Below are 144179 nucleotides of genomic sequence, written 5' to 3' on the forward strand. Positions count from 1 at the left end.
CCATGGGTATTTCCCCCTCCCCAGGCTACAAATATTGGCCCCCAGCCGTCGGCTTTCCCTCTCTGGCGCAGAAAATTGCACGGGAGCCCACACTATATTTTTCCCGTTTTTTTTAAATTAAAACTTCATTTATAAACATTGACCTTCCTATTACATATCTACTAGATGGTGGCCCGATTCTAACGCATTGGGTATTCTATAATATGTATGTATGTATGTATGTACGTCACAAGGTGAGTGGGGTTTAAATTCCATGCCAATATCGCTGATTGGTCGCGGCCGGCCGCGTAGTATATAGCACAGCCACGTAGTATATAGCAGCCACGTAGTATATAGCAGCCACGTAGTATATAGCACAGCCACGTTGTATATAGCAGCCACGTAGTATATAACACAGTCACGTAGTATATAACACAGCCACGTAGTATATAGCACAGCCCACGTAGTATATAACTCAGCCATGTAGTATATAGCACAGCCCACGCAGTAGTTGGAAAACAGCTACGTAGTATATAGCAGCCACGTAGTATATAGCACAGCCACGTGGTATATAGCACAGTGATGTAGTATATAGCGCAGCCCACATAGTATATAACACAGCCACGTAGTATATAGCACAGTCCATGCAGTATATAGCAGCCACGTAATATATAGCAGCCTCGTATTATATAGCAGCCACATAGTATATAACACAGCCCACAGCTGCAGACAGAGACATTATGAGTGGGCTGGTGTGACAGCAGCTGCTCTTTATTGCTCATCCCTCCATGTGGGACATTACAGTAGTGTGCAGCTCCCCACTGTTATCAGCCAGTCTCCTGATAATAGCTGTTTCTCTGCAAAGAACAGGGGAGCCGTCATACCCCATCTTCTTGGACTGGCTGTTTTTTACAGTGTGGAGCATCACACTGCTGTGTGACATAATGTCACAGACAGGAGGGGGCGCAGTGAGGAGCAGCTCCTGTCACACGGAATTACAAAAGTTAGAAAGATCAGTAAACTGCACTGGACATCTCATCTTTATAGTGTAGGAGAGCAGGGACTGTACAAAAAATGTTTATCTCCCCGGAGTACCCCTTTAATAATGTCCCCCATTCTGGGCTCCCTCCTGTAATAATGTCACCAAATCCTTGGCCCCTTTACTTAATGTCTGGATCCTGGCCCTCTTTATTTAATAATGTATTCTATCCTGGGACCTTTATTTAATAATGCCATCCATCCTAACCCATTTAATAATGTACTCCATCCTGAGCCTTTTTATGTAATGTTTTGTCATGCTTGTCCATGCTCCTGTGGGATTTTCTTGCTGCTCTACATTCAGCGTGGTGGGTTTGGCGCATGGCAGAGATGTCATATGCCGCAAGCGACGGGGCTGACCTCTGATTAGATGGCAGGCCTTTTAGCTTCTGCATTGCAAGAAACTGGTGGCCTTCTGGACAGCAACACATTTCAACTGCATTTGAGCAGTTGAAACCAGTGCTATTACTACTGGGTCCCCTCTCTGCAAACCGCTCGGGTGCCCACCGATGACATGATGATGGCATGCTTAGCATGTCAATCTCCGCAAGGAGAAACAATATTTCTTGGATATTTAGACATTAACAAAATATCAGATAATTCACACTATAGAAACTATAGAATGCATGAGTGACCACTGCTCCATTTACATTTAAGGGTCTATAGGTGCAGCAGCTTGTATGCATAACTATTCCATCGACTTCTATAGGTTAGAATGAGTGCTTGTGTGCATGCATGACCAAGACTCCATTCACTTCTATGGTTTAATAATACTGAAACTACACATACATGAAAGCTACTATACAGACAGCAAATGGAGTCCAGGTCATGCAGGTGCACTATAACTTCATTCACACATGGTCCCTGTTCTTGTGATCAATGTGGGTCACAGCAGTCAGACCACCACACTGTGGCTTAGTGATAAATGCTGTTTATTGGATGATCCATTGATAACTATATACATAAGTAGCAGTCTCCAGACACATCAACCATAGGAAACAGTAAAAAAAAAATACTGTATATTATATATATATATATATATATACACATATATATATATATATATATATATATATATATATATATATATATATATATATATATATATATATAAACAAACAACCTAAAAACACAAAGTCGAACTTATGAAACAGGTCCAACTGGCCAACAATCAACATGCAAAAATCAGGCATCGCCGATAGAGTCCAAGTCATGCTCTACATTAAGAGGGTACACAACAGCGCTCCCATCACTGCTTAGCAGAATTTCTCCATTCATCATTTTTTGGAGGGCGTCAAGACTTCCACAGAGCTTCTTCACCTTTGGGATGGCAAACAGAGTTTCTAGTGGTACATGAATGGCATCTCCCTCCAGGAATGGAGGTTTGACTTTGTTCTCTTCATTTTCTATAGGCGTCTGGAAATTAGAAGTCCACCTTGACACGCCACATGAATTTCTCTCATCGTCTGCCATATTCGCATTTTCCTCATCTTCTTCAGGGAAGAGCTTACGTAAGAAGGTGTTTTTCAGACGATCTGCATGTGATAGGGCATTGCTCAGTACTACTTTACGCAGATATTTTTCCTCTTGAATACTTGGATATACCACATGAAGAACCTATTCACATACAGAGAAGAAAAAAGTTACATCTCTACTTGTACTTAGTCCTTGATTATCACCATCCGACATTTTCACCTCCAATAATATCTGGGAAATCCCTTTTACTGTACTTAGTGGGACAAATACCCAGCAATGTGTTATGTGCCGGTCTCCCCTATTATTATTTACCATATGTTATTGTATATAGGCTGATAATTAAAGGGAATCTGTCACCAAGTTTTTGCCACCTAATATGAAAACCGCACAATAGATAGAGACCCTAATTCCAGCGGTGTATTACTTTATGGGTTGCTTGCTGTAGCTTTGATAAAATCACAGTTTTATCTATTGCAGATCTAGCCATTCTCGGAATGTTGAGCTCTGTATAACCATGCCCCCACCACTTGTGGTAGTGGTAGAAAGGTTATACAGAGCTCAGATTAGGTGGAAATAACCTGGTGATAGACTCCCTTTAAAAGTTAAAAAGCCATATTCATGCTGCCTGAACCACAGGCAACATGAATCAGACACTGACGCTGAAACACTGCAACATTGAAGAGCAAACATACTATGCAAAGCTGTCCGGAGACTATGGCCTGATTCAAAATTTGTGATTTATTGCAATCGATTTTCTTTTTTTTGTTTTGGGGTATCTGGTGACTTTTTTGCGCTAAATTCTTGAAAATGGCACACAATTTGATGCCAATTCCAAAAATGTTACTTTTTTGTCTTTAACCAGTTTCTGCAATCTTTGAGCACCAAAAGATGCTAATTATTTAGAAGGAACCTGTAACTAGGAAAATACAGCCCAATCTGCAGGCCCCATGTTATAGAGCAGGGGGTGTGGAGTAGACTGATATTTAGTTTTGTGAGAAAAAATTCATTATAACCGTTTTTTTCATCATTTAAACCTTTATTCTTTCTGGGATTTTCGGTCCAGAGATCAATCCTATCGGTGACTCACATCTTTCTTTGTACAAGTGTACATAGAAAAAGAGCTGGCAGACTGTCCCAATTACGGTCAACGTGAAGATGTGGGATGGCTTTCACATTTTTTTTAATCAAAAAACATGTTAACTAAGTATCGTATATTATTTTCATGCACTATGCTATTTATTTACTGCAGGGTATTTGATTATTATGTTTCTGTCAGTTGCCAAGTGTGAATGTGCGCTTACACGCTGCATGCACACCAGTTTATATCCCAGTTCATACCTTTTGTTTTTTTTTGTTATTGTGAATAGTTAAGCAAGCTGAAGATGCAATTGATCTATAAAAGGTGTCGTCTTTTACATTTTAAAAATTACAAAAAGAAAAATGGGTCGATGCAAAAGATTGAGCACCAATGGAGATTTGTGTGCTCAGATATCTTTGACCAAGGTTTCAGACCTTAATTAGCCTGTTAGTGTTATGGCTTGTTCACTATCATCGTTAGGAAAGGCCAGGAGATGCAAATTTCCCAGCTTTATAAAAATCCAGCCTCATCTAACTTTGTGCCAAAAAACAGCAGCCATGGGTTCTTCTAAGCAGCTGTCTGAAAATAAAAATGGTGGAGGCCCACAAAGCAGGAGAATGGTATAAGATAGCAAAGCGTTTTCAAGATGCCCTTTCCTCAGTTTGAAATGTAATTAAGAAATGGCAGTTAACATGAACAGTGAAGGTCAAGATAAGGTCTGGAAGATGAAGCAAAATTTCAGTGAAAGCTGCTCGTAGGATTGCTAGAGAGGTAAATCAGAACCCCAGCTTGATTGCAAAGGACAATCAGAAAGATTTAGCAGACTTTGGAGATGTGGTGCATTGTTCTACTATTCAGAGTCACCTTCAAAAATATGGCCTGCATGGAAGAGTCATCAGAAGAAAACTTCTCCTGCATACTATCCATAAAATTCAGTGTCAGAAGTATGCAAAAGAATATCTAAACAAGCTTGAGGCATTTTGGAAATAAGTCCCGTGGACCTATGAGGTTAAAATATTTTCCCACAATGATCAAAAGGTATGTGTGGAGAAAAAATGGACACAGAATTTCAGGAAAAGAATATCTCATGAAACATGAAGCATAGGGGTGGATCATTCATGACTTGAGGTTGTGTTGCAGCCATTGGTACAGGGAACATTTCATAGATACTGGGAATAATGGATTCAATTAAATTTCAACAAATTCTTGAAGCAAACATAACACCATCTGTAAAAAAAAACCTGAAGTTGAAAAGAGGATGGCTTCTACAAATGGATAATGATCCTAAACACATGTCAAAATCCACAATAGACTACCTCAAAAGGTTAAAGCTGAAGGTTTTACAATTGCCCTCACAATCCCCTGATATGAACATCATTGAAAATCAGTGGCTAGACCTCAAAATAGCAGTGCATGCAGGACGACCCAGGAATCTCATAGAAATGGAAAAATTTTTCCAAGAATGGATCCCTCAAACAAGAATTGAAAGACTCTTGTCTGGCTTTAAAAACTATTTAAAAGCGGTCATACTTTCAAAAGGGGGTGCTACAAGGTACTAACTATGCAGGGTGCCCAAGATTTTGCATAGTCCCATTTTTATTTCTGAAATTTATAAATTGTAAAAGATGAATATACAAGTGCTTCTCACAAAATTAGAATATCATTAAAAAGTTAATTTATTTCAGTTCTTCAATACAAAAAGTGAAACTCATTATATAGAGTCATTACAAACAGTGATCTATTTCAAGTGTTTATTTCTATTTATGTTGATAATTATGGCTTACAGCCAAAGAAAACCCAAAAGTCATTATCTCAGTAAATTATAATAATCAACAAAAAACACCTGCAAAGGCTTTCTAAACATTTAAAAAGGTCCCTTAGTCTGTTTCAATAGGCTCCACAATCATGGGGAAGACTGCTGACTTGACAGATGTCCAGAAGGCAGTTATTGACAAACTCTACAAGGAGGGTAAGCCACAAAAGGTCATTGCTGAGGCCCCTTTCACACATCCTTTTTTTGCCATCAGTCACAATCCGTTGGCTCGATGGATCGGCGAATCCGTCGTCGATTGTGAAAAATTGATGCGACGGATTTGTTTTTTTCGACGGATCCGACTAGCGGATCTGGCTAATTGGATCATAAATAAATTGAAGCATGCTCAGTTAAAATAAACGGAATCCGTTGCCAGATTCCATTATTTGACGGATCCGGCGCCCATAGGCTTCCATTCGAGAAAACGACAGACGGCGACAGATCCGTCACTGTCCGATTTTTTGACGTACACAAAAAACGTTACTTTGTCAGTCGACTCTGGCTGCCAGACAAACAATTTTTGACTTATCCGGTGAACGACGGATGAAACGTGAGGCCATCCATCGCAATCCGTCGCTAATACAAGTCCAGGAGAAAAAATGAATCCGGCGGCATCAGACGCCGGATTAGTTTTTTCAAAATTCAACGGATTGCGACTGATAGTAAAAACTGATGTGTGAAAGGGGCCTTAAGAAGTTGGCTGTTCACAGAGTGTTGTATCCAAGCATAATAATGGAGAGTTGAATGGAAGGAAAAAGTGTGGTAGAAAAGGGTGCACAAGCAACCGGAATAACTGCAGCCTTGAAAGGATTGCTAATAAAAGGCCAATCAAAAATTTGGGGGAGATTCACAAGAAGTGGACTGCTGCTGGAGTCATTGCTTCAAGAGCCACCACACAGATATATCCAGGACATGGGCTATAAATGTTGCATTTCTTGTGTCAAGCCACTCATCACAAATAGACAACGTCAGAAGAATCTTACCTGGGCCAAGGAGAAAAAAAACTGGACTGTTACTCAGTGGTCCAAAGTTTTGTTTTCAGGTGAAAGTAAATTTTGCATTTCATTTGGAAATCAAGGTCCCAGAGTCTGAAGGAAGAATGGAGAGGCCACAATCCAAGCTGCTTGAGGTCTAGGGATGTTAAATCCCTGTTAAAAAGTCTAGTCTGTAGTGCCTGGTGAACATGTGAACCGAAGACCAGGTGGCGGCGCGGCATATCTGCTCCGTAGATGCATCTCCTCTCTCTGCCCATGATGTTGACACTGACCGTGTAGAGTGGGCTTTTAGTGATGAAGGAGGAGATAAGTTCTGAGACGAGTGTGCGAGAGCTATGGCTTGCTTGATCCAATTGGCAATTGTGTTCTTTGCCGCCTTTTTGCCCTTGTTCCTTCCTGAGTGCTGGATAAACAATCTTCGATCAATCCTCCAACTCTCCATCTGTTGAAGGTAATAAAGGACCGCCCTTCGGACGTCCAGGGTGTGGAAGGACTCTTCCTTTCTGTTGTAAGGATTTGGGCAGAATGAGGGCAGCACTATGTCCTGACCTCTATGAAAATCTGATGTTACCTTAGGTAAAAATGTAGGGTCTAGACGAAGGATTATACTGTCTGTTGTTTCCCTTAAATAAGGCTCTTGCATGGATAGTGCTTGTAGTTCTCCTACCCGTCTAGCAGAAGAAATAGCCACTAGAAAGATAGTTTTGAGTTTGAGAACCTTTAAGCAGGTTTCTGATAAAGGCTTGAATGAACCTTGTGTTAAGGTACCGTCACACAAAGCGACGCTGCAGCGATACCGACAACGATCCGGATCGCTGCAGCGTCGCTGTTTGGTCGCTAGAGAGCTGTCACACAGACAGCTCTCCAGCGACCAACGATCCCGAAGTCCCCGGGTAACCAGGGTAAACATCGGGTTACTAAGCGCAGGGCCGCGCTTAGTAACCCGATGTTTACCCTGGTTACCATCGTTAAAGTAAAAAAAACAACCACTACATACTTACCTACCGCTGTCTGTCCCCGGTGACGTCACCGCTCTGCTTTCCGGCCGCTGTGCTCACAGCCAGAGCAGAGAAGCAGAGTGCCGGGGACAGACAGCGGTAGGTAAGTATGTAGTGGTTGTTTTTTTTACTTTAACGATGGTAACCAGGGTAAACATCGGGTTACTAAGCGCGGCCCTGCGCTTAGTAACCCGATGTTTACCCTGGTTACCAGCGAAGACATCGCTGAATCGGCGTCACACACGCCGATTCAGCGATGTCAGCGGGAGATCCAGCGCCGAAACAAAGTTCTGGACTTTCTTCCCCGACCAGCGATATCACAGCAGGGGCCTGATCGCTGCTGCCTGTCACACTGGACGATATTGCTAGCCAGGACGCTGCAACGTCACGGATCGCTACCGATATCGTCTAGTGTGACAGTACCTTTAGACTATTTAGTACCAGATTTAGGTCCCAAGGAGGAACACAATTACAGACTCTGGGACGGATTCTACTGGCTGAAGTCATGAAGCCTTTTATCCAACGGTGGTTGGCCAAGTTCTGGTCAAAAAATGAACTAAGCGCTGAAACCTGAACCTTTAAGGTACTAGGTCTAAGCCCTAACTCTAGACCTCTCTGGAGGAAGTTTAAGATCTGGGCAACATCCGGATGGAATGGGTCAGGAGTACTCGGAGAACACCAAGAAGAGAATTTCTTCCAAATTTTGCTGTAGATGGCGTTAGTTACAGGTTTCCTACTTCTCTGAAGAGTCTGAATATTACTTCATAGGAAAGACCTCTTGCTCTTAGAATTTCGGCTTCAGTAGCCATGCCGCCAGGTTCAACCTGTGTAATAAACGACCCTGATGAAGAAGGTTGCTCTTCTGAAGTAATCGTATTGGACCCTCCTGGGCCATGTCCAACAGTGCGCTGTACCAACTCCTTCCAGGCCACATGGGTGCAATCAGAATTGTAGTGACCTGCTCGGATCGGATCTTCTGCAGCGTCTTTGACAGAACCGGGATCGGAGGGAAAGCATAAGCGAGGCTGAACTCCCAGGAGTGTGAGAAAGCATCCATGTCCAGCGCTCTGTCATGTTTAGGGAAAAAAATGTTTGCAGTTTGGTATTCTGGCTGTTGACGAATAAGTCTACATCCGGGATCCCCCATCGAGAAACTAGGGAGAGGAATACTTCCTGATCCAGGCACCATTCTCCCGGATGTATATCCCTTCTGTTGAAAAAGTCTGCCTGGGTATTGGCAGACCCCTATAGATGGACTGCCGTGATGGATAAGAGGTTTCTTTCTGCCCAGGAAAAAATTCTTGCCGCCAGAGATTTTAATCTTTCGAACCTCGTGCCCCCCTGATGACGGAGGTACGCGACCATGGTCATGTTGTCGGAGTATATTTTGACACGGTGACCTTGGACAAGAGTTAATGCGGCTTTTAAGGCCTCTTCCACCGCCTTCAGTTCTCTGAAGTTTGATGAGCAGGCTCTGGTGTCTGGAGACCATATGCCCTGGAAGTGAGATTTCTCTACTATGGCTCCCCATCCCCTCTGACTGGCATCTGATGTAAGTATCTTCAGTGGAATCTGGTCCCAGCTGACCCCCTGTTGAAGGTTCCGGAGACACAGCCACCATGCCAGAGATATCCTGACATGGTTGGGGAGGAGGACTTTTTTGGATAGGGAGCTCTGCTGTCTGTCCCAAGATGACAATACATGTGTCTGAAGGACTCTGGTGTGGGCCTGGGCCCAAGATACCATCGGGATACAGGATGTTTGGGACCCCAGAATGGATCTGGAATATGGGAGCCTTCAGGGTTCTGAATTTTGTTATCTTCTGCACCAGATCTAGCTGTCGCTGCTTGGGCAGAAAGGATTTTCTTAACTCTGAATTCAGAAGGACCCCTAGGAATTTCTTCTTTGTGGAAGGAAGCAGGTCCGATTTTTCTCAGTTCGGGATCCACGCCAAGGATTCCAGGATTTCTAAGGTCCTTGCTACATCTGTGTTTAGACGGGAGGTAGATGGGGCGACAATGAGCAGGTCGTCTAGATATGGTATAATGCAAATCCCCTGAAGTCGTATGAAAATCACTGCCTCCGTCATGATCTTTGTGAACACGCGAGGTGCCGACGAGATTCCGAACGGGAGGGCATTGAACTGATAATGTGTGATCAGCTGGTCCTGGGAAATTGCAAACGTTAGGAATTTTCAGAATTTTTGATGGATGGGGACGTGATAATATGCGTCCCTTAAATCCACTGTAGCCATCACCTAGTCCTGACCTATCAGGGGAATTGCAGATCTTATAGATTCCATCTTGAATCTTTTGAATGTAATTACCCGATTTTAGGGTTTCAAATTGATGATTATCCTGTGCTTCCCTGAAGGTTTTCTGATTAGAAACAGGCGAGAATAGTGACCCCCGCCTATCTCCTGTTGAGGTACTGGGGAAATTACTCCTGTCCTGATTAATTCCTGAAGGCCAGAGAAAAATGCGTCCCAGGGATGGAGATCTTGTAAAGGGGTAACCCTTAGGAGGCAAGGGGGAGGGCTCTCGAACTCTAGCTTTAACCCGTACTGAATGGTATTGAGTACCCACGGGTTTGAGGAGATGGACCGCCATTGGCTATAACGCTCGAGAGCCGACCCCCGACTCCCTGGGTGTAATTACTTTTTATCAGGGGTCTGCTGGGTTTGGGGAACAAGGATATTTCTTCCCTTCCCCCCTTTAGGATAGATCCAGCGGCCTGATTTGCGTTTGCCTTTGAAATCTCTTTGAGAGGTCTGATCCTTTGAGGGACGAAAAAAACTCTTTTTTTGGATCCCTCTGTTCGGGAAGTGCCTTCTTTTTGTCTGTGGCCTTGTCTAATATATCATCAAGGGCCTGACCAAACAAATAGCGACCCTGAAACGGAATGGCACAAAGTTTCGCTTTGGATATGATGTCGCCACTCCAGGACTTCAGCCACAGAGCCCTCCTGGCAGAGTTCGAGAAGACTGCGGATTTGGCTGCTACTCTAACAGATTCTGCTGAAGCGTCAGCAAGAAACCCCATAGCCTTCTGGAGAAGGGGAAGAGAATCGAGAATCATTTCTCTAGATGTTCCCTGGGTAAGGTGATCCTCTAGAGTGCGGAGCCAACGAAACAGAGATCTAGCCACACAGGTAGACGCTATGTTTGATTTAAGGAGGTTCGTGGAGGTATCCCAAGATCTCCAAAGCAGACTTTCCATTTTCCGATTCATGGGGTCCCTGAGCTGAGACGAGTCCTCGAATGGAAGGGCTGTCTTTTTCGTTACTCTGGACACCTGTACGTCTACCCTTTGGGGTATCCCAGAGAGGTGTCTCCATCTAAAGGGAAGCGGTTTTTAACTCGGATGGGACGCCAAGTCCTTTCACAGGGGACTCCTATTCATGCAAAATGAGGCTCTGCACATTTTCATATACCGGAAATTCCTTTAGTTTTCTAGGTTTTAAGCCTCAAAACATTTCGTCCTGCACTGACTGCTTTACCTCCTCTTCCTCAACATCCATTGTCCCCCTGACCATACTAATTAACTCTCGTATGTCCTCAGAGGAGAAATAATATTTTTTATTATCCTCTTTGGGGTTTGAAGTGGAGCCCTCATTCTCCCACATGTCTTCCGAATCAGAAGAACGTAATTCACCGGAGTCAGAGTCAGACTGTACCACAGATATTTTCCTCTTCTTTGGTGGAGGGGGCTGCGGTAATAGGGTTTGGGAAAGGGCCGATACTGAAGAATGCACTTATTGTTTAATAAGGGATTTAATGCTTTCGAGGAGAGATGGTTGTTCGGTGCGTAGCACCTCTTCTGTGCAGGACTGGCAAAGCTTCTTTTTGCATGATGATGGAAGCTTTGATGCACACATACACTTGCGGTCTTCTGCTTTTCTGGATGTTTTGTCCTTCTTGGGGGCAGGAGCCTTGTCTCCCTAAAAAGAGAGCGAAGGGGACTAAGTTTAATTGCCACCCAGTAGAAAAGTACCTTCGTCCACTACTCAAGGTAGGAGGGAGGACGCCGGGCTCAGCAGATGCAGAGAGGGGGGTTCTGTCACCGTCCATGGTCTGTCTATCCATCGCAGTCACACACAGACAGACAGTGTGCCTTACCTGGTGGTGAACCCTGACCCCAGGGTTAAATATCCGAGGACACAGCATCCGTAATAGCATGCTCCTCCTCTCCCAGGTCTGCAGGTGCAGGGGGGGGGGGACCTGGGCAGGATCGCCCCACGTGGCAGCCGATTCTGGTGTATCCACAGCGTTGCTGGGCGCGCGTGCATTCCACCGTGGAACGCACAGGACTCGAACCGGAAGTTCAGTCGCGTCACTTCCGGTGCGTGTGTACTCCAGAATCCGGCACCGATTGGAGAGGAGGGAGCCATGGAGCCACGGGGGGACCCCAGCCGCATGTCACCGCCCTGCTTTACCCCCAGAGGGGGCGCAGGAGGGGTGGGAGTAAGGGTCCCGAGTCCAGGAGGCAACGTGGAGACGGGAGCAGCTGCACAGAGACGAGAGCATCGCACCCGACCCCAGCTGCCCAGCTAATACTAAGTTAAACTGCGTGCTCCGATCGCCGGCCACAGCAGCATCACAGCAGGAAATCTTTATGCCCCATAGGGGACAGGAAAAATACTGGTGGTTGCAGGTAGGGTATTTAACCTCTTTGTGTTTCCTGTCCCCCATTGGGGCGGGGAGGTATCCTCCTGTACCGCTGTCATGGAAGGTGACTAGAGAAAGCACCAATATCTGGTTTAACCCCTTCATGACCCAGCCTATTTTGACCTTAAAGACCTTGCCGTTTTTTGCAATTCTGACCAGTGTCCCTTTATGAGGTAATAACTCAGGAACGCTTCAACGGATCCTAGCGGTTCTGAGATTGTTTTTTCGTGACATATTGGGCTTCATGTTAGTGGTAAATTTAGGTCAATAAATTCTGCGTTTTTTGTGATAAAAACGGAAATTTGGCGAAAATTTTGAAAATTTCGCAATTTTCACATTTTGAATTTTTATTCTGTTAAACCAGAGAGATATGTGACACAAAATAGTTAATAAATAACATTTCCCACATGTTTACTTTACATCAGCACAATTTTGGAAACAAAATTTTTTTTTGTTAGGAAGTTATAAGGGTTAAAATTTGACCAGCGATTTGTCATTTTTACAACGAAATTTACAAAACCATTTTTTTTAGGGACCACCTCACATTTGAAGTCAGTTTGAGGGGTCTATATGGCTGAAAATACCCAAAAGTGACACCATTCTAAAAACTGCACCCCTCAAGGTACTCAAAACCACATTCAAGAAGAATATTAACCCTTCAGGTGCTTCACAGCAGCAGAAGCAACATGGAAGGAAAAAATGAGCATTTAACTTTTTAGTCACAAAAATTATCTTTTAGCAACAATTTTTTTATTTTCCCAATGGTAAAAGGAGAAACTGAACCACGAAAGTTGTTGTCCAATTTGTCCTGAGTACGCTGATACCTCATATGTGGAGGTAAACCACTGTTTGGGCGCACGCAGGGCTTGGAAGGGAAGGAGCGCCATTTGACTTTTTGAATTAAAAATTGGCTCCACTCTTTAGCGGACACCATGTCACGTTTGGAGAGCCCCCGTGTGCCTAAAAATTGGAGCTCCCCCACAAGTGACCCCATTTTGGAAACTAGACGCCCCAAGGAACTTATCTAGATGCATAGTGAGCACTTTGAACCCCCAGGTGCTTCACAAATTGATCCGTAAAAATGAAAAAGTACTTTTTTTTCACAAAAAAATTCTTTTAGCCTAAATTTTTTCATTTTTACATGGTCAACAGGATAAAATGGATCCTAAAATGTGTTGGGCAATTTCTCCAGAGTACACCAATACCTCACATGTGGGGGTAAACCACTGTTTGGGCACATGGTAAGGCTCGGAAGGGAAGGAGCGCCATTTGACTTTTTGAATGAAAAATTATTTCCATCGTTAGCGGACACCATGTCGCGTTTGGATAGCTCCTGTGCGCCTAAACATTGGCGCTCCCCCACAAGTGACCCCATTTTGGAAACTAGACCCCCCAAGGAACTTATTTAGATGCCTAGTGAGCACTTTAAACCCTCAGGTGCTTCACAAATTGATCTGTAAAAATGAAAAAGTACTTTTTTTTCACAAAAAAATTCTTTTCGCCTCAATTTTTTCATTTTCACATGGGCAGTAGGATAAAATGGATCATAAAATTTGTTGGGCAATTTCTCCCGAGTACGTCGATACCTCATATGTGGGGGTAAACCACTGTTTGGGCACATGGTAAGGCTCGGAAGGGAAGGCGCGCCATTTGACTTTTTGAATGGAAAATTAGCTCCAATTGTTAGCGGACACCATGTCGCGTTTGGAGAGCCCCTGTGTGCCTAAACATTGGAGCTCCCCCACAAGTGACCCCATTTTGGAAACTAGACCCCCCAATGAACTTATCTAGATGCATATTGATCACTTTAAACCCCCAGGTGCTTCACAGAAGTTTATAATGCAGAGCCATGAAAATAAAAAATAATTTTTCTTTCCTCAAAAATGATTTTTTAGCCTGGAATTTCCTATTTTGCCAAGGATAATAGGAGAAATTGGACCACAAATATTGTTGTCCAGTTTGTCCTGAGTACGCTGATACCCCATATGTGGGGGTAAACCACTGTTTGGGCGTACGGCAGGGCTCGGAAGGGATGTCACGCCATTTGGCTTTTTAAATGGAAAATTAGCTCCAATCATTAGCGGACACCATGTCACGTTTGGAGAGCCCCTGTGTGCCTAAACATTGGAGATCCCCCAGAAATGACCCCATTTTGGAAACTAGACCCCCAAAGGAACTAATCTAGATGTGTGGTGAGGACTTTGAACCCCCAAGTGCTTCACAGAAGTTTATAACGCAGAGCCATGAAAATAAAAAAATATATATATTTTCTCAAAAATGATCTTTTAGCCTGCAATTTTTTATTTTCCCAAGGGTAACAGGAGAAATTTGACCCCAAAAGTTGTTGTCCAGTTTCTCCTGAGTACGCTGATACCCCATATGTGGGGGTAAATGACTGTTTGGGCACATGCCGGGGCTCGGAAGTGAAGTAGTGACGTTTTGAAATGCAGACTTTGATGGAATGCTCTGTGGGCGTCACGTTGCGTTTGCAGAGCCCCTGATGTGGCTTAACAGTAGAAACCCCCCACAAGTGACCTTATTTTGGAAACTAGACCCCCAAAGGAACTTATCTAGATGTGTGGTGAGCACTTTGAACCCCCAAGTGCTTCATAGAAGTTTATAATGCAGAGCCGTGAAAATAATAAATACGTTTTCTTTCCTCAAAAATAATTATTTAGCCCAGAATTTTTTATTTTCCCAAGAGTTACAGAAGAAATTGGACCCCAAAAGTTGTTGTCCAATTTCTCCTGAGTACGCTGATACCCCATATGTGGGGGTAAACCACTGTTTGGGCACATGCCAAGGCTCGGAATTGAAGTAGTGACGTTTTGAAATGCAGACTTTGATGGAATGCTCTGTGGGCGTCACGTTGCGTTTGCAGAGCCCCTGATGTGGCTAAACAGTAGAAACCCCCCACAAGTGACCCCATTTTGGAAACTAGACCCCGAAAGGAACTTATCTAGATGTGTGGTGAGCACTTTGAACCCCCAAGCGCTTCATAGAAGTTTATAATGCAGAGCCGTGAAAATAATAAATACGTTTTCTTTCCTCAAAAATAATTATTTAGCCCAGAATTTTTTAATTTTCCCAAGGGTAACAGGAGAAATTTGACCCCAATATTTGTTGTCCAGTTCCTCCTGAGTACGGTGATACCCCATATGTGGGGGTAAACTACTGTTTGGGCACATGCCGGGGCTTGGAATTGAAGTAGTGACGTTTTGAAATGCAGACTTTGATGGAATGCTCTGCGGGCGTCACGTTGCGTTTGCAGAGCCCCTGATGTGCCTAAACAGTAGAAACCCCCCACAAGTGACCCCATTTTGGAAACTAGACCCCGAAAGGAACTTATCTAGATGTGTGGTGAGCACTTTGAACCCCCAAGTGCTTCATAGAAGTTTATAATGCAGAGCCGTGAAAATAATAAATACGTTTTCTTTCCTCAAAAATAATTATTTAGCCCAGAATTTTTTATTTTCCCAAGGGTTACAGGAGAAATTGGACCCCAAAAGTTGTTGTCCAGTTTCTCCTGAGTACGCTGATACCCCATATGTGGGGGTAAACCACTGTTTGGGCACACGTCGGGGCTCAGAAGGGAAGTAGTGACTTTTGAAATGCAGACTTTGATGGAATGGTCTGCGGGTGTCACGTTGCGTTTGCAGAGCCCCTGGTGTGCCTAAACAGTAGAAACCCCCACAAGTGACCCCATTTTAGAAACTAGACCCCCCAAGGAACTTATCTAGATATGTGGTGAGCACTTTGAACCCCCAAGTGCTTCACAGACGTTTACAACGCAGAGCCGTGAAAATAAAAAATCATTTTTCTTTCCTCAAAAATTATGTTTTAGCAAGCATTTTTTTAGATTCACAAGGGTAACAGGAGAAATTGGACCCCAGTAATTGTTGCGCAGTTTGTCCTGAGTATGCTGGTACCCCATATGTGGGGGTAAACCACTGTTTGGGCACACGTCAGGGCTCGGAAGTGAGGGAGCACCATTTGACTTTTTGAATACGAGATTGGCTGGAATCAATAGTGGCGCCATGTTGCGTTTGGCGACCCCTGATGTGCCTAAACAGTGGTAACCCCTCAATTCTAACTCCAACACTAACCCCAACACACCCCTAACCCTAATCCCAACTGTAGCCATAACCCTAATCACAACCCTAACCCCAACACACCCGTAACCCTAATCCCAACCCTAACCCCAACACACCCCTAACCACAACCCTAATTCCAACCCTAACCCTAAGGCTATGTGCCCACGTTGCGGATTCGTGTGAGATATTTCCGCACCATTTTTGAAAAATCCGCGGGTAAAAGGCACTGTGTTTTACCTGCGGATTTTCCGCGGATTTCCAGTGTTTTTTGTGCGGATTTCACCTGCGGATTCCTATTGAGGAACAGGTGTAAAACGCTGCGGAATCCGCACAAAGAATTGACATGCTGTGGAAAATACAATGCAGCGTTTCCGCGCGGTATTTTCCGCACCATGGGCACAGCGGATTTGGTTTCCCATAGGTTTACATGGTACTGTAAACCTGATGGAACACTGCTGCGAATCCGCAGCGGCCAATCCGCTGCAGATCCGCAGCCAAATCCGCACCGTGTGCACATAGCCTAATTCTAAAGGTATGTGCACACGCTGCGGAAAACGCTGCGGATCCGCAGCAGTTTCCCATGAGTTTACAGTTCAATGTAAACCTACGGGAAACAAAAATCGCTGTACACATGCTGCGGAAAAACTGCACGGAAACGCAGCGGTTAACATTCCGCAGCATGTCACCACTTTGTGCGGATTCCGCAGCGGTTTTACAACTGCTCCAATAGAAAATCGCAGTTGTAAAACCGCAGTGAAATACATAGTAACATAGTAACATAGTTAGTAAGGCCGAAAAAAGACATTTGTCCATCCAGTTCAGCCTATATTCCATCATAATAAATCCCCAGATCTACGTCCTTCTACAGAACCTAATAATTGTATGATACAATATTGTTCTGCTCCAGGAAGACATCCAGGCCTCTCTTGAACCCCTCGACTGAGTTCGCCATCACCACCTCCTCAGGCAAGCAATTCCAGATTCTCACTGCCCTAACAGTGAGGGAAATGCGCAGAAAAAAACGCGGTAAATCCGCCATAAATCCGCAGCGGTTTAGCACTGCGGATTTATCAAATCCGCAGCGGAAAAATCCGCAGAGGACCAGAATACGTGTGCACATACCGAAACCCTAACCCTAACCCTACCCCTAACCCTACCCCTAACCCTACCCCTAACCCTAACCCTACCCCTAACCCTAACCCTACCCCTAACCCTATTCTAACATTAGTGGAAAAAAAAAAAAATTCTTTATTTTTTTATTGTCCCTACCTATGGGGGTGACAAAGGGGGGGGGGGGGTCATTTATTATTTTTTTTTTATTTTGATCACTGAGATAGATTATATCTCAGTGATCAAAATGCACTTTGGAACAAATCTGCCGGCCGGCAGATTCGGCGGGCGCACTGCGCATGCGCCCGCCATTTTGGAAGATGGCGGCGCCCAGGGAGAAGACGGACGGGACCCCGGCTGGATCGGTAAGTATGATGGGGTGGGGGGGGACCACGGGGGGGGGGGACCACGGGGGGGGGGGGATCGGAGCACGGGGGGGGAATCGGAGCGCGGGAGGGGTGGAACGGAGCACGGGGGGCGTGGAACGGAGCACGGGGGGGCTGGAACGGAGCACGGGGGGGTGGAACGGAGCACCGGGGGGGGGTGGATCGGAGTGCAGGGGGGGTGATTGGAGCACGGGGGTGAGCGGACAAGAGCACGGGGGGGAGCGGAGCACAGGACGGAGGGGAGCGGGGCAGTGTACCGGGCAGATCGGCGGGCTGGGGGGGCGATCGGAGGGGTGGGGTGGGGGCACATTAGTATTTCCAGCCATGGCCGATGATATTTCAGCATCGGCCATGGCTGGATTGTAATATTTCACCAGTTATAATAGGTGAAATATTACAAATCGCTCTGATTGGCAGTTTCACTTTCAACAGCCAATCAGAGCGATCGTAGCCACGAGGGGGTGAAGCCACCCCCCCTGGGCTAAACTACCACTCCCCCTGTCCCTGCAGATCGGGTGAAATGGGAGTTAACCCTTTCACCCGGCCTGCAGGGACGCGATCTTTCCATGACGCCACATAGGCGTCATGGGTCGGATTGGCACCGACTTTCATGACGCCTACGTGGCGTCATGGGTCGGGAAGGGGTTAAAAACAACAGTATCACTGTGCTAGATTGGCCAGCAAACTCGCCTGACCATAACCCCATAGAGAATCTATGGGGTATTGTCAAGAGGAAAATGAGAGACACCAGACCTACAATGCAGAGGAGCTGAAGGCTGCTATCAAAGCAACCTGGGCTTCCATAACACTTCAGCAGTGCTACAGACTGATCACCGCCATGCCATATCGAATTGATGCAATAATTGATGCAACTGGAGCCCCGACCAAGTATTGAGTGCATTTACTGAACATACATTTCAGTAAGCCAATATTTCAGATTTTAAAATAATTTTTCACACTGGTGTGATAAAGTATTCTAATTTACTGAGATAATGACTTTTGGGTTTTCATTAGCTGTAAGCCATAATCATCAACATTAATATAATATATGAGTTTCACTTTTTGTATTGAAGAACTGATCTAGTAGCAAAGCCACAAAAAGCACAATCCAATATTTTTTATTTTTTTGTCTTTTACAGAATTTACAGTACGGATTAATGAATTTTATATTTCGATAGACTGGAATATTAATGGATGTGGTGATACACCAAATATGTTTATTTTTTACAGTTTTAAAATTTCTTTATTTATAATAGAGAAAAGTGAGGGTATGATTCAAGATGTTGTATATTTTATATATTTTTAAACAAGTTTCTTTTGATTTTTAACCTTATTTTGTAGTCTCCCCAGGCACCTTGGACCTGCGATTGTTTGATCGCCTATACTATGTATTGCAATACCTTGGTATTTTAGTTCATAATGAAAATCACTGTCTCGCATGAAGTTAAGTTCTGTGGCTGAGCTTCACACGAGTACCAAGATGACAGTAATGTGTGTCTTCGGCAAGCCCCTACAAGCAAAGGTAACTGATTGATGCCCTACGATCCCTGGCACATTGCTGTGAGACCGATAGTGGCATATCATACCTCGGCTGCGGACACTCATATCAGACACAGATGCTGGCTATGCATCACAGCCGGCATCTACCGCATGTAGAGAAAGCTCCGCTCCTGAGCCCCCCACAAGGGGTCACCCCCGCAATGATGCAATGTTGCAATAATAGGTCAATTTCCACATTTCTTTTTATGCATTTTGATTCATTTTTTTATTTTTTTGCCGCCATATCTGTAATAAGTCTTGTTTTATGCTGGATGAGTTATATTTGGCACTGCAGCCATTTTCACATGCACACAACCTACTATCTAACTTTTATTAACTCTTTATGAAAAGACAGAAAAAAACAGCAATTCTGCTGTTGTTTTTGACAATTTAAACTATTTAATTTTTGCCAAAAATAACTTTATTCTGTTGGTCAGAATGATTATATCAACACCAAGGGTATGTAGTTCTAGTTTTGTTTTATGACTTTTATTCAATAAAGATTTTAAAAAAAATAATTTGTCCTTGTGTGGCCATATTCTGAAACCCATAGGTTAACCCCTTCACGTTGCGGCCAATTTCTGTTTTTTTCCTCCGTTTCTTCCAAAAAACATAACTATTATTTTTCCACCTACAAGATGTATGAGGGTTTGTTTTTTGCAAGACAAATTGTACTCTTGAATGACACCATTCATTTTACCATGTGATTCGGGTATGGGGAATGCCTTCATCTTGCAGAAACTGATGACACACTCCAGCCACATGAGGTCTGGCATTGTCCTGCATTAGGAGGAACCCAGGGCCAACCGCACCAGCATATGGTCTCACAAGGGGTCTGAGGATCTCATCTCGGTACCTAATGGCAGATGGGTTACTTCTGGCAAGCACATGGAGGGCTGTGCGGCCCTCCAAAGAAATGCCACCCCACACCATTACTGACCCACTGCCAAACTGTTCATGCTGAAGGATGTTGCAGGCAGCAGATCGCTCTCCACGGTGTCTCCAGACTCTGTCACGCCTGTCACATGTGCTCAGTGTGAACCTGCTTTCATCTGTAAAGAGCACAGGGTGCCAGTTGCGAATTTTCCAATCCTGGTGTTCTGCGGCAAATGTCTAGCATCCTGCATGGTGTTGGGCTGTGAGCACAACCCCATCTGTGGACGTCGGGCACTCAACCATACTCATGGAGTCGGTTTCTAATCATTTGTGCAGACACATGCAGATTTGTGGCTTGCTGGAGGTCATTTTGCAGGGCTCTGGCAGTGCTCCTCCTGTTACTACTTGCACAAAGGCTGAGGTAGCGGTCCTGCTGCTGGGTTGTTGCCCTCCTGCGGCCCCCTCCACGTCTCATGGTGTACTTAGCAATCTCCTGGTAGCGCCTCCAGCCTCTGGACACTATGCTGACAGACTCAGCAAACCGTCTTGCCAAAGCTCGCATTGATGTGCCATCCTGGATGAGCTGCACTATCTGAGCCACTTGTGTGGGTTGTAGAGTCCGTCTCATGTTACCACGAGTGTGAAAGCACAACCAACATTCAAAAGTGACCAAAACATCAGCCAGAAAGCATTGGTACTGAGATGTGGTCTGTGGTCCCCACCCGCAGAACAACTCCTTTATTGAGTGTGTCTTGATAATTGCCAATAATTTCCATCTGTTGTCTATTCCATTTGCACAACAGCATGTGAAATTGATTGTCAATCAGTGTTGCTTCCTAAGTGGACAGTTTGATTTCACAGAAGTTTGATTTACTTGGAGTTATATTCTGTTGTTTAAGTGTTCCCTTTATTTTTTTGAGCAGTGTATATAATATATATAATTTTTTTTAAGGGAACATGTCTGCAGGATTGTGCTAAGCAGCCTGACACTGTCAGGTTGGCGCTGTTATACTGATTAAAATAATACCTGGGTTGATTAAATCTGTCTTCTGGTTATTGTTTAATCTGTATTTGTAGTTTTCAGTTAATGATATGCTCGTGCTCTGGGGCTGCCTGTGGGGGAATTTATGTAATGCTCTGCTTACATATTCATATGTATGGCTTATGACAGGTCACTGATCCCTCAGTGACATGCCCCCTATTCTACATACTGTATCTCTTATTGTTTTTATAAAAACATTACATTCATACATTCATTATGCAGGCGCTGGCAGTGTCGCCTGCGCTGTAGCATGGTTGCATCTATATCCTTTTATTAATTTTATTTAGCTATATCAATTTGAGGGAAAAAAAAAAATTCTTCCTCAAAATGGCACCAGTGGCGTCTCCGCAGTAGCATTTATCGGATCGCCGATAGATGCTACGGCGCAGGCGTGGCCGGCTCCATCTTGGTGGAGACAAAAAATGTTTTCCCTCTAACAAAATGGCGCTGACGGTGGCGCCTGCGTAGTAGAATCTATCGCATTCCAAATTGTTCTACTGCACAGGCGCCGCTGGCGCCATTTTGAGGAAGAAATGTTTTTATTCTCAACAAATTTTGATCACTAAATAAGATGAATAAACGGATATTATAGATCTGATCATGCTACAGTTTAGGCGTCGGCGTGATAAATGTAATTTTTTTTTCAAAACAATAACATGTAAAATAGGGGCGGGTCACTGAGGGATCAGTGACCTGTCATATGCCATACAGATGAACACGTAAGCAGAGCACCATATCAAGACACCCCCATAGGCCGCCCCGAAGAACAAGAATCTCATTAAAGGGAATCTATCAACACATTTGACCTATCTAAACTATTAATATGGCCATACAGGCTATAGAATGCTGAAAACAGTCCTCCCTGTGTGTCTCATATCAGATGTGTTGTTGCTGAGAAATACTCTTTTATCACTTTATATAAGTTGACCATTTCCAGGCTCCGGGGAGGATGGTGCCTGGAGATAACTCTGCCTCCAGGGCTTATTTTAAATATAGGGGGAGTTACCAATGTGGTGTGACCTGGATACCATTGTTACCAGTGTGATGTGTAATGGCTGCTCTATGTTCTCCTGATCTCACTGCAGAGCGTGATTATACCTGACTGCAGGTTCCTCTCGGTTTCCAGTACACAGGCAGACAGGGCTGTAATATTGGAAACAGGAACACATGGGCTACCTGCACAGTGAACAAGTCTGTAGGAACATGTTCACACACCACCAAGAAACCTGAAGACACAAAAGAGAATAGTAAAACCAAAAACACTCAGTTTGAAAAAAATTGCAGTAATCCGCAAGTGCTAGTAAAAGATGTAAAAAACATGGTATTTGGTTGACACGTTTTTTGCAAAAAATGTATACTAAGCTGCTCTACCAAACAGTTTTTCAAACTGAGTGTTTTTGGTTTTACTATTCTCTTCTGTGTCTTCAGGTTTCTTGGTGGTGTGTGAACATGTTCCTACAGACTTGTTCACTGTGCAGGTAGCCCATGTGTTCCTGTTTCCATAATTGTTCTCTTGTGTCTACAAGACTGGGGAGTTCCACCACTCCTCTTGGGCTATCTGCACAAAAGCTGTTCTACCCTGTATGCACACATGGATGTTTCCTCTCTGAACCCTGTTCACACAGGTAATATACAGATGATCAGGTTTTTAAATACATCAGATAGGGATTGCATACATTAGTTAGGACTGCTCTGATATGGGTATACCGTGAAGTTTGGTAGAGCAGCTTAGTATACATTTTTTGCAAAAAACGTATCAACCAAATACCCTGTTTTTTACATCTTTTACTAGCACTTGCGGATTACTGCAATTTTTTTCAAACTGAGTGTTTTTGGTTTTACTATTCTCTTTTGTGTTTCAGGGCTGTAATATTGTTGCAATACAGCAGAGCTGAGAGAGAAGCAAACATGAACACAAATTTCATTTCTCCTGTTCTGTGTTAGTAACTTGTCTCACACTGGTAACTCCTCCTTCATGTAAAACAAGCTCTGGGGGCAGAGTTATCTCCAGGCACCCTCCGCCCCAGAGCCTGGAAGAGGTTACTTATATAAAGTGATAAAAGATGATTTCTCAGCAACAAAACAGCTAATATGAGGCAGGCAAAGAGGACTGTTTTCAGTAGTCTATAGCCTGCATGCCTATTACAATAGTTTAGATAGGTCACATGTGGTGACAGATTCCCTTTAACTGAAAACTACAAATACCGATTAAACAACAACCACAATATTGATTTCATCAACCAAGGTATCATTTTATTCAGTATAACGGCAATACCTGATACTGTCTTTAGGTTACTCAGCACAATCATGTTGACGGGTTCCCTTTAAACATAAAAAAAGTACAAAAAATAAATAAAAATGAAGATTTTTGATATGCACAGTAAAATCTCTTTCTCATATTATTGATTGTGATACACAGGAAAAATGGGTTAGTCTGTTAGATGATCTGGAAGAGCTCACTAGACGTCTGAGAGGAGGTTGTTCATGCCCGCATACCAGGATCTTTGAGGCAATTCCAGAACTAAGAGGATGACGGAAATCCCCTCTGCCCTGATCTTCTCGAGAAGCTTGGCTAGCAGGGGAACAGGTGGAAACAGGTACAGGAGGGTGAACTGAGACCAGACAAAGGGATTGCTAATGCGTTAACCGCGACTGCCAATAAATCTTGGACCTGGCCACAAACTTGAGAACCTTGCAGTTTAGCCTGAAATCCCTTAGATCACCAGCTGGAGTCACCACCGAAGACAGATGTGGCTGAAGACCTCCAGATGAAGCGAGCACTCTCCCAAGGATAACACCTTATGGCTTAAGAAAAACCATGACCCAATTGTTCACTTGTGCTATGTGAATCACTGAAATCAATAGTACTTTGTCTTCCGCCCAATCCAAAATTCTTGCGACTTCTGCCATTGTTAATTGATTCTGAGTTCTACCCTGATGGTTGATATATACCACCGCGGTGGCATTGTTGGACTGAATCCGCACATGGAAACTCAAGATCATTTGCTCCCAATGAAGAAGTGCCAGCGGCACTTCTCTGAGTTGCAATATGTTGATTGGGAGAAGTCTCTCCAGTCTCTTCCAAGAGCTTGAATGGAAAAATTACGGAAGACCACTCCCCATTTGAGAACATTGGTGTCTGTCGTCAGAACCTGCCAATGACTAGGGAAAAAGGAATGACACCGATATAACAGGGGCAAAGTTAACCATCGTCCGAAAGACTGACCGATCAATCCAGAGAATGCACTGACCTGTCCCAACAAAAGAAAAAGGTGTTCTGCAAGGATCTTGAAAGAAACTGCGCAAATGACATCACCTCGAAAGCCACCACCATCATACCTAGAATTCTCATGCAGGACAGGACAGGGGCCTTTCCTTTGTCACCTCAAAATTCGGATGCTGGACTGAAGAGCTTATCTTTTCTCTTCCAGAAGCAAGATTCTTGCCTGACTGCGTCATTTACCATCCCCAGAGAACGTAGTTGCTGTGCTGAGACCAGAGTACTTTGCCCTGTTGATAATTCACCCGAAGCAAGCCAGGGTGTCCCAGACAATCTGTAAGCTCTCCAAGTTCTTTGAGTAAGAAGGAGCCTTGATAAAAATGATGCCCAGGTAAGGTATCACAATGCCTTTGATTCGAAGCAGGGCCATAACTAGAGCCAATACCTTTGTAAGAACCACCGGCGCTGTGTCCAAGCCAAAGGAAAGGGACAGACACAAAAAAGATCTTGGTAAACCGCAAAGCGAAAAAAGTTCTTGTGAGCAGGGAACATGGGAATAAGAAGGTAAGCGTCCCAAATGTTCACCGAAGACAGACACTCCCTGGGTTTCATGGAGGTGTTCATCGAGCAGAGAGACTCCACACTGAACTGATGCAGCTGGATCTTCTCATTCAGCAGCCTTAGGTCAAAGATGGGTTGCACCAAGCTATCCTTGGGTATAAGAAACAGATTTGAGTAGAACCCTTGATACATTCTAGAGGTGGGACAAGCGTTAAGACCCCTGCCTGAAGAAGAGATAGGGCCTGGTCAACTGGCGGGGGTCCTGGGATCTGAAAAAACAATCATGTAACCGAAGGAGATGAGGTCTCTGACCCAAATGTTGTCTATTGACCCCAGTCATGCAACCTTAAAGAAATTTCCACTCACCCTGGAGGCAAGCAGACACATATTTTCCCCTATGTTGCCTCTGGACGTACAAGGCTTGCTTCTAGGACCATACGATCGCCATGATGGAGCAGGCTTGAACAATGGTCTTCTTGTTCTGTAGGGATCTTGAGGTCTCACCTGACAGTTAGGGCCACTTGCCAATGGGAGCTGACAAAAAGGATGAAATTGAAGAGACACACATCTTCGAAACGGACGGTTAGTCCCACACTGAGGAAGAAGAGTGCGCCTACCGCCAGTGGCATCTGCAATAATCTTTGCCAACGTAGTTCTGAACAGACGAGAACCTTGAAATGGCAGACCTGTAAGAGACATCTGCCACAATATTGCTCATCCCCTGAGACAAGCAGTTGGCATTCTTGCCTGCTTGAGCGATCTAGTCTACTACATCTGCTAATTCAGCCCTATGAGAATCAGAAAGGATACCCTGACAAGAGTTTTGCCGAGGTGGTCGCTGCCTTAGACATTCAAAAGCAGTGCACAGGGCAAAACATGCCACCTGAAATGTTGACGTGACCATGGACTCAGTGTGTCTGTCCATAGGATCCCTCAGCGCTGCTACCTCTGTAAGATGAAGAATGGTAGTTCTTGGCAAATGAGACACTAGTGTGTCCACAAGAGGAAACCACCAACACTGCTGGAAAGGGGTACAATAATTCCATATATCTAGATCTCTGAAAAGTCTGTCTGGATGCTCCCATGCCTTGTGTAGTACCCCCCAAAAACTACTAATGGTTAGAAAAAGATCTATCTACAGATCTACCCCTTCTAAAGAAACTTGATTCAGTGGAGGGATGGTGATCCACTGATGTAACCCTTAGAGATGACGTTACAGCTGAAACAAGAGTATACATCATCTCACTTAACTTCCCCACTTGATAGGGGTGCAAATCTGACTTAGAGGTGGAACAACATTCTGACATCTGTAGTAAGTGTACCACCTGAGAGGGGAAACGAGACCGTGATCGCCTCCTTAAAGAGACCAAAGTGGACCTGGATAATAAGCTAAACTGAGGCAGCTTGGATTGCCTCCGTGATCGGTCCTGCTGGTATGGAATAGCTGGAGTGTCTGACTCACTTACTACAGCAGTAAAAGTCCCCGGGATGGTAGACACTTTAGGCAGTCATTACACAACCATAACCAGGGTTGTCAGAAACAGAAAATATAATCATAAAGTGCCCCCAAAAGGTCATTTAGAACTTTATTGGAGGAGGGGGGACACAATGTTTAAATTAAAATAAACACAAAACAGAATAAATACAAAATAAAAAAAAATAAAAAAAGAAAGCCACCACAGCTCCTAGTCTTGCCCTTGATGACAAAAAAATATATTCTAGGTAAAAAAAAATTACCCAAAAGAAATATCCCATAAAAATAATATTAAATGAAAAGTAACATAAAAGTGAAGCTTTATGAATCATAAAATAAGATGCATTTGTTGGGAAGAAATGTCCAGGTCTTTAACTGGTCAAAACTGTGCTTTTTGTGGAAATACACAAATATAAGTGAAAAAAAAAATAGTACTTACTCTCTTGTAAACACTTGTGTGGCCCTTTTTGTTATTGATGGATTCCTCGCTCTCGTTGTAGTTTTTGCTGAATATTCCAATTTGGGAGCAATAACCGACATCTTTAGTTTCTGGTTCTGCTTCTCCAACCCCAGTAAACTCAACCATATAATTGTATTGTCTGGAAATTTTCATAGCCCTGGGATAACAAAACACAGGTTACAATCACATTAAAGGTCCATTTAAGCAACGCTGATAATCGGGGAATGAACTCTCACAATAAGGCCGGCTTCACACTTGCGAGTTTTACGGACGTAAGAGCGCAGAAACTACGTCCGTAAAACTCGCAAAAAATACGGCACAATTATTCTCTATGCCCCAGCTCCTATCTGCCGTATTTTACTGATCAGTATTATACGGCTTTCTACGGCCGTACAAAATCGCAGCATGCGTTTGTCACCGTACTGCGCAAGAAATACGCCAATGAAAGTCTATGGAAGCGTGAAAAATACGGATTACACACGGACAAGCAGTGTGACTTGCGAGAAATACGCAGCGCTGTTAGAGAGAAAAGCCGGTAATTCAGTGCGGTGTACAGTAAAATCACACTGACAGCTTACAGTAGAATAGGTAGAATAAATGTGTACACATAGAATAGGTATATATATATATATATGTCAGTGAGACACATATATGTATATATATTAATATTTATTCCAGCGCTATACAGCTTGAAAGCCGGTAATTCAATTACCGGCTTTTTCTTTCTCCTTCCTAAAACCCGACATGATTTGAGACATGGTTTACATACAGTAAACCATGTCTTCTCTCCATTTTTTTTTGCAGATTCCACACTACTGTCCGTAGTGTGTATCTGCAAAATTTGGCCGTTCTAGCTCTTAAAATAAAGGGTTAAATTGCGGAAAAAATTTGCGTGGGCTCCCGCGCAATTTTCTCCGCCAGAGTAGTAAAGCCAGTGACTGAGGGCAGATATTAATAGCCTGGAGAGGGTCCATGGTTATTGGCCCCCCCCTGGCTACAAATATCTGCCCCCAGCCACCCCAGAAAAGGCACATCTGGAAGATGCGCCTATTCTGGCACTTGGCCACTCTCTTCCCATTCCCGTGTAGCGGTGGGATATGGGGTAATGAAGGGTTAATGCCACCTTGCTATTGTAAGGTGACATTAAGCCTAATTAATAATGGAGAGGCGTCAATTATGACACCTATCCATTATTAATCCAATTGAATGAAAGGCTTAAATAAAACACAAACACATTATTTAAAATTATTTTAATGAAATAAAAACAATGGTTGTTGGAGTATTTTATTCTACGCCCAATCCAGTCACTGAAGACCCTCGTTCTGTGAAAGAAAAAACATAATAAACCAACAATATACTTACCCTCCGCAGATCTGTAACGTCCAACGATGTAAATCCTTCTGAAGGGGTTATGTTCATATATCGTGGGAACTTTCCTAGAAAGCTCCCAGGCTTTCTAGGAAAGTTCCCACGATCTATGAACAGCCAGCAGAGGGCGCCTCACCGCAAATGAAGCTAAATATAGCTCATTGATCTATATTTAGACTCATTCCCCGGGGTTTTGCAGCGAGGAGTAGCATTGCATTAGCAAAGCTCCTTGCTGCAAAATGTTTTAACCCCTTCAGAAGGATTTACATCGTTGGACGTTACAGATCTGCGGAGGGTAAGTATATTGTTGGTTTATTATGTTTTTTCTTTCACAGAACAAGGGTCTTCAGTGACTGGATTGGGCGTAGAATAAAATACTCCAACAACCATTGTTTTTATTTCATTAAAATAATTTTAAATAATGTGTTTGTGTTTTATTTAACCCTTTCATTCAATTGGATTAATAATGGATAGGTGTCATAATTGACGCCTCTCCATTATTAATTAGGCTTAATGTCACCTTACAATAGCAAGGTGGCATTAACCCTTCATTACCCCATATCCCACCGCTACACGGGAATGGGAAGAGAGTGGCCAAGTGCCAGAATAGGCGCATCTTCCAGATGTGCCTTTTCTGGGGTGGCTGGGGGCAGATATTTGTAGCCAGGGGGGAGCCAATAACCATGGACCCTCTCCAGGCTATTAATATCTGCCCTCAGTCACTGGCTTTACTACTCTGGCGGAGAAAATTGCGCGGGAGCCTACGCCAATTTTTTCCGCCATTTAACCCTTTATTTTAAGAGCTAGAACGGCCAAATTTTGCAGATACACACTACTGACATTAGTAGTGTGGAATCTGCAAAAAAAATGGAGAGAAGACATGGTTTACTGTATGTAAACCAGGTCTCATATCATGTCGGGTTTTAGGAAGGAGAAAGAAAAAGCCGGTAATTGAATTACCGGCTTTCAAGCTGTATAGCGCTGGAAAAAATATTAATATATATACATATATGTGTCTACTGACATTATATATATATATATATATATATATATATATATATATATATAGACAGTATATATATATTTTTTTTTCTTTTTGGGACACATGGATCATTTCTATAGCGGTATGTTGGTTTTGCAAGCCTGCGAGAAAACCACGCAGTACGGATGCCATACGGATTACATACGGAGGATGCCATGCGCAAAAAACGCTGACACACCCTGCCTACGGAGGAGCTACGGACCACTATTTTCGGGACATTTCAGCGTATTACGGCCGTAATATACGGACCGTATTTTCATACGCTGAGTGTGAAGCCGGCCTAATACTAATTTCTGTCTATCGGCCCTTCTAAATTGGCTAGCAATCACCCAATGACCAAGCAAAATGCTTGTTTGTCAGATGCATTGATTTTTTTAGTAGGCTTAAAGGGAACCGGTCTCCAGATACTATTAAACTGCAGATGTAGGGTATTAACCCTATATCTGCAGGTTAAAGATTACTGCAGGTTCAAAGCATTACAAATCTGTCCACTGATTGGCTTACATGTAATCGATCAATGATCATTTCATAGCTGTGAGCATGCCATCTAAATCGAGCATAACTTACTTTTCAGAAATTAGTGCTACAAACAATAAATGTTCTCTTTAGGCTGATTTCACACCAGGTTTTTAATTTTTTTTGCATGTTAGTTTCAAAAATTGAAGTGATGTTCTTCCAAAAAATATATATATTTTAGACCAAAAGTGTTTCCGATTCCCAATTTTTTCATTTCTTAAATCTACTGAGATATGTATTAAAATAAAAAAGTCAAACTCATCATTCAAACACCCCACCTAAAGTTTCCTCATTACCATGCTGGTCTTGTTATACACTGCTGCAGTGACGTGACGGTCAATCAATGGCCATTTAGGTGAAATGTCAATCTTGCTAACATCAACCACTGACTGGTGTGATCACGAGGTAGAATACAAAATTGCTGCTGGACTGGCAAAGAAAAAGATCAGAAGGGGACCGGAAGACAGAAATGGAGGAGAACTGGGGAAATTGTTATCGATTACACATGTTCGGTTGATTTATAATTTTTATGGGACTGGAAAACCATCTTAAGTTTTCTATTTGAGCAGGATTCTTCTGATGGCGAGTGCCATAGGTGGCTTCATTCAGTCTGCTTGAAGTCAGGTTTCTATTGATTTGCATGGGCAGAACGCAGCAATCTACCTGGCAAAAAGCTGAAATTTAACAAGTTCTATTAAGTCAGTGCCAGAATCTGTTATACATCTTTATCAATTCACTACAAATATAAGACGTGTGTTATACCATCCTGTCAGTGTTATAGTGATGGGCACTCTATAAGATCCTGCCTGTAATATGCTGTAATAGGCATCAGTATATCGCTGACTAGAAGGCCATTGTAATGTATATCCTGGTACAAAGTTATTATCTTTGCATACGCTATTTTATGTAGAAAAATGTAGCTGATAGGCACACTTTATACTTAAACAATACCGTTGTAAGTAGAGACGGGTGGACAGTTGGATGTTCGGGACTGGCGGGTTCAGCCGAACAGTTACAAAAAGTTAATGTGCATGACAGCGCAGCAAACACCGCATCACTGTAAAAATCATCACTGTCAGTCAGACAGCCGAGGTTCCCACGCTCAGGTGTAAATCAGAGGTATAAAGGTTACCTCTAGTCACAGGTGTCAGCTGATGGGACTACTGCTCTCATCAGCCGACACCTGCTGCCACTAATAATAGTGAGAGCAGGAACAGCAGATGGGAGTATTCATCAGCCGGCGCCTGCTCTGTAAATAATTACCACAAAAAAAAAAAGTGGGTGCCCCTGTATTTTTGATAACCAGCCAGGCAAAACTCACAGCTGGGGGCTGATATTCTCAGACTGTTAATGTGCCATGGATATTGCCATCTCCACAGCCTAAAAACAGCAGCCCGCAGCTGCCCAGAAAAAGCGTTTTGCCCTGCTCTTCCCACTTGCCTTTTAGCGGTGGCAAGTGGAGTTCATATTTGTGGGGCCGATGTCACCTTTGCATTGTCAGGTGACATCAAGCTCATGGCTTTGTAATGGAGAGGTGTCTATAAGTCACTCATCCACTACTAATCCTATAGTTATCTGGTAAATAAAGACACAGCCAGAATAAAGTACACACTTTCCAGTTTTATTAATAATCAACAAACAGTTATACTCACCTAATGCCTAATTCCACTGAATCCCTCGTCTCCTGTAAGAAAACGAAAATAAAAAACAACAACATCCCCCACCTCTCCGTCGTTCTATCCTACGTCGTAATCCATGTCTGGGGGATAAATAGTTTTCAACTTGGACGGTGCCAAGATGCGACCTGCCAGGCTGAGAACCACTGGGGAATGAGCTACTGCAAGCGCAGCATCAATGACCAGTGGTGACATCATTGAGGTTACTGGCAGTCACTGAGGCTGCGCTCCCAGCCAAGCTGAACTGAGGGGACCTCAATGAAATCCCTACTAGCAGCATGAGGAAGTCTCACAGTGCAACGCTGAGCTCAGACAGTTCAACTATTTGAGCTCAGTGCAGAACCTAAGGCTTTAAATAAATAAATAAATAATGAATTTCAACCCCTTCACCCCAAAGCCTGTTTTCAACTTCCTGACCAGGCCATTTTTTTCAATTCTGACCACTGTCACTTTATGAGGTCATAACTTTGAAACGCTTCAACGGATACTGGTGATTCTGAGATTGTTTTCTTGTGACAAATTGTACTTTATGAAAGTGGTAAAATTTCTTTGATTTGACTTGCGTTTATTTGTGAAAAAAATGTAAATTTGTCGAAAATTTTGCAATTTTTAAACTTTTAGTTTTTATGCCCTTAAATTAGAGAGTCATATCATACAAAATAGTTAATATATAACATTACCCACATGTCTGCTTTACATTATCACAATTTTGGAAACATAATTTTTTTTGTTAGGAAGTTATAAGGGTTAAAAATTGACCAGCGATTTCTCATTTTTACAACAAAATTTGCAAAACCATTTTTTTAGGGACCACCTCACACTTGAAGTGACTTTGAGGGGTCTATATGACAGAAAATGCCCAAAAGTGACACCATTCTAAAAACTGCACGCCTCAAGGTACTCAAAACCACATTCAAAAAGCTTATTAACCCTTAAGGAATTTTTGGAATGTTTAAAAAAAAATTGAACATTTAACTTTTTTTCACAAAATTTTTACTTCAGATCAAATTTGTTATTTTACCAAGGGTAACAGGAGAAATTGGACCCCAAGAGTTGTTGTGCAATTTTTCCTGAGTATGCTGATACCCCATATGTGGGGGTAAACCACTGTTTGGGCGAACAGCAGAGCTCGGAAGGGAAGGAACGCCATTTGACTTTTCAATGCAAAATTGACTGGAATTGAGATAGAACGCCATGTCGCGTTTGGAGAGCCTCTGATGTGCCTAAACATTGAAACCCCCCACAAGTGACACCATTTTGGAAAGTAGACCCCCTAAGGAACTTATTTAGAGGTGTGGTGAGCACTTTGAACCTCCAAATGCTTCACAGAAGTTTAGAATGTAGAGCCGTAAAAAAAAAATCATATTTTTTTCACAAAAAATGATCTTTTTGCCCCAATTTTTGTATTTTTTCAAGGGTAACAGGACAAATTGGACCCCAAAAGTTGTTGGGCAATTTGTCCTGAGTACGCTTAGACCCTGTGTGTGGGGGTAAACCACTGTTTGGGCGCATGACAGAGCTCGGAAGGGAAGGAGCTCCGTTTGAGTTTTCAATGCAAAATTGGCTGGAATTGAGATGGGACACCATGTCGCGTTTGGAGAGCCCCTGATATGCGTAAACAGTGGAAACCCCCCACAAGTGACACCATTTTGGAAAGTAGACCCACTAGGGAACTAGTTTAGATGTGTGGTGAGCACTTTGAACCTCGAAGTGCTTCACAGAAGTTTATAATGTAGAGCCGTAAAAAAAAATCATTTTTTTTCACAAAAATGATCTTTTCACCCCAAATTTTTTATTTTCCCAAGGGTAACAGGACATATTGGACCCCAAAGGTTGTTGTTCAATTTGTCCTGAGTACGCGGATACCCATATATGGGGGTAAACAACTGTTTGAGCGCATGGCAGAGCTCGGAAGGGAAGGAGCGCCGTTTGACTTTTCAATGCAAAATTGGCTGGAATGGAGATCGGAACCCATGTGCCTAAACAGTGGAAACCCCCCACAAGTGAGCCCATTTTGGAAAGAAGACCCACTAAGAAACTTATCTACATGTGTGGGGAGCACTTTGAACCCCCAATTGTTTCACTAAAGTTTAGAATGTAGAGCCGTGAAAATTTAAAAATCTTTTTTTCTTTACACAAAATGAGCCCGCAATTTTTTTTCTCTCCCAAGGGTAACAGCAGAAATTGGACCGCAAAAGTTGTTGTCCAATTTGTCCTGAGTACGCCGATACCCCATATATGGGGGGGGAACCACTGTTTGGGCGCACGGCAGAGCTCGGAAGGGTAGGAGCGCTGTTTGGAATGCAGACTTAGATGGATTGGTCTGCAGGCGTCACGTTGCATTTGCAGAGCCCCTGATGTACCTAAACAGTAGAACCCCCCCACAAGTGACCCCATGTTGGAAACTAGACCCCCCCCCAAGGAACTTATCTACATGTGTTGTGAGAACTTTGAACCCCCAAGTGTTTCACTACAGTTTATAACGCAGAGCAATGAAAATAAAAAATCCTTTTTTTTCCACAAAAATTATTTTTTAGCCGCCGGTTTTGTATTTTCCCAAGGGTAACAGGAGAAATTGGACCCCAAAATTTGTTGTCCAATTTGTCCGGAGTACGCTGATACTCCATATGTGGGGGTATACCCCTGTTTGGGCGCACGGGAGAGCTCGGAAGGGAAGGAGCACTGTTTTAGTTTTTCAAAGCAGAAGTGGCTGGATTTGAGATCAGACGCCATGTCGCGTTTGGAGAGCCCCTAATGTGCCTAAACAGTGAAACCCCCCAATTCTAACTGAAACCCTAACCCAAACACACCCCTAACCCTAATCCCAACCATAACCCTAACCACACCCCTAACCCTAATCCCAACCGTAAATATAATCCAAACCCTAACTTTAGCCCCAACCCTAACTTTAGCCCCAACCCTAATCCCAACTCTAACCCTAACCCCAACTCTAACCCCAACCCTAGCCCTAACCCCAACCCTAACTTTAGCCCCTACCCTAACCCTAACCCTAATGGGAAAATGGAAATAAATACATTTTCTAAAATGTTATTATTTTTCAATAACTAAGGGGGTGATGAAGTGGGTTTGATTTACTTTTATAGCATTTTTTTGGCGGATTTTTATGATTGGCAGCCGTCACACACTAAAAGACGCTTTTTATTGCAAAAAATAGTTTTTGCATCACCACATTTTGAGAGCTACAATTTATCCATATTTTGGCTCACAGAGTCATGTGAGGTCTTGTTTTTTGCGGGACGAGTTGACGTTTTTATCGGTACCATTTTTGGGCACATGACATTTTGTGATCGCTTTTTATTCCAATTTTTGCGAGGCAGAGTGATCAAAAACCAGCAATTCCTGGTTATACCATTCCACGTGTGGTAAAATTGATAAAGCAGCTTTATTCTTCAGGTCAGTACGATTACAGCGATATCTCATTTATATATTTTTTATGGTTTGGCGCTTTTACACAATAAAAACTATTTTATATAAAAAATAATTGTTTTTGCTTCGCTTTATTTTGAGAGCTATAACTTTTTTATTTTTTTGCTGATGATGCTGTATGGCAGCTTTTTTTTGCGGGACACGATGACGTTTTCAGCGGTACCATGTTTATTTATATCCGTCTTTTTGATCGCGTGGTGTTCCACTTTTTGTTCGCTGGTATGATAATAAAGTGTTGTTTTTTTGCCTCGTTTTTTATTTTTTGCGGTGTTCACTGAAGGGGTTAACTAGTGGGATAGTTTTATAGAGCGGGTCATTACGGACGCGGCGATACCAAACATGTGTACTTTTATTTACATAAATAAATGGATTTATTGGGATATATTTTTTTTTTCTTTATTTGGAGATCTTTTTTTTTTTACTTTCTAACATTGTCCCAGGGTGAAACATCACAATATTAGATCAGATCGCTGATCTGACACTTTGCATAGCACTGTGTCAGATCAGCGATCTGACAGGCAGTGGAGGAGGCTTTCCGGCGCCTGCTGTGAGCCACCTCACTTCAGGACATGGAAAGAGCCCCGCAGCCATCTTGGATCCGGGGACTCCTTCCAGAACACCGGAACAACGCGATCGCATCGCGTTGTTCCGGTGGGAGAGCGCAGGGAGCCTCCGTCCCAGCGCGATGCCCTTCTATGTTGCTGTCACTACTGACAGCGGCATCAGAGGGGATAAATGCTAGCGCCGATCGTGAGCATTGCTGCGGGGTGTCAGCTGTCATATACAGCTGACACCCGCACGCGATCGCCGCGGTGCTCACTGTGAAACTGTGCGATCTTGTCGCCGTACTAGTACTGCGATTTGCGGGAACTCAGTTCCCGCAGAGCAGTACTAGTACGGCGCAGGTCGGGAGGGGGTTAAAAAATGATGTGTTCCACTGTTTTTTTGATAACCAACCAAGCAAAGCACACAGCTGGAAGCTGCAACCCTCAGCTATCAGCTTTAGCAAGGCTGGTTATGAAGAATAGAGGGGTCTCCAAGCCATTTTTTTCAATGAGCTAAATAAATAATTTAAAAAAGTGACATAGGGTCTCAACCACTTTTGACAACTTAAAGCAGACAGCTGGGGGCTGCTATTCTCAGGCTGGTAAGGGGAAATTGATATTGGTCCCCCGCATCCTAAAAACCCACAGCCGCCCAAAAAAGGCGCAGCTATTAGATGCGCATATTAGGGTGCCTTGCCCAGTTCTTCCCAGTTGCCCTGTGGCAGTGGCAAGTGGGGTTCATATTTGTGCGGTTGATGTCACCTTTGTGTTGTAAAGTGAAATCAAGCCCACAGATTAGTAATGGAGATGTGTCTATAAGACACCTATCCATTACTAATCCTATAGTTACTGAGTATCTTTTTTTATGTTTTCGCTCTTTTACACAATAAAACTTAAAAAAAATTTGTTTTTGCGTCGCTTCATTCTGAGAGCTATAACTTTTTGATTTTTCCGCTGACTGATCTTTATGGCGGCTTACTTTTTGTGGGACAAGATGATGTTTTCAGAGGTACCATTTTTATTTACATTTGACTTTTTGATCGCATTTTATTCCACTTTTTGTCCAGCAGTATGATGAAAAAGTATAATTTTTCGCCGTTTTTTTTTTTTAAGGTGTTGACTAAAGGGGTCAAGTAGTCAGATGGTTTTATAGGTCGGGTTGTTCTGGATACAGCGATACCAAATATGTGTACTTTATTTGTAAATTTTAGTTTATACATAAATGTATATATTGGATTAATATTTTTTATTTTTTTTGTGATTTTTTTCCCCATTATTTTACAATTTTTAACAACTTTATTTTTTACTTCTCTACATCGTCGCAGGATGGAACAGCAACTTTTCCTGCCATGATTGCTGATCTAATACCCTGCCATGCATTAGATCAGCGTTTCACAGCCTGCCATGCATTAGATCAGCGTTTCACAGGCAGGTGCTCTTAGCAGGAACTTACAGGCCACTGTCCCTGGGTGACGCCGCGTCCATCTTTCGTCCATGGTCACTATGGAGGCTATTGGCACAATGCGATCACAATCGCGTTGTGCCGATGGGAGCAGAGAGGGATGCCTTCTGATGCCTCTGTCAACAGTGACATCAATCGTTATTGCAGAGGGAGGGAGCTCCCTCTCTGCTCCCATCGGCACCACGCGATTGTGTACACCCACTATCAGTGCTAGCACCAATCATGGGCGATGCAGCAGGTTGTCAGCTCTCATATAGAGCTGACACATTTGATCACCGCAGCACTTGGTGTGAGCAGTATTGAGGGAATGAACTCCTGAAAGTGTGGTATGTATACGGCGCGTGTTGTGAAAGGGTTAAAAGGAACATGACACTTTATCAACTAGCAGCATGTAACAGGCACTGGCTATATGATTTCAGCCATCTATGTTTTCACTTTGAAAGGCTGCAACATTTAAGAGAAAAATATACTGTTAAAGTCGCTGGGGATCGAGCCACATGACAAAGTAGTCAGAAAGGCGACTCCCAGGCAGCTTCTTCCCACCCACCACCCTAGAGTGTTAGCCCTGTCCCTGCGTGCATATATAGGGAGAGACCTGTCAGATACTAGCAGCAGGCAGGGAGAAGCCGATGGGGACCGGCCTGTTCAACTAGTCTCCCATGTTGCTTTTAAAGTACGTCTTTCTCTGAAAAGCCACAGCATTCCAGAGTCAAACAGACCTGGCCGAAATCATACCCCAAGTGTCTGATTAATGCTGCTCATAGATCAGGCAGGGTGTCTCAGCAGTCAGGTTCACTTTAATCCAAAGTGAAACTTGGCAACAAGTTTCTTCCCCTCTAAAGCGTCCCCATAGGAAAAAGCAGTGTAATGCATGGTCCAGCACCCCCCCTTGCTCCTCTGTTGCTCGAATTTATGAAGGCAAAGCCCTTTTGTAACTCAGAATTTCCAGTAGGATATCGGAAAATGTGTTTTTGAAGCACCATGAAGTCTCACCAGCTCTGAAATTCTTTTCTGCTCCATTCAAACTTGTGGTCCGGATGTCTGAAGCGTGTTTTTTCAGAAAATAGGACATTAAACTCTACATTTGGAGTGCTAATCACTACAGCCTTAGGAGCCATAAAACCAAATAGCACATCCTGGAATTGTTCCAGGTCCTTTGTTTCCAGGTGTTCGATCCTTCAAAGACACAAATAAAAGAGAGATCAGTTAGGATTTTTTAGGATGTTAAAATCAGTAAAATTATATTAGGAAACACCCGTTCTCCAAATAAGCGAGAAGCTCATGAACTGCTTAACTGTGCCATAGAAAATATATGGAGATTCTAATATAGATAAGCTTCATGTTAGTTACAGAGATGTCTTCAGTACTAAGTCAACAGCTGCAGAATGTTTCCCGTCCCACAGAGGTAGGTGGGCTGCCTACTGCAGATGACGGATGTAGTTCACAATCTAGTCCCCAAAAACATAGTAACATAGTAACATAGTAACATAGTTAGTAAGGCCGAAAAAAGACATTTGTCCATCCAGTTCAGCCTATATTCCATCATAATAAATACCCAGATCTACGTCCTTCTACAGAACCTAATAATTGTATGATACAATATTGTTCTGCTCCAGGAAGACATCCAGGCCTCTCTTGAACCCCTCGACTGAGTTCGCCATCACCACCTCCTCAGGCAAGCAATTCCAGATTCTCACTGCCCTAACAGTAAAGAATCCTCTTCTATGTTGGTGGAAAAACCTTCTCTCCTCCAGACGCAAAGAATGCCCCCTTGTGCCCGTCACCTTCCTTGGTATAAACAGATCCTCAGCGAGATATTTGTATTGTCCCCTTATATACTTATACATGGTTATTAGATCGCCCCTCAGTCGTCTTTTTTCTAGACTAAATAATCCTAATTTCGCTAATCTATCTGGGTATTGTAGTTCTCCCATCCCCTTTATTAATTTTGTTGCCCTCCTTTGTACTCTCTCTAGTTCCATTATATCCTTCCTGAGCACCGGTGCCCAAAACTGGACACAGTACTCCATGTGCGGTCTAACTAGGGATTTGTACAGAGGCAGTATAATGCTCTCATCATGTGTATCCAGACCTCTTTTAATGCACCCCATGATCCTGTTTGCCTTGGCAGCTGCTGCCTGGCACTGGCTGCTCCAGGTAAGTTTATCATTAACTAGGATCCCCAAGTCCTTCTCCCTGTCAGATTTACCCAGTGGTTTCCCGTTCAGTGTGTAATGGTGATATTGATTCCCTCTTCCCATGTGTATAACCTTACATTTATCATTGTTAAACCTCATCTGCCACCTTTCAGCCCAAGTTTCCAACTTATCCAGATCCATCTGTAGCAGAATACTATCTTCTCTTGTATTAACTGCTTTACATAGTAACATAGTAACATAGTTAGTAAGGCCGAAAAAAGACATTTGTCCATCCAGTTCAGCCTATATTCCATCATAATAAATACCCAGATCTACGTCCTTCTACAGAACCTAATAATTGATAGTAACATAGTTAGTAAGGCCGAAAAAAGACAGTTTTGTATCATCTGCAAATATCGATATTTTACTGTGTAAACCTTCTACCAGATCATTAATGAATATGTTGAAGAGAACAGGTCCCAATACTGACCCCTGCGGTACCCCACTGGTCACAGCGACCCAGTTAGAGACTATACCATTTATAACCACCCTCTGCTTTCTATCACTAAGCCAGTTACTAACCCATTTACACACATTTTCCCCCAGACCAAGCATTCTCATTTTGTGTACCAACCTCTTGTGCGGCACGGTATCAAACGCTTTGGAAAAATCGAGATATACCACGTCCAATGACTCACCGTGGTCCAGCCTATAGCTTACCTCTTCATAAAAACTGATTAGATTGGTTTGACAGGAGCGATTTCTCATAAACCCATGCTGATATGGAGTTAAACAGTTATTCTCATTGAGATAATCCAGAATAACATCCCTCAGAAACCCTTCAAATATTTTACCAACAATAGAGGTTAGACTTACTGGCCTATAATTTCCAGGTTCACTTTTAGAGCCCTTTTTGAATATTGGCACCACATTTGCTATGCGCCAGTCCTGCGGAACAGACCCTGTCGCTATAGAGTCACTAAAAATAAGAAATAATGGTTTATCTATTACATTACTTAGTTCTCTTAGTACTCGTGGGTGTATGCCATCCGGACCCGGAGATTTATCTATTTTAATCTTATTTAGCCGGTTTCGCACCTCTTCTTGGGTTAGATTGGTGACCCTTAATATAGGGTTTTCATTGTTTCTTGGGATTTCACCTAGCATTTCATTTTCCACCGTGAATACCGTGGAGAAGAAGGTGTTTAATATGTTAGCTTTTTCCTCGTCATCTACAACCATTCTTTCCTCACTATTTTTTAAGGGGCCTACATTTTCAGTTTTTATTCTTTTACTATTGATATAGTTGAAGAACAGTTTGGGATTAGTTTTACTCTCCTTAGCAATGTGCTTCTCTGTTTCCTTTTTGGCAGCTTTAATTAGTTTTTTAGATAAAGTATTTTTCTCCCTATAGTTTTTTAGAGCTTCAATGGTGCCATCCTGCTTTAGTAGTGCAAATGCTTTCTTTTTACATTAAAAGATCAGTCCCTAGTCAGAGAAGGCGAGTTTCATAAGGATGGTCATCACTATCAGATTGTGAGGGATGGGGATCCAACATTGTCAGCAATCATCTCCATCAGCAGTGTCCAGCTATAAAGAAGTGCCGCTCAGTCCAGTGTAGTGGTCTCTGCCAAGAACTGCAGATCAGCTAATAACAGCTGATTGGTCGGCTTGTCAGGTGTCGGACCTCAGTGATCTGATATCGATGACCTATCCTGAGGACAGGTCATCAATATCATATGCTCAGACAACCCCATTGACTTAGACTATTTGCCATAAACTTTTGCAGGAGGTCCTATCAAACTACTGTATTTATGATCTCAACAGCTTTTTTTTCTTGAGGTGACAGGGACAAAATTCTAAAGGACTATTACAAGTCAAGAACGGTAATCATTCATTAGATATTGAATATAAGGTTAAATGTAAGGCATAATCATTAGCCAAAGATACAATATAGGCCACATCTCAGTTTCCTAATGTGCTACAGCCTAATGAGTAGCATGGATGATATTGATCCATGTCATACTGACCCACAAGGCAATAACGTGATTGATGCCGATACCTCGCTGACCTTTAGAAGAGAGTATATATATCAGTCTGACAAACCCTCAAGCAAATCCACTCCCTCCTGCTAATACAGAACTCAGAACATCTCAGGCGTCTGTACATACTTACAGCTCAATGCAAGTTATTAGGTCAAATCCAAGCAGAGCAGGATCCTTCTCAGTCACAGAACCATGATACAGGGTTACAGACAATGCTCTTTCCAGTGGGTCCAAGTAATGGAATGGAAGAGGAGTTAAAGTATGCCTGATGATAAAAGCATAGGAAGTCAGATTTCCTACTGGACAGCAGGTTAAATAAGTATTGAACGCGCCACCATTTTCTAAGTAAATTTATTTCTAAAGGTGCTCTTGACATAAAATTCTCATCAGATGTCAGTAACAACCCATCCAATCCACACAAGAAAAAAAAAATCAAACCATAGATTACCACAAATTATCTGTAATAACGAGAAATTACACAGGGAAAAAGTATTTAACACATGAAGAAAGAGAGATGCAAAAGCCATGGAATGTCATGATACCAGCTGAAATCTATCAGTAATTAGAAAGCAATCTTGACACAAATTGAAAAATAATATCAGCTGGTTCATCTGATGACCTATAAAAAGGTGTCTCATTACCAAGGTTCTACACAAGAAACATCTCATGATAGCTAAAACCAGTGAGCTGTCTCAAGAACTTTGCAACCTTATTGTTGCAAAACATACTGATGGCATTGGTAATAGAATAATTTCTAAACTACTGAATGTACCAGTGAGCAGTGTTGGGGACATAATCAGGAAATGGAAAGAACATATTTTCACCATACTGTATACCGGCCACAACCAGGTGATCCCTGCAAGATTTCAGACAAACTAGTGAAAAGAATTATCAGAAGAGTTGTTCAAGAGTCAAGGACCACATGTGGAGAGCTACAGAAAGACCTGTAATCAGCAGGTACAAATGTTTCAAATAAAACTATAAGTAATGCACTCACTCTCCATGACCTGTATGCACACTCACCATGCAAGACTCCATTGCTGAACAAAAAGCATGTTCAACAGTGTTTAACGTTTGCTTAACAACTTATAGGTGATTCTGTGAATTCTGGGAGAACATAGTTTGGTTAGATTAGACCAAAAATTGAACTCTTTGGATGCCATAATACACACATTGTTTGGAGGCCAGAAGGCACTGTGTATCACCCCAAAAACACCAGACTAGCAGTGAAGTTTGGAGGTGGGAAAATGGTGTGGGGCTATTTTTCAGCATATTACACTGGCAAACTTCATATGATTGAAGGAAGGCAGAATGTACAAATGTACCAAGACATTCTTGATAAAAATCTACTGCCAATTACCAGCGTGATGAAGATGAAATGAGGGTGGACATTTCAGCAAGGCAATGATCCCTAACACAGCCAAGGAAAGTAAATAAAGCTGCTAGAATGACCCAACCAATAACCTGACATGAATCTAATAGAAAATTTTGGGAAGGAACTAAAGTTCAGAGTTCATAGAAGAAGTCCGCAGAACACTCAGGATTTGAAGAGAGTTTGTGTGGAAGAATGTGCCAAAATCACACCTGAGCAATGCATGTGACTAGTTTCTCCATACAGGAGGTGTCTTGAAGCTGGAATCTCCAACAAAGGCTTATGTACAAACTATTAATTACATTTCAGTGAGCGTGTTCAATACGTTTTCCCCTGTGTCATTTTTGATTATTACATATACCTTAATTTATGGACATCTATGGTTTGATTTCTTTGCCTGTGTGGATTGGTTGGGTTGTTACCGACATCTGGTGAGAATTTCATGTCAATAGCACCTTTAGAAATATGTCTACTTATTGGTGATGTGTTCAATACTTATTTCACCCACTGTATATTGTATAACAAACCATTTTAAATGAAAACTATAGGGTAAGTTACATTGTTGCCCCTGCTGCCTTTACGAGTCTATATATGGACCAGGCAAGTTCTGCTGCTGGACAGAATAGGAGCAGCCACAGGGGGCATACTAAAGGGATAGGTGACGTAACCCTAGTAAGACGTAGCAAATGCCAACATTTTTGTGTGGCTCCATGCTACTGCAATAGTGTAGACCTCCTGTCTTACGTATAAAATGCACCTTGCAAATGGCCTTGGAGCCCTGAATGTTTGCAACGTTTTCAAATACAGTGCATTATAGGCATTATTCCAATATACATCTATAGGACTATGCGTGAATTGAAATTGGCAATAATAAGGGTGTGTTGTGTTCACTTAGTATTTTCATGGCACCGTTACACCTGATGATTTCTAGAACAATGTGTTACATCGCTCTAAAGAATTCACTTTAATCTAAAACTCTCTTGAACTCATCCATTTAATGCTTTTTTGACAATACTTTTTCCATAATCACGGAACAGTTACTTACCCTTTCCTTCTCAATATGTCCTCATCAATGTCCACACCAACAAGCTCCTCAATGTAGTCCCAAAACTTCAGCTTGTGTAAAAGTGTGCATTCTGAGCACCCCAAATCTGCAACCTGCAGAATAAAATGCAAAACCTGCCTGCTTACTGACTACCTATCAGACACACTCATACACAGCACGTATACGCAGTTTTTAATATTAACAACAAATGAAAAGAATAAAGGAAATATTTAGACTGGTCTACATTGAAGCAGTTGATGCATGGCTAGCACACAATGGCTTCATAAAAGTCTCAGCAGCTGTCAGTTGTAATATTAGAAAATAATTGAAAATTGTTTGCTTCTTGTTAATGACAGTCAAAGACTTTGTGGGACCTCAGGCTCACACTTAGAACCAATCGTTAAAGGGGCTATCCAGAAATTTTAATATTTTTGCGTACGGGGCTACACACGGACAGGAAAGACAGCAGAGCAGAACAAAAGATATCAGCATCAGACTAAAGTATAAGCACAAATACCAAAAAAAAGGGCCGGCAAATATAAAGGGTGCTTCCAAAAAGTATAGGAATATTAGGACTCTGACCGAGCACTCTGCCTTTCAGCATGTGGTGGATTTTAGCAGCAGGGTCCTACCTACCCATAAAATCAGACTTGGAAGAGAGCTTTTCACATCTACCCAGGAATTCAGACTTCAGTCTTAGGTATTCACATTAGACACGATAGAACCCAGCAGTTTTGAGACCACCTTGTCATTGGTTGATGGGCAGGCATGAATTAGCCAAATTATGTGCTAAGCATCTCATTTTTTCCTAGCATCTAGAAGCCGTATTGCTATTAATATTTAATATAATTCACATTGACATGCTTTAGCACTACAGAGTGCAACTTTTTTTGTTTATTATACTGTATATGGAGGTAGCTTCTCCTAGTTGGCACCTGTCCACATTAGCTTGGAAGTGCCAGTCAGTCTTTTCGACTTTATTTTTGACATTCCAATTCAGACTGATTATTATTATTATTATTATTATTATTCTGATCTTCTGTTATATAGATAAAAACTGACCTTTTTGGGTTTGTGAGCCTCGATGTAAGCTTTCACAAATTCATACCGCTGTTCATACAGTGGCGGTGTAAAGCGTACTGGATCCATGTGTATTTAAGATAACGGCCTATTTACAGCTGAAATATGAAACCACAGAGAATGAACAAAGTCAATGCAGAAAATATCTGTAGGGAATTTATTATTTAAGACTAAATCCTTATTGATATTCTGTAGCTAGAATGGAAACTACAACAGCGACAGAATTGTGAAAATATTGCATCATTGTTCGCTTCTAATTAGCAAAAATATAAAAAATACATTTGATCTCTTCCTGGTGTACGACATCCAAAGCATCTGACATCGGATGCAGGAGAAGGCTCTGGAACAAGGCTTGCTCCATAACAAGGCCGGTGCCAGCTGCATTATACAGCTGGCACCGGCCTCTAACTAATGACATGGCATGCAGGGCTAACTACAGACCTCTACTGCCACCATCTGTTGTTTTCCTATAAAGCCCATTCTGTCCTTCATAGGAGAATGCTTATTTCACTATATACTAAAATATTGAGTACAATCAAGTTCATGTCTATTGGAAAACTTACAAATATATATACGGTATATATAGAGAGAGAGAGAAAAATTGGAACAGCATCAAAGTATTACCTCAGGTGATGTGCAAAGTTTTCCCAACCAATAATCCAATGGTTTCCAACAATAGAATAGAAAAGGAAAACAGCACAAAAAAAATAAAAAAAAGTGGACTTTATTGCCCAATGGCGTTACGAATTTTCGGATGTAGTAACCTTTCTCAAGCAGTGAACATATTAGTGGTACATATTTTTATAGGGTGCACATACATTTCTCATTAATAAATCAATTATAGATAATCATTTAAAAATATAATAATAGTACATTCATAATAGGTGACAATTAAAGTGCTGATGCATATTTTAACAGCCTTTTCATATTTATTATTTATGAATTTGATCATATTGTGCAGCGTGATCTATGATTAACCCCTTTACCCCCGAGGGTGGTTTGCACGTTATGGACCGGGTCAATTTTTACAATTCTGACCACTGTCCCTTTATGAGGTTATAACTCTGGAACGCTTCAACGGATCCTGGTAATTCTGGCATTGTTTTCTCGTGACATATTGTACTTCATGATAGTGTTAAAATTTCTTTGATATTACCTGCGTTTATTTGTGAAAAAAACGGAAATATGGCGAAAATTTTGAAAATTTCGCAATTTTCCAACTTTGAATTTTTATGCAATTAAATCACAGAGATATGTCACACAAAATACTTAATAAGTAACATTTCCCACATGTCTAATTTACATCAGCACAATTTTGGAACCAAAATTTTTTTTTGTTAGGGAGTTATAAGGGTTAAAAGTTGACCAGCAATTTCTCATTTTTACAACACCATTTTATTTTAGGGACCACATCTCATTTGAAGTCATTTTGAGGGGTCTATATGATAGAAAATACCCAAGTGTGACACCATTCTAAAAACTGCACCCCTCAAGGTTCTCAAAACCACATTCAAGAAGTTTATTAACCCTTCAGGTGTTTCACAGGAATTTTTGGAATGTTTAAATAAAAATTAACATTTAACTTTTTTTCACAAAAAATTTACTTCAGCTCCAATTTGTTTTATTTTACCAAGGGTTACAGGAGAAAATGGACCCCAAACCTTGTTGTATAATTTGTCCTGAGTACGCCGATACCCCATATGTGGGGGGGAACCACCGTTTGGGCGAATGGGAGGGCTCGGAAGGGAAGGAGCGCCATTTGGAATGCAGACTTAGATGGAATGGTCTGCAGGCGTCACATTGCATTTGCAGAGCCCCTAATGTACCTAAACAGTAGAAACCCCCCACAAGTGACCCCATATTGGAAACTAGACCCCCCACAAACTTATCTAGATGTGCTGTGAGAACTTTGAGCCCCCAAGTGTTTCACTACAGTTTATAACGCAGAGCCGTGAAAATAAAAAATCTTTTCTTTTCCCACAAAAATTATATTTTAGCCCCCAGTTTTGTATTTTCCCAACGGTAACAGGAGAAATTGGACCTCAAAAGTTGTTGTCCAATTTGTCCTGAGTATGCTGATACCTCATATGTTGGGGTAAATTCCTGTTTGGGCACACGGAAGAGCTCGGAAGGGAAGGAGCACTGTTTTACTTTTTCAGCGCAGAATTGGCTGGAATTGAGATCGGACGCCATGTCGCGTTTGGAGAGACCCTGATGTGCCGAAACAGTGGAAACCCCCCAATTATAACTGAAACCCTAATCCAAACACTCCCCTAACCCTAATTCCAACGGTAACCCTAACCACACCTCTAACCCAGACACACCCCTAACCCTAATCCCAACCGCAAATGTAATCCAAACCCTAACTTTAGCCCCAACCCTAACTGTAGCCTTAACCCTAACTGTAGCCTTAATCCTAACCCTAACCATAACCCTAGCCCTAACCCTAGCCCTAACCCTAGCCCTAACCCTAGCCCTAACCCTAATCCTAGCCCTAACCCTAGCCCTAACCCTAGCGGGAAAATGGAAATAAATACATTTTTTTAATTTTTCCCTAACTAAGGGGGTGATGAAGGGGGGTTTGATGTACTTTTATAGTGGGTTTTTTAGCGGATTTTTATGATTGGCAGCTGCACACACTGAAAGACGCTTTTTATTGCAAAAAATATTTTTTGCGTTACCACATTTTGAGAGCTATAATTTTTCCATATTTGAGTCCACAGAGTCATGTGAGGTCTTGTTTTTTGCGGGACGAGTTGACGTTTTTATTGGTAACATTTTCGGGCACGTAACATTTTTTGATCGCTTTTTATTCCGATTTTTGTGAGGCAGAATTACCAAAAACCAGCTGTTCATGAATTTCTTTTGGGGGAGGCGTTTATACCGTTCCGCGTTTGGTAAAATTGATAAAGCAGTTTTATTCTTCGGGTCAGTACAATTACAGCAACACCTCATTTATATCATTTTTTTATGTTTTGGAGCTTTTATACGATAAAAACTATTTTATAGAAAAAATAATTATTTTTGCATCGCTTTATTCTGAGGACTATAACTTTTTAATTTTTTTGCTGATGTTGCTGTATGGTGGCTCGTTTTTTGCGGGACAAGATGACGCTTTCAGAGGTACCATGGTTATTTATATCCATCTATTTGATCGCGTGTTATTCCACTTTTTGTTCGGCGGTATGATAATAAAGCGTTGTTTTTTGTCTCGTTTTTTTTTTTTTTTTCTTACGGTGTTTACTGAAGGGGTTAACTAGTGGGACAGTTTTATAGGTCGGGTCGATACGGATGCGGCGATACTAAATATGTGTACTTTTATTGTTTTGTTTTTTTTATTTAGATAAAGAAATGTATTTATGGGAATAATATATATTTTTTTTTTTTTCATTATTTAGGTTTTTTTTTTTTTTGTTTACACACTTGTAAAAAATTTTGTTTTACTTTTTTACTTTGTCCCAGGGGGGGACAGTACAGATCGGTGATCTGCCAGTTTGCACAGCACTCTGACAGATCACCGATCTGTCTCAGAGCGCTGCAGCGTTACCAAGTGCCTCTTGGTAAGCCACCTCCCTCCCTGCAGGACCCGGATCCGCGGCCATCTTGGATCCGGGACTTGCTGCAGGGAGGAAGGTAGGAGACCCCCGGAGCAACGCGATCACATCGTGTTGCTGCGGGGGTCTCAGGGAAGCCCGCAGGGAGCCCCCTCCCTGGCGATGCTTCCCTGTACCGCCGGCACATCGCGATCATGTTTGATCCTGAGCTGGATTCCTCTTTCATTCTGATCATGTTTGATCGCATTGTGCCGGGGGTTAATGTGTCGGGGGCTGTCCGTGACCGCTCCTGGCACATAGTGCCGGATGTCAGCTGCGATAAGCAGCTGACACCCGGCCGCGCTCCCCCCGTGAGCGCGGCCGATCGCCTATGACGTACTATTCCGTCCTTGGGAAGTAGGGCCCACCCCACATGGACGGAATAGTACGTCTAATGGCAGAAAGGGGTTAAAATATGTTTCATAATCAATCAAGTACATTCAGGTGTCCCATCCTTATGAAACAAGATTAAAGGGACTCTGTCACCTGAATTTGGAGGGAACAATTTTCAGCCATGGAGGCGGGGTTTTCAGGTGTTTGATTCACCCTTTCCTTACCCGCTGGCTGCATGCTGGCTGCAATATTGGATTGAAGTTCATTCTCTGTCCTCCATAGTACACGCCTGCGCAAGGCAATCTTGTTTTGTGCACAGTAAATTCTTTTTCCTTCTTTGTTGATTATGCATTTTTGAACTTTGTTACTCTTTTTGGCACATTGATATTATTTTTTATTTTCTATTACTTGATTTTTTAGATTCATTTTGGTGGTATTCAATATATTTTTTATGGTGCTTTGTTGGGGTATGCATTTTCTGTGAGCCATACATATATTTATTATTGTTATGACTTATATTTTTATTTTATTTTTGGGCATGTTTATAATATTATCTCTTAAGGCTATGCACTTTATATAAAATGTGTGCCATTATTCGATTCAGCTGTTACTACTATTTATTATTTTTTTAACCTTAATAAAACTTTATAATTATATTCTTATTTGTCTTTATTGCACAATTTCCTTTATATGATCTTAATTTATTTTTGTACTTGACGTTGATTTTTTTTGTGCTTGACGTTGATTTTTTAGACAATTTGTTCCATCTTTGATAATTATATGGAGAACTATGTGGGGCACGTTATACAGGGTGGGCCATGTTTATGGATACACCTAAATAAAATGGGAATGGTTGGTGATATCAACTTCCTGTTTGTGGCACATTAGTACATGGGAGGGGGAAAACTTTTCAGCACGCCAATCTGGATCATCCTCGTTGAGATCCTGCAGCAGCTGGATTTTGTAAGGGTGCCATTTGTGAGTAGCTAATATCCGCCGAAGGGATGTTCGACTGATGCCAGATCAGCGCGCTGAATTTACAGAATGGGCAAAACAAAAATTGGAACAGGACCATCAGTTTACATAGAACATTTTGTTCAGTGATGAGGAAAACTTTTTTGGGTGGGCCATATATATGGATACAACCTAAATCAAATGGGAATGGTGAGAGTTTTCTTGCATAGGGTGTCTTGCATTGAAATCTGCGTCCATGACCCGGGTACTGTGTTAAGCAGACATCAACACAATTTCTATCCGCTCCTCACATGTTAACCTCTGCAACATGTCAATGGCTGTAAACCAAAAGAAACTTGTAAATAACTCATGAATGAATAACGTTATGTTAAAACCAAGCACACCATTGTTTTTCTTGTGAAATTCTCAATAAGTTTGACGTGTCACATGACCCTCTTCCCATTGGAAAAAATAAAGTTGGATCCAAAATGGCCGACTTCAAAATGGCCAAACAAGAAGTTGATATCACCAACCATTCCCAATTTATTTAGGTGTATCCATATACATGGCCCACCCTGTACTGTATGGAGCACTATGTGGGGCCCATTATACTGTATGGAGAACTATGTGAGCCATTATACTGTATGGAGCACTATGTGGGGCCATTATATTGTATGGAGCACTATGTGGGGCACATTATACTGCATGGAGCACTATGGGAGCCTTTATACTGTATGAACCGCTATGTGGGGCCATTATATTGCCTTTATACTGTATGGAGGACAATGTGTGGCCATTATACTTTATGGAGCACTATGAGTCCAATATACTGTATGGCACATTACATGGGGCCGTTATACAGTATTGAGCACTATGTGGCCTCTTTATACTGTATATAGCACTCTGTGGTGCCAGTATACTGTATGGAGCACTATGTGGGGCCCATCATACTGTATGGAGCACTATTTAGGGCCATTATACTATATGGCGAACTATGTGGGGCAATTATACTGTATGGAGCACTATGTAGGGTTATTATACTGTATGAAGCACTATGTGTAACCATTATACATTATTGAGTGCTATGCGGGGCCATTACATTGTATGAAGCACTATGTGGGGCTTATTATACTGTATGGAGGACAATGTGTGGCCATTATACTGTATGGAGCACTACATGGGGCCAATATACTGTATGCAACACTATGTGGGGTCGTTATACTGTACTGAGAACTATACTGTATGGAGCGCTATGTGGGCTATTATATTGTATGAGGCCAATATACTTTATGGCACATTATGTGGGATAGTTATACTGTATTGAGCACTATGTGGGTCCTTTATACTGGATAGAGCACTATGTGGGGCCATTATTCAGTATGGAGCACTATGTGGGGCAATTCATTATATGTATGCAGTGCTATGTTGGGCCATTATACTATATGGAGCATAATGTGGGACCAATATACTGCATGACACACTATGTGGGGCCAATATACAGTATTGAGCACTATGTGGCCTCTTTATACTGTTATACTGTATATAGCACTATGTGGGGCCCATTATACTGTAGTGGGGCCATTATACTATACTAGATTGTGGCCCGATTCTAACGCATCGGGTATTCTAGGATATGCATGTCCCCGTAGTATATGGACAATGATGATTCCTGAATTTGCGGCAGATTGTGCCCGTCGCTGATTGGTCGAGGCAACCTTTATGACATCATCGTCGCCATGGCAACCATTATGACATCTACGTCGATACTGTGCCCGTCGCTGAATCAGAGACGCGGGATGTCTACGTCCTTTATGACATCATCGTCACTGTGCCCGTCGCTGATTGGTCGAGGCCGCCAGGCCTCGACCAATCAGAGACGCGGGATTTCTACGTCGATACCGTGCCCGTCGCTGATTGGTCGAGGCCGCCAGGCCTCGACCAATCAGCGATGGGCACAGCGACGATGATGTCATAAAGGACGTAGACATCCCGCGCCTGGCGGCCTCGACCAATCAGAGACGCGGGATTTCCAGGACAGACAGACGGAAAAACCCTTAGGCAATTATATATATAGATGGCGAACTATGTGGGGCCAGTTAGACTGTATGGAGCACTATGTAGAGCTCATTATACTGTACGTAGCACTATATGGGGCCATTATACTATATGTAGCAGTATGTGGTGCCCATTATACTATACAGAGCACTATGTGGGACCAGTATACTGTATGGAGCACTATGTGGGGTCCATTATACTGTATGGAGCACTATGTGGAGCCTTTATACGGTATGGAGGACAATGTGGGGCCCATTATACTGTATGGAGCACTGAGCACTATGTGGGGCCAATTATACTATATGGAGCACTATATGGGGCTCATTATACTGTATGTATCACTATGTGGGGCCATTATGCTATATGTAGCACTGTGTGGGGCCCAGTATGTGGGGTCAATTTACTGTATGGCACACTATGTGGGGCTACAATACTGTATGGAGCACTATGAGGGCCAATTATACTGTACAGAGCACTATGTGGGGCCCATTATACTGTACAGAGCACTATGTGGGGCCATTATGCTATATGTAGAATATGTTGGGCCCAGTATACTGTATGGAGCACTATGTGGGGTCCATTATACTGTACATAGCACTATGTGGGGCCATTATGCTATATGCAGCACTATGTGGGGCCCAGTATACTGTATGGAGCACTATGTGGGCCCATTATACTGTATGGAGCACTATGTGTGGCCCATTATACTGTATGGAGCACTATGAGGGGCCCATTATACTGTACAGAGCACTATGTGGGGCCATTATGCTATATGTAGCACTGTATGGAGCCCAGTATGTGGGGTCAATATACTGTATGGCACACTATGTGGGGCCATAATACTGTATGGAGCACTATGAGGGCCCATTATACTGTACGGAGTACTAAAAGGGGCCCATTATACTGTATGGAGCACTATGTGGGGCCCATTATACTGTACAGAGCACTATATGGGGCCATTATGCTATATGTAGCAATATGTGGGTCCAGTATACTGCATGGAGCACTATGTGGGGCCATTATACTGTATGGTGCAGTTTGTGAGGCCATTATACTGTATGGAGCACTATGTGGACCCTTTATACTGTGTGGAGCACTATGTAGGGCCATTATTTTGCATGGAGCACTACGTGGGGCAATTCATTGCACTGTATGCAGTGCTATGTTGGGCCATTATACTGTATGGAGCATTATGTGGGGTTATTATACTGTATGGAGCACTTTTGTGGCCATTATACTGTATGGAGCACTATATCGGGGCATTATTCTGTATGGAAATCAATGTAGGGCGCCGTCTTACTGTTTGAAGGACTATGTGGGGCCCATTATACTGTATGGAGCACTTTTTGTGGCCTTTATACTGTATGAAGGGCTGTGTGGGGATTACAGTTGGGGAATCATACTGTGATGATGTCACCATACTTTGCTGGGGGATTGAGAGAGGGGGGGTAGAGTAGGATTATCATGCCGTGCGTGTGGAGGTTACTGTGGGGGTGTATAACTGTGTTGGGGGTACTTTTGATTGCATCATACTTTATTATCTGACTAAGGGCTCATACTGATCTGCGTTTAAAATGGGTGAGCGCAATCCAATAAAAAATCTAATGTTATGGAATGAATTTGTGTTCATCTGCATTTTGTTTTCTCAGCTCGGATAGGACTGAGAAAAAAAATTGCAGCATGCTGCGAGTGCCGCTTATATTACACAAAACTCTGAAATGCAAGTCAATGAGTGCATGAAAAAATTTGCACAGCACACAGACCATGAGTGTACCATCTGTATTGCGTCCATATAAAACGCACCTAGGTAACAAAAAACATCATACTGATCATGCAACATGTAAGCAGCATAAAGATCAAGAAGTGTTCAGAAGGATAAAATTAAACTGTTTATAACAAATTAAAATAATACACAAACATAAGAAACATGAAAAGGATAAAAAGGAGCCTGAAGCCAGAACACAGGGGAGGCAGCTGCACTACCCAGTATTAGATTGTCAAAATTATGAAAGCTCCAGAGTCATTATTTGAATAAGCCTCTAAATCAGTGTATTTAAATCGTAACCCCTTCATGACCAGGGGATTTTTCGTTTTTCCGTGTTCGTTTTTCGCTCCCCTCCTTCCCAGAGCCATAACTTTTTTATTTTTCCGTCAATTTGGCCATGTGAGGGCTTATTTTTTGCGGGATGAGTTGTACTTTTGAACGACATCATTGGTTTTAGCATGTCGTGTACTAGAAAACGGGAAAAAAATTCCAAGTGCGGTGAAATTGCAAAAAAAGTGCAATCCCACACTTGTTTTTTGTTTGGCTTTTTTGCTAGGTTCACTAAATGCTAAAACTGACCTGCCATTATGATTCTCCAGGTCATTACGAGTTCATAGACACCAAACATGACTAGGTTATTTTTTATCTAAGTGGTGAAAAAAAATTCCAAACTTTGCTAAAAAAAAAAAATTGTGCCATTTTCCGATACTCTTAGCGTCTCCATTTTTCGTGATCTGGGGTCGGTTGAGGGCTTATTTTTTGCGTGCCGAGATGACGTTTTTAATGATAGCATTTCGGTGCAGATACGTTCTGTTGATCGCCCGTTATTGCATTTTAATGCAATGTTGCGGCGACCAAAAAACGTAATTCTGGCGTTTCGAATTTTTTTCCCGCTACGCTGTTTAGCGATCAGGTTAATACTTTTTTTTAATTGATAGATCGGGCGATTCTGAGCGCGGCGATACCAAATATGCGTAGATTTGATATTTTTTTTATTGATTTATTTTGATTGGGGCGAAAGGGGGGTGATTTAAACTTTTATGTTTTTTTTATTTTTTTCACATTTTTTTAAACTTTTTTTTTTTACTTTTGCAATGCTTCAATAGCCTCCATGAGAGGCTAGAAGCAGGCATAGCACGATCGGCTCTGCTACATAGCAGCGATCATCAGATCGCTGCTATGTAGCAGAATTGCACGTGTGCTGTGAGCGCCGACCACAGGGTGGCGCTCACAGCGACGGGCAATCAGTAACCATAGAGGTCTCAGGGACCTCTATGGTTACCATTCACAAGCATCGCCGACCCCCGATCATGTGACGGGGGTCGGCGATGACGTCATTTCCGGCCGCCCGGCCGGAAGCGGTAGTTAAATGCCGCTGTCTGCGTTTGACAGCGGCATTTAACTAGTTAATAGGTGCGGGCAGATCGCGATTCTGCCCGCGCCTATTACGGGCACATGTCAGCTGTTCAAAACAGCTGACATGTCCCGGCTTTGGTGCGGGCTCACCGCGGAGCCCTGCATCAAAGCAGGGGAGCCGGCATCGGACGGTATAGTACGTCCGATGCCGGTAAGGGGTTAATATTGACAAATCTGTGACCGCAGTATAGTGACTGCACCTGTGCACAGGGATGCAATCACCTCCAAACACCAAAATGAATCAAATGCCGACCCTCATAATGTATGAGGAATGTTAGGGATATAATATGTCAATTGGTGTCTGGAGATGAAGTGCAATCAAACCCAACAGCGGTTTAATGTAATCCAAACCAGGGGACTTATAAACAGTGTCTACGTAAGCAAATAATAATGTAAGACAATTCCCCTGATGTACTATCAGCCTAGAAAACAATATGGCAGAAAGAGACACACCGCAGGGACACATCTAATAAGCTTATAATAAACAAATAGTGACAAGCTTATTTACTGTTCGGGAAAATTTCACTGCAGTGAATTCGCCTGTCTCATGGTGCTAGCGGGGATCTCAGAGGTTACTACGGATCAGCCCAGCTGGGAGCGCAGCCTCACTGACCGGCGGTAACCACGATGATGTCACCGCCGGTCACTGATGCTGCACTTGCAGTAGCTCATTCACCAGTGGATCTCAGCCTGGACGGTCGCATCTTGGCACCGTCCAGGTTCAAGACTGTTTGTCCCCCAGACATGGATTACAGCGTGGGACAGAAAGACGGAGAGGTGAGGGATATTGTTGTTTTTTTATTTTTTTGTCTTACTACAAAAGATGAGGGCTTCAGTGGAATTAGGAATTAGGTGAGTATAACTGTGTTTGTTATTTTTAAATAAAAATGGAAAACTGTGTTTTGCTTGATTTCAAATAAAAGACTTTATTCTGTCTGTGTCTTTATTTACCATATAACTATAGTATTAGTAGTGGACATATAGATGCCTCTCCATTACTAAGCTGTGGGCTTGATGTCACCTGACAATACAAAGGTGACATCAACTTCCCCCTAACTATCACCCCACTTGCCACTGCTACACAGAAAGCGGGAAGAGCGAGGCTAAGTGCCAGAGTTGGCGCATCTTAGAGATGCGCTTTTTCTGGGGCGGCTGAGAGCTGATGTTTTTAGCCGGGGGGAGCAGTATCCATGGCCCCTTCCTAGGCTATTAATATCAACCCCACAAATATGAACCCCACTTGCCACCGCTACAGGGCAAGTGGAAAGAGACAAGCAAAGCGCCAGAATTGGTGCATCTAACAGATGCAGGCTGCTATTTGTAGGCTGAGGGGGCCAATATCCATGGGGGCCCCAGCTGTCTGCTTTAGCAAGGCTGGTTGTCAAAAATGGGGGGACTTCACGGCAATTTTTTAAATTATTTATTTACATAATTAAAAAATATGGTGTAAGAAACCCCTCTATTTTTGATAATCTGCCTTGCTAACGCTGACAGCTGAGGGTTGCAGCCCCCAGCTGTGAGTTTTGCCTGGCTGTTTATCAAAAATACAGGCGAATCTACTCCAAACACTGGATGTTCGGGCCCCCATTCAAGTGAATAGGGTCCAGGTTCTGGTACCCGAACTTTTTGTAATTGTTCGGCTGAACCCGAACATCCAGGTGTCCGCCCATCTATATCCTTTAGTCTTCCTCCCTCACTTATGCCTTATGTCTCCACTCCTGTTGCTGCTTCCCCACCTTTTTCAACATGCAGTCCTGGCTCCGATTTTAATTCCCCACCTTATTATATTTGTAATGTTTGTTTGTTGTTTATTGTTTCCCATTTTGCTTTGTCTTGAAATTAATATTTTATTTTACAGTTGTCATGGTTTGGCTTATGACAGATATTTGCTGGTTTAAACTTGTGGTCCATTAAATTAAAATTGACATTTTTTATTTGGCACTTTAGACAAACATGTAATTTTGTGTAGTGTTAAAGCATATCTGTAGTTTAAAATAAAATTTGGGAAATTAATTTATGGAAAAAGTTTTACAGAACAAGGGACTGCAAAATATAAGTAGGCATATAGCAGTGCTGACTTTGGCGAGGATCTAGGGATCTTATATTTTCTCTTCATGTGTAGTTTTAGTGTTTGGTTTGTATTTGATTTACAAGCTTTTAATGTTTATTTTATTAAAAAAATAAATGGCGTAGGATCCCCACATTATTCATAACCAGCTGAGGGAAACCAGACAGCTGGGGGCTGATGTTTATAGCCTGGGAAAGGGGTAATAAACATGGAGTTTCCCAGCCTATTAATATCAGCCCATTGCTGTCTACTTAGCCTTTACTGGTTATTAACAAGGGGTGACCCCTCCACCCAAAAAAATGACAAAATTACATGAGGTCCCCCCCACTAATATCCAGCAGAGGCTAGGCAGACAGCTGGGCCAGATGTTTACAGCCTAGGAAGGAGCCATGAATATTGATGCACCAATTTTGGCGCATGGGCTCCGCTGTTCTCACTTGCCCTGGTGCGGTGGCAAGTGAGATAATAGTATTGGGGTTGATATCAGCTTTGTAATGTCAGCTAACATCAAGCTCAGGGGTTAGTAATGGAGAGGCGTCTATAAGACACCCCCATTACTAAACCCCTAGCCAAATGTAAGAAAGACACAGAGTAAAGTCCTTTATATAAAAAAAAACTCCCCTACCTTTTATACCCATTTATGAATATCAAAATAAAAATAAAAACATCCTCACCGGTCCACAGATAATTCCTATGTGGTGATGCTGTCCCACAATGAATTCCAGCTCTGCTACATCCAGATGGATTGTTGAGTGGAAGCATGATGCAACTGCTCAGAAAAAAACAGAACGCAAGCGTAGAGTTCAGCTACATTGTATGCCAGGTTTCTGGTGTAAATTTTGGTAAAAAAACAGTATTGGTATGCTGGTTTGTGTCATGTCGCCACTTTTTGGAAATGTGTAAGGATGATGCAAACAAAGCAAGAAAGTCATAAATGACTGCACAAAATACAACTAGTGACAAATTTTGTGATTTTTTGATACACGTTTTCTGTCACAGAAGGGACAATAAATTCCTTTTTTTTTTAAACCACTAAAAAGAAACTGGAGCACACTGTTTAAAGTCTTCAGTCTTCACCAGTCTGGGGGATCCCTGTTTATTTAGGAATCATTTTTCTAAATATAACGTATCACCAAGTGTGGCCGGAAGTTTCCCCAATTCCCACCCTAAGAACTTGACTTTCAAGTAAAAGTGGTGTCCAAATCACCCTTAATAGGGCAGCCACAGACTGGAGATGGGGACTCTTAAAATTAGTTTTCTCAACATGAGGCTCCAGGAGCACAGCGCTCTCTAATTTGCTGAAGGTCGGAGTGCTCCAGAAAATGGTCAATTCACGCCAGCAGCATGGTCGCACTGCTGGCTCCACCTGTGTGCTCTCCCCCAGACTGCTAAAAGGGCAGCTTCACCTGAGCAGGATGGGAGAAGTGCAGGGACGCAGAGGTGGTTGGATCCAGTAATCCAGGTGGTTCCGTGTTATGTTTGCTAATGACAGGTGTTATGAAGGCAATCCAGAAACACAGTGTGCTTAGCGATCAGAGCGCACACAGTGATCTGACAAATACCCAAAAATACAAGAACGAGCTCTGAGACGTGGAAACTCTGTAGACTGCACACCTGATCCTATCCTAAACACAACTAAAAGCGGCTGTGGATTGCGCCTAACAACTACCTAGGCAACTCGGCACAGCCTAAGAAACTAGCTAACCTGAAGATAGAAAAATAGGCCTGACTTGCCCCAGAGAAATTCCCCAAAGGAAAAGGCAGCCCCCCACATATAATGACTGTGAGTAAGATGAAAAGACAAAACGTAGGGATGAAATAGATTCAGCAAAGTGGGGCCCGATATTCTAGGACAGAGCGAGGACAGTAAAGCGAACTTTGCAGTCTACAAAAAACCCTAAAGCAAAACCACGCAAAGGGGGCAAAAAAAAACCACCGTGCCGAACTAACGGCACGGCGGTACACCCTTTGCGTCTCAGAGCTTCCAGCAAAACAAAAGACAAGCTGGACAGAAAAAAAGCAACAAAAAAGCAAAAAGCACTTAGCTATACAGAGCAGCAGGTCACAGGAACAATCAGGAGAAGCTCAGATCCAACACTGAAACATTGACAAGGAGCAAGGATAGCAGCATCAGGCGGAGTTAAGTAATGAAGCAGTTAACGAGCTCACCAGAACACCTGAGGGAGGAAGCTCAGAAGCTGCAGTACCACTTGTGACCACAGGAGTGAATTCAGCCACAGAATTCACAACAGTTCCGCATGCTCCCTGTCTAGGTAACCAGCCATGAGCGAAGCTTCAGTCTCACCTGCTTTTCTAGACACTTTCTAAAAGTCTTCTGAGAAGCAGAAAGTGTCTAAATCCTCTAATAAAAGTTGTGTATGTCACAATACCGCCTCAACTTCAGAGTTTTGTCATTTTATTTCTTTGGTAAATCTCCACCAGGATTTTTTGAGTTTAGGACATTTTTTTCTAACTTTCATTCATTCATTGAGCAGATCTGACGTGTCTCCAACAACCCGACCAGACGTGCCATGCAGATTCGTTTTTATTTTAGAGCTAATATTAAAGGGAACCTGTCACCAAATTAGTTATATCTAGACTATTAATATGGCCATACTGGTTATAGATTGCTGAAAAGGTCCTCCCTGTGAGTCTCATATCAGTTGTGTTGTTGCTGAGAAATACTTTTATCACTTTATGACTTCTTCCAAACTCAGGGGCAGACGCTGCCCGGAGATAACTCTGCCTAAAGATCTTATTTTACATGAAGGAGGCATCCCCAATGTGAGATACCATATATACTCGTGTATAAGCCGAGTTTTTCAGTACTTGTTTTGTGCTAAAAACGCCCCCCTCAGCTTATACACGAGTCATTGTCTCAGAAAGACGCGGGGAGGAGGAGTGGCAGAGCAGCGGGTCATAGGAGGCAGGGGCCGGCGGCTGTGGCTAAAGCCTGTGCCCGCTGCTAAAGAGAAATGAATATTCACTGCGCTGGTAGTGAATATGCATTTCTCTTATAATGTGCACAGTTACAGCCGCAGCCACTGGCTTCCAGCATACATCCTACTTACCTTCCCAGCGTGCCCTCTCTGCATCCCATTCCGGCACCAGCAGCTCTTCTGGCCGAGCGGTCACGTCCCCCCACTCAATAAGGTAATGAATATTCACCTCTCTCCACTCCCATAGACAAGGAGTGAATATTCATTACCTTAATGAGCGGGGGGGGACACAGGATATCTCTGCCAGGAGAGCTGGTGGCACAGGAACAAGATGCAGCGTGGGCGCGCAGGGAAGGTAAGTAGGATGGTTTTTTTTTTACAGGAACCATGCATACAAGGACAGGGATGGGGTGCCATGCATACAAGGATAGGGGATAAGGAGCCATGCATACAAGGACAGGGATGGGGAGCCATGCATACAAGGATAGGGGATCAGGAGCCATGCATACAAGGACAGGGATGGGGAGCCATGCATACAAGGATAGGGGATAAGGAGCCATGCAGACAAGGACATGGATGGGGAGCCATGCATACAAGGTTAGGGGATAAGGAGCCATGCAGACAAGGATGGGGATGAGGAGCCATTCATGCAGGGATGGGGAGCCATGCATACAAGGATAGGGGATAAGGAGCCATGCATACAAGGACAGGGGTGGGGAGCCATGCATACAAGGATAGGGGATAAGGAGCCATGCAGACAAGGATGGGGATAATGAGCCATTTATACAAGGATACAGGGACGGGGAGCCATGCATACAAGGATAGGGGATAAGGAGCCATGCATACAAGGATAGGGGATGGGGAGCCATGCATACAAGGATAGGGGATAAGGAGCCATGCAGACAAGGATGGGGATAAGGAGCCATTCATACAGGGCCGGGGAGCCATGCATACAAGGACGGGGCGGGAAGCCATGCATAGGAAAGGGACGGGGAGCCATGCATACCAGGATAGGGATGAGGGGACAATGCATTCCCAGCTTATACTCGAGTCAATACGTTTTCCCTGTTTTTCGTGATAAAATTAGGTGTCTCGGCTTATACTTTGGTCGACTTATACACGAGTATATACAGTAAATAACCAACATAGAACAGGAGAAATTAAATTTAAATTTGCAAACACATTTTTGCTTTTCTCTAAGCTCTGCTGTATTGTAACACTGTCTGCCTGTGAGCTGGAGGCTGAGAGGAACCTGCAGATGTGTCAGTACACATCCACTGGTAACAGTGGTAACCATTACACAACACACTGGTAACTTCCCCTAAGGGCAGAGACAGACTGCCGTATTTCTCATGTGAGAATCGCATCGTAAAACTCGTACTGGCTGTCGGCTCTCCTGACCTGTGCTTAACAGCTACATAGAAATACATCATACTGTCTTGCTCACAGGGCTGTGGAGTCGGAGTCGTGGAGTCGGTAGAAATGTACCGTCTCCGACTCCAGCTTAAAAAAAATGTATTAGTATTTCATAATTGAACTTTCATATGAATTTTATAAATGTTACTCAAATATATATGTTCTATCAAACTATGAACAACAGTGATAAGCAGTTCTGCTGGAGATAGAGACATTTCTTACTTCTTGTGTGTCACTGTTCTCCACTGCCCTTATATAATCTTATACTTGGTTAACCTCATGCTGCCCCAACCCCCCTACTTACAATGTATGAAACTGAAAGTGAAAAGGTGTTGCAAATTCTTAGTAGTAAAGCTCCCCCTCTAGACTAGATGTTTGGTGTGCGTCTTCCAAGCATCTCACAGCTGCTACTCAGAAGAGGAAGACTGTAAGAAATATTACCTCAACTGTGAGTACATGAGGAATAACAGTATTACTGACCACTATATCAGTTTTACGACCTGGCAATAATTTTGTACAATTGTTTTTAGGAAAAACAATTGTCATTTGGATTGTGAATGCAGAATTAAAAATCTGAGAATGTCAAAGAAGCGCTACATTAAATCAGCTGTATTTGAACATTTCACCATCACTCAATATAGAAAACATTATGTCTGTCAGTGTATGACAAATGATCCAGGCGAAAACGAATGCTGTGAAGCCAAGATCAGTGCATATTCAGGCAAAGATAAAAATGCTCCTACCAGAGCTTCTAATCTAAAGAGACATTTACAGCGCTTTCATTTAGAAGTACTGAAAGCAGTGGGTGAGAAAGACTGCATCCAAACCAATGAACCAGTGCCCAGCTCTTCCAGCCAAACAAAGGAGCAGAGAACTTTGCCAGCCATCAGTTGCAAGATATTTTGTCAGTGACAAAGTTACTTTGACAATGACAGTAGATACATTTAAAAAAAAGATCATAAGAGCTTGTTGTAAAGGATAGTGTGCCTATTTCATTATTTTCACGACCAGCTTTTATGTGTCTGAATGGGGAAATGGCCCGCAAGCTTGGTGTTTCTCTGGAGAGAGAGTATTAGAAAATTAGTAATCGAACAAGCTTTTAAACAAAAGGAAGAACTTAAAAAAACTCTCAAGGGATGCTTTCTGTTTCTTAAAATGGATGCCTGCACACGTCACAGAGTGAACTATTTTGCCATCAATGTCCGATTTGTTTGCGACAAAAATGAAATAGTTACCAAGACATTGGCAGTAAAAGACACCAAAGCTCATCACACCAGTGAGTTTCTCCAGGTCTTGGTGGAAAAGGTTCTGCAAGACTATGAACTTAACCCTTTCATGACCCAGCCTATTTTGACCTTAATGACATGGCCATTTTTTGCAATTCTGACCAGTGTCCCTTTATGAGGTAATAACTCAGGAACGCTTCAACGAATCCTAGCGATTCTGAGTCTGTTTTTTCGTGACATATTGGGCTTCATGTTAGTGGTAAATTTAGGTCGATAACTTTTGCGTTTATTTGTGAAAAAAATGGAAATTTGGCTAAAATTTTGAAAATTTAGCAATTTTCTAATTTTTAATTTTTATTCTGTTAAACGAGAGTTATGTGACACAAAATAGTTAATAAATAACATTACCCACATATCTATTTTACATCAGCACAATTTTGGAAACAAATTTTTTTTTTTTGCTAGGAAGTTATAAGGGTTAAAATTTGACCAGCGATTTCTCATTTTTACAGCAAAATTTACAAAACCATTCTTTTTAGGGACCACCTCACATTTGAAGTCAGTTTGAGGGGTCTATATGGCTGAAAATACCCCACAGTGACACCATTCTAAAAACTGCACCCCTCAAGGTTCTCAAAACCAGATTCAAGTACTTTATTAACCCTTCAGGTGCTTCACAGCAGCAGAAGCAACATGGAAGGAAAAAATGAACATTTAACTTTTTAGTCACAAAAATGATCTTTTAGCAACATTTTTTTTATTTTCCCAAGGGTAAAAAGAGAAACTGGACCCCAAAAGTTATTGTTCAATTTGTCCTGCGTACACCGATACCCCATATTTGGGGGGGACCACTGTTTGGGCGCACGACAGGGCTCGGAAGGGAAGGAGCGCCAGTTGACTTTTTCAATGAAAAATTGGCTCCAATCTTTAGCGGACACCATGTCGCGTTTGGAGAGCCCCTGTGTGCCTAAACATTGGAGCTTCCCCACATGTGACCCCATTTTGGAAACTAGACGCCCCAAGAAGCTTATCTAGATGCATAGTGAGCACTTTGAACCCCCAGATGCTTCACAAATTGATCCGTAAAAATGAAAAAGTACTTTTTCACAAAAAATTTCTTTTAGCCTCAATTTGTTTATTTCCACATGGGCAACAGGATAAAATGGATCCTAAAATGTATTGGGCAATTTCTCCTGAGTACACTGATACCTCATATGTGGGGGTAAACCACTGTTTGGGCACACGGCAGGGCTCGGAAGGGAAGGAGCGCCATTTGACTTTTGAATGAAAAATTAGCTCCAATCGTTAGCTGACACCATGTCGCATTTGGAGAGCCCCTGTGTGCCTAAACATTGGAGCTCCCCCACATGTGACCCCATTTTGGAAACTTGACCTCCCATTAAACTAATCTATATGTGTGGTGACCACTTTAAACCCCCAGGTGCTTCACAGAAGTTTATAACGCAGAGCCATGAAAATAAAAAATAATTTTTCTTTCCGCAAAAATTATTTTTTAGCCCGCAATTTTTTATTTTCACAAGAGTGACAGGAGAAATTAGACCCCAAACGTTGTTGTCCAGTTTGTCCTGAGTACGCCGATACCCCATATGTGGGGGTGGGGAACCACTGTTTGGGCACACGTCGGGGCTCAGAAGCGAAGTAGTGACGTTTTGAAATGCAGACTTTGATGGAATGGTCTGCGGGCGTCACGCTGCATTTGCAGAGCCCCTGATGTGCCTAAACAGAAGAAACCCCCCACAAGTGACCCTATTTTGGAAACTAGACCCCAAAGGAACTTATCTAGATATGTGGTGAGCACTTTGAACCCCTAAGTGCTTCACAGAAGTTTACAACGCAGAGCCTTGAAAATAAAAAATCATTTTTCTTTCCTCAAAAATGATGTTTTAGCAAGCAGTTTTTTATTTTCACAAGGGTAGCAGGAGAAATTGGACACCAAGAGTTGTTGCCCAGTTTGTCCCGAGTATGCTGGTACCCCATATGTGGGGATAAACCACTGTTTGGGCGCACGTCGGGGCTTGGAAGGGAGGGAGCACCATTTGACTTTTTGAACGCAAGATTGGCTGGAATCAATGGTGGCGCCATGTTGCGTTTGGAGACCCCTGATGTGCCTAAACAGTGGAAACCCCTCAATTCTAACTCCAACACTAACCCCAACACACCCCTAACCCTAATCCCAACTCTAGCCATAACCCTAATCACGACCCTAACCCCAACACACCCCTAACCCTAATCCCAGCCCTAATCCTAACCCCAACACACCCCTAACCCTAACCACAAGCCTAATCTTAACCCTATTTCCAACCCTGGCCCTAATTCCAACCCTAAGGCTATGTGTCAACGTTGCGGATTCGTGTGAGATTTTTCCGCACCATTTTTTAAAAATCCGCGTTTTACCTGCGGATTTACCGTGGATTTCCAGTGTTTTTTGTGCGGATTTCACCTGCGGATTCCTATTGAGGAACAGGTGTAAAACGCTGCGGAATCCGCACAAAGAATTAAAGGGAACCTGTCACCCCGAAAATCGCGGGTGAGGTAAGCCCACCGGCATCAGGGGCTTATCTGCAGCATTCTGTAATGCTGTAGATAAGCCCCCGATGTTACCTGAAAAAGGAGAAAAAGACGTTATATTATACTCACCCAGGGGCGGTCCCGCTGCTGGTCAGGTCGGATGGGTGTCTCCGGTCCACTGCGGCGCCTCCCATCTTCATTACAAGACGTCCTCTTCTGATCTTCAGCCACAGCTTCGGCGCAGGCGTACTTTGCTCTGCCTTGTTGAGGGCAGACAAAGTACTGCAGTGCGCAGGCGCCGGGCCTCTGACCTTTCCGGCGCCTGCGCACTGCAGTACTATCCTCTGCCCTCAAGAGGGCAGAGCAAAGTACGCCTGCGCCGGAGCCGTGGCTGAAGATCAGAAGAGGACGTCTTGTAATGAAGATGGGAGGCGCCGCAGCGGACAGGAGACGCCCATCCGACCTCACCAGCAGCGGGACCGCCCCTGGGTGAGTATAATATAACGTCTTTTTCTCCTTTTTCAGGTAACATCGGGGGCTTATCTACAGCATTACAGAATGCATTACAGAATGCTGCAGATAAGCCCCTGATGCCGGTGGGCTTACGTCACCCGCGATTTTCGGGGTGAGAGGTTCCCTTTAACATACTGCGGAAAATACAATGCAGCGTTTCCGCGTGGTATTTTCCGCACCATGGGCACAGCGGATTTGATTTTCCATAGGTTTACATGGACCTGTAAACTTGATGGAAAACTGCTACGAATCCGCAGCGGCCAATCCGCTACGGATCCGCAGCCAAATCCGCACCGTGTGCACATAGCCTAATTCTACGGGTCCGCAGCAGTTTCCCATGAGTTTACAGTTCAATGTAAACCTATGGGAAACAAAAAACGCTGCACACATGCTGCGGAAAAAACTGTGCGGAAACGCAGCGGTTTACATTCTGCAGCATGTCACTTCTTTTTGCGGATTCCGCAGCGGTTTTACAACTGCTCCAATAGAAAATCGCAGTTGTAAAACCGCAGTGAAATCCGCAGAAAAACCGCGGTAAATCCGCGATAAATCCGCAGCGGTTTTGCACTGCGGATTTATCAAATCCGCTGTGGAAAAATCCGCAGAGGACCAGAATACGTGTGCACATACCGAAACCCTAACCCTAGTTCTAACCCTAGCCCTAATCCTAGTGGAAAAAAATATATATATATTTTCTTTATTTTATTATTGTCCCTACCTATGGGGGTGATAAAGGGGGGGGGTCATTTATTATTTTTTTTTATTTTGATCACTGTGATCAAAATGTACCTGGAACGAATCTGACGGCTGGTAGATTCAGCGGGCGCACTGCGCATGCGCCCGCCATTTTGAAAGATGGCGGCGCCCATGGAGAAGACGGACGGACACCGGGAGGCTCGGTAAGTATGAGGGGGTGGATCGGAGCACGGGGGTGGATCGGAGCACGGGGGTGGATCGGAGCACGGGGGTGGATCGGAGCACGGGGGTGGATCGGAGCACGGGGGTTTTGATCGGAGCACAGGGGGTTTTGATCGGAGCACAGGGGGTTGGATCGGAGAACAGGGGTGGGATCGGAGCACGGGGGGGAGCGGACAGGAGGATGGAGGGGAGCGGACCACAAAACGGAGGACTGGGGAGGAGATCGGTGGCGGTGGGGGCAGATCAGTGTTTCCAGCCATGGCCGATGATATTGCAGCATCGGCCATGGCTGGATTGTAATATTTCACCACTTTTCATAGGTGAAATATTACAAATTGCTCTGATTGGCTGTTGAAAGTGCATTAGCCAATCAGAGCGATCGTAGCCATGGGAAGGGGGGGGTGAAGCCACCCCCCCCTGGGCTGAAGTACCACTCCCCCTGTCCCTGCAAATCGGGTGAAATTGGAGTTAACCCTTTCACCCGATCTGCAGGGACGCGATCCCTCCATGACGCCACATAGGCGTCACAGGTCGGATTGGCACCGACTTTCATGATGCCTACGTGGCGTCAAAGGTCGGGAAGGGGTTAAAAAAGAGCAAGTTCTTTCTGTCGTAACTGAGAATGCTTCAAATATGATAAGTACTATTAAGCTAATGAATGAGAGTAATGATGGTGACCAGCAGCTAGAAGAACATTCTGGGTCCACAGACACAGAAATACTTGAAATAGAGGAACACAGTACTGTAACTGAGGAGCAAACTGAAGTTGCTTCAGATGAGCAGCAACATGATAGTTTAGATGATCTTGTTGAAACTGTGTCAATACGTTCTTTCATTCATCACATGCGCTATGTTGTGCATACGCTACAGCTGGCTATAAGAGACAGTCTGCAAGAAGGACATGCTGCTGCACTGATTGGCAAGGTGAGAAAATTGGCTACTGTTGCCAGAACCCCTAAAGTTGACTCAATTTTGAAGAGACGTGCTGGAAAAGGGGCAATTATTGATCAAGCCACACGATGGGGCAGTACTTACTTAGGCTACGTTCAGACTAGCGTTGCGCGCCGCTGCGTCGGCGACGCAACGCACGACGCACACAAAACCGCGGCAAAACGCACGCAAAAACGCTGCGTTTTGCGACGCGTGCGTCGTTTTTTGCCGAAAATCGGACGCAAGAAAAATGCAATTTGCTGCGTTTTCTTGGTCCGACGCTAGCGGCAAAAAAGACGCAAGTGTTGCAACACGCAACACACAAAAACGCATGCGTCCCCCATGTTAAACATAGGGGCGCATGACGCGTGCGTCGCCGCTGCGTCGCCCGACGCTAAGGCGACGCACACTAGCAGAACGCTAGTGTGAACGTAGCCTTAATGATTCAGCGCTTGGTTGAACTGAAAACCTTTCTTGTAGACATGGCTGACACTCAACTGACGCTAAATGAAAGTCAGTGGAATCAGGTGACTGAGCTGAAAAAATTGCTAGAGCACCCATTTACAGTGACTAAAAAATTACAAGCAGAGGACTTAACTCCAGGTATTTTCTTAAAGGAGTGGAAGAACCTGATGTTTCGCCTGTCCCAAAGAGGAGGGTTAATTGCAAGTGGCATTGCTACATCAATGAAACGGAGAGAGGAGCTACTATTACAAAATAACATTCTTTTGGCAGCTGTTTATGTAGACCCAATGCATCGGATTCTTCTAGATGATCAACAGCTAACTAAAGGAAAAGAAGCTCTGTTTGAAATAGCAGTAAGGATGAAAGGGTTGCAGAACAGTCAGGAGGAACAAGAAGAATTTGGTCGTCCTGCCACATCTTCACCCTCATCAACTGATGAAGAATTTAATTTTGAAAAATATTTGGATCACAAGGACCGTGCAAAGCGTTCCCGCATAGAAGAGTCATCCCCATCAAAGAAAACAGCCAGAATATTTCAGCAGAATTTTTCATGTGCACTAAAAGAAATTGAGAAATTTGACCGTTCATCAAAAATAACAATGCAACAAGCGATTCCTCTGTATCCTGACATTGTCAGAGATGTTGCACGAGTGGTTACTGCTTTGCCACCAACCCAAGTTAGTGGAGAGAGGTTGTTCTCTGCTCTCAAAATAATTACCGTATATACTCGAGTATAAGCCGACCCGAGTATAAGCCGACCCCCCTAATTTTGCCACAAAAAACTGGGAAAACTTATTGACTCGAGTATAAGCCTAGGGTGGAAATGTAGCATTTACCGGTGAATTTCAAAAATAAAAATAGATCATTATTTCCCCATAGCTGTGCCATATAGTGCTCTGCACCGTTCATATTGCCCCATAGATGCTGCACAGATGCCCCATATAGTGCTGTGTGCCGTTCATACTGCCCCATAGATGCTGCACAGATGCCCCATATAGTGCTGTGTGCCGTTCATACTGCCCCCATAGATGCTGCACAGATGCCCCATATAGTGCTGTGTGCCGTTCATACTGCCCCCATATAGTGCTGTGTGCCGTTCATACTGCCCCCATAGATGCTGCACAGATGCCTCATATAGTGCTGTGTGCCGTTCATACTGCCCCCATATAGTGCTGTGTGCCGTTCATACTGCCCCCATATAGTGCTGTGTGCCGTTCATACTGCCCCCATAGATGCTGCACAGATGCCTCATATAGTGCTGTGTGCCGTTCATACTGCCCCCATATAGTGCTGTGTGCCGTTCATACTGCCCCCATATAGTGCTGTGTGCCGTTCATACTGCCCCCATATAGTGCTGTGTGCCGTTCATACTGCCCCCATATAGTGCTGTGTGCCGTTCATACTGCCCCCATATAGTGCTGTGTGCCGTTCATATTGCCCCATAGATGCTGCACAGATGCCCCATATAGTGCTGTGTGCCGTTCATACTGCCCCATAGATGCTGCACAGATGCCCCATATAGTGCTGTGTGCCGTTCATACTGCCCCCATATAGTGCTGTGTGCCGTTCATACTGCCCCCATAGATGCTGCACAGATGCCTCATATAGTGCTGTGTGCCGTTCATACTGCCCCCATATAGTGCTGTGTGCCGTTCATACTGCCCCCATATAGTGCTGTGTGCCATTCATACTGCCCCCATAGATGCTGCACAGATGCCTCATATAGTGCTGTGTGCCGTTCATACTGCCCCCATATAGTGCTGTGTGCCGTTCATACTGCCCCCATATAGTGCTGTGTGCCGTTCATACTGCCCCCATATAGTGCTGTGTGCCGTTCATACTGCCCCCATATAGTGCTGTGTGCCGTTCATACTGCCCCCATATAGTGCTGTGTGCCGTTCATACTGCCCCCATATAGTGCTGTGTGCCGTTCATACTGCCCCCATATAGTGCTGTGTGCCGTTCATACTGCCCCCATATAGTGCTGTGTGCCGTTCATACTGCCCCCATATAGTGCTGTGTGCCGTTCATACTGCCCCCATAGATGCTGCACATAAATCTGTGCCGCTGCTGCTGCAATAAAAAAAAAAAAACACATACTCACCTCCCTTGATTGCAGCTCCCAGCGTCCGGTCCCGGCGCCTCCATCTTCCCGGCGTCTCTGCTCTGACTGATCAGGCAGAGGGCGCCGCGCACACTATATGCGTCATCGCGCCCTCTGACCTGAACAGTCAGAGCGCAGACGCCGGGAAGATGGAGGCGCCGGGAAGATGGAGCGATGCCCGGCGGCTGGAACGCGGACAGGTGAATATAACATACTTACCTAGTCCCAGCGATCCTCGCGCTGTCCCTGCCTTCCTCCCCGTCTTCTGTGCTGCAGCATCTTCCTGTCAGCAGTCACCGGCACGGCTGATTAGAGAAATGAATAGGCGGCTCCACCCCTATGGGAGGTGGAGCCGCTTATTCATATCTCTAATGAGCGGTCCCACGTGACCGCTGAAGAGGGGAAGACGCTGCAGCACAGAAGACGGGGAGGAAGGCAGGGACAGCGCGAGGATCGCTGGGACTAGGTAAGTATACCTCAGCGCCCTCTCCCCCTCACCCGCCGACCCCACCACTACCGTGACTCGAGTATAAGCCGAGGGGGGCACTTTCAGCCCAAAAATTTGGGCTGAAAATCTCGGCTTATACTCGAGTATATACGGTAGATCAGATTTGAGGGCATCCATAAAGGAGGATCTGACAGAGGCAATACTTTTTCTGAGGACAAATTTATAGATTTCTTCTTATTAACTGCATAACAGTGTTTATTGCATATTTACTTACAAGAGTTTAGAAACGTTTATAAAAGTTATTTGCTATATTCTAATTGTATTCTAATAAATATAGTTTTTGCTCTAAGTGGTCTGATTACTTATATGATGGTGAGAAACTGAATTAGCACGATGTTAATATTTGACAACAGTAAATTTATTGTTACGAATTGGCCATTTATGAAGGAGTCGGAACCTGATAAAATCCAGGAGTCGGAGTCGCAGCTGTGGCTTACCGACTCCACAGCCCTGCTTGCTCAGGTAAGGAGAGGTGCCAGCCAGTCTGCGCAGTGCGATGTGATTATCACACGAGTTATATGGCAGGCTGTCTCTCCCTAATAAATAAGCTCTGGATGCAGAGTTATCTCCACGTATCATCGGCCCCGGAGCCTGGAAGAGGTCACTTATATAAAGTCATAAAAGATTATATGAGACACACAGGTAGGGCTGTTTTCAGCATTCTACAGCCTGTATGGCCATATTAATAGTTTATATAGGTCAAATGTGGTGACAGATTCCCTTTAAAGTATATTTTGGGTGGATTTTGGGCACAGAAACAAAGCTAAAATCAAGTTTAAAAAAAAAAATCTTTACCATAATGTAAAAAACATAATTACAAAACACATTAAGTTTACGCCCCCAAAAAGGTGAAAAAAAAATGGCAAGAAAAAAAAACAAAAAAAACTTATGTTTACATAGAATTTTAGGCCAAAACAAAGATGGAAACAAAGCAACAAAACACAGGTCAGAGTGAGCAAGTAACAAAGCAGCCACTAGCCCTGACCACTGCCCTATCCCTGACTTCTGCACTCACCATCCCTGACCGCTGCACTCATTATCCCTGATCGATGCACTCTCTATCCCTGATTGCTGCACTCTCCATCCCTCACCCCTGCACTATCCCTGACCGCTGCACTCTCTAGCCCTCACCCTGCACTATCCCTGACGGCTGCACTCTATCCCTCACCCTGCACTATCCCTGACGGCTGCATTCTCCATCCCTCACCCCTGCACTATCCCTGACCGCTGCACTCTTTATCCCTCACCCTGCACTACCCCTGACCGCTGCACTCTCTATCCCTCACCACTGCACTATCCCTGACCGCTGCACTCTCTATCCCTCACCACTGCACTATCCCTGACCGCTGCACTCTCCATCCCTCACCCTTACACTATCCCTGACGGCTGCACTCTCCATCCCTCACCCCTACACTATCCCTGACGGCTGCACTCTCCATCCCTCACCCCTGCACTATCCCTGACGGCTACACTCTTCATCCGACGGCTGCACTCTCCATCCGACGGCTGCACTCTCCATCCCTCACCCCTGCACTATCCCTGACGGCTGCACTATCCCTGACCGCTGCACTCTCTATCCCTGACCGCTGCTCTCTCCATCCCTCACCCTGCACTATCCCTGACCACTACACTCACTATCCCTGACCGCTGCACTCTCTATCCCTGACCGCTGCACTCTCTATCCCAGTGACCGCTGCACTCTCCATCCCTCACCCCTGCACTATCCCTGACGGCTACACTCTTCATTCCCGACTGCTGCACTCTCCATCCCTGACCCCTGCACGATCCCTGACGGCTGCACTCTCCATCCCTGACGGCTGCACTATCCCTGACCGCTGCACTCTCTATCCCTCACCCCTGCACTATCCCTGATGGCTGCACTCTCCATCCCTCACCCCTGCACTATCCCTGACCGCTGCACTCTCTATCCCTGACCGCTGCTCTCTCCATCCCTCACCCTGCACTATCCCTGACCGCTACACTCACTATCCCTGACCGCTGCACTCTCTATCCCTGACCCCTGCACTATCCCTCACCCCTGCACTCTATATCCCTGACCGCTGCACTCTCTATCCCTGACCCCTGCACTCTCTATCCCTCACCCCTGCACTCTCTATATCCCTGACCGCTGCACTCTCTATCCCTCACCCCTGCACTATCCCTGACCGCTGCTCTCTCCATCCCTCACCCTGCACTGTCCCTGACCACTGCACTCTCTATGCCTCACCCCTGCACTATCTATCCCCTGCTCTCTCCATCCCTCACCCTGCACTATCCCTGACCGCTGCACTCTCTATCCCTCACCCCTGCACTATCCCTGACCGCTGCACTCTCTATCCCTGACCCCTGCACTATCCCTCACCCCTGCACTCTATATCCCTGACCGCTGCACTCTCTATCCCTGACCCCTGCACTCTCTATCCCTCACCCCTGCACTCTCTATATCCCTGACCGCTGCACTCTCTATCCCTCACCCCTGCACTATCCCTGACCGCTGCTCTCTCCATCCCTCACCCTGCACTGTCCCTGACCACTGCACTCTCTATGCCTCACCCCTGCACTATCTATCCCCTGCTCTCTCCATCCCTCACCCTGCACTATCCCTGACCGCTGCACTCTCTATCCCTCACCCCTGCACTATCCCTGACCGCTGCACTCTCTATCCCTCACCACTGCACTATCCATCCCTGACCCCTGCACTATCCCAGTGACCACTGCACTCTCTATCCCTCACCCCTGCACTATTCCAGTGACCGCTGCACTCTCTATCCCTCACCCCTGCACTATCCCAGTGACCGCTGCACTCTCTATCCCTCACCCCTGCACTATCCCAGTGACCGCTGCACTCTCTATCCCTCACCCCTGCACTATCCCTGACCGCTGCACTCTCCATCCCTGACCGCTGCACTCTCTATCCCTCACCACTGCACTATCCATCCCTGACCCCTGCACTATCCCAGTGACCGCTGCACTCAATTCAAATTCAAATGAGCTTTATTGGCAGGACTAAGTACATGTTAGCATTGCCAAAGCATATGGTAAAAATACGGGGGTGGGGGAGGGGGGGCATATAGAGGTCCAGGGAATATCAAATTCCTTTTAGAGGATAGGGGATGTTTCCAGGGTGGGGTATAGGAGTCCATGACATATCGGGCTCTTTAGTCGGGGGATAGGGATATGTCCAGTGTTGGGGTACGGGAGTCCATGACATATCAGGCTCCTCTTAGTCTGTGGCAGGCACTGACATATTCCGCTGCTACGGCCACTGCACTTTCCTCTTCCCCCAGTATTATCGGCAGTTTCTCTTCCTCCTCCTTGGAGGTGAAATCTGGGAGGAGATCAGACAGCCTCTTGAAGTGAGTGTCCCTCACTGCGGAGTATTTGGGGCACCTCAGCAGGAAGTGGGCCTCATCCTCCACGGCCTCCTGGGGGCACTGCTGGCAGAGTCTGTTCTCTCGAGGCTTGTAGTTCTGTCGGTGCCGCCCGGATTCGATGAGTAGGCTGTGGGCGCTCAGTCTGTACCGGCTCAGGATCTGTCGATCTTTGGGGTTTTCTAGTTTCTCTAGATATGGGGCCAGTTTGTACTCCCTCTGTAGATTCCGGTATATTGTCAGTTTCTGGGATTTGTTTATGTCGTTCCTCCAGATGCTGAGATATTCCTCTTTGACTTTGTGTACCATTTTCTGGATTTCACCTTTTGTCAGGCCATGGAGGTTGATGGCTTGGTCAGACTGGCTTTGGGTACTTTTCCTTGGGAGGCTTCCTGGTGTAGGAAGGCTTTGTGATGGTAGGAGCTGGCACTCTCTATCCCTCACCCCTGCACTATCCCAGTGACCGCTGCACTCTCTATCCCTCACCCCTGCACTATCCCAGTGACCGCTGCACTCTCTATCCCTCACCCCTGCACTATCCCAGTGACCGCTGCACTCTCTATCCCTCACCCCTGCACTATCCCAGTGACCGCTGCACTCTCTATCCCTGACCACTGTACTATCCCTCACCGCTGCACTCACTATATCCCTGACCGCTGCACTCTCTATCCCTTACCCTGCACTATCCCAGTGACCGCTGCACTCTCTATCCCTTACCCTGCACTATCCCAGTGACCGCTGCACTCTCTATCCCTCACCCTGCACTATCCCAGTGACCGCTGCACTCTCTGCTGCTCTGGAGTTTCACTAGCGCAGACCTCGGAGATATACCGCCGTGGGGGCGCAGGAAACACTGAGCTTAGTACACTTATTAAACACTGCGGACGGACAGACGTCCATTGGCGTCTCTTCTGAATCATGACTTACAATGTTCTGTTGTGGTTGAAAAATAAAGTTTCGACTCGCCAAAATAAAAAAAAAACAAGCGGGTCACCGCATTTCGCTCTGATTGGGTACTCTACGGATACGAGACACGAAATCAATGATTGGACGCCAAGTACAAGCGTTTTGATTTGCCCGCATATTCAAGCGCGTTGATTGGTTCTCTCGGCCGGTCTGTTCAGCCGCCTTTCTTTCTCGTTTCCACCATGTGACGTCACTTCCTGCTGTCCGGTGAGGCAGCCGCCATATTTTCTCCGGTTAGAAATGGCGAATAACAACGCGGTGGCCCTCGGGGGGACCCCGCAACCCACTCAGACAGGTGGTGGGGGGAACAAATCTGCGCCCTCTGGGAAGCCTGGGAATGTACTGCCGCTGTGGGGCAATGAAAAGACTATGAATCTGAACCCTATGATTCTGACCAACATCTTGTCCTCTCCATATTTCAAGGTGCAGCTGTATGAGCTGAAGACCTACCATGAGGTGGTGGACGAAATCTATTTTAAGGTACGTAGAGCGGGGTGAGAGGACAGACTGAGTGCGGGGGTCCTCCATGTGTCCCTGTGCGGGGCAGCAGCCATGCTCTCCAGGCTATGATCACATGTATCAGGGGTCCTCCATGTGTCCGAGCTCCGAGGACCCCTGTGCGGGGCAGCAGCCATGCTCTCCAGGCTATGATCACATGTATCAGGGGTCCTCCATGTGTCTGGGCTCCGAGGGCCACTGTGCGGGGCAGCAGCCATGCTCTCCAGGCTATGATCACATGTATCAGGGGTCCTCCATGTGTCTGAGCTCCGAGGACCCCTGACCTGTGCGGGGCAGCAGCCATGCTCTCCAGGCTATGATCACATGTATCAGGGGCCCTCCATGTGTCCGAGCTCCGAGGACCCCTGACCTGTGCGGGGCAGCAGCCATGCTCTCCAGGCTATGATCACATGTATCAGGGGTCCTCCATGTGTCCGAGCTCCGAGGACCCCTGACCTGTGCTGGGCAGCAGCCATGCTCTCCAGGCTATGATCACATGTATCAGGGGTCCTCCATGTGTCCGAGCTCCGAGGACCCCTGACCTGTGCGGGGCAGCAGCCATGCTCTCCAGGCTATGATCACATGTATCAGGGGTCCTCCATGTGTCCGAGCTCCGAGGACCCCTGACCTGTGCTGGGCAGCAGCCATGCTCTCCAGGCTATGATCACATGTATCAGGGGTCCTCCATGTGTCCGAGCTCCGAGGACCCCTGACCTGTGCGGGGCAGCAGCCATGCTCTCCAGGCTATGATCACATGTATCAGGGGTCCTCCATGTGTCTGGGCTCCGAGGACCCCTGTGCGGGGCAGCAGCCATGCTTTCCAGGCTATGATCACATGTATCATGGGTCCTCCATGTGTCCGAGCTCCGAGGACCCCTGACCTGTGCGGGGCAGCAGCCATGCTCTCCAGGCTATGATCACATGTATCAGGGGTCCTCCATGTGTCCGAGCTCCGAGGACCCCTGACCTGTGCGGGGCAGCAGCCATGCTCTCCAGGCTATGATCACATGTATCAGGGGTCCTCCATGTGTCCGAGCTCCGAGGACCCCTGACCTGTGCTGGGCAGCAGCCATGCTTTCCAGGCTATGATCACATGTATCAGGGGTCCTCCATGTGTCCGAGCTCCGAGGACCCCTGTGCGGGGCAGCAGCCATGCTCTCCAGGCTATGATCACATGTGTCAGGGGTCCTCCATGTGTCTGGGCTCCGAGGACCCCTGACCTGTGCTGGGCAGCAGCCATGCTTTCCAGGCTATGATCACATGTATCATGGGTCCTCCATGTGTCCGAGCTCCGAGGACCCCTGACCTGTGCGGGCAGCAGCCATGCTTTCCAGGCTATGATCACATGTATCAGGGGTCCTCCATGTGTCCGAGCTCCGAGGACCCCTGTGCGGGGCAGCAGCCATGCTCTCCAGGCTATGATCACATGTATCAGGGGTCCTCCATGTGTCTGGGCTCCGAGGACCCCTGTGCGGGGCAGCAGCCATGCTCTCCAGGCTATGATCACATGTATCAGGGGTCCTCCATGTGTCCGAGCTCCGAGGACCCCTGACCTGTGCTGGGCAGCAGCCATGCTCTCCAGGCTATGATCACATGTATCATGGGTCCTCCATGTGTCCGAGCTCCGAGGACCCCTGACCTGTGCGGGGCAGCAGCCATGCTCTCCAGGCTATGATCACATGTATCAGGGGTCCTCCATGTGTCTGGGCTCCGAGGACCCCTGTGCGGGGCAGCAGCCATGCTCTCCAGGCTATGATCACATGTATCAGGGGTCCTCCATGTGTCTGGGCTCCGAGGACCCCTGACCTGTGCTGGGCAGCAGCCATGCTTTCCAGGCTATGATCACATGTATCATTGGGCCTCCATGTGTCCGAGCTCCGAGGACCCCTGACCTGTGCGGGCAGCAGCCATGCTCTCCAGGCTATGATCACATGTATCAGGGGTCCTCCATGTGTCCGAGCTCCGAGGACCCCTGACCTGTGCTGGGCAGCAGCCATGCTTTCCAGGCTATGATCACATGTATCAGGGGTCCTCCGTGTGTCCGAGCTCCGAGGACCCCTGTGCGGGGCAGCAGCCATGCTCTCCAGGCTATGATCACATGTGTCAGGGGTCCTCCATGTGTCCGAGCTCCGAGGACCCCTGTGCTGGGCAGCAGCCATGCTTTCCAGGCTATGATCACACATATCCAACCATCCAGAAAGGTTCATAAACTACTAAAATGCTGATCAAGTCTTCCTTACCGACCCCCTGCTTCTTCCTGAGTCCACCAGGGTCCTCTGCTCTTTCTCCTCTATTAATGTATTGATATGGACATGTGACCGCTGCAGCCAATTACTGAGGTCACTGCTGAGGCCAGTGATTGGCTACAGTTGTCATATGTCCATGTTAAAGGGAACCTGTCACCCCCAAAATCAAAGGTGAGCTAAGCCCACCAGCATCAGGGGCTTATCTACAGCATTCTGTAATGCTGTATATAAGCCCCCGATGTAACCTGGAAGATGAGAAAAAGAGGTTAGATTATACTCACCCATGGGCGGTCCTGCTGCTGTCCGGTCCGATGGGCGTCGCGGTCCAGGGGCCTCCCATCTTCTTACGATGACATCCTCTTCTTGTCTTCACGCTTCGCAGGCGTACTTTGTCTACCCTGTTGAGCGCAGAGCAAAGTACTGCAGTGCCAGGCGCTGTGCCTCTCTGACCTTTCCCGCACTGCAGTACTTTGCTCTGCCCTCAACAGGGCAGACAAAGTATGCCAGAGCTGCAGCGTGAAGACAAGAAGAGGGCGTCCTCGTAAGAAGATGGGAGGCACCGGACCGCGACGCCCATTGGATCGGACCACCCGCCCAGGTGAGTATAATATAGCCTCTTTTTCTCATCTTTCAGGATACATCAAGGGCTTATCTGTAGGATTACAGAATGCTGTAGATCAGGGGTGTCAAACTGCATTCCTCGAGGGCTGCAAACAGGTCATGTTTTCAGGATTTCCTTGTGCTGCACAGGTGATAATTTAATCACCAACTCATTATTTGTGTAGGTGATTAAATTATCACCTGTGCAGTACAAGGAAATCCTGAAAACATGACCTGTTTGCAGCCCTCGAGGAATGCAGTTTGACACCCCTGCTATAGATAAGCCCCTGATGCCTGTGGGCTTAGCTCACCTTCGATTTTGGGGGTGACAGGTTCCCTTTAACTGATAATATTGGTTCCAGAAAAGCAGAGGCCATTGGGGGCCCGGGGGTTGGTAAAGTGTTAATACTTTTACTATTGCATTCTAAGGACCTGATTCATTAAAGGGGTGGTCCAATACTTAGAAAACACTTCAGAAATATCTATTTTCACCCCTAGCCACTGCAATTTCCTTTATTTTAAAATACTTTATTGTTCTCCTTATACAGCTAATAACTGTACTTGGTTTTTATTAATTTTATCTTCTGTGACTTTTCATTGAGAGGAGATGTCATCAGGAGGATGGCCAAGCAGTCGCTTCTCCCTTTGGTCACCCAGCCACAAACAGGACGTCATCAGGGGCCAGCACAGCGATCGCCGCCCTCTGATGCCGTCCAGTCTGAATAGTGCTGATAAAAGCTGTGAGGTGACCACCCCAGCGGTTCTCTGAAGGGGGCAGGAATAGAAGCAGTGTGGGTGATGCCACATCTCCCATAGCGTCTATGAATGCTAATGATTGATTAATGTTGTTGTCTGGGCTTGGAGCAAAAGTCTGCACTCACTCTGTGACTGTGTGCAATGTGTACATTTTCATTATTCCCAGTGAGAGCGGGTGGCTGGGTGACAATTCAGTAAGCCAAACCTCCGACTCCTCAATTTCCATGAGTCCGACTCCACCAAAATGGACTCACGACAGACTCCACAGCCCTGGTGTGACTGTATGTATGTGACGTGTGTCGGGTTAGTCATGGTGCCAGCTAAGCTCATCCTGCGTCTCTCAATTCACTTCTACTGAGAGAAGCTGAACGTGTCAACTCGTGACCGCAGGTACGCATGATTGCCTGTTCGTATCAGAAATTGTGATTCTGTGCACACCACACTCACGATTCAGCAGTCTGAATAAAAAGTGATAGCAGACTTATTGTCCCACGTCTGGATACCCTTTTAGCCATCAAGCCACCTCTCTGCCCTCCTATAGGAAAGCTCAATCTCTCGTCAAAGTTTCTCTTCTGTATAACTTTCTAGTTTTTAGTAAATCTAATCTTTCTGTAGCAGCAGACATGTGGAGACGGGTCTTTGTTTCCCCAATGGGTCTCCTGTGCTGTATGAGTGGCCTGCTCTATTTCCTAGCCTGCCAGTATGGGAGCAGCTCTGTAGGATGCAATGTGTTCCTAGTGTTCACTTATGTACTGGACTCAGAAACTGAGGAGATGGTGGCACCTCGGGGTCCAGTACAGACTCCAGCATTGCATCCTACAGAGCTGTCTCCTTTACTGGACTTATCACTGCAGAGGCACAGGCAGCCAGAGACCCCAATGGCAGCCGATCCAACCTGCATATGGGAATAAGTATGTACAGACGTCTGGCAGTATAACTTCCTTCATATTATAAAGGCGTCAAACTGTAAATTGATCCACTGGTGACAATACAGTGTGCCAAATCTCTGATATATTGCTAGAATGTATGTGGCCGGTCAATCATTCCACTTATTGTCACACAAACTCCTAGTAACCCTGAGATGTTTTAAGACCCCTAATGAAAGTGCTGTTAAGCTCACAGTGGGTTGCCGAGACTTCATACAATGGGGCAGATTTGTTATATAAAAGGCAATCTGTAACCAGGGTTTTACTGCCTAAACTGATCTGTTCTACCACACCGAGCGATGATCGAGCAATCCCTGATCAGAAGGCCTGCTGCTACTGCGGTGCAGTCCTGGAGCAGCATGTCTAGCGCCACTCACAGAGGTGCCCGCCACTTAGAACTTGCGCCACATTCAGTAAGTAGTTCATCTCAATGAATTTGGAGCCTTGTACTGCAGGAAGACTGGTGCAGCGCTGTGGCTGTCTTGATGTATCTGTCCCATTCAGGCTGCTTACAATTTATCCTATGTAGGCACAAGCTGCATTTCCCTGGCAAGATCATCGTTATGGGTTTTTTTTTCCCATTGCTGATTTTGGCAGTGGAGTCGCTGCATGTACAACTTGTTTTTCTGGTTCTGAAGAACATTGTCATCTGCTTGTCGTGGGAGGCACAAGAAATGCTGTACGTCTGTGTCAGTGGTTCAGCAGCTATTAAACATACCAGTGTTCTGGCGATGCAATCCAAACTTGGAAAAGAAATGACTATAAAGTATAACTATTTTAAAAAAATCCTTTTTACATAGTTACATACAAAAGGTTGAAAAAAGACTTGTTCATCCTTTCTCCACCAATTATACATGTCGTCACTATTATGTCTATCACATACTAGGTGCCATCTGGGCGCTTTGTCCTAACCTTACAGGGCAGCTTATATAGAGTTAAAGTTCCCTACTAAATTGTTTTAAGCTAAGTGTATCCTCTATACAATATCCCTCTTTGTATTCATACAAACGGGAGGAAAGAGAGATAGACGGTGACTGTCTATGGAACAATATGTAGGATTGAAATATATACACAGAGGTAGACGTCGGCTTCTGATGATACCTGGTATCTCTGGCAAATAGCTGAATTTGCGGTTGCAACCAAAAAAGTTTGGTCTGCAAGAACTGGAGCTGTTCCTGCAAAGATCATAGACTCTATTCCAATATCCTCTATGGCATGTGTGTGCCCCTTTCAGGCATATGGACAGGGGAGACAACTGAAAAGGCTGGAAGGCCCTTGGTGACTGTCCTAAATCTGCTAATTCTGTGTTTGTATATTTTTGATGTTACTTATAACTCGGGGCCCTGAAATCCTATTTCTTCCGATATTCACTTCCCTTTATTATCTGCTTTGTCATTTTGTTAGCATTTCTCAGTACAGAGTAGCGGAGTTGTATCTACATGTAAGACATTGTAATAACCCCACTCATTCTCTCTTCTAGGTAAATCATGTTGAGCCTTGGGAGAAAGGAAGTCGCAAAACTGCTGGACAAACCGGGATGTGCGGGGGGGTAAGTACAAGTACGTGCCTTCCCATTCTTGGTGTATTCCAATGAGGTATATAAGAAATAATTACCCCACAACATAAGTTTTTGCATTTATTCATTTTTGTTTTTTCATATTGGAATGCAATTATTTTTAGGTTGAGAAATTAAAATATTTTTGCTCAAGGTCTGGTAAATGGACCATTAACCCCTTATTGACAGCCAATACGTCTTTTTACTGACTGAGATATAAGAGAATAGCATCCCCATACACATGACAATCCAGTAGCTCTCGGCTATACACTATAGCTGACAACTTGCAGCATCAGCCACGATCAGTGTTTGCACCGTCCAAATCTGTTTTAACACCTTAGATGCTGCTGTCAATAGTGACTACATCATTAAAAATGGTTAAAGGTACCATCACACTGAACGATATCGCTAGCGATCCGTGACATTGCAGCGTCCTGGCTAACGATATCGTTGAGTTTGACAGGCAGCAGCGATCAGGATCCTGCTGTGCCATCGTTGGTCGGTGCAGAAAGTCCAGAACTTTGTTTCGTCGCTGGATCTCCCGCAGACATCGCTGAATCGGCGTGTGTGACGCCGATTCAGCGATGTCTTCACTGGTAACCAGGGTAAACATCGGGTTACTAAGCGCAGGGCCGCACTTAGTAACCCGATGTTTACCCTGGTTACCAGCATAAACGTAAAAAAAAAACACTACATACTTACCTTCCGCTGTCTGTCCTCCGGCGCTGTGCTTCTCTGCACTGTGAGCGCCGGCCAGCCAGAAAACACAGCGGTGACGTCACCGCTGTGCTTTCCGGCTGACGCTCAGTCAGTGCAGAGAAGCACAGCGCCGGGGGACAGACAGCGGAAGGTAAGTATGTAGTGTTTGGTTTTTTTTACGTTTACGCTGGTAACCAGGGTAAACATTGGGTTACTAAGCGCGGCCCTGCGCTTAGTAACCCGATGTTTACCCTGGTTACCAGGGGACCGGCATCGTTGGTTGCTGGAGAGCTGTCCGTGTGACAGCTCTCCAGCGACCACACAGCGACGCTGCAGCGATCGGGATCGTTGTCTGGATCGCTGCAGCGTCGCTTAATGTGACGGTACCCTAACAGTGTGGGGGCTCCCTCTTTATCCAATTGGTGCCCTCAGATCATGATTGTGTGGTCCTGATGTCTGCGATGGCAATTCATGACCAAATAGCGGCCTTAGAGTCTGACGGCTGTAGTAATCTGTTCAGATGTTAGACATTTAGGTGGTAAAAATACACATTTTCACTTGTCATGCCACTTTGCATTAATTCCGGAAGGGTTAATAAACTACCTGACAGCAGTTTTTGATGTCACTGGGTGCTGTTTTTAAAATGGTATCACGTTTGAGTGTTTCCCAATATATGGGACCCCTAAAGTCACTTCAAACATGGATAAGTCCCTAAAAAAAAATTTTTTTGTAAATTTCCTTGAAAAAATGAAAAATTGCTGCTACATTTTTAAACCTCCTAAAATGCTAACAAAATAACATAACGTTTTACAAATGATGCTGATGTAAAGCCGACGTGAGAAATGTTATTGATGGTTTGTTATGGTATGACTATCTGGATTAAAGGGATAATCATTCAAATTTTGAAAATTGCATTTTTTTTAAACATTTTTCTCACACTTTTTTTGATTTTTTTTTTTTATAAATAAACACAATACATATTGACCTAAATTTACCATTATCATAAAGTATAATGTGTCACGAAAAAAGTCTCAAAATCACTGGCATTTTTTGAAGCGTTCCTGAGTTATTACCACATAAAGTGACACTGGTCAGATTTAAAAAATGTGGCTCCATCACTAAGGGGTTAAGTGTGCAAAGCTATTTATCTGATCGAAGTGCTGTGTAAACCTTCTGTTTGTGGGGCTCCTGGCCTCTGGCTCACTATTGGTGATATTGCATGAGGAGCTGTGACTTACAGGAGCCTTCTGCTGTCCCTGCAGGTACGTGGTGTCGGCACAGGCGGCATTGTATCAACGGCCTTCTGTCTCCTCTATAAACTGTTCACCCTGAAGCTGACAAGAAAGCAAGTAATGGGGCTTATCACACACACAGACTCCCCGTACATTAGGGCACTTGGGTTCATGTATATAAGGTAAGTGGGCTTGGTTTTGTTTTTAGTGACCATTTTATTTTTAATACAGAATTCTATATCATTGCTGATCCCATGAAATATAAGATCCAATCCGGTAATCAGGGGAGCTGGTGGTCGTGTTTTTACAGTATATTTCACTATTGTATAGACTTTCTTCTGTAGGATATGGCGCTACTGAAAATAACTTTCACGCACAGAGGGTACCTTCCCATAAATCCCGCTGCATATATGAACTCCTTGGTGGTAGCAGCCACCTAAATTACCCAAAGTTTCTCCACAGCATCTTAATGGTGCCCCTGGAATAGGCAGTTGATTTTCCACGCAGAAATCGGCAGAGGAAATCCACTTTGTATTCACCTCTTGGGAACATTAGGTGGAATGGCCTTAGGACAACCGTGCAGAGACAGATAATTTTTATATGTATTTTCAACTTTTGGTTCAGGTTTCTAAAGTATCCATTATTATTTTTCTTGTTTGTTACATGAATATTGTCTTTTCCATTTCCCAGGTACACACAACCCCCAACCGACTTATGGGACTGGTATGAAGACTTTCTTGATGACGAAGAGGTATGTCACCAAGGGTAATTCAATTTTCATTTGTACAGCTTTCAATTGTGCATGCTGATGCAGAAACAGGCTGTTGTTGGCACCATATATATCATTCCTTGGTCTCTGACGTTTAGATGGCGATAAAGTATTTTTCCTTAAAGCGTTTTCCAGCCTTAAATTTACTGATGACCTCTCCATAGGGTAGATCATCAATTTCAGATCCATGGTGGTCTGACTCCCTGCACCCCACCACCCACCTAATCTGCTGTTTCAAGTAATACCATGGCAGACATGGAGTGCTCCCTTTTAATATCTTTCTTGAATCAACTACTGTATATGACTAAAAAATAAAATAATTTGGCAGCATGTAGAAGAGGTTTTTTTTTTTTCCTCATAAATCTGCGCTGTGTACCTTCACAAGCAAATACATACTGCGCATTTGATGCATATGTATGACGCAGAATACATGCTTGCAACCCCTCCACCCATTCAAGTTTATCGAAAATGTGGGGAATAGATAAGACAGCGACATCCAGATGAGAAGATGCCGCACCAGCACAACTCTCTCCATGTCTGCAAGTTACTTACAAGCGGTCACTTCTGATCTTTTGCTTTTAGAATTGTGAATTCCTTTTTGCTTCTTTAAACATTTAGTGGTAGGGATTGTCTGTATTTTAGTCCAATATTTTTATATACAATTTTATAAAGTCTGTTCCTACTTAAGAGCAAAAGTTTTCTAATTCTTAAAGTGAACATGTCACCTCAGAAAACTCTATATACCTGCAAATGTTGTGCTCATCTGCCCTCCTGGGAGCCTCCGGCTTTCAGTCATGGCGGCGTGCGTGGATCAGCTACAGTCACTGCTCATAGCATCACTCGCTATACTGTGAGTAGCAGTTGCAAGCCCACTTTGATTTGACAACTTGCTTAGCACTGATGTGTTGCAGAGCCAGATGTCAAATCAAAGTTCCAGAGCGTTCTTACAGCTCACAGCATAGTGAGCAGTAACTGAAAGCCGGCGGCTCCCAGGAAGAATTGAATTTTCACCAGATAGCCACAATTTGAGTAAGACAGCCGGGCAGCATTGTAACCCTTTTTAAGGGCTCATACTCATTTGCGAGAAACTCTGAGTCTCGCTCGGCAATACCCGGCACAGAGGAGCAGAGCGTGCGGCTGCATGTATTCCTATGCGCTGCACGCTCCGATCTGAGTGCCAGCAGCAGCGCCGGGTATTGCCGTGCAAGACTCATCCAAGTTTCTCGCAAGTGAGTATGAGCCCTAAGCTGTACATCTGCAGGAGAATGGCGTGTTCCGAGGTGAAGGGATAAAACGAATAGCCAGACGGCTTTGCAGACATTGTTGTATAGCAAACCTTTACTTTACAGATGACAATGTCTCTTAGATGTTTCAGTGTAGTGGCTTCTTTGGCAGATTTTTCCTGTTTCTGCTATGAAGAGCTTTCCATGCCCCACAATGGTTTACAATATGGCATATCTGATTTACTTTAGCTAACCTGCTCTTTTTTCCTCTAGATCTTTGTGCTGCACCAATTGTATGGGGCGAAATTAAACTGAACACATGCATGTGTGTGAGTGCAAGAAGTTTTACCTTAAGATTCGCCCTTAAATATGCTCAGGGCTCAAATGACATGAAAGTGAGGGACATTTGGGGATAAATTGATATGTCAACACCTGCCTTACTCCCTTTATAAACCCTCAGAATGCATGTTGAAATTCACGGTTAATGTGTTTCTAATGGTAGTTTTCATTTCTGCACACTTTATAGGCTTGTGTAAAGTTGACAGTTCAAATCTTAGAAAGCGGACCTATTTTTGTTAGCACCTTTGTTCTTAAGTAATGGAGGAATGTAGCCCACCTCCTATCTTGTAGGAGATATAGGAAAATGAGTCTGCTAGTAGTGCACCCCCATGTGCAATTAGGATCACTAACACCTATGGATGCACCCAAGATTAGATACCTCCAGTATGAACTTATAGTTTTTGTGACTTATTTCACATATGCAGGATGCTTTTTTACAAGAGTCTTCCCCTTTGCCTCTTTCTTCGACTGATTTTGCAGGACCTGGATGTGAAAGCTGGCGGAGGCTGTATAATGACAATAGGAGAGATGTTACGTTCATTCCTTACTAAGCTGGAGTGGTTCTCTACGCTGTTTCCAAGGATCCCTGTTCCAGTGCAGAAACACATAGACCAACAAATCAAAACCAGACCAAGAAAGGTCAAGAAAGAGAATGCTGAGGAAGCAGAAGACGTTCAGAGGCACGTTGAGAGGAGACGGTCAAGGTGACTTTTCAAAATAAACCTCTTTTAACGCACACCCCTAGCTTTTATCAAACGGCTGCTCCAAGTTTACATGTCTTTAGTAGTTAAAATATCTGCCTTTCCATATAGATACATATGATATAGATATATATATGTATCTATATCATATATGTATCTATATCATATATATATAATATAATATATATATATATATATATATATATATATATATATATATATATATATATATATATATATATATATATATATATATATATATATATCATAAACTATATATAGTCACCATATGCAATATTGGTCTTCATGTATATGATGAGGGGGAACCCTTTAATATATCAAAGACTGATCCTCAAAGAACATTACATTTTGCTTTGTAATATTTAGTTTTTCTTATTTTTAATTCAAGTAACTTATATTTGCATTTGTGTAGGTCTCCGAAAAGGTCCGCAAGTCCACGAAGGTCGCCTAGGAGATCAAGGAGTAGAAGCCATCACAGGGAACATCATGGAACATCAAGTTTCGATAGGGAACTAGAGAGAGAGCGAGAACGGCAGCGGGTAGAACGCGAGTCCAAAGACAAGCGGCGGTCACGAAGCAATGAGCGTAGGAGAAGTAAAAGCCGAGAGAGGCACAGGACCAGGAGTCGGAGCAGAGACCGCAAGACAGACCGGAGAGACAAGGACCGAGAAAAAGAAAATGAGAGAAGCAGAAAGAGGGACCATGATAAAAAGGGCAATGGCAGGGAAAAGGATACCGATAGACCTCGAGAGCGTTCAAAAGAGCGCAAGAGGAGTGAAGAGAGGAAGGACCGAGAGGACAGACGGCACAGAGAAGATAGAGAATTGCGTAAGGAAAGAAGACACAGCAGAAGTAGAAGCAAAGACCGAAAACAGAGAAAGAGTCGGAGCCCTAGCAGAAATGCTAGAGGAAGAAGCCGGAGCAAAGAAAAGTCAAACAGGCAAAAAGAGAAGTCAAACAAACATAGCAGAAGCAGTAGTCGTGGGCGGACAGACAGCGCTGAAAAGTCCCGAAAGAGAGAGCGCAGCTCAAGCAGGGAGAGGCCGCGAAAGAGAAGTCGGAGTAAAGACAGAGGCCATAAGCGTGAGCACGAGAGTAAGGACCATGACCGTCACAGTTCTGACAATGAAGAAAAGCAAAGGGTCAAAGATGATAGTCTGTAATATTTCAATAAATGGATCACATTGAATCCTTTTTTTTTTTTTTTTTTTTTTTTCTCTTCTCTGCTCCATTTCTCAAAGTCCCACTTGGTTCTATAGCACTCATGTTTTTTTTATTCTGTACGAAACAAGTTGCAATATGACTTGTATGTAGGGAAGTGCCTTTTGGGAACCTCGTGTATTTTGGACAATACTGCAACTTTCCCTACATAAGCTCAAGCTGTCTGCTCTCATGCAGCTACTGTTGCGTTTTTATCAGTTCAGTGTTCCTGAAACGTTCAGGCTGTATTTGGCAATGCCCTGATGTTTTAATTCTTTTTCTGGCATAACAATCCTGCTGGTCCAGTTTGTAAGTGGCATTAAATTTGTCACTCTTCTCATCCCAACGCTCCTGAGGTTGTGGTTTACCTCCTGGCGCTGCGTGCATGGCTTAGCTGACATTTCGGTAGAATGGCTCTTTGTGGGATTTTTTTTCTAAAATGATATGAATGCAAATATAACATTTAATTTTGTGTCATTGTCTAATTGTAAACAGTTTTTAAGAAAAATACATTTTGATCTATGATGTGATTGCTTTTTATTGGTCTACCTCCGCTTTGAATATAACTTACTTTATGCAGGAAGATATTGATCCCCTACCTCCTCCAATCAAAAATGCTTAACTGTCAAACAGGTGCAAATAGTTTACAGTAAAATTATAGTTTGAAAAAGGAAATGAAGTGATGCTATCATACCAAATCAGGGAACTGGAGTGTTATGTCAGTGTCCTAGTTAAGGGCTGACCAGTTTAAGCAATGGTGCAAACTATGAAACCATTTGAAGGGGTCTGCAAGAAGAAAAATTCCCTTAATAGTTGACATGACTGCCAATAAAATGGAATGCAGATTGCAAATTTCAGACACACTGGATCTGGAATGGAAGCACTAAATCCTTCAGTTTTTGTGAATATTCGCTTTGAAATTGCTAGGCTGGGGTTACACGTGACCTGAGACCATGCCACACAACCAAAGTCGCCATGTATTCACAATCTCCAGGAAGGCAAGTCTAGAGTAAAATGACGGGGGAGCGGATTGTGTACGGGTAAAATTCAGAAGGGATACATGTTGCTATTATGGCAAGAAAATGGTGGTTTCACAACCAGAGACAAATCCCTCCTGACTATTGTGGATAAACAAAGTTAGAAGATGTGTTGATCGGTTATGATAAACTTTAAGTATGAATCTTACATTAAAATGAACCTATCACTTGATTCAGGCTGCCAAAACCATCGCCAGATGAATTGGAGCCTGGCTGCGCGCGATTGCAGTCAGATGCAGTTTTCTATAAAACTCTCCACTGTTTCAGAGAAGAAAAAAGTTTGTCAGCCGGGCACTATAGGGAGAAGACTATATTGGGCTGGTGCCTCTCCAGATGATTAATAGGTTTGTTCATATGTTAAAGACTTGTCAATTAAATGGAGAGAAGCTGTCCGGCGCCGGACTAGTATGGTCTTTCCTGAAAGTCCTCACAACTCTTTTAAACTGTTTCCTCTGGAACGCCGGAGAGTTTCATAAATAAATATACCTGATTGCAATTGTGCAGCCATGCTCTGATTCCTGCTGCTGTGGTTTGGGATTAATAAATTGACGGATTCCCTTTTAATAAGGTCCAAGCACATGGAGCAGCCCCTGTATAGGTCAAACAGAATGAGGCTCCAGTCCTTCTGCAAGCAACAATTAAAGCATTAGTCTGTGCATTAGGCCGGGATCACACACAGCGAGATACGGCTGAGTCTCGCAGGATAAAACCAAGCTCTGGCACCGGCACTCCAGAGCGGAGCGTGAGGCCGCATAGCAATACATGGAGCCGCATGCTCCGCTCCGGAGTGCCGGTGCCAGAGCTTGGTTTTACCCTGCGAGACTCGGCCGTATCTCGCTGTAGTGTGATCCCGGCCTTAAGAAGAAAGTTTGTAGGTAAACTAGAACCAGACTATGGTGTAAGGAATTGCTGAAAAGCTCAGGAAGACTTTAGATTTATTTAGTAGAAGTGCATAATAGTACCAAACATTATCGTGCTTGGAGCAATGCTGAATATCTCATTATGCTGAATATCTCATTATAAATGTGGATGGAGTTGGTGTTTCTTGGTTTATTTTAAATGTGGACATTATAAAGGCAAAAATGTGAAGGTAAGAGAATGGAACAAAAGGATACAAATAACCATGCAGATCACAAAGGCAAAGAAACTAGAAGTGTACCACAAAGGTACAAGCAGGAGTCTAATCTAGCAAATACACTGTAATACAGTCCCTTGCTGGGAAATTTAGGACAAAATCTCAATGGAAGAAAGGCCTTGTTAGTGTCTGAAAAAATGAAATCTACAAGTGATAAAAAGTAGATAAAGTTGCAGTCTACGAAGCTTAAATGAAAGTAAGAATCCCTATTACGCCACAAAGGGAATAATTTGGAGCACAAAAACGGTAAAGCATGTGGTAAATTAAATGGTGCGCCCAAGTGGAAAATGTAGGTAAAAAGTCTACATGTGATGTCACAGGTTCATTATGTATATGTGTTAAGGCTATTTCTGGAGGAGAGAAGAGAAAGGGGTAATCAGGCCAAGAGCGACAATGAAATAAAATCTAAATCTATTAGTACCACTATTTAGAAGTGATAAGTGAATGTACTCGGATAGCGTGTTACCGGAGCACGCTTGGGTGCTAGCTGAGTATCTTGGGCAGGCTCGAATAATATGTTCAAGTCCCTGCGGCTGCATAGTTTACGCCTGTCTTACTGCCACGGGGACTCGAACATATTCGAGTACTCCCAAGATACTCGGGCATGTTATCCGAGCACGTTCCTCTATTTAGGCTTTCGTAGTCCAGTTTCAATTGTTTGGGCAGTACCAGCTTCATGAACAGTGGATTTGATCTGGAAAGGCATTTTGAGAGTTGAACATTGAATGCAGCAAAATAAAGAATAGAGTCTAAGGACAGTAGCTTGAGTTGAGGGAAGAGTGGTGCGTGATTATTGAGAACTTGTGGCTGACCTGGATGTTATGGTCTCACCTGCTGCTCCTGAAGTCTCAATGCTCCACACAGATTGCAGCGTGACAGCCTGGCAGGATGGAGATGACCGCACTTTTAGCCCATGAATACTCTGGACTGAGTTCTTGCTTTTCAGCTGCACTTGTTAAAAAAAAAAAATCATTTTACTATTGGGAAGGAAAACTTAAAAAACAATTGTACAGCCATTCTGACATGGGTTTTTAAAGTAAGTACACCAACCAAAAAAAGGTTTATGATCTATTTAAGTTATGCAGTTTGTGTTGTGAAATCTAGTGTGAAACCTTAGCATTTTTTCAGTTGAAATGTGTGGAGCAAGGGTATAAAGGCTGCACTTTAATGTTGCTAGATTATGGTGACCTATGCATCTGGCACAACCAGTATTTGCCATTGATCTTAATTTAGGAATCTTGTCTTGGATAATTTCTTCTCATACCTGACGCTTGGCCCCCATAAAATAATAAAGCTTGTACTCACGTCCCATGCCAGAGCCGTTCCCGCAGTGTAGGCACTCCGTGTTCCGTGGCTCGCGTCAAGTTGTTGTGACGCCGGTGCCCAATGAGCGCTGGCAGCACTGTCCCTGCCATTTGGACCAGTCGAACATGATGAGGAAGTCCAGGCTGCAGCTGCTCTCGGACTTCCTCTTCCTGCTCAATTCAACAGGAGGCGGTGACAGTGACACTATCGCTGATTGGGTGCCGGTATCACATCAACTGCATGGGAGGTGAGTACAGGTTTTATTTTATCGGCACCAAACATTTTAATTAAGAGCTGGTTGTCCTAGTAGTGGACAGCCCTTTTAACCCCCTTCCCAGTATCTGCCATACATATATGCTGAGTGTCTTGTGGGAGTGTATAGAGCAGTCTCAGGAGCTGAGCCCTCACCATACCTAGCAAATGCTGGCTGTGTTATACAGCTGGCAGTCTGCCTGTAATAGTAGCTAACCTCTAATTGCTGCTGATGAATAAGGCCCCTTAAATTCTCATTGTTGCTTTTTAATGGCGCTGAGGAATAAGAGACTAGCTTCTGCAATTCCAGTGCGTGTCAGCCATGCATGGCAACTGACACCCCGCAGTATCGGCCACTTATGGTTTTAAGGCTGATCGGCGCTGATTAACCTCTGTCAATTGCGATAGCAGTATTTAATTGGTTGCAAGGAGGTCGCAAGACTCCCTTGCTATCCATCAGACCCTCGTGATGAGAATCATTGGTCCCGATGGTTACCATGATGCCCTGAGGTCATGTGATGTCCCCTGGTTCTGACGGGCTGAGTCAGTGGCTCACTACTCACAAGCACTGCAGTGCACGAGACCAGTGGTCAAAATAAAAATTATACATGTCCCAAAGAGGGACTAAGTAACAATAAAAAAAAATAATAAATATGAAAAAAAAAGTGCACACATAACTAAAAGTTGTTTCATCATACAAAACGCAGCATTTGTAATAAAACAAAAAAAAAGTATTCAGTTTAATATCGCTGCGTCCAGGACGACCTGTTCTATGAAACTGGCACATTTTTCATTCCGTATGGCAAACGCTGTGAAAAAAGTAATTTTTTCATCATACTGACTGAATAAAAAGCGATCAAAAAGTCGTATGTAAAAAAAACCTGGTATCACTGTAATCGTACTGACCCGAAGAACATGTCACTTTTACTACACCATGAATGGCGCAAAAATATAAATAACTGAATTGATGGTTTTTGTTCACTGAATATAAAGCAATCAAAAGCTATGTGCCCCAAAATGATCCCAAAACATCTAAAACTCATCCTGTAAAAAATAAGCCCTTATACAGCTCTGTTCACCAGATAAGTTATATGTGGTAAAGAGAAAAACTACTTTTCATAAAGCATTTTTAGTGTGTGATCGCAGCACAGCCTTAAAAAAACCCTATATAAATCTGATGTCACTGTAATCACACCGACCCATAGAATAAAGTTGTCAAATCCCTTATACCGCACAGTGAATTACGCAAAAATAAAAAGAACTATTCTTGTACTGCTGTCTTTGTTCATGCTGCCTCCCAAAAATCGGAATGAGGCTCTGCTCACATTTATTCTGTGGAGACACTGAGCACTTACATCAGGGTTTCCGTGTATATTCCCAAAAAATGCATTTCAGACAAAACCCGGGATGGAACCACTAATTTAGGAGGCAGGTGGAGTCACTTTAGACTCGTCTGTGTTTTGGCGGTGTCCCATCATTTTAGGGGTCTTTTTAGTGAACAAGTGTGGACAACCAAAATCTGTTGTTGCCCAAAAAGATGGATACCACCGGAGCAGATGACAAAAACGGAGTCCAAAGTGTCTCCATCTGCCTCATGATGGGTGGTTCAGTTCGGGGTTTTGGCTGAATCACATTTTTATGAGACACAGAAACCCTGAGGTAAGTGCTCAGCATAGCACACAAGAATGGGATCCCAGACTTGTACTAGAAGCAATCAAAAATATCTGTTACCAATAAAAACCTTAACTCATCCTGTACAAAACCAGCCATCACTCAAGTCTGTCATGGATCACTGGAAATATAGAAGGTCCCACATTACTGCTAGAACAATAACTCTGGAAAAGTGACACGACTTCACCACTCCCCCCCAAAAATAAAATCCCGTGAATTCTGCACTTCCAAATGCCCCCATCCATAGCTCTACTGTGCCTATACCACAGTAAGTAGCCACATGTTTGGCATTATTGTAGAGGAAAGAGGGCACTTAATTATGGGGTGCATATTGCCTGAAGCACAAGTTGTGCAAAATGGGGTCACTTGGGGTTTTTCTGCTGTTCTGGCACTTTTGGGGGTCCGCTAATGTCACTTGTAACTATTCTAGCAAAATCTGTACACCAAATGGCACTCCTTCCTTCTCTGCCCTGACGTGGCCAAACAGTAATTTCTGACAACACATGGGGACCACTGCATTCAGGAGAATTACGCAATAAAACTGGGGCTCAAGTTTCACCTATTAACCCTTGCGTACCTTACAAATTTGCAGCAAATGCAAAAATTATATTTTTACCACAAAAATGTCATTTCCAGCTGGTACGTGACATTTCCATGTCTCAATGTTGTAAAATTCTGTGAGACACCTATAGTTTCAAAATACCCGCTATACCCCTAGATGAATTCCTTAGGCAGTGAAATTTCCAGTATGGAGTCACTTTGGGGGGTTTCTGCTGTTCTGACAACTCAGGAGCTCAGCTTAATGGAGCCCACAATCTATTCAAATTAAATCTATTCAAATGGAGAATTTGCCTAAAAATTGTGGGGTTCAATTTTTTCCCACTACCCCTCATATAAACTATAAATTTGGTGCTAAAACAGTATTTTGGTGGGGAAAAAATATTTTTTTCTCACATCTAAATGTTCTATAGGTGATTCACAAAACTTTGCTAAAAATGCTCAGTATACCTCTCTATGAATTCCTTAAGGGGTCTAATTTTCAAAATGGGGTCACTTGGGGGATTTCTGCTGTTTTCGCATGTCAGGGGTTCTCCAAATGCGATATGGCATTCACCATCTTTCCCAAACAGTGCTATTTCCTTTCCTAGCCCTGCCATTTGGCCAAGCAGACGTTTTTGACCACATATGGGGTATTGTCGTGTTCAAGAGAAATTGCACAACAAAATATGACGTCTGTTTTTTCCTATTATCCATTGTGAAATTTCCAAATTTGAGGCCGGAAGCTACAGTACATGTAACAAGGCTCGTTAAAGGGTCGGCATTGACTTCTAGGATTGCTACTTCCTATAGGTGGCACTAGAGTTCTAGTCTTCTTCCTATCTGAAGAGACTATTTGCATATTTTCCATTGCGGCTTTAAGTCTCATCTCGGCATGCTTAACATGTCACTCTCTGCAAGGAGAAATGGTGCTTCATGGATTCAAATTTGAGACTAAAACAACAGTTTTGTGAAGAAAAAAAATGAACATTTTCAATATGACGACCTAATGTTATCAAATTCTGTGTAGTGCCTGTGGGTTCAAAATTCTCACTATACCCTTGGATAAAATCCTTGAGGGTTCTAGTTTGCAAAATGGGGTCACTTGTTGGGAATTTCCACTGTTGAGGCACACAGGGGCTCTGCAAATTTGACATGGTGTCCGCTCTCGATATCCTTGTGAAAACAAAAAATACTGGGGCCTAATCTAAATTTTTGTGAACAAAAAGTTAAATATTCATTTTGCTTTAATTCCTGTGAAGCACCTGAAGGGTTAAACTTCTTGAATATGATTTTTAGGAGTGCAGTTTTTAGAATGGTGTCACTTTTGGATATTTTCAGTCGTAGAGGCCCCAAAGTCATTTCAAATGTGATGTGGTCCCTAAAAAATGGTTTCGTAAATTCTGTTGGGAAAATTAGAAATTGCTGGTCAACTTTTGAGCTTTATAATTTCCTAACAAAAAAATGATGTTTCAATAAAGATGCAGATGTAAAGGAGACATGGGAAATATTGTTATTTATTAACTATTTTGTGTAACAAAGCTCTCTGGGGCCTAAGAATTAAAATTACATTTTTGACAAATTTCCAATATTTTCACAAATAAATGCAAAATCACTGAGGGGTCTCAATCCTCAATGACTAAATCTTCTCTTAATCAGCGACTTCATCTATCCTTACAAAGGTTGATTTATATTTGCATATTTGGAAAAGAAGATTATTCTAGAGCATGGTGAGTTTAGGGGGTTCTCTGTTTTTGTTCCAGAATCGTAAAGCGCAGGACAGACCTCAAGTTGTAAGTAGATCAATATCATTTCTCAAAAAATTGTACCATGAACAATTGCACTGCATCACATCAACATATAGAGAAAAATGCAAGAGTGCACAGTAACAGACAATAATGCTACATTGGTATACCTCCAGTGGAAGCAAACCATGCATCTGCTGACCTGACCCACCTCTTACCTGGCATCTGCACTCTTCTGTGAATCTGGTTCCTACTCCAAGGTTCGATATCCCAAAGATTAAGTTAATGCAATGAGTTTTCGACACTATGTATTTCTCCTGCGTAGGCAATGCAGCGTCTATCTGTTCCAGCACAGTGGACGGGCTTTATGAAACTCACATGCTTGCTCCACCTTAGTTTTTATGCTGCGTAAACTGACTGCACTTTACAGTTCCAGCTACGTGAATGCAATTTGTTTTTAATCAAAGAATGATTTTATTGAGGTATAAACATAACACTATGGAGAAGACCAGATCACAGGAGTACAGTGATATTTACAGAAAGTAAAAGACACATTAGCATACAGGGTACGAAAAGAACATTTGCTTCAGATCTTCGTTATAAGTGAGAACAACCAATTTACTCAACCTGTTTATTCCCACCCCAACAACCACCCAGCCTTGTTTGGAATGCATAAACATTAAAGATCACATTCCTAACGAGTTCTTCAGATACCACTGTTGGACGTTTAATCCAGTGTCCCTGCTGCTTCCTGAACTTGGCTATGACATCCTTGTTAATGCATACCTTCTTCATTAAATTAGTAGTGTTTAGGCTTCGGACCACTTCCTCTATTGTAGGTGGCGTGTTGGACAGCCAATATTTAGAGAGAGATTTTCTTGTCTGGTAAAGAATTTTCTCTATGGCCGGTTGTAATGGAGGACAGTCTCCAACATCTACATATCCTAAAACACAAGATTTGGCACTCGGAGGCAGTCGGATGTTATATACCTCTGTAACCATCCTACCCACATGGTCCAATAATTCCCAAGTCTAGAACATGACCAGATCATATGGACCAGATCTGCCCGTTCTTCACTACATCTTGGACATTGGTCATCCAATCTAAGGTTCATTTAAGATAATTTTTGAAATTCTATGTGCTCTAGCAATAATAAATTATTGAGATCTTCTCTGTGCCACATTATTAGACACCTTTCAATGAAAATCCAAAATACCTTCCTATTCTTCCAAAGAAATGTGCCCTACATCACTTTCCCATTTAGACCTGATGATGACCATGGGATCTCCCAGAATGTTGGATGCCCCAGATTTGTACATTAATGAAATTAGGCCTCTAGTTGCTTTTGCTTGTACAATATAGTCCAGAAGCCGATGGAAGAAATACTGAGATTGGATATGCTTTCCTGGACCCTCAATTCATGGTTTAACTGCAGGTTTTTGTAGAAGTCAAAACAGATGTTCCAGTTACGAAATTCTAAGTGATCAAACGTACAGAAGTGTCCATCCAAATATAACTGACATAAATATTTCAGCACTTGTTTCCTCCATTCTCCAAACACTTCCAGATGACAGAGCTCCATCAATCCTGGATGATTCCATTTAGGGGTATATTTAGAATAAGCTCCCATACCCCACATCATTTTACAGGTTCACCACAATTTATGTATCAGAGCGATATATAGTATATTTGACTCTAGGAGCTCCAAAATACACTGCTCAAATAATTTAAGGGAACACTTAAACAACAGAATATAACTCCAAGTAAATCAAACTTCTGTGAAATCAAACTGTCCACTTAGGAAGCAACACTGATTGACAATCAATTTCAAATGTGCATGTTTTTTGGAAGTGCATTTGGACAGCAAGGTGGATTGCTGTTAAGGGAACTAGAGAAAAAAAATATATAAATCTTCAGCATAGCGAGTGTGGGCGAGCTGAGTGTGATCTGAGTGTAAGTGTGAACGGCGGTAAGTGTGACTTGTGATTCAGTGACTTTGGAGTCAGGGAGTTTCCAAGGGAGGAAGTACTGAATTGCTGTCTGTTTTTTTATTTTTTTTTATTAATACTTTGCATTTATTTTTTATTTTATTTTTTATTTAACTTTTCTGTCTGGTGCAATCCCCATTAAGAAATGTGCTCCACTATTGTTAATGCCATCCAGTGCACATCTTGCCACATGTATGCAGTCCTTGAGCAGCCGATCGAGGGTGCATACTGCTGTGCGATATGTGAGCACGTTGTGCATTTGGAAAACCAGATTCTGACTCTAAATGTGCAGCAGGCAACACTGAGATCCATAGACAATATGGAGAGGAGTCTTCTGCTCACGGAGCAGACGCTCAATGGGACAGATAAGGGGGGGTGGTAGGATGGAGCTGCAGGACGATGAAGTAGCAAGCTGGGTGACAGTTAGGAAACGGGGTAGAGGGAAGAGTGCCAGGGAGACTAGTCCTGATCTGGCACACCCCAATAAGTTTGCTAAGTTGGCAGATGAGGGGGGTGCCAGTACAGGGGTAGCACTGCTGCAGCCAGGCATGTCCTCTGAAAGCCGGAGGAGTGACTGCTCCAGTAAGGAGGGAAATAGGAGAGCAGGGCAGGCCAGACAGGTGCTGGTAGTGGGGGACTCAATTATTAGAGGAACAGATAGGGCAATCTGTCAAAAAGACAGGGATCGTCGAACGGTGTGCTGCCTTCCTGGCGCTCGAGTCCGACACATCGCTGATCGGGTGGACAGATTATTGGGAGGGGCTGGTGAGGACCCAGCAGTCATGGTGCACATTGGCATAAATGACAAAGTTAGAGGTAGGTGGAAGGTCCTTAAAGATGATTTCAGGGAATTAGGCCGCAAGCTGAAAGCAAGGACCTCCAACGTGGTTTTTTCCAAAATACTGCCTGTACCACGTGCCACGCCAGAGAGGCAACGGGAGATTAGGGAGGTTAATAAGTGGCTCAAGAATTGGTGTAGGAAGGAGGGGTTTGGGTTCCTGCAGAACTGGGCCGACTTCTCAGTTGGCTACAGGCTCTACGCTAGGGACGGGCTGTGTTATGAAAGGTAATTCAGTACCACAATGGACATAGAGGTCAGCGCACATACAGTGACCTGGCAATAACCCAAAAAACAAGAACGAGCTCTGAGACGGAACTCTGTTGACCGCAATCCCTAATCCTCTCCAACCACACTAAAGGCAGCCGTGGATTGCGCCTAACGCTCCCTATGCAACTCGGCACGGCCTGAGAAACTAGCTAGCCTGAAGATAGAAAATAAGCCTACCTTGCCTCAGAGAAATACCCCAAAGGAAAAGGCAGCCCCCACATATAATGACTGTGAGTTAAGATGAAAAGACAAACGTAGAGATGAAATAGATTTAGCAAAGTGAGGCCCAACTTTCTGAACAGAGCGAGGATAGGAAAGGTAACTTTGCGGTCAACACAAAACCCTACAAAAACCACGCAAAGGGGGCAAAAAGACCCTCCGTACCGAACTAATGGCACGGAGGTACACCCTCTGCGTCCCAGAGTTCCAGCAAGCAGAAAAAAACAAATTGACAAGCTGGACAGAAAAAAAACAGCAAACAAATAGCAAAGAGGAACTTAGCTATGCAGAGCAGCAGGCCACAGGAACGATCCAGGAGGAAACAGGTCCAATACTAGAACATAGACTGGAGGCCAGGATCAAAGCACTAGGTGGAGTTAAATAGAGCAGCACCTAACGACTTCACCACATCACCTGAGGAAGGAAACTCAGAAGCCGCAGTACCACTTTCCTCCACCAACGGAAGCTCACAGAGAGAACCAGCCGAAGTACCACTTGTGACCACAGGAGGGAGCTCTGCCACAGAATTCACAACAGTACCCCCCCCTTGAGGAGGGGTCACCGAACCCTCACCAGAGCTCCTTCAAGCCAATGACGCCACTCCTCGAATGCCCACTTCATGGCCAGCAACTCTCGATTGCCCACATCATAATTTCGCTCAGCAGGCGAAAACTTCCTGGAAAAGAAGGGGCATGGTTTCATCACCGAGCAATCAGAACTTCTCTGCGACAAAACAGCCCCTGCTCCAATCTCAGAAGCATCAACCTCGACCTGGAACGGAAGCGAAACATCTGGTTGACACAACACAGGGGCAGAAGAAAAACGACGCTTCAACTCTTGAAAAGCTTCCACCGCAGCAGAAGACCAATTGACCAAATCAGCACCTTTCTTGGTCAAATCGGTCAATGGTTTAGCAATACTAGAAAAATTGCAGATGAAGCGACGATAAAAATTAGCAAAGCCCAGGAACTTTTGCAGACTTTTCAGAGATGTCGGCTGAGTCCAATAATGGATGGCTTGGACCTTAACCCCTTCATGACCCAGCCTATTTTGACCTTAAAGACCTTGCCGTTTTTTGCAATTCTGACCAGTGTCCCTTTATGAGGTAATAACTCAGGAACGCTTCAACGGATCCTAGCGGTTCTGAGATTGTTTTTTCGTGACATATTGGGCTTCATGTTAGTGGTAAATTTAAGTCAATAAATTCTGCGTTTATTTGTGATAAAAACGGAAATTTGGCGAAAATTTTGAAAATTTCGCAATTTTCACATTTTGAATTTTTATTCTGTTAAACCAGAGAGATATGTGACACAAAATAGTTAATAAATAACATTTCCCACATGTTTACTTTACATCAGCACAATTTTGGAAAGAAATTTTTTTTTTGTTAGGAAGTTATAAGGGTTAAAATTTGACCAGCGATTTGTCATTTTTACAACGAAATTTACAAAACCATTTTTTTTAGGGACCACCTCACATTTGAAGTCAGTTTGAGGGGTCTATATGGCTGAAAATACCAAAAAGTGACACCATTCTAAAAACTGCACCCCTCAAGGTACTCAAAACCACATTCAAGAAGTTTATTAACCCTTCAGGTGCTTCACAGCAGCAGAAGCAACATGGAAGGAAAAAATGAACATTTAACTTTTTAGTCACAAAAATTATCTTTTAGCAACAATTTTTTTATTTTCCCAATGGTAAAAGGAGAAATTGAACCACGAAAGTTGTTGTCCAATTTGTCCTGAGTACGCTGATACCTGATATGTGGAGGTAAACCACTGTTTGGGCGCACGGCAGGGCTTGGAAGGGAAGGAGCGCCATTTGACTTTTTGAATCAAAAATTGGCTCCACTCTTTAGCGGACACCATGTCACGTTTGGAGAGCCCCCGTGTGCCTAAAAATTGGAGCTCCCCCACAAGTGACCCCATTTTGGAAACTAGACGCCCCAAGGAACTTATCTAGATGCATAGTGAGCACTTTGAACCCCCAGGTGCTTCACAAATTGATCCGTAAAAATGAAAAAGTACTTTTTTTTTCACAAAAAAATTCTTTTAGCCTCAATTTTTTCATTTTCACATGGGCAACAGGATAAAATGGATCCTAAAATGTGTTGGGCAATTTCTCCTGAGTACGCCGATACCTCATATGTGGGGGTAAACCACTGTTTGGGCACATGGTAAGGCTCGGAAGGGAAGGAGCGCCATTTGACTTTTTGAATGAAAAATTATTTCCATCGTTAGCGGACACCATGTCGCGTTTGGAGAGCTCCTGTGTGCCTAAATATTGGCGCTCCCCCACAAGGGACCCCATTTTGGAAACTAGACCCCCCAAGGAACTTATTTAGATGCCTAGTGAGCACTTTAAACCCTCAGGTGCTTCACAAATTGATCTGTAAAAATGAAAAAGTACTTTTTTTTCACAAAAAAATTCTTTTCGCCTCAATTTTTTCATTTTCACATGTGCAGTAGGATAAAATGGATCATAAAATTTGTTGGGCAATTTCTCCCGAGTACGACGATACCTCATATGTGGGGGTAAACCACTGTTTGGGCACACAGCAGGGCTCGGAAGGGAAGGCGCGCCATTTGACTTTTTGAATGGAAAATTAGCTCCAATTGTTAGCGGACACCATGTCGCGTTTGGAGAGCCCCAGTGTGCCTATGCATTGGAGCTCCCCCACAAGTGACCCCATTTTGGAAACTAGACCCCCCAAGGAACTTATCTAGATGCATATTGAGCACTTTAAACCCCCAGGTGCTTCACAGAAGTTTATAACGCAGAGCAATGAAAATAAAAAATTATTTTTCTTTCCTCAAAAATGATTTTTTAGCCTGGAATTTCCTATTTTGCCAAGGATAATAGGAGAAATTGGACCCCAAATATTGTTGTCCAAAGGAACTAATCTAGATGTGTGGTGAGGACTTTGAACCCCCAAGTGCTTCACAGAAGTTTATAACGCAGAGCCATGAAAATAAAAAAATAAAAATATTTTCTCAAAAATGATCTTTTAGCCTGCAATTTTTTATTTTACAAAGGGTAACAGGAGAAATTTGACCCCAAAAATTGTTGTCCAGTTTCTCCTGAGTACGCTGATACCCCATATGTGGGGGTAAACCACTGTTTGGGCACATGCCGGGGCTCGGAAGTGAAGTAGTGACGTTTTGAAATGCAGACTTTGATGGAATGCTCTGTGGGCGTCACGTTGCGTTTGCAGAGCCCCTGATGTGGCTTAACAGTAGAAACCCCCCACAAGTGACCCCATTTTGGAAACTAGACCCCGAAAGGAACTTATCTAGATGTGTGGTGAGCACTTTGAACCCCCAAGTGCTTCATAGAAGTTTATAATGCAGAGCCGTGAAAATAATAAATACGTTTTCTTTCCTCAAAAATAATTATTTAGCCCAGAATTTTTTATTTTACCAAGGGTTACAGGAGAAATTGGATCCCAAAATTTGTTGTCCAGTTTCTCCTGAGTACGCTGATACCCCATATGTGGGGGTAAACCACTGTTTGGGCACATGCCGAGGCTCGGAAGTGAAGTAGTGACGTTTTGAAATGCAGACTTTGATGGAATGCTCTGTGGGCGTCACGTTGCGTTTGCAGAGCCCCTGATGTGACTAAACAGTAGAAACCCCCCACAAGTGACCCCATTTTGGAAACTAGACCCCGAAAGGAACTTATCTAGATGTGTGGTGAGCACTTTGAACCCCCAAGTGCTTCACAGAAGTTTATAATGCAGAGCCGTGAAAATAATAAATACGTTTTCTTTCCTCAAAAATAATTATTTAGCCCAGAATTTTTTAATTTTCCCAAGGGTAACAGGAGAAATTTGACCCCAATATTTGTTGTCCAGTTTCTCCTGAGTACGGTGATACCCTATATGTGGGGGTAAACTACTGTTTGGGCACATGCCGGGGCTCGGAATTGAAGTAGTGACGTTTTGAAATGCAGACTTTGATGGAATGCTCTGCGGGCGTCACGTTGCGTTTGCAGAGCCCCTGATGTGCCTAAACAGTAGAAACCCCCCACAAGTGACCCCATTTTGGAAACTAGACCCCGAAAGGAACTTATCTAGATGTGTGGTGAGCACTTTGAAACCCCAAGTGCTTCATAGAAGTTTATAATGCAGAGCCGTGAAAATAATAAATACGTTTTCTTTCCTCAAAAATAATTATTTAGCCCAGAATTTTTTATTTTCCCAAGGGTTACAGGAGAAATTGGACCCCAAAAGTTGTTGTTCAGTTTCTCCTGAGTACGCTGATACCCCATGTGTGGGGGTAAACCACTGTTTGGGCACACGTCGGGGCTCAGAAGGGAAGTAGTGACTTTTGAAATGCAGACTTTGATGGAATGGTCTGCGGGCGTCACATTGCGTTTGCAGAGCCCCTGGTGTGCCTAAACAGTAGAAACCCCCCACAAGTGACCCCATTTTAGAAACTAGACCCCCCAAGGAACTTATCTAGATATGTGGTGAGCACTTTGAACCCCCAAGTGCTTCACAGACGTTTACAACGCAGAGCCGTGAAAATAAAAAATCATTTTTCTTTCCTCAAAAATGATGTTTTAGCAAGCATTTTTTTATTTTCACAAGGGTAACAGGAGAAATTGGACCCCAATAATTGTTGCGCAGTTTATCCTGAGTATGCTGGTACCCCATATGTGGGGGTAAACCACTGTTTGGGCACATGTCGGGGTTCGGAATTGAGGGAGAACCATTTGACTTTTTGAATACGAGATTGGCTGGAATCAATGGTGGCGCCATGTTGCGTTTGGAGACCCACTGATGTGCCTAAACAGTGGTAACCCCTCAATTCTACCTCCAACACTAACCCCAACACACCCCTAACCCTAATCCCAACTGTAGCCATAACCCTAATCACAACCCTAACCCCAACACACCCCTAACCCTAATCCCAACTGTAGCCATAACCCTAATTCCAACCCTAACCCTAAGGCCATGTGCCCACGTTGCGGATTCGTGTGAGATTTTTCAGCATCATTTTTGAAAAATCCGCGGGTAAAAGGCACTGCGTTTTTCCTGCGGATTTTCCGCGGATTTCCAGTGTTTTTTGTGCGGATTTCACCTGCGGATTCCTATTGAGGAACAGGTGTAAAACGCTGCGGAATCCGCACAAAGAATTGACATGCTGCGGAAAATACAACGCAGCGTTTCCGCGCGGTATTTTCTGCACCATGGGCACAGCGGATTTGGTTTTTCATATGTTTACATGGTACTGTAAACCTGATGGAACACTGCTGCGAATCCGCAGCGGCCAATCCGCACCGTGTGCACATAGCCTAATTCTAAAGGTATGTGCACACGCTGCGGAAAACACTGCGGATCCGCAGCAGTTTTCCATGAGTTTACAGTTCAATGTAAACCTATGGGAAACAAATATCGCTGTACACATGCTGCGGAAAAACTGCACGGAAACGCAGCGGTTTACATTCCGCAGCATGTCACTTCTTTGTGCGGATTCCGCAGCGGTTTTACAACTGCTCCAATAAAAAATCGCAATTGTAAAACCGCAGTGAAATGCGCAGAAAAAAACGCGGTAAATCCGCCATAAATTCGCAGCGGTTTAGCACTGCGGATTTATCAAATCCGCAGCGGAAAAATCCGCAGAGGACCAGAATATGTGTGCACATACCCTAACCCTAGCCCTAACCCTAACCCTACCCCTAACCCTACCCCTAACCCTAACCCTAACCCTATTCTAACATTAGTGGAAAAAAAAAATTTCTTTATTTTTTTATTGTCCCTACCTATGGGGGTGACAAAGGGGGGGTGTCATTTATTATTTTTTTTATTTTGATCACTCAGATATAATCTATCTCAGTGATCAAAATGTACTTTGGAACGAATCTGCCGGCCGGCAGATTCGGCGGGCGCACTGCGCATGCGCCCGCCATTTTGGAAGATGGCGGCGCCCAGGGAGAAGACGGACGGAGCCCCGCAGGATCGGTAAGTATGATGGGGTGGGGGGGCAGCACGGGGGGGGGGATCGGAGCATGGGGTGGGGAATCGGAGCGCGGCAGGCGTGGAACGGAGCACGGGGGGCGTGGAACGGAGCACGGGGGGCTGGAACGGAGCACGGGGGGGTGGAACGGAGCATGGGGGGGTGGATCGGAGTGCAGGGGGGTGATTGGAGCACGGGGGGGTGATTGGAGCACGGGGGGAGCGGACAAGAGCACGGGGGGAGCGGAGCACTGGACGGAGGGGAGCCGGAGCAGTGTACCGGCCAGATCAGGGGGCTAGGGGGGCGATCGGTGGGGTGGGGTGGGGGCACATTAGTATTTCCAGCCATGGCCGATGATATTTCAGCATCGGCCATGGCAGGATTGTAATATTTCACCCGTTATAATAGGTGAAATATTACAAATCGCTCTGATTGGCAGTTTCACTTTCAACAGCCAATCAGAGCGATCGTAGCCACGAGGGGGTGAAGCCACCCCCCCTGGGCTAAACTACCACTCCCCCTGTCCCTGCAGATCGGGTGAAATGGGAGTTAACCCTTTCACCCAATCTGCAGGGACGCGATCTTTCCATGACGCCACATAGGCGTCATGGGTCGGATTGGCACCGACTTTCATGACGCCCACGTGGCGTCATGGGTCGGGAAGGGGTTAACAGGGTCCATCTCGATAGTAGAAGGGGAAAAGATGAACCCCAAAAATGAAACCTTCTGAACACCAAAGAGACACTTTGATCCCTTCACAAACAAAGAATTAGCACGCAGGACCTGAAACACCGTTCTGACCTGCTTCACATGAGACTCCCAATCATCCGAGAAGATCAAAATGTCATCTAAGTACACAATCAGGAATTTATCCAGGTACTCTCGGAAGATGTCATGCATAAAGGACTGAAACACTGATGGAGCATTGGCAAGTCCGAATGGCATAACTAGATACTTAAAATGGCCCTCGGGCGTATTAAATGCAGTTTTCCACTCATCGCCTCGCTTAATACGCACAAGATTATACGCACCACGAAGATCTATCTTGGTGAACCAACTAGCCCCCTTAATCCGAGCAAACAAATCAGATAACAATGGCAAGGGGTACTGAAATTTAACCGTGATCTTATTTAGAAGGCGGTAATCTATACAAGGTCTCAGTGAACCATCCTTCTTGGCTACAAAAAAGAACCCTGCTCCTAATGGCGACGATGACGGGCGAATATGCCCCTTCTCCAAAGACTCCTTCGCATAACTCCGCATAGCGGCGTGCTCAGGCACAGATAAATTAAACAGTCGACCTTTTGGGAATTTACTACCAGGAATCAAATCGATAGCACAATCACAATCCCTATGCGGAGGTAGGGTATCGGACTTGGGCTCATCAAATAAATCCCGGTAATCAGACAAGAACTCAGGAACCTCAGAAGGGGTGGATGACGAAATAGTCAGAAATGGGACATCACCATGTACCCCCTGACAACCCCAGCTGGACACAGACATGGATTTCCAATCTAATACTGGATTATGGACTTGTAGCCATGGCAACCCCAACACGACCACATCATGCAGATTATGCAACACCAGAAAGCGAATAACCTCCTGATGTGCAGGAGCCATGCACATGGTCAGCTGGGTCCAGTACTGAGGCTTATTCTTGGCCAAAGGCGTAGCATCAATTCCTCTCAATGGAATAGGACACTGCAAGGGCTCCAAGAATTACCCACAACGCCTAGCATACTCCAAGTCCATCAAATTCAGAGCAGCGCCTGAGTCCACAAATGCCATGACAGAATACGATGACAAAGAGCAGATCAAGGTAACAGACAGAAGAAATTTTGACTGTACCGTACCAATGGTGGCAGACCTAGCGAACCGCTTAGTGCGCTTAGGACAATCAGAGATAGCATGAGTGGAATCACCACAGTAGAAACACAGCCCATTCAGACGTCTGTGTTCTTGCCGTTCAACTCTGGTCAAAGTCCTATCGCACTGCATAGGCTCAGGTAATACCGCCAAATGGTGCACAGATTTACGCTCGCGCAAGTGTCGACAGATCTGAATAGCCAAAGACATAGACTCATTCAGACCAGCAGGCATAGGAAATCCCACCATGACATCCTTAAGGGCTTCAGAGAGACCTTTTCTGAAAATAGCTGTGAGCGCACCTTCATTCCACTGAGTGAGTACGGACCACTTTCTAAATTTCTGACAATATACCTCTATTTCATCCTGACCCTGACACAGAGCCAGCAAATTCTTCTCTGCCTGATCCACAGAATTAGGCTCATCGTACAGCAATCCGAGCGCCAGGAAAAATGCATCGATATTACTTAATGCAGGATCTCCTGACGCAAGAGAAAATGCCCAGTCCTGAGGGTCGCCACGCAAAAAAGAAATAACGATCCGAACTTGTTGAACTGGGTCACCAGAGGAGCGAGGTTTCAAAGCCAGAAATAGTTTACAATTATTTCTGAAACTCAGAAATTTTGTTCTATCTCCAAAAAACAAATCAGGAATAGGAATTCTCGGTTCTAACATAGAATTCTGAACCACAAAGGCTTGAATACTTTGTACTCTTGCCGTGAGCTGATCCACACATGAAGACAGACCTTTAATGTCCATTGCTGCACCTGTGTCCTGAACCACCCAAATGTCTAGGGGAAAAAAAAGGCAAAACACAGTGCAAAGAAAAAAAAAATGGTCTCAGAACTTCTTTTTTCCCTCTATTGGGAATCATTAGTACTTTAGGCCTCCAGTACTGTTGTGAAAGGTAATTCAGTACCACAATGGACATAGAGGTCAGCGCACATACAGTGACCTGGCAATAACCCAAAAAACAAGAACGAGCTCTGAGACGTGGGAACTCTGTTGACCGCAATCCCTAATCCTCTCAAACCACACTAAAGGCAGCCGTGGATTGCGCCTAACGCTCCCTATGCAACTCGGCACGGCCTGAGAAACTAGCTAGCCTGAAGATAGAAAATAAGCCTACCTTGCCTCAGAGAAATAACCCAAAGGAAAAGGCAGCCCCCACATATAATGACTGTGAGTTAAGATGAAAAGACAAACGTAGAGATGAAATAGATTTAGCAAAGTGAGGCCCAACTTTCTGAACACTTTGCGGTCAACACAAAACCCTACAAAAACCACGCAAAGGGGGCAAAAAGACCCTCCGTACCGAACTAACGGCACGGAGGTACACCCTCTGCATCCCAGAGCTTCCATCAAGCAGAAAAAAACAAATTGACAAGCTGGACAGAAAAAAAACAGCAAACAAATAGCAAAGAGGAACTTAGCTATGCAGAGCAGCAGGCCACAGGAACGATCCAGGAGGAAAGAGGTCCAATACTAGAACATAGACTGGAGGCCAGGATCAAAGCACTAGGTGGAGTTAAATAGAGCAGCACCTAACGACTTCACCACATCACCTGAGGAAGGAAACTCAGAAGCCGCAGTACCACTTTCCTCCACCAACGGAAGCTCACAGAGAGAACCAGCCGAAGTACCACTTGTGACCACAGGAGGGAGCTCTGCCACAGAATTCACAACAGGGCTGCACCTCAATGGGGAGGGTGCAGCTGTGTTGGGGGAGAAAATGACTAGAAGGTTGGAGGAGTGTTTAAACTAGGAATTGGGGGGGAGGGTATTCAATTTATAGGAGGGGAAGATAGTGCAGATAGAGACCTGGGCACAAATAAGGAAGTTGGGGGTGGCGGTGGCATGGGGGGTGGGGTTAGAACAGTTAATAATTTAAGAAAGAATAGAGGTGCAGAGAGATACATAAAATGTATGTATACTATTGCCAGAAGCCTCGCCAACAAAATGGAGGAATTAGAACTAATGTTGTTGGAGCATAATTATGACATGGTGGGGATATCTGAGACATGGCTGGATGAGAGCCATGACTGGGCTGTTAACTTGCAGGGCTATAGCCTGTTCAGAAATGACCGCACAGATAAGCAAGGGGGAGGGGTGTGTCTGTATGTAAAATCGTCCTTAAAACCCATCCTGCGTGATAATATAGGTGAATTTAATGAAAATGTAGAATCCCTGTGGGTGGAGATAAGGGGAGGGGGAAAGAATAATAAATTACTGATAGGGGTTTGTTATAAATCTCCAAAAATAATGGAAGCAATGGAGAATATCCTCGTAAAGCAAATAGATGAAGCTGTGACTCAAGGAGAAGTCATTATTATGGGGGACTTCAACTACCCTGAAATAGATTGGGGAACAGAAACCTGCAGTTCTAGCAAAGGTAATCGGTTTTTGACAACTATGAGAGACAATTACCTTTCACAACTGGTTCAGGACCCAACAAGAAGGGGGGCACTGCTAGACCTAATATTAACCAACAGGCCAGACCGCATATCAAATATAAGGGTTGGGGGTCACTTGGGTAATAGCGATCACAAACTAATAAGTTTTCATGTATCCTTTAAAAAGATGTGTAATAGAGGGGTTACAAGGACACTAAACTTCAGGAGGGCAAATTTCCAACGGATGAGAGAGGATCTTGGTACAATTAACTGGGACGATATCCTGAGACACAAAAATACACAAAGAAAATGGGAGACATTTATTAGCATCCTGGATAGGACCTGTGCACAGTATATACCGTATGGGAATAAACATACTAGAAATAGGAGGAAACCAATATGGCTAAATAGAGCTGTAAGGGGCGCAATAAGTGACAAAAAGAAAGCATTTAGAGAATTAAAGGAAGTAGGTAGTGAGGAGGCATTAAATAAATACAAAAAATTAAATAAATTCTGTAAAAAGCAAATCAAGGCAGCAAAGATTGAGACAGAGAGACTCATTGCCAGAGAGAGTAAAAATAATCCTAAAATATTCTTTAACTACATAAATAGTAAGAAACTAAAAAATGATAGTGTTGGCCCCCTTAAAAATAGTCTGGGTGAAATGGATGAGGATGAGGAAAAAGCCAATATGCTAAATGACTTTTTTTCATCAGTATTTACACAAGAAAATCCCATGGCAGACAAAATGACTAGTGATAAAAATTCCTCATTAAATGTCACCTGCTTAACCCAGCAGGAAGTACGTAGGCGTCTAAAAATCACTAAAATTGACAAATCTCCGGGCCCGGATGGGATACACCCTCGAGTACTGCAGGAATTAAGTACAGTCATCGAAAGACCATTATTTTTAATCTTTAACCCCTTTCTGACATCAGACGTACTATCCCGTCGAGGTGGGGTGGGCCCCTATGACCACGGATGGGATAGTACGTCCAGCGCGATCGGCGACGCTCACGGGGGGAGCGCGGCCGATCGAGGCCGGGTGTCAGCTGCCTATTGCAGCTGACATCCGGCACTATGTGCCAGGAGCGGTCATGGACCGCCCCCGGCACATTAACCCCTGGCACACCGCGATCAAAGATGATCGCGATGTGCCGGCGGTGCAGGGAAGCATCGCGCAGGGAGGGGGCTCCCTGAGGGCTTCCCTGAGCCCCCCGCAGCAACGCGATGTGATTGCGTTGCTGCGAGGGTCTTACCTCCCTCCCTGCCTGCTCCAGGCCCGGATCCAAGATGGCCACGGATCCGGGTCCTGCAGGGAGGGAGGTGGCTTCACAGAGCCTGCTCAGAGCAGGCACTGTGAAGCAGCCTGCACTGCTATCAGATCGGTGATCTGACAGAGTGCTGTGCAAACTGTCAGATCATCGATCTGTGATGTCCCCCCCCCCCCGGGACAAAGTAAAAAAGTTAAAAAAAAAATTTCCAAATGTGTAAAAAAAAATAAAAATAAATATTCCTAAATAATGAAAAAAAAAAAATATTATTCCCATAAATACATTTCTTTATCTAAATAAATTAAAAAAAACAATAAAAGTACATATATTTAGTATCGCCGCGTCCGTAACGGCCCGACCTATAAAACTGGCCCACTAGTTAACCCCTTCAGTAAACACCGTAAGAAAAAAAATAAAAACGAGGCAAAAAAACAACGCTTTATTATCATACCGCCGAACAAAAAGTGGAATAACACGCGATCAAAAGGACAGATATAAATAATCATGGTACCACTGAAAGCGTCATCTTGTCCCGCAAAAAACGAGCTGCCATACAGCATCATCAGCAAAAAAATAAAAAAGTTATAGTGCTGAGAATAAAGCGATGCCAAAATAATTATTTTTTCTATAAAATAGTTTTTATCGTATAAAAGCAACAAAACATAAAAAAATGATATAAATGAGGTGTCGCTGTAATCGTACTGACCCAAAGAATAAAACTGCTTTATCAATTTTACCAAACGCGGAACGGTATAAACGCCTCCCCCAAAAGAAATTCATGAATAGCTGGTTTTTGGTCATTCTGCCTCACAAAAATCGGAATAAAAAGCGATCAAAAAATGTCACGTGCCCGAAAATGTTACCAATAAAAACGTCAACTCGTCCCGCAAAAAACAAGACCTCACATGACTCTGTGGACCAAAATATGGAAAAATTATAGCTCTCAAAATGTGGTAACGCAAAAAATATTTTTTGCAGTAAAAGCGTCTTTCAGTGTGTGACGGCTGCCAATCATAAAAATCTGCTAAAAAACCCGCTATAAAAGTAAATCAAACCCCCCTTAATTACCCCCTTAGTTAGGGAAAAATTTAAAAAATGTATTTAATCCATTTTCCCTTTAGGGCTAGGGTTAGGGTTAGGGCTAGGGTTAGGGCTAGGGTTACAGTTTGGGTTGGGGCTAAAGTTACAGTTAGGGTTTAGATTACATTTACAGTTGGGAATAGGGTTGGGATTAGGGTTAGGGGTGTGTCAGGGTTAGAGGTGTGGTTAGGGTTACCGTTGGAATTAGGGTTAGGGGAGTGTTTGGATTAGGGTTTCAGTTATAATTGGGGGGTTTCCACTGTTTAGGCACATCAGGGGCTCTCCAAAAGCGACATGGCGTCCGATCTCAATTCCAGCCAATTCTGCGTTGAAAAAGTAAAACAGTGCTTCTTCCCTTCCGAGCTCTCCCGTGTGCCCAAACAGGGGTTTACCCCAACATATGGGGTATCAGCGTACTCAGGACAAATAGGACAACAACTGTTGGGGTCCAATTTCTCCTGTTACCCTTGGAAAAATACAAAACTGGGGGCTAAAAAATAATTTTTGTGGGAAAAATAAGATTTTTTATTTTTACGGCTCTGCGTTATAAACTGTAGTGAAACACTTGGGGGTTCAAAGTTCTCACAACACATCTAGATAAGTTCCCTGGGGGGTCTAGTTTCCAATATGGGGTCACTTGTGGGGGGTTTCTACTGTTTAGGTACATTAGGGGTTCTGCAAACGCAATGTGAAGCCTGCAGACCATTCCATCTAAGTCTGCATTCCAAATGGCACTCCTTCCCTTCCGAGCCCTCCCATGCGCCCAAACGGTGGTTCCCCCCAACATATGGGGTATCAGCGTACTCAGGACAAATTGGACAACAAATTTTGGGGTCGAATTTCTCCTCTTACCCTTGGAAAAATACAAAACTGAGGGCTAAAAAAAAATTGGGGGGGGGGAAAGATTTTTTTTTTTAATTTTCATGGCTCTGCGTTACAAATTGTAGTGAAACACTTGGGGGTTCAAAGCTCTCACAACACATCTAGATGAGTTCCTTGGGGGTCTAGTTTCCAAAATGGTGTCACTTGTGGGGGGTTTCTACTGTTTAGGTACATTAGGGGCTCTGCAAATGCAATGTGACACCTGAAGACCATTCCATCTAAGTCTGCATTCCAAATGGAGCTCCTTCCCTTCCGAGCCCTCCCATGCGCCCAAACAGTGGTTCCCCCCCCACATATGGGGTATCAGCGCACTCAGGACAAATTGGAAAACAAATTGAGGGGTCCAATTTCTCCTGTTACCCTTGGGAAAATACAAAACTGGGGGCTAAAAAATAATTTTTGGGGGAAAGATTTTTTTTTTAATTTTCACGGCTCTGCGTTACAAACTGTAGTGAAACACTTGCGGGTTCAAAGCTCTCACAACACATCTAGATGAGTTCCTTAGGGGGTCTAGTTTCCAAAATGGTGTCACTTGTGGGGGGTTTCTACTGTTTAGGTACATTAGGGGCTCTGCAAACGCAATGTGACACCTGCAGACCATTCCATCTAAGTCTGCATTCCAAATGGAGCTCCTTCCCTTCCAAGCCCTCCCATGCGCCCAAACAGTGGTTCCCCCCCACATATGGGGTATCAGCGCACTCAGGACAAATTGGACAACAAATTTTGGGGTCCAATTTCTCCTGTTATCCTTGGGAAAATACAAAACTGGGGGCTAAAAAATAATTTTTGTGGGAAAAAATTTTTGTTTTATTTTTATGACTCTCCATTATAAACTTCTGTGAAGCCCTTGGTGGGTCAAAGCGCTCACCACACATCTAGATAAGTTCCTTAGGGGGTCTACTTTCCAAAATGGTGTCACTTGTGAGGGGTTTCTACTGTTTAGGTACATTAGGGGCTCTGCAAACGCAACATGGCGTCCCATCTCAATTCCTGTCAATTTTGCATTGAAAAGTCAAACGGCGCTCCTTCCCTTCCGAGCTCTCCCATCCGCCCAAACAGTGGTTTACCCCCACATATGGGGTATCAGCATACTCAGGACAAATTGTACAACAACTTTTGCGGTCCAATTTCTTCTCTTACCCTTGGAAAAATAAAAAATTGGGGGCGAAAAGATAATTTTTGTGAAAAAATATGATTTTTTATTTTTACGGTTCTACATTATAAACTTCTGTGAAGCACTTGGTGGGTCAAAGTGCTCACCACACCTCTAGATAAGTTCCTTAGGGGGTCTACTTTCCAAAATGGTGTCACTTGTGGGGGGTTTCAATGTTTAGGCACATCAGGGGCTCTCCAAACGAAACATGGCGTCCCATCTCAATTCCAGTCAATTTTGCATTGAAAAGTCAAATGGCGCTCCTTCGCTTCCGAGCTGTGCCATGCGCCCAAACAGTGGTTTACCCCCACATGTGGGGTATTGGCGTACTCAGGACAAATTGTACAACAATGTTTGGGGTCCATTTTCTCCTGTTACCCTTGGTAAAATAAAACAAATTGGAGCTGAATTAAATTTTTTGTGAAAAAAAGTTAAATGTTCATTTTTATTTAAACATTCAAAAAATTCCTGTGAAGCACCAGAAGGGTTAATAAACTTCTTAAATGTGGTTTGGAGCACCTTGAGGGGTGTAGTTTTTAGAATGGTGTCACACTTGGGTATTTTCTATCATATAGACCCCTCAAAATGACTTCAAATGAGATGTGGTCCCTAAAAAAAATGGTGTTGTAGAAATGAGAAATTGCTGGTCAAATTTTCACTCTTATAACTCCCTAACAAAAAAAAATTTTGGTTCCAAAATTGTGCTGATGTAAAGTAGACATGTGGGAAATGTTACTTATTAAGTATTTTGTGTGACATATCTCTGTGATTTAATTGCATAAAAATTCAAAGTTGGAAAATTGCGAAATTTTCATAATTTTTGCCAAATTTCCGTTTTTTTCACAAATAAACGCAGGTACTATCAAAGAATTTTTACCATTGTCATGAAGTACAGTATGTCACGAGAAAACAATGTCAGATTCACTGGGATCCGTTGAAGCGTTCCAGAGTTATAACTTCATAAATGGACAGTGGTCAGAATTGTAGAAATTGGCCCGGTCATTAACGTGCAAACCACCCTTGGGGGTAAAGGGGTTAAAGACTCCATAATAACAGGGTCTGTACCACAGGACTGGCGTATAGCAAATGTGGTGCCAATATTCAAAAAGGGGACAAAAACTGAACTCGGAAATTATAGGCCAGTAAGCTTAACCTCTACTGTGGATAAAATCCTGGAGGGCATTCTAAGGGATGCTATACTGGAGTATCTGAAGAGGAATAACCTCATGACCCAGTATCAGCACGGGTTTACTAGGGACCGTTCATGTCAGACTAATTTGATCAGTTTCTATGAAAAGGTAAGTTCCGGATTGGACCAAGGGAACCCAGTGGATGTAGTGTATATGGACTTTTCAAAAGCTTTTGATACGGTGCCACACAAAAGGTTGATACATAAAATGAGAATAATGGGGATAGGGGAAAATATGTGCAAGTGGGTTGAAAGCTGGCTCAGGGATAGGAAACAAAGGGTGGTTATTAATGGAGCACACTCGGACTGGGTAGCGGTTAGCAGTGGGGTACCACAGGCGTCAGTATTGGGCCCTCTTCTTTTTAACATATTTATTAATGACCTTGTAGGGGGCATTCAGAGTAGAATTTCAATATTTCAATATTTGCAGATGACACTAAACTCTGCAGGGTAATCAATACAGAGGAGGACAATTTTATATTACAGGATGGTTTATGTAAACTAGAAGCTTGGGCTGATAAATGGCAAATGAGCTTTAATGGGGATAAATGTAAGGTCATGCACTTGGGTAGAAGAAATAAGATGTATAATTATGTGCTTAATTCTAAAACTCTGGGCAAAACCGTCAATGAAAAAGACCTGGGTGTATGGGTGGATGACAAACTCATATTCAGTGGCCAGTGTCAGGCAGCTGCTACAAAGGCAAATAAAATAATGGGATGCATTAAAAGAAGCATAGATGCTCATGAGGAGAACATAATTTTACCTCTATACAAGTCACTAGTTCGACCACACTTAGAATACTGTGCACAGTTCTGGTCTCCGGTGTATAAGAAAGACATAGCTGAACTAGAGCGGGTACAGAGAAGAGCGACCAAGGTTATTAGAGGACTGGGGGGTCTGCAATACCAAGATAGGTTATTACACTTGGGGCTATTTAGTTTGGAAAAACGAAGACTAAGGGGTGATCTTATGTTAATGTATAAATATAGGAGGGGACAGTACAAGGACCTTTCTGATGATCTTTTTAATCATAGACCTGAAACCGGGACTAGGGAGCATCCTCTGCGTTTGGAGGAAAAAAGGTTTAAGCATAATAACAGACGTGGATTCTTTACTGTAAGAGCAGTGAGACTATGGAACTCTCTGCCTTATGATGTTGTAATGAGTGATTCATTACTTAAATTTAAGAGGGGACTGGATACCTTTCTGGAAAAGTATAATGTTACAGGGTATATACACTAGATTCCTTGATAGGGCGTTGATCCAGGGAACTAGTCTGATTGCCGTATGTGGAGTCGGGAAGGAATTTTTTTCCCCAATGTGGTGCTTACTCTTTGCCACATGGGTTTTTTTTGCCTTCCTCTGGATCAACATGTTAGGGCATGTTAGGTTAGGCTATGGGTTGAACTACATGGACTTATAGTCTTCCTTCAACCTTAATAACTATGTAACTATGTGTCTGCACAAAAGTTTAGAAACCGACTCCATGAGGATGGCCTGATGTTCACAGATGGGGGTTGTGCTCACAGCCCAACACGTGCAGGACGCTTGGCATTTGCCACAGAACACCAAGATTGGCAAATTCGCCACTGGCACCCTGTGCTCTTCACAGATAAAAGCAGGTTCACACTGAGCACCTGTGACAGACATGATAGAGCCTGGAGACACTGGAGAGCAGTCTGCTGCCTGCAGCATGCTTCAGCATGACCAGTTTGGCTGTGGGTCAGTAATGGTGTGGGGTGGCATTTCTTTGAAGGGCCGCACAGCCCTCCATGTGCTCTCCATGTCCCGGTCTGCTCCTGGCACATTAACCCCCGGAACACTGCGATCAAACATGATCGCAGCATTCCGGCAACATAGGGAAGCATCGCGCTGAGAGGGGGCTCCCTGCGCGCTTCCCTGAGACCCTCGGAGCAGCGCGATGTGATCGCGTTGTTCTAAGAGTCTCCTACCTCCTCCTCCCTGCAGGCCCCGGATCCAAAATGGCCACGGGGGGCCTTCCGGGTCCTGCAGGGAGGTGGCTTGCAAGCACCTGCTCAGAGCAGGCGCCAGCAAGCCTCCCTGCAGTGCCTGTCAGATCACTATATAGTCATGTTCCCCCCTGGGGCAATGTAAACAAGTAAGAAAAAAATATTTACAAGTGTAAAAAAAAAAAAATCCTAAAGAAAGAAAGAAAGAAAAAAAAATATTGTTCGAATATATACATTTCTTTGTCTAAATAAAAAACAATAAAAGTACACATATTTAGTATCGCAGCCTCCGTAACGACCCGACCTTTAAAACTGTCCCCCTAGTTAGCCCCTTCATTGATTACCTTACAAAAAAACGAGGCAAAAAAAACGCTTTATTATCATACCGCCGAGCAAGAAGTTGAATAACACGCGATCAAAAAGACAGATATAAATATACATGATACAGCATCATCAGCAAAAAAATAAAAAAGTTATAGTCCTCAGAATAAAGTGATGCAAAAATAATTATTTTTTATATAAAATAGATTTTATCGTATAAAAGCAACAAAGCATTAAAAAATTATAAATGAGGTATTGCTGACCCGAAGAATAAAACTGCTTTATCAATTTTATCTAACGTGGAACAGTATAAATGCCCCCTCTCAAAAGAAATTCACGAATTGCTGTTTTTTGTTCATTCTGCCTCACAAAAATCAGAATAAAAAGCGATCAAAAAGTGTCATGTTCCCGAAGATGGTACCAATAAAAACGTCAACTCGTCCCGCAAAAAACAAGACCTCACATGACTCTGTGGACCAAAATATGGAAAAATTATAGCTCTCAAAATGTGGAGACGCAAAAATGTTTTTGCAATAAAAAGCGTCTTTTAGTGTGTGACAGCTGCCAATCATAAAAATCCGCTAAAACACCCACTATAAAAAGTAAATCAAACTCCCCTTCATCACCCCCTTAGTTACGGAAATATAATAAAATTTAAAAAATGTATTTATTTCCATTTTCCCATTAGGGTTAGGGCTAAAGTTAGGGCCAGGGCTACAGTTAGGGTTGGGGCTACAGTTAGGGTTGGGGCTACAGTTAGGGTTGGGGCTACAGTCAGGGTTAGGGTTAGGGTTACAGTTAGGGTTAGGGCTAACGTTAGGATTTGGGTTAGGCTTGGGGCTACAGTTTGGGCTGGGGCTAAAGTTAGGGTTGGGGCTAAAGTTAGGGTTGGGGCTACGGTTAGGGTTGGGGCTATGGTTAGGGTTGGGGCTAAAGTTAGGATTAGGGTTGGGGCTACAGTTAGGGTTGGGATTAGGGTTAGGGGTGTGTTTGGGTTAGGGTTTCAGTTAGAATTGGGGGGTTTCCACTGTTTAGGCACATCAGGGGCTCTCCAAACTCGACATGGCATCCGAACAGTGCTCCTTCCCTTCCGAGCTCTCCCATGCGCCAAAACAGGGGTTTACCCCAAAATATGGGTTATCACCATACTCAGGACAAATTGGACAACAACTTTTGGGGTCCAATTTCTCTGGTTACCCTTGGGAAAATAAAAATTTGGGGGGCTACAAAATCATTTTTGTGTGAAAAAAATGATTTTTTATTTTCACGGCTCTGCGTTATAAACTGTAGTGAAACACTTGGGGGGTTCAAAGTTCTCACAACACATCTAGATAAGTTCCTTGGGTGGTCTAGTTTCCAATATGGGGTCACTTGTGGGGGGTTTCTACTGTTTAGGTACATCAGGGGCTCTGCAAACGCAATGTAACGCCTGCAGACCATTCCATCTAAGTCTGCATTCCAAACGGCGCTCCTTCCCTTCCAAGCTCTGCCACGCGCCCAAACAGTAGTTTTCTCCCACATATGGCGTATCAGCGTACTCAAGACAAATTGGACAACAACTTTTGAGGTCCAATTTCTCTGTTTACCCTTGGTAAAATACAAAACTGGGGGCTAAAAAATATTTTTTGTGTAAAAAATAAAATTAATTTTTATTTTCACGGCTCTGCGTTATAATCTGCAGTTAAACACTTGGTATGTCAAAGTGCTCACCACACATCTAGATTTGTTCCTTAGGGGGTCTACTTTCCAAAATGGTGTCACTTGTGTTTCAATGTTTAGGCACATCAGGGGCTCTCCAAACACAACATGGCGTCCTATCTCAATTCCAGTCAATTTTGCATTGGAAAGTCAAATGGCGCTCCTTCCCTTCTGAGCTCTGCCATGCGCCCAAACAGTGGTTTACCCCCACATATGGGGTATCAGCATACTCAGAACAAATTGTACAACAACTTTTGGGGTCCAATTTCTCCTGTTAGCCTTGGTAAATTAAAACAAATTGGAGCTAAAGTAAATTTTTTGTGAAAAAAAGTAAAATGTTCATTTTTTTTAAAAAATTCCAAAAAATTCCTGTGAAACACCTGAAGGGTTAAAAAACTTCTTGAATGTGGTTTTGCGCACATTGAGGGGTGCGGTTTTTAGAATGGTGTCACACTTGGGTATTTTCTATCATATAGACCCCTTCACTTCAAACGTGATGTAGTCCCTAAAAAAAATTGGTGTTGTAAAAATTAGAAATTTGTGGTCATCTTTTAACCCTTATAACTCCCTAAGAAAAAAAAAAATTGGTTCCAAAATTGTGCTGATGCAAAGTAGACATGTGGGAAATGTTACTTATTAAGTATTTTGTGTGACATAACTCTGTGATTTAATTGCATAAAAATTCAAAGTTGGAAAATTACAAATTTTTCAAAATTTTCGCCAAATTTCCATTTTTTTTTCACAAATAAACACAGGTAATATCAATGAAATTTTATGACTAACATGAAGGACAATATGTCACGAGAAAACAGTGTCAAAATCACTGGGATCCGTTGAAACGTTCCAGAGTTATAACCTCATAAAGGGACAGTGGTCAGAATTGTAAAAATTGGCCGGTCATTAACGTGCAAACCACCCTTGGGGGTAAAGGGGTTAATGAGGTCTATACTGCCTAGGGCAGAGGGAAGTAGTTTCCCCATGCTCTGACTTTATTTCTTGACCTAATCACTTGGCGGTTCAGGTTTAAAGTGATGTAGTCATTAACCTCGCTGGTAACATAAATGCCTAGGTATTTGAACTTTTGCATCACTGGGATTCCTAAAGGATATTTCGGCTGAAGATGTACATAATTATCCAGCAGGAGCAAAGTTGAGTTTAACCAAATAATGTTTAGGCCAGAAAAAAAACAAAATTTATTTACAATATCCATTATTAATGGGAGATATTCAAATTATCAATAATTATCAACAAATCATCCGCATACTTATTCCCCTGAAAAGATCAAGACTCTCCAACATATCTAATCTCATATTAGCTCATCTAGCTGTCGGAGTCTTGTACATTAGCATTACCCATTTCATAAAATTAGGCCCATATCCAATTTCACTTAGCACTGCCCACATGTATTTCCACTCCACACTATCAAAGGCCTTTGATGTGGCTTCTAAGTGGAGAACAGCTTTATTTTTGGTATCAATATAAATCCTACAAAAACAGAAGAAAATACCAAAAATAAACCAACAATAAGTCCAAAAATACCTAAATTCGAAGATATACCAAATAGATGGTATTAAAAAAGGACAAAATCAATCTTTGTAAATATATTTTATTAACTAATTCAATCAATCTATATAAAACTAACACAAGACAAGGACATATTAAACAAAAAGTAGCTCATGATTGGGAAGGGGTATGTCCACTACAGAAAAATATTCCTCCTATCAGGGGACTAGTGATGAGTGAGCACGGTCGCCATTACTCGGTACTCGCCCAAGCATCTCACTGCTGGAGATGCTCGGAGCTCGCCGAGTACTTCCAGGGTTGCTCGGTGGGAGCTCGGGTCCCCGTCCTGCATGTTTGCCACTCTTTAGAGAGCCAACGAATGTGCAGGGATTGTCTGCCACACACTGTAATGACGCAGCCATGTTGGTTGTGGCATTACAATGATTGGCTGGGCTCACAGCATCATTAGGTCTATATTAGGCCGCTGCTGCCGTATATGTCCCTATTACTGCACCTGATACCCAAATACTGAGCTACTGCTGCCTTATGTGACCCTATTACTGCACCTGATACCCCGATACTGAGCCGCTGCTGCCGTATGTGTCCCCATTACTGCACCTGATAACCCGATACTGAGCCGCTGCTGCCGTATGTGTCCGTATTACTGCCCCTGATACCCCAATACTGAGCCGCTGCTGCCGTATGTGTCCCTATTACTGCCCCTGATACCCCGATATTGAGCCTCTGCTGCCGTATGTGTACCTATTACTGCACCTGATACCCCGATACTGAGCCGCTGCTGCCGTATGTGTCCCTATTACTGCACCTGATACCAAAATACTGAGCCGCTGCTGCCGTATGTGTCCCTATTACTGCACCTGATACCCCGATACTGAGCCGCTGCTGCCGTATGTGTCCCTATTAGTGCACCTGATACCCTGATACTGAGCCGTTGCTGTCGTATGTGTCCCTATTACTGCACCTGATACCCAGATACTGAGCCGCCGGTGCCGTATGTGTCCCTATTACTGCACCTGATACCCCAAATACTGAGCCGCTGCTGCCGTAAGTGTCCCTATTACTGCCCCCGATACCCTGATATTGAGCCTCTGCTGCCGTATGTGTAACTATTCCTGCACCTGATACCCCGATACTGAGCCGCTGCTGCCGTATGTGTCCGTATTACTGCACCTCATACCCCAATACTGAGCCGCTGCTGCCGTATGTGTCCCTATTACTGCACCTGATACCCCGATACTGAGCCGCTGCTGCCATATGTGTCCCTATTACTGCACCTGATACCCCGATACTGAGCCGCTGCTGCCGTATGTGTCCCTATTACTGCCCCTGATACCCCGATACCTAGCCGCTGCTGCCGTATGTGTCCTTATTACTGCACCTGATACCCCAATACTGAGTTGCTGCTGCCGTATGTGTCCCTTTTACTGCACCTGATACCCCGATACTGAGCCGCTGCTGCCGTATGTGTCTCTATTACTGCACCTGATACCCCGATACTGAGCCGCTGCTGCCGTATATGTCCTTATTACTGCACCTGATGCCCAAATACTGAGCTGCTGCTGCCTTATGGGACCCTATTACTGCACCTGATACCCCAATACTGAGCCGCTGCTGCCGTATGTGTCCCTATTACTGCACCTGATACCCCAATAATGAGCCGCTGCTGCCGTATGTGTCCCTATTACTGCACCTGATACCCCAATACTGAGCCGCTGGTGCCGTATGTGTCCCTATTACTGCACCTGATACCCCAATACTGAGCCACTGCTGCTGTATGTGTCCCTATTACAGCCCCTGATACCCCAATACTGAGCCACTGCTGCCGTATGTGTCCCTATTACAGCCCCTGATACCCCAATACTGAGCCACTGCTGCTGTATGTGTCCCTATTACAGCCCCTGATACCCCAATACTGAGCCACTGCTGCCGTATGTGTCCCTATTACTCCCCCTGATACCCTGATATTGAGCCTCTGCTGCCGTATGTGTACATACTACTGCACCTGATACCCCGATACTGAGCCGCTGCTGCCGTATGTGTCCCTATTACTGCACCTGATACCCCGATACTGAGCCACTGCTGCCGTATGTGTCCCTATTACTGCACCTGATACCCCGATACTGAGCCGCTGCTGCCGTATGTGTCCCCATTACTGCACCTGATAACCCGATACTGAGCCGCTGCTGCCATATGTGTCCGTATTACTGCCCCTGATACCCCAATACTGAGCCGCTGCTGCCGTATGTGTCCCTATTACTGCCCCTGATACCCCAATACTGAGCCGCTGCTGCCGTATGTGTCCCTATTACTGCACCTGATACCCCGATACTGAGCCGCTGCTGCCGTATGTGTACTTATTACTGCACCTGATACTCCAATACTGAGCCGCTGGTGCCGTATGTGTCCCTATTACTGCCCCTGATACCCCGATATTGAGCCTCTGCTGCCGTATGTGTCCCTATTACTGCACCTGATACCCCAATAATGAGCCGCTGCTGCCGAATGTGTTCCCTATTACTGCACCTGATACCCCGATACTGAGCCGCTGCTGCCGTATGTGTCCCTATTACTGCACCTGATACCAAAATACTGAGCCGCTGCTGCCGTATGTGTCCCTATTACTGCACCTGATACACCGATACTGAGCCGCTGCTGCCGTATGTGTCCCTATTACTGCACCTGATACCCTGATACTGAGCCGCTGCTGTCGTATGTGTCCCTATTACTGCACCTGAAACCCAGATACTGAGCCGCTGGTGCCGTATGTGTCCCTATTACTGCACCTGATACCCCAAATACTGAGCCGCTGCTGCCGTATGTGTCCCTATTACTGCCCCCGATACCATGATATTGAGCCTCTGCTGCCGTATGTGTAACTATTCCTGCACCTGATACCCCGATACTGAGCCGCTGCTGCCGTATGTGTAACTATTCCTGCACCTGATACCCCGATACTGAGCCGCTGCTGCCGTATGTGTCCGTATTACTGCACCTGATACCCCAATACTGAGCCGCTGCTGCCGTATGTGTTCCCTATTACTGCACCTGATACCCCGATACTGAGCCGCTGCTGCCGTATGTGTCCCTATTACTGCCCCTGATACCCCGATATTGAGCCTCTGCTGCCGTATGTGTACCTTTTACTGCACCTGATACCCCGATACTGAGCCGCTGGTGCCGTATGTGTCCCTTTTACTGCACCTGATACCCCAAATACTGAGCCGCTGCTGCCGTATATGTCCCTATTACTGCACCTGATACCCAAATACTGAGCTGCTGCTGCCTTATGTGACCCTATTACTGCACCTGATACCCCAATACTGAGCCGCTGCTGCCGTATGTGTCCCTATTACTGTACCTGATACCCCAATAATGAGCCGCTGCTGCCGTATGTGTCCCTATTACTGCCCCTGACACCCGCTGCTGAGCCGCTGCTGCCGTATGTGTCCTTATTACTGCACCTGATACCCCAATACTGAGCCACTGCTGCTGTATGTGTCCCTATTACTGCCCCTGATACCCCAATACTGAGCCACTGCTGCCGTATGTGTCCCTATTACTGCCCCTGATACCCTCATATTGAGCCTCTGCTGCCGTATGTGTACTTATTACTGCACCTGATACCCCGATACTGAGCCGCTGCTGCCGTATATGTCCCTATTACTGCACCTGATACCCAAATACTGAGCTGCTGCTGCCTTATGTGACCCTATTATTGCACCTGATACCCCAATACTGAGCCGCTGCTGCCGTATGTGTCCCTATTACTGCACCTGATACCCCAATAATGAGCCGCTGCTGCCGTATGTGTCCCTATTACTGCCCCTGACACCCGCTGCTGAGCCGCTGCTGCCGTATGTGTCCCTATTACTGCACCTGATACCCCAATACTGAGCCACTGCTGCTGTATGTGTCCCTATTACAGCCCCTGATACCCCAATACTGAGCCACTGCTGCCGTATGTGTCCCTATTACTCCCCCTGATACCCTGATATTGAGCCTCTGCTGCCGTATGTGTCCCTATTACTGCACCTGATACCCAATACTGAGCCACTGCTGCTGTATGTGTCCCTATTACAGCCCCTGATACCCCAATACTGAGCCACTGCTGCCGTATGTGTCCCTATTACTCCCCCTGATACCCTGATATTGAGCCTCTGCTGCCGTATGTGTCCCTATTACTGCACCTGATACCCCGATACTGAGCCGCTGCTGCCGTATGTGTCCCTATTACTGCACCTGATACCCCGATACTGAGCCACTGCTGCCGTATGTGTCCCTATTACTGCACCTGATACCCCGATACTGAGCCGCTGCTGCCGTATGTGTCCCTATTACTGCACCTGATACCCCGATACTGAGCCACTGCTGCCGTATGTGTCCCTATTACTGCACCTGATACCCCGATACTGAGCCGCTGCTGCCGTATGTGTCCCCATTACTGCACCTGACAACCCGATACTGAGCCGCTGCTGCCATATGTGTCCGTATTACTGCCCCTGATTCCCCAATACTGAGCCGCTGCTGCCGTATGTGTCCGTATTACTGCCCCTGATACCCCAATACTGAGCCGTTGCTGCCGTATGTGTCCCTATTACTGCACCTGATACCCCGATACTGAGCCGCTGCTGCCGTATGTGTACTTATTACTGCACCTGATACTCCAATACTGAGCCGCTGGTGCCGTATGTGTCCCTATTACTGCCCCTGATACCCCGATATTGATCCTCTGCTGCCGTATGTGTCCCTATTACTGCACCTGATACCCCAATAATGAGCCGCTGCTGCCGTATGTGTACCTATTACTGCACCTGATACCCCGATACTGAGCCGCTGCTGCCGTATGTGTCCCTATTACTGCACCTGATACCAAAATACTGAGCCGCTGCTGCCGTATGTGTCCCTATTACTGCACCTGATACACCGATACTGAGCCGCTGCTGCCGTATGTGTCCCTATTACTGCACCTGATACCCTGATACTGAGCCGCTGCTGTCGTATGTGTCCCTATTACTGCACCTGAAACCCAGATACTGAGCCGCTGGTGCCGTATGTGTCCCTATTACTGCACCTGATACCCCAAATACTGAGCCGCTGCTGCCGTATGTGTCCCTATTACTGCCCCCGATACCCTGATATTGAGCCTCTGCTGCCGTATGTGTAACTATTCCTGCACCTGATACCCCGATACTGAGCCGCTGCTGCCGTATGTGTCCCTATTACTGCACCTGATACCCCAATACTGAGCCGCTGCTGCCGTATGTGTCCCTATTACTGCACCTGATACCCCGATACTGAGCCGCTGCTGCCATATGTGTCCCTATTACTGCACCTGATACCCCGATACTGAGCCGCTGCTGCCGTATGTGTCCCTATTACTGCCCCTGATACCCCGATACCTAGCCGCTGCTGCCGTATGTGTCCCTATTACTGCACCTGATACCCCAATACTGAGTTGCTGCTGCCGTATGTGTCCCTTTTACTGCACCTGATACCCCGATACTGAGCCGCTGGTGCCGTATGTGTCCCTATTACTGCACCTGATACCCCGATACTGAGCCGCTGCTGCCGTATGTGTCCCTATTACAGCACCTGGTACCCCGATACTGAGCCGCTGGTGCCGTATGTGTCCCTATTACTGCACCTGATACCCCAAATACTGAGCCGCTGCTGCCGTATATGTCCCTATTACTGAACCTGATACCCAAATACTGAGCCGCGGCTGCCGTATGTGTCCCTATTACTGCACCTGATACCCCAATACTGAGCCGCTGCTGCCGTATGTGTCCCTATTACTGCACCTGATACCCCAATAATGAGCCGCTGCTGCCGTATGTGTCCCTATTACTGCACCTGATACCCCAAATACTGAGCCGCTGCTGCCGTATGTGTCCCTATTACTGCCCTTGACACCCGCTGCTGAGCCGCTGCTGCCGTATGTGTCCTTATTACTGCACCTGATACCCCAATACTGAGCCACTGCTGCTGTATGTGTCCCTATTACTGCCCCTGATACCCCAATACTGAGCCACTGCTGCCGTATGTGTCCCTATTACTGCCCCTGATACCCTGATATTGAGCCTCTGCTGCCGTATGTGTACTTATTACTGCACCTGATACCCCGATACTGAGCCGCTGCTGCCGTATGTGTCCCTATTACTGCACCTGATACCCCGATACTGAGCCACTGCTGCCATATGTGTCCCTATTACTGCACCTGATACCCCGATACTGAGCCGCTGCTGCCGTATGTGTCCCCATTACTGCACCTGATAACCCGATACTGAGCCGCTGCTGCCGTATGTGTCCGTATTACTGCCCCTGATACCCCAATACTGAGCCGCTGCTGCCGTATGTGTCCCTATTACTGCCCCTGATACCCCGATATTGAGCCTCTGCTGCCGTATGTGTACCTATTACTGCACCTGATACCCCGATACTGAGCCGCTGCTGCCGTATGTGTCCCTATTACTGCACCTGATACCAAAATACTGAGCCGCTGCTGCCGTATGTGTCCCTATTACTGCACCTGATACCCCGATACTGAGCCGCTGCTGCCGTATGTGTCCCTATTACTCCCCCTGATACCCTGATATTGAGCCTCTGCTGCCGTATGTGTCCCTATTACTGCACCTGATACCCAATACTGAGCCACTGCTGCTGTATGTGTCCCTATTACAGCCCCTGATACCCCAATACTGAGCCACTGCTGCCGTATGTGTCCCTATTACTCCCCCTGATACCCTGATATTGAGCCTCTGCTGCCGTATGTGTCCCTATTACTGCACCTGATACCCCGATACTGAGCCGCTGGTGCCGTATGTGTCCCTATTACTGCCCCTGATACCCCGATATTGAGCCTCTGCTGCCGTATGTGTCCCTATTACTGCACCTGATACCCCAATAATGAGCCGCTGCTGCCGTATGTGTACCTATTACTGCACCTGATACCCCGATACTGAGCCGCTGCTGCCGTATGTGTCCCTATTACTGCACCTGATACCAAAATACTGAGCCGCTGCTGCCGTATGTGTCCCTATTACTGCACCTGATACACCGATACTGAGCCGCTGCTGCCGTATGTGTCCCTATTACTGCACCTGATACCCTGATACTGAGCCGCTGCTGTCGTATGTGTCCCTATTACTGCACCTGAAACCCAGATACTGAGCCGCTGGTGCCGTATGTGTCCCTATTACTGCACCTGATACCCCAAATACTGAGCCGCTGCTGCCGTATGTGTCCCTATTACTGCCCCCGATACCCTGATATTGAGCCTCTGCTGCCGTATGTGTAACTATTCCTGCACCTGATACCCCGATACTGAGCCGCTGCTGCCGTATGTGTCCGTATTACTGCACCTGATACCCCAATACTGAGCCGCTGCTGCCGTATGTGTCCCTATTACTGCACCTGATACCCCGATACTGAGCCGCTGCTGCCATATGTGTCCCTATTACTGCACCTGATACCCCGATACTGAGCCGCTGCTGCCGTATGTGTCCCTATTACTGCCCCTGATACCCCGATACCTAGCCGCTGCTGCCGTATGTTTCCCTATTACTGCACCTGATACCCCAATACTGAGTTGCTGCTGCCGTATGTGTCCCTTTTACTGCACCTGATACCCCGATACTGAGCCGCTGGTGCCGTATGTGTCCCTATTACTGCACCTGATACCCCGATACTGAGCCGCTGCTGCCGTATGTGTCCCTATTACAGCACCTGGTACCCCGATACTGAGCCGCTGGTGCCGTATGTGTCCCTATTACTGCACCTGATACCCCAAATACTGAGCCGCTGCTGCCGTATATGTCCCTATTACTGAACCTGATACCCAAATACTGAGCCGCTGCTGCCGTATATGTCCCTATAACTGCACCTGATACCCCAATACTGAGCCGCTGCTGCCGTATGTGTCCCTATTACTGCACCTGATACCCCAATAATGAGCCGCTGCTGCCGTATGTGTCCCTATTACTGCACCTGATACCCCAAATACTGAGCCGCTGCTGCCGTATGTGTCCCTATTACTGCCCTTGACACCCGCTGCTGAGCCGCTGCTGCCGTATGTGTCCTTATTACTGCACCTGATACCCCAATACTGAGCCACTGCTGCTGTATGTGTCCCTATTACTGCCCCTGATACCCCAATACTGAGCCACTGCTGCCGTATGTGTCCCTATTACTGCCCCTGATACCCTGATATTGAGCCTCTGCTGCCGTATGTGTACTTATTACTGCACCTGATACCCCGATACTGAGCCGCTGCTGCCGTATGTGTCCCTATTACTGCACCTGATACCCCGATACTGAGCCACTGCTGCCATATGTGTCCCTATTACTGCACCTGATACCCCGATACTGAGCCGCTGCTGCCGTATGTGTCCCCATTACTGCACCTGATAACCCGATACTGAGCCGCTGCTGCCGTATGTGTCCGTATTACTGCCCCTGATACCCCAATACTGAGCCGCTGCTGCCGTATGTGTCCCTATTACTGCCCCTGATACCCCGATATTGAGCCTCTGCTGCCGTATGTGTACCTATTACTGCACCTGATACCCCGATACTGAGCCGCTGCTGCCGTATGTGTCCCTATTACTGCACCTGATACCAAAATACTGAGCCGCTGCTGCCGTATGTGTCCCTATTACTGCACCTGATACCCCGATACTGAGCCGCTGCTGCCGTATGTGTCCCTATTAGTGCACCTGATACCCTGATACTGAGCCGCTGCTGTCGTATGTGTCCCTATTACTGCACCTGATACCCAGATACTGAGCCGCCGGTGCCGTATGTGTCCCTATTACTGCACCTGATACCCCAAATACTGAGCCGCTGCTGCCGTAAGTGTCCCTATTACTGCCCCCGATACCCTGATATTGAGCCTCTGCTGCCGTATGTGTAACTATTCCTGCACCTGATACCCCGATACTGAGCCGCTGCTGCCGTATGTGTCCGTATTACTGCACCTCATACCCCAATACTGAGCCGCTGCTGCCGTATGTGTCCCTATTACTGCACCTGATACCGCGATACTGAGCCGCTGCTGCCATATGTGTCCCTATTACTGCACCTGATACCCCGATACTGAGCCGCTGCTGCCGTATGTGTCCCTATTACTGCCCCTGATACCCCGATACCTAGCCGCTGCTGCCGTATGTGTCCTTATTACTGCACCTGATACCCCAATACTGAGTTGCTGCTGCCGTATGTGTCCCTTTTACTGCACCTGATACCCCGATACTGAGCCGCTGCTGCCGTATGTGTCTCTATTACTGCACCTGATACCCCGATACTGAGCCGCTACTGCCGTATATGTCCTTATTACTGCACCTGATGCCCAAATACTGAGCTGCTGCTGCCTTATGGGACCCTATTACTGCACCTGATACCCCAATACTGAGCCGCTGCTGCCGTATGTGTCCCTATTACTGCACCTGATACCCCAATAATGAGCCGCTGCTGCCGTATGTGTCCCTATTACTGCACCTGATACCCCAATACTGAGCCGCTGGTGCCGTATGTGTCCCTATTACTGCACCTGATACCCCAATACTGAGCCACTGCTGCTGTATGTGTCCCTATTACAGCCCCTGATACCCCAATACTGAGCCACTGCTGCCGTATGTGTCCCTATTACAGCCCCTGATACCCCAATACTGAGCCACTGCTGCTGTATGTGTCCCTATTACAGCCCCTGATACCCCAATACTGAGCCACTGCTGCCGTATGTGTCCCTATTACTCCCCCTGATACCCTGATATTGAGCCTCTGCTGCCGTATGTGTACATACTACTGCACCTGATACCCCGATACTGAGCCGCTGCTGCCGTATGTGTACTTATTACTGCACCTGATACCCCAGTAATGAGCCGCTGCTGCCGTATGTGTCCCTATTACTGCACCTGATACCCCAAATACTGAGCCGCTGCTGCCGTATGTGTCCCTATTACTGCCCTTGACACCCGCTGCTGAGCCGCTGCTGCCGTATGTGTCCTTATTACTGCACCTGATACCCCAATACTGAGCCACTGCTGCTGTATGTGTCCCTATTACTGCCCCTGATACCCCAATACTGAGCCACTGCTGCCGTATGTGTCCCTATTACTGCCCCTGATACCCTGATATTGAGCCTCTGCTGCCGTATGTGTACTTATTACTGCACCTGATACCCCGATACTGAGCCGCTGCTGCCGTATGTGTCCCTATTACTGCACCTGATACCCCGATACTGAGCCACTGCTGCCATATGTGTCCCTATTACTGCACCTGATACCCCGATACTGAGCCGCTGCTGCCGTATGTGTCCCCATTACTGCACCTGATAACCCGATACTGAGCCGCTGCTGCCGTATGTGTCCGTATTACTGCCCCTGATACCCCAATACTGAGCCGCTGCTGCCGTATGTGTCCCTATTACTGCCCCTGATACCCCGATATTGAGCCTCTGCTGCCGTATGTGTACCTATTACTGCACCTGATACCCCGATACTGAGCCGCTGCTGCCGTATGTGTCCCTATTACTGCACCTGAAACCAAAATACTGAGCCGCTGCTGCCGTATGTGTCCCTATTACTGCACCTGATACCCCGATACTGAGCCGCTGCTGCCGTATGTGTCCCTATTACTCCCCCTGATACCCTGATATTGAGCCTCTGCTGCCGTATGTGTCCCTATTACTGCACCTGATACCCAATACTGAGCCACTGCTGCTGTATGTGTCCCTATTACAGCCCCTGATACCCCAATACTGAGCCACTGCTGCCGTATGTGTCCCTATTACTCCCCCTGATACCCTGATATTGAGCCTCTGCTGCCGTATGTGTCCCTATTACTGCACCTGATACCCCGATACTGAGCCGCTGGTGCCGTATGTGTCCCTATTACTGCCCCTGATACCCCGATATTGAGCCTCTGCTGCCGTATGTGTCCCTATTACTGCACCTGATACCCCAATAATGAGCCGCTGCTGCCGTATGTGTACCTATTACTGCACCTGATACCCCGATACTGAGCCGCTGCTGCCGTATGTGTCCCTATTACTGCACCTGATACCAAAATACTGAGCCGCTGCTGCCGTATGTGTCCCGATTACTGCACCTGATACACCGATACTGAGCCGCTGCTGCCGTATGTGTCCCTATTACTGCACCTGATACCCTGATACTGAGCCGCTGCTGTCGTATGTGTCCCTATTACTGCACCTGAAACCCAGATACTGAGCCGCTGGTGCCGTATGTGTCCCTATTACTGCACCTGATACCCCAAATACTGAGCCGCTGCTGCCGTATGTGTCCCTATTACTGCCCCCGATACCCTGATATTGAGCCTCTGCTGCCGTATGTGTAACTATTCCTGCACCTGATACCCCGATACTGAGCCGCTGCTGCCGTATGTGTCCGTATTACTGCACCTGATACCCCAATACTGAGCCGCTGCTGCCGTATGTGTCCCTATTACTGCACCTGATACCCCGATACTGAGCCGCTGCTGCCATATGTGTCCCTATTACTGCACCTGATACCCCGATACTGAGCCGCTGCTGCCGTATGTGTCCCTATTACTGCCCCTGATACCCCGATACCTAGCCGCTGCTGCCGTATGTGTCCCTATTACTGCACCTGATACCCCAATACTGAGTTGCTGCTGCCGTATGTGTCCCTTTTACTGCACCTGATACCCCGATACTGAGCCGCTGGTGCCGTATGTGTCCCTATTACTGCACCTGATACCCCGATACTGAGCCGCTGCTGCCGTATGTGTCCCTATTACAGCACCTGGTACCCCGATACTGAGCCGCTGGTGCCGTATGTGTCCCTATTACTGCACCTGATACCCCAAATACTGAGCCGCTGCTGCCGTATATGTCCCTATTACTGAACCTGATACCCAAATACTGAGCCGCTGCTGCCGTATATGTCCCTATAACTGCACCTGATACCCCAATACTGAGCCGCTGCTGCCGTATGTGTCCCTATTACTGCACCTGATACCCCAATAATGAGCCGCTGCTGCCGTATGTGTCCCTATTACTGCACCTGATACCCCAAATACTGAGCCGCTGCTGCCGTATGTGTCCCTATTACTGCCCTTGACACCCGCTGCTGAGCCGCTGCTGCCGTATGTGTCCTTATTACTGCACCTGATACCCCAATACTGAGCCACTGCTGCTGTATGTGTCCCTATTACTGCCCCTGATACCCCAATACTGAGCCACTGCTGCCGTATGTGTCCCTATTACTGCCCCTGATACCCTGATATTGAGCCTCTGCTGCCGTATGTGTACTTATTACTGCACCTGATACCCCGATACTGAGCCGCTGCTGCCGTATGTGTCCCTATTACTGCACCTGATACCCCGATACTGAGCCACTGCTGCCATATGTGTCCCTATTACTGCACCTGATACCCCGATACTGAGCCGCTGCTGCCGTATGTGTCCCCATTACTGCACCTGATAACCCGATACTGAGCCGCTGCTGCCGTATGTGTCCGTATTACTGCCCCTGATACCCCAATACTGAGCCGCTGCTGCCGTATGTGTCCCTATTACTGCCCCTGATACCCCGATATTGAGCCTCTGCTGCCGTATGTGTACCTATTACTGCACCTGATACCCCGATACTGAGCCGCTGCTGCCGTATGTGTCCCTATTACAGCACCTGATACCAAAATACTGAGCCGCTGCTGCCGTATGTGTCCCTATTACTGCACCTGATACCCCGATACTGAGCCGCTGCTGCCGTATGTGTCCCTATTAGTGCACCTGATACCCTGATACTGAGCCGCTGCTGTCGTATGTGTCCCTATTACTGCACCTGATACCCAGATACTGAGCCGCCGGTGCCGTATGTGTCCCTATTACTGCACCTGATACCCCAAATACTGAGCCGCTGCTGCCGTAAGTGTCCCTATTACTGCCCCCGATACCCTGATATTGAGCCTCTGCTGCCGTATGTGTAACTATTCCTGCACCTGATACCCCGATACTGAGCCGCTGCTGCCGTATGTGTCCGTATTACTGCACCTCATACCCCAATACTGAGCCGCTGCTGCCGTATGTGTCCCTATTACTGCACCTGATACCCCGATACTGAGCCGCTGCTGCCATATGTGTCCCTATTACTGCACCTGATACCCCGATACTGAGCCGCTGCTGCCGTATGTGTCCCTATTACTGCCCCTGATACCCCGATACCTAGCCGCTGCTGCCGTATGTGTCCTTATTACTGCACCTGATACCCCAATACTGAGTTGCTGCTGCCGTATGTGTCCCTTTTACTGCACTTGATACCCCGTTACTGAGCCGCTGCTGCCGTATGTGTCTCTATTACTGCACCTGATACCCCGATACTGAGCCGCTGCTGCCGTATATGTCCTTATTACTGCACCTGATGCCCAAATACTGAGCTGCTGCTGCCTTATGGGACCCTATTACTGCACCTGATACCCCAATACTGAGCCGCTGCTGCCGTATGTGTCCCTATTACTGCACCTGATACCCCAATAATGAGCCGCTGCTGCCGTATGTGTCCCTATTACTGCACCTGATACCCCAATACTGAGCCGCTGGTGCCGTATGTGTCCCTATTACTGCACCTGATACCCCAATACTGAGCCACTGCTGCTGTATGTGTCCCTATTACAGCCCCTGATACCCCAATACTGAGCCACTGCTGCCGTATGTGTCCCTATTACAGCCCCTGATACCCCAATACTGAGCCACTGCTGCTGTATGTGTCCCTATTACAGCCCCTGATACCCCAATACTGAGCCACTGCTGCCGTATGTGTCCCTATTACTCCCCCTGATACCCTGATATTGAGCCTCTGCTGCCGTATGTGTACATACTACTGCACCTGATACCCCGATACTGAGCCGCTGCTGCCGTATGTGTACTTATTACTGCACCTGATACCCCAATAATGAGCCGCTGCTGCCGTATGTGTCCCTATTACTGCACCTGATACCCCAAATACTGAGCCGCTGCTGCCGTATGTGTCCCTATTACTGCCCTTGACACCCGCTGCTGAGCCGCTGCTGCCGTATGTGTCCTTATTACTGCACCTGATACCCCAATACTGAGCCACTGCTGCTGTATGTGTCCCTATTACTGCCCCTGATACCCCAATACTGAGCCACTGCTGCCGTATGTGTCCCTATTACTGCCCCTGATACCCTGATATTGAGCCTCTGCTGCCGTATGTGTACTTATTACTGCACCTGATACCCCGATACTGAGCCGCTGCTGCCGTATGTGTCCCTATTACTGCACCTGATACCCCGATACTGAGCCACTGCTGCCATATGTGTCCCTATTACTGCACCTGATACCCCGATACTGAGCCGCTGCTGCCGTATGTGTCCCCATTACTGCACCTGATAACCCGATACTGAGCCGCTGCTGCCGTATGTGTCCGTATTACTGCCCCTGATACCCCAATACTGAGCCGCTGCTGCCGTATGTGTCCCTATTACTGCCCCTGATACCCCGATATTGAGCCTCTGCTGCCGTATGTGTACCTATTACTGCACCTGATACCCCGATACTGAGCCGCTGCTGCCGTATGTGTCCCTATTACTGCACCTGATACCAAAATACTGAGCCGCTGCTGCCGTATGTGTCCCTATTACTGCACCTGATACCCCGATACTGAGCCGCTGCTGCCGTATGTGTCCCTATTACTCCCCCTGATACCCTGATATTGAGCCTCTGCTGCCGTATGTGTCCCTATTACTGCACCTGATACCCAATACTGAGCCACTGCTGCTGTATGTGTCCCTATTACAGCCCCTGATACCCCAATACTGAGCCACTGCTGCCGTATGTGTCCCTATTACTCCCCCTGATACCCTGATATTGAGCCTCTGCTGCCGTATGTGTCCCTATTACTGCACCTGATACCCCGATACTGAGCCGCTGGTGCCGTATGTGTCCCTATTACTGCCCCTGATACCCCGATATTGAGCCTCTGCTGCCGTATGTGTCCCTATTACTGCACCTGATACCCCAATAATGAGCCGCTGCTGCCGTATGTGTACCTATTACTGCACCTGATACCCCGATACTGAGCCGCTGCTGCCGTATGTGTCCCTATTACTGCACCTGATACCAAAATACTGAGCCGCTGCTGCCGTATGTGTCCCTATTACTGCACCTGATACACCGATACTGAGCCGCTGCTGCCGTATGTGTCCCTATTACTGCACCTGATACCCTGATACTGAGCCGCTGCTGTCGTATGTGTCCCTATTACTGCACCTGAAACCCAGATACTGAGCCGCTGGTGCCGTATGTGTCCCTATTACTGCACCTGATACCCCAAATACTGAGCCGCTGCTGCCGTATGTGTCCCTATTACTGCCCCCGATACCCTGATATTGAGCCTCTGCTGCCGTATGTGTAACTATTCCTGCACCTGATACCCCGATACTGAGCCGCTGCTGCCGTATGTGTCCGTATTACTGCACCTGATACCCCAATACTGAGCCGCTGCTGCCGTATGTGTCCCTATTACTGCACCTGATACCCCGATACTGAGCCGCTGCTGCCATATGTGTCCCTATTACTGCACCTGATACCCCGATACTGAGCCGCTGCTGCCGTATGTGTCCCTATTACTGCCCCTGATACCCCGATACCTAGCCGCTGCTGCCGTATGTGTCCCTATTACTGCACCTGATACCCCAATACTGAGTTGCTGCTGCCGTATGTGTCCCTTTTACTGCACCTGATACCCCGATACTGAGCCGCTGGTGCCGTATGTGTCCCTATTACTGCACCTGATACCCCGATACTGAGCCGCTGCTGCCGTATGTGTCCCTATTACAGCACCTGGTACCCCGATACTGAGCCGCTGGTGCCGTATGTGTCCCTATTACTGCACCTGATACCCCAAATACTGAGCCGCTGCTGCCGTATATGTCCCTATTACTGAACCTGATACCCAAATACTGAGCCGCTGCTGCCGTATATGTCCCTATAACTGCACCTGATACCCCAATACTGAGCCGCTGCTGCCGTATGTGTCCCTATTACTGCACCTGATACCCCAATAATGAGCCGCTGCTGCCGTATGTGTCCCTATTACTGCACCTGATACCCCAAATACTGAGCCGCTGCTGCCGTATGTGTCCCTATTACTGCCCTTGACACCCGCTGCTGAGCCGCTGCTGCCGTATGTGTCCTTATTACTGCACCTGATACCCCAATACTGAGCCACTGCTGCTGTATGTGTCCCTATTACTGCCCCTGATACCCCAATACTGAGCCACTGCTGCCGTATGTGTCCCTATTACTGCCCCTGATACCCTGATATTGAGCCTCTGCTGCCGTATGTGTACTTATTACTGCACCTGATACCCCGATACTGAGCCGCTGCTGCCGTATGTGTCCCTATTACTGCACCTGATACCCCGATACTGAGCCACTGCTGCCATATGTGTCCCTATTACTGCACCTGATACCCCGATACTGAGCCGCTGCTGCCGTATGTGTCCCCATTACTGCACCTGATAACCCGATACTGAGCCGCTGCTGCCGTATGTGTCCCTATTACTGCCCCTGATACCCCGATATTGAGCCTCTGCTGCCGTATGTGTACCTATTACTGCACCTGATACCCCGATACTGAGCCGCTGCTGCCGTATGTGTCCCTATTACTGCACCTGATACCAAAATACTGAGCCGCTGCTGCCGTATGTGTCCCTATTACTGCACCTGATACCCCGATACTGAGCCGCTGCTGCCGTATGTGTCCCTATTAGTGCACCTGATACCCTGATACTGAGCCGCTGCTGTCGTATGTGTCCCTATTACTGCACCTGATACCCAGATACTGAGCCGCCGGTGCCGTATGTGTCCCTATTACTGCACCTGATACCCCAAATACTGAGCCGCTGCTGCCGTAAGTGTCCCTATTACTGCCCCCGATACCCTGATATTGAGCCTCTGCTGCCGTATGTGTAACTATTCCTGCACCTGATACCCCGATACTGAGCCGCTGCTGCCGTATGTGTCCGTATTACTGCACCTCATACCCCAATACTGAGCCGCTGCTGCCGTATGTGTCCCTATTACTGCACCTGATACCCCGATACTGAGCCGCTGCTGCCATATGTGTCCCTATTACTGCACCTGATACCCCGATACTGAGCCGCTGCTGCCGTATGTGTCCCTATTACTGCCCCTGATACCCCGATACCTAGCCGCTGCTGCCGTATGTGTCCTTATTACTGCACCTGATACCCCAATACTGAGTTGCTGCTGCCGTATGTGTCCCTTTTACTGCACCTGATACCCCGATACTGAGCCGCTGCTGCCGTATGTGTCTCTATTACTGCACCTGATACCCCGATACTGAGCCGCTGCTGCCGTATATGTCCTTATTACTGCACCTGATGCCCAAATACTGAGCTGCTGCTGCCTTATGGGACCCTATTACTGCACCTGATACCCCAATACTGAGCCGCTGCTGCCGTATGTGTCCCTATTACTGCACCTGATACCCCAATAATGAGCCGCTGCTGCCGTATGTGTCCCTATTACTGCACCTGATACCCCAATACTGAGCCGCTGGTGCCGTATGTGTCCCTATTACTGCACCTGATACCCCAATACTGAGCCACTGCTGCTGTATGTGTCCCTATTACAGCCCCTGATACCCCAATACTGAGCCACTGCTGCCGTATGTGTCCCTATTACAGCCCCTGATACCCCAATACTGAGCCACTGCTGCTGTATGTGTCCCTATTACAGCCCCTGATACCCCAATACTGAGCCACTGCTGCCGTATGTGTCCCTATTACTCCCCCTGATACCCTGATATTGAGCCTCTGCTGCCGTATGTGTACATACTACTGCACCTGATACCCCGATACTGAGCCGCTGCTGCCGTATGTGTCCCTATTACTGCACCTGATACCCCGATACTGAGCCACTGCTGCCGTATGTGTCCCTATTACTGCACCTGATACCCCGATACTGAGCCGCTGCTGCCGTATGTGTCCCCATTACTGCACCTGATAACCCGATACTGAGCCGCTGCTGCCATATGTGTCCGTATTACTGCCCCTGATACCCCAATACTGAGCCGCTGCTGCCGTATGTGTCCCTATTACTGCCCCTGATACCCCAATACTGAGCCGCTGCTGCCGTATGTGTCCCTATTACTGCACCTGATACCCCGATACTGAGCCGCTGCTGCCGTATGTGTACTTATTACTGCACCTGATACTCCAATACTGAGCCGCTGGTGCCGTATGTGTCCCTATTACTGCCCCTGATACCCCGATATTGAGCCTCTGCTGCCGTATGTGTCCCTATTACTGCACCTGATACCCCAATAATGAGCCGCTGCTGCCGAATGTGTTCCCTATTACTGCACCTGATACCCCGATACAGAGCCGCTGCTGCCGTATGTGTCCCTATTACTGCACCTGATACACCGATATTGAGCCTCTGCTGCCGTATGTGTCCCTATTACTGCACCTGATACCCCAATAATGAGCCGCTGCTGCCGAATGTGTTCCCTATTACTGCACCTGATACCAAAATACTGAGCCGCTGCTGCCGTATGTGTCCCTATTACTGCACCTGATACACCGATACTGAGCCGCTGCTGCCGTATGTGTCCCTATTACTGCACCTGATACCCTGATACTGAGCCGCTGCTGTCGTATGTGTCCCTATTACTGCACCTGAAACCCAGATACTGAGCCGCTGGTGCCGTATGTGTCCCTATTACTGCACCTGATACCCCAAATACTGAGCCGCTGCTGCCGTATGTGTCCCTATTACTGCCCCCGATACCATGATATTGAGCCTCTGCTGCCGTATGTGTAACTATTCCTGCACCTGATACCCCGATACTGAGCCGCTGCTGCCGTATGTGTAACTATTCCTGCACCTGATACCCCGATACTGAGCCGCTGCTGCCGTATGTGTCCGTATTACTGCACCTGATACCCCAATACTGAGCCGCTGCTGCCGTATGTGTTCCCTATTACTGCACCTGATACCCCGATACTGAGCCGCTGCTGCCGTATGTGTCCCTATTACTGCCCCTGATACCCCGATATTGAGCCTCTGCTGCCGTATGTGTACCTTTTACTGCACCTGATACCCCGATACTGAGCCGCTGCTGCCGTATGTGTCCCTATTACTGCCCCTGATACCCCGATATTGAGCCTCTGCTGCCGTATGTGTCCCTATTACTGCACCTGATACCCCAATAATGAGCCGCTGCTGCCGTATGTGTTCCCTATTACTGCACCTGATACCCCGATACTGAGCCGCTGCTGCCGTATGTGTCCCTATTACTGCACCTGATACCAAAATACTGAGCCGCTGCTGCCGTATGTGTCCCTATTACTGCACCTGATACCCTGATACTGAGCCGCTGCTGTCGTATGTGTCCCTATTACTGCACCTGAAACCCAGATACTGAGCCGCTGGTGCCGTATGTGTCCCTATTACTGCACCTGATACCCCAAATACTGAGCCGCTGCTGCCGTATGTGTCCCTATTACTGCCCCCGATACCATGATATTGAGCCTCTGCTGCCGTATGTGTAACTATTCCTGCACCTGATACCCCGATACTGAGCCGCTGCTGCCGTATGTGTAACTATTCCTGCACCTGATACCCCGATACTGAGCCGCTGCTGCCGTATGTGTCCGTATTACTGCACCTGATACCCCAATACTGAGCCGCTGCTGCCGTATGTGTTCCCTATTACTGCACCTGATACCCCGATACTGAGCCGCTGCTGCCGTATGTGTCCCTATTACTGCCCCTGATACCCCGATATTGAGCCTCTGCTGCCGTATGTGTACCTTTTACTGCACCTGATACCCCGATACTGAGCCGCTGCTGCCGTATGTGTCCCTATTACTGCACCTGATACCCTGATACTGAGCCGCTGCTGTCGTATGTGTCCCTATTACTGCACCTGAAACCCAGATACTGAGCCGCTGGTGCCGTATGTGTCCCTATTACTGCACCTGATACCCCAAATACTGAGCCGCTGCTGCCGTATGTGTCCCTATTACTGCCCCCGATACCATGATATTGAGCCTCTGCTGCCGTATGTGTAACTATTCCTGCACCTGATACCCCGATACTGAGCCGCTGCTGCCGTATGTGTAACTATTCCTGCACCTGATACCCCGATACTGAGCCGCTGCTGCCGTATGTGTCCGTATTACTGCACCTGATACCCCAATACTGAGCCGCTGCTGCCGTATGTGTTCCCTATTACTGCACCTGATACCCCGATACTGAGCCGCTGCTGCCGTATGTGTCCCTATTACTGCCCCTGATACCCCGATATTGAGCCTCTGCTGCCGTATGTGTACCTTTTACTGCACCTGATACCCCGATACTGAGCCGCTGCTGCCGTATGTGTCCCTATTACTGCACCTGATACCCTGATACTGAGCCGCTGCTGCCGTATGTGTCCCTATTACTGCACGTGATACCCTGATACTGAGCCGCTGCTGTCGTATGTGTCCCTATTACTGCACCTGATACCCAGATACTGAGCCGCTGGTGCCGTATGTGTCCCTATTACTGCACCTGATACCCCAAATACTGAGCCGCTGCTGCCGTATGTGTCCCTATTACTGCCCCCGATACCCTGATATTGAGCCTCTGCTGCCGTATGTGTAACTATTCCTGCACCTGATACCCCGATACTGAGCCGCTGCTGCCGTATGTGTCCGTATTACTGCACCTGATACCCCAATACTGAGCCGCTGCTGCCGTATGTGTCCCTATTACTGCACCTGATACCCCGATACTGAGCCGCTGCTGCCATATGTGTCCCTATTACTGCACCTGATACCCCGATACTGAGCCGCTGCTGCCGTATGTGTCCCTATTACTGCCCCTGATACCCCGATACCTAGCCGCTGCTGCCGTATGTGTCCCTATTATTGCACCTGATACCCCAATACTGAGTTGCTGCTGCCGTATGTGTCCCTTTTACTGCACCTGATACCCCGATACTGAGCCGCTGCTGCCGTATGTGTCCCTATTACTGCACCTGATACCCCGATACTGAGCCGCTGCTGCCGTATGTGTCCCTATTACTGCACCTGGTACCCCGATACTGAGCCGCTGGTGCCGTATGTGTCCCTATTACTGCACCTGATTCCCCAAATACTGAGCCGCTGCTGCCGTATATGTCCCTATTACTGCACCTGATACGCAAATACTGAGCTGCTGCTGCCTTATGGGACCCTATTACTGCACCTGAAACCCCAATACTGAGCCGCTGCTGCCGTATGTGTCCCTATTACTGCACCTGATACCCCAATAATGAGCCGCTGCTGCCGTATGTGTCCCTATTACTGCACCTGATACCCCAATACTGAGCCGCTGCTGCCGTATGTGTCCCTATTACTGCACCTGATACCCCAATAATGAGCCGCTGCTGACGTATGTGTCCCTATTACTGCACCTGATACCCCAAATACTGAGCCGCTGCTGCCGTATGTGTCCCTATTACTGCACCTGATACCCCAATACTGAGCCGCTGCTGCCGTATGTGTCCCTATTACTGCACCTAATACCCCAATAATGAGCCGCTGCTGCCGTATGTGTCCCTATTACTGCACCTGATACCCCAATAATGAGCCGCTGCTGCCGTATGTGTCCCTATTACTGCCCTTGACACCCGCTGCTGAGCCGCTGCTGCCGTATGTGTCCTTATTACTGCACCTGATACCCCAATACTGAGCCACTGCTGCTGTATGTGTCCCTATTACTTCCCTGATACCCCAATACTGAGCCACTGCTGCCGTATGTGTCCCTATTACTGCCCCTGATACCCTGATATTGAGCCTCTGCTGCCGTATGTGTACTTATTACTGCACCTGATACCCCGATACTGAGCCGCTGCTGCCGTATGTGTCCCTATTACTGCACCTGATACCCCGATACTGAGCCACTGCTGCCATATGTGTCCCTATTACTGCACCTGATACCCCAATACTGAGCCGCTGCTGCCGTATGTGTCCCTATTACTGCCCCTGATACCCCAATACTGAGCCGCTGCTGCCGTATGTGTCCCTATTACTGCACCTGATACCCCGATACTGAGCCGCTGCTGCCGTATGTGTACTTATTACTGCACCTGATACTCCAATACTGAGCCGCTGGTGCCGTATGTGTCCCTATTACTGCCCCTGATACCCCGATATTGAGCCTCTGCTGCCGTATGTGTACCTATTACTGCACCTGATACCCCGATACTAAGCCGCTGCTGCCGTATGTGTCCCTATTACTGCACCTGATACCAAAATACTGAGCCGCTGCTGCCGTATGTGTCCCTATTACTGCACCTGATACCCCGATACTGAGCCGCTGCTGCCGTATGTGTCCCTATTAGTGCACCTGATACCCTGATACTGAGCCGCTGCTGTCGTATGTGTCCCTATTACTGCACCTGATACCCAGATACTGAGCCGCCGGTGCCGTATGTGTCCCTATTACTGCACCTGATACCCCAAATACTGAGCCGCTGCTGCCGTATGTGTCCCTATTACTGCCCCCGATACCCTGATATTGAGCCTCTGCTGCCGTATGTGTAACTATTCCTGCACCTGATACCCCGATACTGAGCCGCTGCTGCCGTATGTGTCCGTATTACTGCACCTCATACCCCAATACTGAGCCGCTGCTGCCGTATGTGTCCCTATTACTGCACCTGATACCCCGATACTGAGCCGCTGCTGCCATATGTGTCCCTATTACTGCACCTGATACCCCGATACTGAGCCGCTGCTGCCGTATGTGTCCCTATTACTGCCCCTGATACCCCGATACCTAGCCGCTGCTGCCGTATGTGTCCTTATTACTGCACCTGATACCCCAATACTGAGTTGCTGCTGCCGTATGTGTCTCTTTTACTGCACCTGATACCCCGATACTGAGCCGCTGCTGCCGTATGTGTCTCTATTACTGCACCTGATACCCCGATACTAAGCCGCTGGTGCCGTATGTGTCCCTATTACTGCACCTGATACCCCAAATACTGAGCCGCTGCTGCCGTATATGTCCTTATTACTGCACCTGATGCCCAAATACTGAGCTGCTGCTGCCTTATGGGACCCTATTACTGCACCTGATACCCCAATACTGAGCCGCTGCTGCCGTATGTGTCCCTATTACTGCACCTGATACCCCAATAATGAGCCGCTGCTGCCGTATGTGTCCCTATTACTGCACCTGTTACCCCAATAATGAGCCGCTGCTGCCGTATGTGTCCCTATTACTGCACCTGATACCCCAATACTGAGCCGCTGCTGCCGTATGTGTCCCTATTACTGCACCTGATACCCCAATAATGAGCCGCTGCTGCCGTATGTGTCCCTATTACTGCACCTGATACCCCAATAATGAGCCGCTGCTGCCGTATGTGTCCCTATTACTGCCCCTGACAACCGCTGCTGAGCCGCTGCTGCTGTATGTGTCCTTATTACTGCACCTGATACCCCAATACTGAGCCACTGCTGCTGTATATGTCCCTATTACTGCCCCTGATACCCCAATACTGAGCCACTGCTGCCGTATGTGTCCCTATTACTGCCCCTGATACCCTGATATTGAGCCTCTGCTGCCGTATGTGTACTTATTACTGCACCTGATACCCCGATACTGAGCCGCTGCTGCCGTATGTGTCCCTATTACTGCACCTGATACCCCGATACTGAGCCGCTGCTGCCGTATGTGTCCCTATTACTGCACCTGATACACCAATAATGAGCCGCTGCTGCCGTATGTGTCCTTATTACTGCACCTGATACCCCGATACTGAGCCGCTGCTGCCGTATGTGTCCCTATTACTGCCCTGATACCCCAATACTGAGCCACTGCTGCTGTATGTGTCCCTATTACTGCCCTGATACCCCAATACTGAGCCACTGCTGCCGTATGTGTCCCTATTACTGCCCCTGATACCCTGATATTGAGCCTCTGCTGCCGTATGTGTACTTATTACTGCACCTGATTCCCCGATACTGAGCCGCTGCTGCCGTATGTGTCCCTATTACTGCACCTGATACCCCGATACTGAGCCACTGCTGCCATATGTGTCCCTATTACTGCACCTGATACCCCAATACTGAGCCGCTGCTGCCGTATGTGTCCCTATTACTGCCCCTGATACCCCAATACTGAGCCGCTGCTGCCGTATGTGTCCCTATTACTGCACCTGATACCCCGATACTGAGCCGCTGCTGCCGTATGTGTACTTATTACTGCACCTTATACTCCAATACTGAGCCGCTGGTGCCGTATGTGTCCCTATTACTGCCCCTGATACCCCGATATTGAGCCTCTGCTGCCGTATGTGTACCTATTACTGCACCTGATACCCCGATACTGAGCTGCTGCTGCCGTATGTGTCCCTATTACTGCACCTGATACCAAAATACTGAGCCGCTGCTGCCGTATGTGTCCCTATTACTGCACCTGATACCC

The 144179-nt window shown here is 45.4% G+C and overlaps 2 protein-coding genes across 4 annotated transcripts; one reads left to right on the top strand and one right to left on the bottom strand.

Annotated features, from left to right (window-relative positions):
- Positions 1 to 2120: 2120 nt before the first annotated feature.
- On the bottom strand, positions 2121 to 74668 carry HENMT1 (HEN methyltransferase 1). Of its 2 annotated transcripts, XM_069736064.1 has the most exons (8): positions 74572 to 74668; positions 57400 to 57494; positions 44524 to 44639; positions 43462 to 43574; positions 41175 to 41309; positions 37855 to 38037; positions 26785 to 26962; positions 2121 to 2634 (listed from the first exon to the last, which is right to left on the bottom strand). In XM_069736064.1, exons 3-8 carry the CDS (start codon positions 44608 to 44610, stop codon positions 2203 to 2205), a joined length of 1128 nt encoding a protein of 375 aa, XP_069592165.1. In that variant the 5' UTR covers positions 44611 to 44639; positions 57400 to 57494; positions 74572 to 74668; the 3' UTR covers positions 2121 to 2202. The 2 variants fall into 2 exon arrangements, with proteins under 2 accessions (XP_069592165.1, XP_069592166.1); XM_069736065.1 differs by lacking the exon at positions 57400 to 57494 and having other exon boundaries at positions 74572 to 74660.
- Positions 74669 to 74772: 104 nt separating this feature from the next.
- PRPF38B (pre-mRNA processing factor 38B) lies at positions 74773 to 87900 on the top strand. Of its 2 annotated transcripts, XM_069737310.1 has the most exons (7): positions 74811 to 74905; positions 75034 to 75090; positions 81117 to 81185; positions 83153 to 83304; positions 83813 to 83873; positions 85934 to 86157; positions 86588 to 87900. In XM_069737310.1, the coding sequence occupies exons 3-7, from the start codon at positions 81174 to 81176 to the stop codon at positions 87336 to 87338; spliced, it is 1200 nt and encodes a 399-aa protein (XP_069593411.1). In that variant the 5' UTR covers positions 74811 to 74905; positions 75034 to 75090; positions 81117 to 81173; the 3' UTR covers positions 87339 to 87900. The 2 variants fall into 2 exon arrangements, with proteins under 2 accessions (XP_069593412.1, XP_069593411.1); XM_069737311.1 differs by having other exon boundaries at positions 74773 to 75090.
- Positions 87901 to 144179: the final 56279 nt, after the last annotated feature.

The sequence above is a fragment of the Ranitomeya imitator genome, chromosome 8, assembly GCF_032444005.1.
Source record: "Ranitomeya imitator isolate aRanImi1 chromosome 8, aRanImi1.pri, whole genome shotgun sequence".
NCBI classification, from domain to species: Eukaryota; Metazoa; Chordata; class Amphibia; order Anura; family Dendrobatidae; genus Ranitomeya; species Ranitomeya imitator.

What these genes read in the sequence shown, in the direction of transcription:
- HENMT1 (XM_069736064.1), bottom strand. Translation starts at nt 44,610, where the DNA reads ATGGATCCAGTACGCTTTACACCGCCACTGTATGAACAGCGGTATGAA. An exon ending in AGGCTCACAAACCCAAAAAG is followed by an intron (nt 43,575 to 44,523) that starts GTCAGTTTTTAT and finishes TTTATTCTGCAG; the next exon opens with GTTGCAGATTTGGGGTGCTC. An exon ending in CTAATAACTTGCATTGAGCT is followed by an intron (nt 38,038 to 41,174) that starts GTAAGTATGTAC and finishes GTGTCTTTGAAG; the next exon opens with GATCGAACACCTGGAAACAA.
- PRPF38B (XM_069737311.1), top strand. Translation starts at nt 74,851, where the DNA reads ATGGCGAATAACAACGCGGTGGCCCTCGGGGGGACCCCGCAACCCACT. An exon ending in ACTTTCTTGATGACGAAGAG is followed by an intron (nt 83,874 to 85,933) that starts GTATGTCACCAA and finishes CTGATTTTGCAG; the next exon opens with GACCTGGATGTGAAAGCTGG. An exon ending in GTTGAGAGGAGACGGTCAAG is followed by an intron (nt 86,158 to 86,587) that starts GTGACTTTTCAA and finishes GCATTTGTGTAG; the next exon opens with GTCTCCGAAAAGGTCCGCAA.